The sequence below is a fragment of the Thermobia domestica genome, chromosome 1 (genome assembly GCF_964235325.1).
Source record: "Thermobia domestica chromosome 1, izTheDome1.hap1.1, whole genome shotgun sequence".
Taxonomy (NCBI): domain Eukaryota; kingdom Metazoa; phylum Arthropoda; class Insecta; order Zygentoma; family Lepismatidae; genus Thermobia; species Thermobia domestica.
In genome coordinates, this window is record NC_137454.1 from 100832630 (window position 1) to 100954525 (window position 121896).

The following is a 121896-nucleotide window of genomic DNA, read 5'->3' on the forward strand; positions in this document are numbered from 1 at the left end:
ATGTTTTTAAATGCGACACAGGAATCCATGAATTAAAGGAAAGGGGTATCCCCACCAACGAACAAGTACACGTTTACCTTTAACTTCTAAAATTTCGTCTATTTCATAAACTTTAGGCAGAGGCAATCCATGTCATTCCTCTTCGTAAAATGTACCATCAATTACTTCACCATTTAAGTCCTAAAACACATAAACCACTTTATTTTCCTTATGTATCACCTGTTTTGTTTTAAATATTTCTACAGTCCACTTTTCTTTGTACCCTTTTTCAAAATGCCGTTTTGCTTTAGTAATGCGTACAGTATCACCTTTTTTATATTTTGCAGTGTTAGTATGAGGCATCGGTTTTATTAATTTATTCCAAACTTGTTGAAAAGTGTCTTGGTTCACACTGGCGGGTGGTAATTGATTAGCTCTACGTCGTCTAGAATTATATGCCTGAACAAGTTTCCATAGCACATCTATGTATCGGCAAGTCTTCTTTCTGTAAAATATTTCCACATTCGTTCTTTAAGAGTTCGATTAAAACGTTCCACTACACTTGCCTTAATATCGGGGTTTTGTGTTGTGAAGAATTTAATATTTTGCTTTTTTAAGTATAACTGAAATGGTTTATTAACAAACTCTGTACCTTTATCTGTTTGTAGACGTAAGGGTCTACGACGGCAAGATGCAAATATTTGCTTAAATGCTTTTATAATGTTTTCACCAGTTTTTGTACGTACAGGCACAGCCCATGCATAACGACTAAACAAATCAATCACTGTTAAAATATACCTGTAACCATCATTATACTTCTGCAGACTTTGCATATCGTTTAAATCAGCTTGCCACTGATCGTCAATATTGAACACTAAATAGGGATTACGTGGAAACTTTTTAGGTACTGGCTTATGCAATGTATAAGTCGGCTGTTCTTTTACCCACTGTTGCACCATGTGTAAAGGAATCGATTTTTTCACAGCTCTCCATAATGTCGTAGCAGTTGAAAACGAGGCAGGGTGTGAAGGGTTATAATAAATATCGGCCAGCTTCTTCATATTTTATAATCACACCATCTGTTGACAACTTTACGTTTACGTGGTGGCTCCTCCTCTTCTTCCTCTTCTTCTTCCTGTTTTGGATCAGCAGCAGCGGCAGATGATGATGATGTCAGCTTACGAATATATTCTATACGCTGTGGGTTACCTATATACTCTAAAGGTATATTGGATTTTGCTAACAGTACAGCAAAGGGTTCCCAACCTGAAGGGGGAATATTTTTCTTGCGACACCTGACAAAATCTGCTATTAGATCTACTATATTAGCACCAGGAATTAATTTATTATAAATATTCATTGTCATCCCAATGAATGTCGGAATTTTGTTTTAATTTACGTAATAAAGGTCTTGCTTTACGCAGACAATTTTCGGGGAAAGTAGATAGTATTTCATCCTCCTCGTCCTCCTCCTAATTAGTACCAACACTAGTTGATGTTGTTGCAGTAGGTTTTTGCACAATGTGTAAATATTGTTGTAACACCTCTTTATATCGTATCCATTTTTCTTCAACACTCATATTTTTATTATTTAAAATATTTTTCATCTCATCATCTAAATTAGATATAGTTTGATATTGGTGCAATTTTTCCGGCGAAATTAAAACAAGTTTTTGTGTATGATGCATAATTATTTAATTAAACTGGATACTATACCTCCAATAATAGGTGCAAGCAAAGCTGTAAGAAACCCACCTTTTTGTACAATTATTCGTTTTTTCTTTTGTTTTAATGACGGACCTTTTTCACTAAATACCTCAATTCCTTTTTATATCTTTTTAATTTATTTTTCTCTTTTTATTTAACGGAACATTTCCTTGTAATACGTTATAGGAACATTCACAAATAGAGCGAATTAATTCGGGATCAGCATTTTGTAAAATTGCTTTGCGTACTTTAGGTTTTGCCTTTGCTAAAAGTTTTAGTAAATGCGCACTCTCTTTGCTAATCATTTTTTTTATTTATTTGTACCTATTATACTAAAATTGAGTATTAAAATATAAAAGTTATTGAGATTATTTTTTTACTGGTACATAAACATAATTGTAAGAATCTGAGGGGAAAATTTTTGTTCGAACACGATGTTCGTCGGGAGTGCCCTGTTTTAAATCAAAAACCAAATAACTAGAGGATTCGAGTTGCGTCCTGATAGACCTCCTGCACAAATTTTGTGTTACCAGGATATAATTGGCATGCTAGATAATTAATTTGAGCCTGGTCTCTGGGGTTTTTAAAACATATTATATAATGGCAATTTAATGATATGTCTCGCATACCTTTAGCTTGGTGAAAAATATTTTGTGTTATAAAAATAACACTTAAATTTCGGTGGTGGCTACCTTTAGTAAAAGTCAACAATTCGTGCATCACACTCTCGTATTAAATCTTCAATAATTACAAGATGTGGGTCAGCTTGTGCTGAAAAATCATCTATTTTGGGGAGCCCTTCTTTTAATGTACAACCTGAGGATAGAGTTTCATACAGAGGTTACCACTCACCATAACACCATACTATATTTTTCCATTTTTCGGCATAATGTTTTAAAAACTCTTTTACAAAATATGATTTACCACACCCAGTGGGACCAGCTATAATATAAGTAAATGGATGTTAAAACTCCATATTCTGATACACCACAAAATAATTATGAATATAATAACATATTATTATTATTAGGATTCAAAAATGTGAATACTTGTAGTGTAATACGTTCAGACGGTAGATTGGTAGTAGTACTCTCTTTCAGACATGTTTGAGCATACTTTGTTACATCTTTACATAATTGAGAACAAGTAATTATGGCCTGCTGAATGCATGGAAAATAAAGCTGGAGTTTTCCCCATGTATAAACACAAAAATTTACCTGACCATTACTATCGTCATCTGACGAGAGAATAAAACACTGACGAATACCTTTAAGAGTATTTGACAATGATATTTCATAATTTTCACTAACGGAAAATTGTGTAGGCAATGAAGAATTTGTAACAGCATTAAAGTAGTTTTCAATATATAAATAATATGATAGAAAAGTATACCACACATCAGGTGAAAGACGAATACGATCATAGTAATTATGTAAAGTGATAATAACAGAAAATTCTCCCCATCATCGTATGCTAGACCAACACATAACTCGATTTCATTAAAATAATAATGATTTAAAATTTGATTATCCATTTTTTCACCTCTCTCTCTCTACTTAATTAAAAAAAACTAATACTGTATTTACCCTATTCGTTTTCTTTTATACCCGTATGGAAGTGTGTCAAAATTTTCTATTCGTTTTCTTTTACTAGCAGTAGCCTGATAGATTTTATGCGCCTCCGGCTTAGTAATCAATTTATAATCTTTAGTACGTACAATTTGTCGACCGAGAGGAACGCTAATATAAGGTGAATTATTTAAAATCATATCTTTCATCTGTTCAAAGTTAACATATTTTAATGTTTTATTATTCAGTGTGATTCCCTTGATTTTACATATTGTCTTTGTTTTACCATTAAGTGTGTTAAAAACGGAATAGCCGTAACATTTGGGACCACCAGCACAAAATTCTTCGATATATGCATCCGGACCATATTCTGCCAACTCATTCTTCCATTCCCCTAAATACACTCCTACTTTTAACTGTGGCTCACCAGGCGATTAAGTGTAAATGATACTGTCGGTATCATAATATAACACACGCTCGCCAAGTAAATCCAAATAACGAAATAACTCGAGGCGCGCGTGTGTCGTGGTGTATGCGGTGATTATCACGTTAATATTTTTAGCAGGAGCAATAACGCTCTCATTAACACTCCAGTTGAGCACACGGATTTTGTCGCCGATTGGAATACATGATTTAACTTCAATATTCGGATTTGTTAATTTATCGAAATACTCCTCGGGAGTTTTAATGATAGCGATTTGCTCCATGTTTTCTCTTTGTGCGAACTTACCCGACAGGCTGTTAACCCGTAGCTTTGAAATTCGTTTCTTAGGTTTGTTGCGCATAATCTTTTCTCGGTCTAATTGGATATCCTCTTTCTCATAATACTCGTGTATGAACTGGTCCTTTTGTTGTTCAGTGACATCCTGCAGGCCAACCGTTACATTCAGTCTTGATATTCTTAAACAGGTTAATGTAGTCCGTGAAAAGACCGCCCTCTTTCTTTTCAGCGCCATACATTACACCCTCTTAGCTCCATACCTCATGTTTTTCGAGCACTCTGTATCCTTTCTCAACAGCTACCCGCACTTCGTCTACAACCCATGATCTAGTCAAAGCTCTCTCATCCGAATGCGTGCATTCTTCTTCTTCATTAAGAGTGTCCCCGCATGTTCGGCATAAGGGGAATAATAAGTTTTCACCACTCCGATAGGGCAGCACTGGGTGTCCGGGGCTAATACCGTGCACTTTATTATTCCCTCAAATTCCGATATATCAGGACACTCGTCATCCCCCACATAAATTTTCGGATGACCCACAGGATATTTTTTCACCTTACAACAATAAGGATAAAGGGAGATTATATCGGTATATATGATACGTTCCCCCTCTGTCACCTTATTGTAAAGTTTCATGGTGTCGACCCTGCCACCATACAGGGCATCCCGCGGATGAATTGGGCATTTCTTATCCATGCGGTGGTTTTTGCAAATATATTCTCTGTCTGGTGTTCTTTCAGAAATTAGCGCCACTGTCATTCCCACATTTCATGCACTATATACCCCAGCTCTTTTAATCTATTAAGTTTGTTTACAGTATTCTCATATCGCATATTAAAAGTAGTGTATGCATCGTTATATATGGTGTTATCACGACCTGTGAGGTAACACTCCCGGCACCCATGGAATAGACAACCCTGATACTCCCAAACATGTTCTGCGCCATTATAGCGCGCATAACTATCCACTTTATACTCACCACATACCACAACCTCTCGGCCGTTACCAGAATGCTGGATTTGTGTTTTTAATCGGTTGGCCTCGTACACGAGCCACTTAACGGCGCCGAAAGATTGGTTATCACGCCACCTGTACCCACTATGTGGGATAATACCAATGGTGTCTGTTCGCAAGAACTTTTTTCTATACATTAAATTGCACGCGCTGGCAATGCTTATACTTTCTAGGAACGAGTTGACACCTGATATAACTTCAAACTGATTCATAAATTTTATGCACGCATTGCGCAGCACGTTCACATCGTTTACATAGTATTTAATTAGCTGTTCTTTTAAAATGAAGCCCGTCTCTCCAAGTATTTCTTTTTCCTCATTATACCAACGCAAAAACTTCTCTTTCTGTTTCTTTTGAAGCCCCCCACATCGTAATAATCAATGCCGGGTAAAGCACCCCTATACTCCTGATTAGTGTTTGTGTTGAATAAATGAGGGAAATGACCCTTCGAGACGGGCAAATCGAATGCGTCGCCTAATTTGGACAAAGGCATTGGTAAGAATTAGACTATCAATAAATTTTAATTATAAAAATGCCATCGCTAAAATTTTGCACCCACGCATAATTATTCGCGACGTCCACTCTTTATCAATAACCATCGCGCGTAAAACAAAATGGCCGTCATACCCCTTTGCGTTATGATCTACAGCGACTATTTTGTTTATTCCAGAACGTCTTTGTGCTAAATAATCTAAAAACTCTACAATGCATTTGTCCCCGTAAAATACACGTTCTCTAATGCCGCATACACCACACCGTTCACTCGCACTGTTTCTACAACAATAGCATACCTGTTGGCTAACTAACAGGCTGGGCTCATGCTGAAAAATACCACCGGCTACTTCTTTATCCTGGCGGCACTCAATGTCATAAAACACTAATAACCATTTCTGTGGAGTACGCGTTCGGCACGGTTGAATGTAACATAAATGCCCTGACGGCATCATATATTTACACCCTGTGCAGAATACTTCCCCACAGACATGTGGATTCCGCCCTTTTTTCACCACGTATGCTTTACGACATTGAGGACACACTTTCAGAATATCACACAATGAAGCCTTTGGTTTTTAAGGCACTGAGCTCTATAAAAGCATCTATTGCATTCCTGGCTATATATTACACTTTCTGTAATGGTGCATGGTGGTCTATTTTGGCATTTATTGCACGAAGCTTTACACTTCCCCGCATGCCTGTCTTTAGGCTGGAATTTTTTATGGCATTCTTCACAATAGTAAACGCATGAAAAGGCTGCTGTTAGGCTAGTGATGACGTTGTAATGATTGTTAATATATAGTAAATTAATTCGTTTACCATGACCGTGAAACTCAAAAAATATTTTTTCTCCCGACAACCCGTCATACACAGTGATTTTATATGCCGATAAATATGCCTGAAATTTTTTTAATTCCGGTATCCCTCCGCCATTCTCTAAGCTAACACCAGCCTTTTCACTTAATTCAGATACCTTTTGAAACATATTTGTTGCGTATTGATTGCGATATCTATCTCTTTCTTTTGTATCATCTTTATGCTCAATAACACCTATAGCAACCACCAGAGCTTGACCCAGACAATAGTAATCAGGGTCTTTAATGACTATAATACCTCTGTTATGTTTTATATATTCGTTTATATCAGAAAAATTCTGTTTCACCCGTCCCATACCAATAGGTAGTTCGACATGGTGAAAATAAAGAATAAAACGATCTTGATATAGGAATGATGTATTCGATTGAATTACTATTTCTAACGCACCCCACACATTTTCAGCAGTCATATTATTAGCAGTTCGAAAAGACAGAATGGTTTATCGGGATGATTTTGATTTATGAAAGTCAACCCTACACGATGATGAGGGAACACACCTCTCATTACATATTGTACCAAATCACGAATACCATTTTCTACCCATTCAATGGGGTTTTCTCCCTCTGGGGGAGGAGTTAATTCAATTGTCAGTAAATTCCCATTATCTTTAAATTGTCTATAATATTGCCGAGATTCAGATACTATATTAAATCGTTCCATTTTTTCTGTAAAATCGTTAATATTTGCTGTTTATCTAACTATATAATAACAAGTAATTTTTTAGAATATTGTAAAATCGTTAATGTTTGCGTTCCAACTATAGATTACCAAGTAATATTGTATTATCGTTAATGCTTGCTGTTTTATCTCAATTGTGGTCTTCCAACTATAGAACGCCAATTAGTGTTTTCTCTACTTACCTATTATTCTTAACGATCAATAATCATTCACTAAGAAATCCAAATAGTGTCTTCTGTAATAAGGTTTACGCTATATCGAAAGCAATGCTTATAAAATTTCTAACTATACCAAATAAAATGTCTTTTTTCCTAATAATTAATTATTGTAAATTTTTTTTGCAAAACTCCTCTCGGATAAATCAGGTATTTGCAAGTAAAAAGTAACTATATTATTCTATCAACTAGCGATTTTTCCGCTGTTTGATGCTTTTGCTGTAATTGGGGCTGTTCCCACTATAGAATACCAAAAAGTGTTTTTCCCAATAATGTATTCTTGCTAACACTTTTAGTGATATTTTCTAAACCTGTAAATAGAAAAAATAATCTTACATTGCAAAATCATCCAAAAGTCGCATATTAGGCGTATCCCACATAAACTATTAACTGTGGGTGAAAAAGGGAAGAATGTTCGTTATCTACATGATCGAAAACATCGTATATTTCACCAAACAGACAATACTTAAAAATCACCACCCAAAATTTTCAAAAAGTCCAGAAATACTTAAATTTTTAAAAATCAATATTTCGGTTATTTTTGACCGCAGCGAGCTCTGGTTTTCATGAACGTATTTAACATAACGTATATTTCAAACAATAATCGGTTTTGGGTGAGGATATGAGGAACACTTAAAAATCAGCACCGAAAATTTTGACAAAGTTTAACAAATACTTTCCCTTAATTCACACTCGAAATTCACTCAATGTTCTCTCACTCTGCACACGATGATCACTTTTTACAAGCCGATGAATAACTGACTGAGAATTGCTTCGAACCTCCGCACTTATATAGTTGCTTCGCTTTCCTCTGATTGGCTAAAATAAAACTCTTTTTCATTGGAGAAAAATCTGCAAGTCAAGTATCTTATGGGCTAAAATAAAACTATTTGCTATTGGCTCCAAACAAAAATGACTAAGATATGAGCTAAATATTTTCTAAGTTCATTTGACTGGCCAAACCTGATAAAATGGCCCATATCTCGAAAATGGTAATCTTCCCAGTCACTCGTAAATGAAGCAACATATCGAGGTGGTGTTACATAGGTATTCATTGTCTGCTATGCTCATAAAAGGGAATGAATACACCCCTGCTATGTTTCGTAGTCTCTGCTATGTTTAAATAGGGGTGGATGTATTCTCCGCTCAGTGTAATTTCTGCTATGTTAAATTAGGGGTTCTGCCATGTTCGTAGTCTTGGGTTGGACACTAAAAGGGAACGAGTCTTTACTATGTTGGATAATGTGCTCATAGGAGAACGAGTACACCCCTAAAATGGCGGTCGTAAAAGACCATGGGGGCCAAGTGGGCGTGCCCAGCTGGCGTGGTCAGTGGGCGGGCCAGAGTGAGCGTGATCAGGGGGCGTGGCCAGTGGGCGTGACAGTGGACGGCGCCAGCCAATCAGCGTGACGGGGCGTGGCCGTGGACGGGGCCAAGGGGGCGGCGCCAGCCAATCAGCATGAAGGGAGCGGGGCCAGGGGCGGGGTCACGTGACCTGCGCCAGTCAATCAGGCGTGGCTTGTTTGCGCATACGCAGTAGCTAAAAACACCCCCAAGTGACCCCTCTCTACTAATGTCATTACTTGGAATACATGCTAATCTATGTGTTTGTAACGTGCTCTGGACGCATTTTAGCTCCATTAAATTCAAAATGTGACTAATGAGTAAAGAGCGCACTTTCTTGCCTCCATTAATTAATATTACTACATTAGTACAACAGCACGCACAAAACCTATCAATGCACTTTCTTCCATGACATGACAAATACTTTATGTTCAACACATCTATATGTTGTTTAAACTTCGAACAAACATTAGGCCTACATGACATAACAGTTTGACAGACTGAACTTTTACTTTCGGTTGGCACTGGCTGACTACTCATTCGTTTAACGGTGCAAGCGCTAACAACAACTGAATCATGTACAACTTTTTGGTACCCTTGTTCTACATCTGCACGACTAAGCTATTAAATTGACGCTTCGATCGATTCAATTTTTTCGTCCTTAGGTATTCGTTCATATTTACCCCCAAATTCTTTCCTTACTAATTCTAATTGTACCTTGAGTTTATCGTCAATTTGTTTTTTTGTTGCTTCAGAGATTTCTAACATTTTACTTTCTAAAGATTCGCGTACATTATTAGTTTGTTCACTAACTTCAACTATTTTGCTTTCTAAAGATTCATTAACTTATTCTATTTTATTTTCCAGAGATTCGCGTAAAATTTGCATTTCATCTTTAGTTGCGTCCAACACTAACTTGACATTACTTTCATCCATTTTGCACGACTAAACAAAAAAATCCTAAACACGAATCAGACTTATCTTTTACCTTTACGTTTCTAAACATAAATCACTACTTTCAATTTAACGGTGCAGGAATTCTGTCGTTGTTCGGTGCGCCATTCTTATGACCCGACTGGGTTCGATTCTCGTCCGTCCCTGTTCGGGAAGCCATTCTTATGACCGGCCGAGTTCGGTTTCCCATGTTCGGGCTATTGATTTTTGTATTTAAAGCGGACTTAGTGGTTAGAAGGAACAAGTACTTCACTCTACAGGTGGTAGTGGTTAGAGTTGAAAATCATGTGTGGCTCTTAATTAAATCACAAACCAAAATAAACTCATGCGGAGGTTACACTCACGCCTGCCCACCATCCTAGACGCGTCAATCTTTTATGCTTGCAGAGTATACGTAAATACCTGTACATAATACTAAGAATTCCTGTGGTGATTCATGTAAGAAACGTGGAAAAGATGACTGAAAACAAAACAAATCCATAGGATAAATTTTATTTGATCAAAAAAGTAATTCACATGTTTTATTTACTTACGTGCACCTTCTATCAATATCTTTCTATTGATAAATCTGTTTCGATATATTTTCAGAACCTTCTAGCCCATCTTGATACATAATATTTTTTTTAAAAAATGACGAAGGATTAATTTAAAGTGATATGATATATTATTGCCTTCTGATTTTAAGATTAGTGATACACGACCACCTAGCACACGTTGTTTCACTGAACACATCACTGCACTACACATCAATTACACGGGATTTAGGGTGGAACTTAGAGTAATTCCATGTAGAAGAATTCCTTGCAGCTTTGTCTTCTTATTTCGACGATGATGAATTTAAGCCTTGATCTGGATTACATTCCTCTTCGCAAAATTTAATGTGAAATTACTTGAAATACGATAAATTCAGAGTAACACTAATCAATTTGTATTTCTACAAATCTTTTACTATGTTTTCATTAATATTGGAGCGATTTACTATAAAGATTAGTTTGGTTAATTGAACGGACTAGTACCTAATAGATATTCACGATGTATAATCACTGAGTTACAACTGAGTCGTGCTTTCATCACATATCTTCTCTAATTTTCACTAGAATGATAATATTGCGAAACTGCATTGACTATAGGAGATATTTATATAATTAATTTTACCACTCCGTGGAGGATACTTCGTTTAATCACATATATTGTCCACACTCTATTTTTAAGTTTGTTCGTTCATTTTACACTGGCATTACAATTGATTTTTACAATGAGTGTTCTCGTGGTTTCAAACTAAATTGTATTATTTCATACATATATGTTGACTTTCACTAAAATATTAACTCCATGAAACTACACTAACTCGAGAAACTGTTCAAACAATATATTTCACTACAGCGTGAAGGATTATAAATTTTGTCACGGATTTCCTTCACAATCGCTCTACACGCTTGCTTATTTGTTTCATGATGGCGCCCCAATGCTAATCTTCGCGCCTTAAGCACAAAATGTCTGTCTTCCTACGCCTATTAATGACAATGAGAAACATTAAAATATTATAGGAAAACATTCTTTTACAGGTAATATACACACTAATGAATTTTATATTTGTTTGCCATTAAAATAACGGAATCAAAGTACCAAAAACAATAGAAATAAACGTCGATGACGATAAGTTTCATTAAACTATTTTTTTATAACATCATAGCCGCTTCAGATCTCTTTATTTCTTGAGCACGTAATGCAAGTCACCACGGCAAAGCATTGGCAACACGTTGAAAAATACAGCACCATAATATAAGGTTTGCGTCAACGTATTGTGCAGAGAGCCTTATTCCACTTCAGGTGGGGCTGACTGGGGAATTTAAACAAATGGAATGGGAGTGAGAGAGGACACGCGCTCACAAGTCCTAGCGGTGGTCACACTGTCTATGTCCCGACCCTGCTGGAATATCGTGAATTAAAACAAAGTTTTGTGATGAGGGAGGATTGGAAACTTTCATTTATTTTATTTTATTTTCATGTATATGATATACATAGGTCAAAATATGTTCCATTTTACTAACTTCTGATAATGCAATAGACAAAACAAAATTTTTAAATTTAGTTATCGTGAAAGCTGTAAGGATTAAATCTCCGTTCATACACGGCCAGGAACATAAAATAATTCTTGTACTCTTGAATAACGTCGTTAGATGGCACTACTACAGGTTGATACCATTCCCGCCTACTTTGCCACCTAGGAGGTGGGAAAGCAAAGAACTGAAGTTTAGATAAAGCTTGTCGTTCTAAAACAAACCTGTATTTGGGAAACTCCCGAAAGTCATCAAGCTGTGGAGAAAGCGCTGATGCAACAACCAGCAATTAGCACTACTTTTTAAAAACGTAATAGAATTTCCCGTTCCTACAGAGGTTTTTCTCATGCAGAAAAGAGAGAGTAGCAGAACGTAACCACATATGCCGTGAAAACGATGATGGTACTAACAAATTGAATAAATTACAATTTTTGAAGATCACAAACAAAAAAAACAAATTAAACTAAAATATTTTTAAAAAGACTAATTTTATTTTTAAAATTTTAATACTACTACTGATAATAATAATAAAGAATAATTTTGAAGAACTCGGGTGAAATAATTTGAAAAAAGAAAATCCTGAGGCGAATATTCCAACACAAGAGGGGCGAGAATGGAGAAGGCGGAACCAAGAAAGCTCTGTCGCTTTTGTGGAGGTCTGTGTTTCATTGGCCCTCACACCGTGAGTTGAATCCGAATGGAAATACAGCGAAGGTCAGTTGTTGGTGTGGTTGTATCCAACATACTACCTGGTTATGCCAGTTCGGTTACACTGTGAACTTCTGGGTCTCGGTGGCTCAGTGTTAGTGTTCACCTCTGGTGCTTGGGGTCCTGGGTTCAAACTGCCAGCCGCTCCCGCCAAGTGAACTTTGTGGTGGACAAACACCGTGTGTGTGGGTTTCCTCGGAGTTCTTCCGTTTCCTCCCATTCTCTTCATTCCACCATTCCATTCATTACTCATCATCACCGTCTCCTTTAGCCTAGCCGGCATAATCGTGGAACGTAAACTCAAAAATTTAATTTCATTTCATTTCTCACCGTGAACTTCGTAAGGACAGAGTGAACATGGGACCTCAACAGAGCGTCATAAGGACGTGTATCCTGTACGGATTCAAACTGGGGTCAAACGCCGCTGCAGCGGGGCGGAAGATATGCCAGGCCTTTGGTGAGGGTGTCGTGACTACGTGGACAGTACAGCGATGGTTTAACAAGTTTAAGTACAGTGACGAAACACTCGAAGACGCACCACGTACCGGAAGATCAACACATGTACAGAATGAAGATCTTCAGGCAGGAATTAAGGCGAACAGTGGCCAGACATGCGAGGAACTAGGACTACAACTCAGTGTGAGTGGAGAAACCATTCGCAGCACCTCCATCAACTTGGGAAACATTACAAATTCGGTCAATTCGGACGATTTGATTCTGGACCAGAAAGCATCGCGAGCAGACACCTGTGTTTCTTTCCTGCCTCGTCTGAGGAAGGAGTCATTTCTGGACAAGGTGTTGACATGTGATGGGAAATGGGTCCTGTATGAAGCTCTACGGCGCCGTCATCATTTTTTACATCTCATGAACCGGTTCCAAAACAGCCAAAACCAACAACGTACCAGAAGAAGGCCCTCCTGTATGTTTGGTGAACTGCTGGCGATATCGTGCATCGGGAACTGCTACCAGATAGCCAGAGCATCAATGCCATTGTGTACTGTCAGAAGTTGAGTCATGTTCAAGAAAAACTCGAAACTCTGGATCCAGCATTTCTGAATCGCAAACGGGTCCTCCTGTTACAGGACAACAGTAACCTGCACGTGGTTAGGATGACCCGAGACACCATTCTACGTCTTGGATATGAAACACTATTGCATCCGTCATACTCCCCGGACATTGCACAGTCCGACTATCTCTTGTTTCCTTGGACAATCATCTTAGAGGACACCAGTTCAAATCCCTAGTAGAGGTGCAAAATGCACTTGATACCTTCTTCGCTTCACGGCTCACCAAGTTCTACGGCGATGGAATCCATGGCCTTCCAGAACGTTGGCATAAAGTCGTCGATGCTGATAGGGACTAGTTTTGATCTTCCAGGTAAGTCTTAGGTTACATATAGATGTTCGAAGGTGGTGAGTGAAAAAGCGACGGAACTTTCTTGGTTACCTTATAGGAACTGCAAAGCTTACACCGTTTACCGAAGACTATAAGGATCACTATGTCTAGGAGGCTCAGTCGATCAGGTCACGTAGCCAAAATAGAAGAAAGTAAGATAGTTTTCAATATTTTAATTGGAAACCTAATTGGGAAAAGACTATTAGGAAAACCTAGAAGCAGATGGGAGGACAATTTTAGGATGTATCGCGCACAAATAGGAATACAGAGTAGAAACTGGATCCACCTAGCTAACGACAGAAGTCAATGTGGAGAGCTTTTGTGAATACATCATTAAACCTTCGGGTTCCGTAGCCCATGGTGTTTAGTTTCTCTTTAACCAACCTTAAAAAAAATAGCTTCCTCGTGGTTAAGCGGTTAGCGTACGCGTCTTTGTTATGGGAGACCCGAGTTCAATTCCCGGCGGAAGCTCATGGGTTCGGATCCCACTTTAAGCTGCAAGTCCACATCTCATATAGCCTTGCTGCGTAAACAGACGCTTATCTTAAAATCAAATCAAATAAACCAAAATGAGGTTTTTGAGTTTTACCTTTACGAGGGAAAACTGAGAACCATTTTAATACACTATTCAAGTTATTCCCCCCGAAGATCAATACACTTTTCACAACGATGTTGCAACATTTCTAACCCTTGCAAATAGAAAGTATTTTTCTGCTGTGCAAACCAGCCCTCCACCTCCGAAATGAGTGCCTCATCGGATGGAAAATGTTAGTCTTTCAGATGTTTTTTGAGATGTGGGAAGAGGTGCTAGTCGGTGAGTAGGGTGGGTGAGGTACCCAAGTGAAGCCCAGATCCACCAGCAATTGAATGGTTTGATGGGCCTTGTGGGAGGGTGCATTGTCCTGGAGAAACTGAACCCAGTGCTCACTTTTCATCGACGTTTTATCTCCAGAGCCTCTTTCAGCTCAATCAAATAGTTGGAATAAACCCCAGCATTGATGGTTTCACCATTTTTAAGATATTTGATAAGGATGACACCGTCCTTATCCCAAAACACCGATGCAAGCACCTTCCAGCTGATCTTTGACTTCGGAACTTCTTCAGTCGAGGAGATCCACTGTGACGCCACTCCATGGATTGCTGTTTACTCTCTGGATCATTGTAGTGTAGCCATGTTTCATCTTCTGTCACCAGACTACGCAAGACCTCACCAGGGTTTTTAAACTTTTGCAAAATTTCCTGTGACCTCTGCAGCATTGTTTTCTCTGCTGGTCAGCAGTCAAACGTTTTGGGATCCATTTGGCACTGGCCTTCCACATGTCCAAATATTCTGCTATTATGACACCCATACACTCACGCGATATCCCCACACACGCAGCAATGTTTTTGATCGATATGCGCCTATTCTCCACTATCATGTCATGCACTTTGTCGATGTTTTCCGTGGTCACTGCACTTGAAGGCCTGCCTGAACGAGGTTCATCTTCAGTCTCACGGTGACCAGTCTTAAAACGCGTCACCCACTTCGCTACTGTTGTATATCCAGGAGCGTGTTCCCCTAAAGTGTCCTGCAAAGATTTATGAATTTCCAGAGAGGATTTGCCTTCCAGCACAAAAAACGTGATGACACTGCGAAGCTCATTCTTCTCGAATTTCCTTAGATTCTCCGCCATATCTTCTTACAGAACCTGTAACAAAGGAAATAACAATGAAGAAATGATCATATACGGGATTAGGGGTTCACAATATATGACCTTTCTAATGATTATAATGTTTCAATTTTTATTTCTTCTTGGTGATTTCATGAATTTTCCAGCTCCTCGTCGTATGTATGTCTGTAAGTATATTCAATATTATATCGAGAATCGTTGGTTTAATTACAATGCAGTTTTCACTAATCGAACAAGTTGTTCTAAGGCAATTTCGTATGTATAAAATATTTAAAAATTTTAAATAATTAATTAATTTTAAGAAATCAAATTAATTTTAAAGAGAGACTTACTTCTCCCTTATTTTTTTCTTATATCAATAAATTATGGAAATACATATTTGTACTATACTTATGACTTGAATTTCAACTATGCTTAAGTAAAGGGAGGATTATGGAAAAGCTATACTCATCCGTCTCTTCTTCTGTCTGTTGGACAGGTAAAAACAACAACAACAACGGTAAAAGAGCAGTGCCGGATCCAGAAGGGGGAGGTAGCCAGAATCCACACTATGATAGGCATATCACGAGTTTACTATAAACTTTAAAAAAAAAATAAAAAATTGGGGGCCTAGCCCCCCCGGTCCCGGGCTAGATCCGCCACTCTAAAAGAGGTAGTGAGAAACATGTTCAAGAAGCTGTTCGATTCCTGCAACGCTTGATGAAAAATCTTATCCTAAAATATGCAGCTTACCGGATAATCAACAAAGTAAGGTGGGTTGTATATAAACAAGGGGTTACGAATATTTTTCTACCCAGATTTCTAAAAATAGTTTAACCCTACAGTGCATCATTTTGTGTATTTAAGTGAAATAATATTCAGGCATATGATAAGACATTTCTAATTAATATGCAAATAGAAAAGTGTCCCAAAGTAATTTTTCGAGCCAAAATATAAAAATACTTTGTATCACTTATGATACATTATGCATCAACAGTTCATGTTCCTCTCTCGTACAAAATCAAATTATATCATACGTAGAAACAATTAGGAAACTTACTTCATGAACTTGGAATCTTTGCAACTTCGAAAATATTCTTTGTCCTTCAGAGTAGACGACCCATAAACTCTTCTATTCTCACCTTCGCTAATCACACGCACTTCTTTCTCTCTGTACTGAAGCAACATTTTCCTGACATCTACAGGATATATGGTGAACTATGTGCTCAGGAGAAATATCAGATATGATACAAATGTATTTGTGGTAGAACTCACGACCTGAACACTAATACTAGCCATAATTTATTTTGTATCAAATATGATACAATATGCATTCTAGGGTTACCTCTGTTTGATCATGAATGTTTAGGTCATTGACGACGTCACGACTGATTACATGCCGATCTTAGGGTGAGGGGTTCCTCTTTCGATTCCTTTATATTCTTTCCATCAAATTGTTCATCAGCGAGTTTCATACCGTCTCCCTGAACATGAAGCACATTACTATGGGTCGTTAAAAATTTAATTGTATTTTCCTCCTTTATCTTAATGGACGTAACCGTAGATTACTAATGCCGTTGTAGTGAATTAAGGATTTGAACACATCAGCACTGATAAAATAATAATAAAATTTGCTTGGTACGACTACTCTATTAGCCTGTATGCATTTACAGTAAATAGAAACCCACATACTGGCGTGAAAAGACTCACGCCAAATTGTGTGACTATTCTGCTCCTAAATATAGAAACATCTTAACAAAATGCAACTTATCTTATTAATACGCCATTGGAGTACCATTAGCCTGAAGCACAGCTTCAATTCTAGCAGAATCGAGACACATTAACGAGTAAATTGTTTCCAGAATAGATTAGTGGAATTCTTCTGGAGAATTAGCGTTCTTCACGCACTGCAGCACTCATTTGTGTCAGTGATTATTAGCATTTCTCAAGAGATGAGACGAGACGAGACAAGAAATAAAGTTATATCTTCTTGCACCGTAAGTTTATAAAATTCTCGTTGTCTCGTCTCGATGGTCGAAGAAATTCTCGTATTGTCTCGATTCTCGAAAAGCTTTTCTCATCTCGCCTAGTTTTATAAACGTATATACAAAATCTGTGATCGAAATTTTTGCTTCATTTCACTTAGAAGTTATTAGAGTCCATCCGTGTCACGAGAGGTCTACGAAGGGTATAACAAAATATAAACTTTGTTTATTATTGAAGTATATTGTGCAATGACTTGCGTATCTTTAAACGTTGGTCAATGTATCCTCGTCGCCATAAGTGCCTTTACATCGCAGTGACGGGTATGTGACCGCGCAGTACTCCAAGGAAGGGATGGTTGTATAAGAATTTTTGATTAATTTTGAAAAGTTTTTATTTTGACTAGGGAATTAACGTAGGTATAGGGAGTAAAGACACAGATTTGAAGCATCAGTGCACGAAAAGATTCGTATTCTCAGTTTTTCTATTTATTGCTTTATATGTTAAGTTAAACACCACCATATGTATCACTGATATCGCAGATCGAATTATTTTGTAAAATCGTGTCTGTAACCTATTGTCAAAACATTCATCTCAAGACATGATGTAGAGAAAAGAGAAAGAGATAAGACATCTGTAATATATGTATAATTACTCAATAAGTAATTATAAGTAAATTAGACTCAATAAGTAATTGTAGAAATTAGTTAGGGCCTAAAGGACACGTAAGAGAGCGAAAAGGAGGTCTAGAAGTCTGAACTTTTTAGAAACGTCCTAGATAGGTGAAAATATAGTTAAAAATTGCAAAAGGTATCATGTAATTTATCTTTCTTTTCTTATATCCTAGTATACATTTTTCTTTCACATCCAAACATCTCTATTCAGAATTACGAGATGTTTGTGAAGAGAAGTGAAGAGAGAAACATTTCCATCTCAAGAATTATATCAGAAAAAAAATCTTTTGACTTAGGCTAGATTCGAACTCGTAATCCTTGAATCCATAATTCTGCGCTCTACCGATTGAGCTAACAATTGCTGTTGCAAAAGCCTGATTTCTACAACTACCGGTTGCTGAATGGTGTGTATTAACGAAATTGGCGGAGATAATTGCTTCATATAGCTATTGCAATAATAATAACTAACTAACTAACTAACTCTATGGCCTATGGAACCCGGAGGTTCAGTGCCGCGTTCACAAAACCTCTCCACTAACTTCTATCCTTAGCTAATTGCATCCAGTTTCTACTTTGTATTCCTATCTCTGCGAGATCCATCTTAATATTGTCCTCCCATCTGCGCCTAGGTCTTCCTAATGGTCGTTTTCCTATGGGTCTACCAGTCAAGACTTTGAAAGCGTTTCTACTTTCTTCCATTCTAGCTACATGACCTGCCCACCTAAGGCTCCTAGACTTGACGACCCTAACAATGTTGGGTAAACCGTATAAACTATGTAGTTCCTCGTTATGAAGCTTCCGCCATTTCCCATTCTCGTTCCTCTTGGGTCCGAATATTCTTCTCAGGATCCTGTTCTCAAATACTTTCAGTCTATGTTCTTCCCTCAGAGTAAGCGACCATGTTTCACAACCATACAGAACAACAGGCATGATTATCGTTTTATATATTTTAAGCTTCAAATTCCTCGACAGAATTCGCGACGACAAGAGATTTTGAACCGAATAGTAACACGAATTCCCTGCTTTTAGTCGACATTTAATTTCTTCGTGAATATGATTATTATTATTAATAATAATAATAATAATAATAATAATAATAATAATAATAATAATAATAATAATAATAATAATAATAATAATAATAATAATAAAGAAGATGATGAACAGAATTTAAAAAGTCGCATTGTTAAAAGTTTGGTGTGCGAAGTTAGTCCTAATATGAGATTTTATTAATTATATATAATAAATGTAAGCGTGGTTTATTCGTGCGTGCTACTCAAACTGCGCAACTCATAAGTGTTGTACGCGTATGGTACAGTAGCCTTGCGTCCTCCAACCGTGAAGAAAGATTCGGTTTGAACCTATGCGTGTCCTACGAGGAAGGAGGAGATTCAAAGAAAGAGAAGTGGTTTAGAAATTATGCAAAAATAGAATATCTCACGAGGTGAGGAGATATAGAGTTCAGCGTGTCTTTCAGCTGTGACTCTATACAAGATATGAATCTACGACGTAACGTAGAACCCGAACCACACGACTCCTGCCGGGAATCGAAACCCATATCACCTCTAGCTCTAGACACAGGGACATGTAAAAATAATCGAAAATAAACGATATTAATGTTAAATCCATAGCTTTCGAGGTCCTAAAAATTCCTAATTGAAAGATATGAGTGTCTATTCAATAGTTTTCGGGGTCGCTGAAGTGAATAATGACACTCCCGATACCGTAAAAGATCAAGTTTTTATTCTTCGTTAGCGGCAAGTTAATTCATTTGCTCCTGCTGGAAATGGATTCGTACTATTTCATTCCGATTCAAATATGTATTCTACTGGGAAAACTAATCTCAAATATATCTTTGAAATATAAACCTATTCTTCCCGTGCAACGCCGGGTATTTCAATTAGTAAATAAATAATTTAAGAAACAATGAGTATATTTAATGGAAACAGACATATGTATTTTTGAATGTTGTATATGAATTGCTAATTCATACTTTATCTAGTAGAAAATGGTGCATCCATTATATATTCTGAAGCAATAGGGAGTACTATTGGAGGTGTATTTTATTTATCTACTGTCGAATTTAGTGTGGAATAATTTCAAATAATTTATTTCGAAACTATCGAGACGAGACTGAGACCGCTATTTGTCGGTTGAAAGGAGACTAATACTGTAAATAGTCTCGTATTGTCTCGTTTTGATAGCAGTTCTACTTCGGGGTTTGTTCTCTAGTAACTGGTTGCGTAGTGCACCTACAGTATATAAGACGTCGTATATTTAAATGTTTCAGAACTTACCCCACCTTCACTTGACGGATCGTTCTAACTAAAACTACCAGACCGTTTATGTAATTTTGCGTTTAAGTACAGGTCCTATCCTTATGTCAATTATTTTCTTGCAACAGAGAATGAAAAATGTAACAGTTATAATGTTGATCGCGCATAATCCTGTATAGATAAAAGGCACTTTATAGAGTGTCGGACTCCGTGGTGTAAATACAGTAATTACTGGCTTGGTAAATTCATCACTGAACGCGTTTCCGTCTTATCGTGCAATGACGTCACCTTTGACACATGCTCGGGACAGGACCACAGGAGGAGTAACGCTCTTGTTTGCTTACTCGGTGCTGTTTATTCTCTTTGGAACCTGATGTGAAATTACTGCTTTCTCCTTAATTTCAGCTGTTTTTGCTATTTCTAATTTAGATGTCTATTATATTAGTGGAATTTTATTCCATGATGGAAATATATTTTATTTCTTTTTAAATGTAAATAAAAAGAAAAGTCTATTTGGACAAGTTTCCCCACAACTCTAGAGGTATTGTCTTGGGTGCGCTTTTCTTTTCTTTTCCTTTAGGGCCGCGGTGGCTCAGTGGCAGAGCTTTCACCTCTAGTGCTTGGGGCCTCGGGTTCGATCCCAGTCCCCGCCAATTGAACTTTGTGGCGGACGAACACCATGTGCGTCGGTTTCCTCGGGGTTCTCCTATTTCCTCCCACTCTCTTCATTTCATTCATTACTCATCATCACCGTCTCCTTTAGCCTAACCGGCACAAGTGTGGGACGTAAAATTTAAAGATTTCATTTCATTTCTTCAACACAAATGCAATTAAAACCTGACTCTGAGAGCGCAACAATGTTATCTTGTTCGAAGGGTCAGTGATTTTGTGTCGAAGGTAATGTCACGCGAAGAGACAGGCTGCGCGTGGGCTCACCTTGTCTTACGTTTGGCAACATTGCTCTTGGTCAAGTGGCCTATTGCTTATGCCTTTAGGTATTTGCCCTAAAGCCATACAGCGAGCTGTGTGCGTTCTGTTACTCCCTCCCTGCCCCTCGCGGTGTTTGCGAAAATATTATTTGCTTTTCATGCATTGGGATAAGGGGTAAGACACCTTGGGACAATGGAAGGGAGTAACATATAAAATGATCGAAAACGACAACCGATGTTAATGTAGAGTTCATAGTTTCGAGGTCGCTGAGATGATTAGGCGTAAAGTTATCAGCTATTTTCTGTTAGTGGTTTCTTCATATACGTCTACTAAGTTAACGAACCTAGACTTATCAGCGTACAGTAGTTGGTTAGTGTGTCCTCGATGGCTATTTTTACTTTTTCCATGATCATCCCATACCATACAGTATTTTTTTATGTTTTGAAAAAGCTTGATTTTATCAATTCGTTAAACAACAATGTTTCTTTTTTCTAACCATGTTTCTTAGTATTATCCTCTTCATTCTAACTAATTTAAATATTTTCAATAATTCAGAATTTTGACTAAAAATGTTACAATGATCAAGATTTGTATAAGAAGAGGAGCCTTCATTTCTAATCATTGTCATAAACGGAAGGGAAAACTTATAAAAAATTGAAATAACTTAGTAGACGTAGAAAATCGATAGAAATAATGAACATCAACTATTAATTGACTGTTAGAAGTATAGTAGATATAGTTCTCAACCCAAGTAGAAGATGCACTCTTTGCTTCATGAAAATAATAAACATTTTTGAAAAATAATTACAGAAAAGTAATTTGAAGACATTTACTGAGCGAACGAAGGTTACTGGTTAGTGTTGACGCTTCGTAATTGAGAGTCTCCCGGTTCAAATTTCGATACGAGGCATCCTGACTAGTGATTTTGCAGTACCACTGGGCGAATACCAGGATACCTTTAATACATAAGCTTTGGCAAATTTTCTTGAAATCTTTGTTCTTATGTTGTTAATGTTCCAGTGTGAAATGGCATTTTGATGCATGGAAAATATTTTTAGTAAACAAAATATAATAGATGAATGGTTAGTGTAAGGAACTCCTACTTGTATTGCTTAGGTTCAAATCCCGACTGTTCTTATTGATTTTTTTCTTTTAGCTACGCTCATATGTTGCACTCCAGAAGTTCAATTTTGAATTAAATGTAGTCGCAGCTAATTTAAACTGAAACTATTTTCAAAACTATTTGCTATTACATGTTTTTGTTTTACTTGCGATGTTTCAATTTTGATATTAGATCTTAGAACCCTAATGTACTGTAACTCATTTCCCTACGTCATATCATGATGAATGTTTTCACAACAACGATAGTCGGGCGGTAATACAGAATTTCATTGTTACTGCAGGGCCGGATCTTGAAGCCTGCGAACTACGCGTTCGCAGGAGGCGCCAGGTGAACAGGGAGCCAAATTAGAAAAATGAATTTTGTTTTAAATGTAAATATTTATTTAAAAAAATGTTATGATGAAAAATTTTCCTCATATAGCTTCAAATAAATATTGTACAGACTGAGATACAGATAAAATACATCAAAAGGACAATAAAAGTCGAATCTTTGCGTGGTTGGCTGTAAAACACCCTTTACAAATGAAATGGACTCGTACATCAATTGATGCCAATACCACACGCACAAGTGATGCTAGTTTGAGGAAAATTTCCACGGCACAGGATAGACCTTTTTAAAGAGGAAAAAGGGATATTTTATGAATATGAGATAAAATGAAGGTAAATTTGGCTTTCCAATAGATGTTGTATTAAGCACTACGACCGTAGAGCTAAAGACAGTGGTATTCTTTCCACAATCCCATCATATGCACAAAATACAAATATAACAGACTCTTCATTCCTTCCTCAACAATCCTTCCGACACCTTGCTAGAGAATATCATTGCCAAATATGTCTTTAAAATCCGAATGGATCAACAAACGAAAGGAATTCAACCGCAAGTATTGTTTATGGAGTGGGTGGCATTATCACAGTAGAAAGAAATGTCTCCAAGGGTGCTCCTCCATCTTGTCTTAAACAGTGTCTTCGCATAGTACTTTGGTTCAATGACCTCAGTTAAGGGTTGAGAAAGATCACCGTAAATGAAATTCACATTATCAAAGTTGAAGCAAGCATGGGCGCCCAAAAGGGAAGAGGGGGCCGGGCCCCACCTGGCTTACGACAAGTATAATATATATGTATAATTTCTTAAGATTTTCTTAATACAAATAAAAATACCAAACGTAATATACCAACCAGGAAGGTGACCCCTCTAAAAAATTCGGGCCCCCATGCAAGCAAGTAGGCTTTTCTTGTCCATTCGCCCAGGGAGTGGAGCGAATACTAAGAAAAGACGGGCGGTACAAATGGATTTTTTAAAAATCATTTCTGAGGGAAATTTTAACTTAAGTTCCTAATGGCTCAAATCGCTGTCCACTGCTTAATGCTCACTTTGTTTAATATCTATTAGTTCATTTGTCGTTCGTCAAGATTCTCATTTCTATCCTAAGTCATTTCGTTTTTGTTTTATTTTTTAAATTTATAATGATGTGTGCTTTCACTTTTTAATAGTACTTTGTTTTTCATGTAATAATAATGAGCAACGATATAAAACCAAGTGAGCATTTTATCGGAAAAGAAAGCTACAAAACATGAAAGAAGATAAGAGGCAACCGAAGGCTCTAAAAGGTTTCTTTCGCGTTCTGGTCAAAATCATACAAATGTTGAGGTGGGGAGTTGTCAATACCAGTCACTGTTAACGGACATTTGCAGGTCGACATTCTTTTGAAACTGTAAGGTTATTTTACCTGATTGCAGTAATTTAATTGTTGAATTAAAATGGGACGATACGGTCATTTCTGCTACGGGTCTGAATTAAATTTCATGTATTTCAAAATATGTTTGATTACAATTAGTTTTCACGCGGCATATAAGTATATAATTTGAAAGGATATAACCGAAAGCGATGAAAGGTCATTTGGATGACAAGTAGTTTTTTTTTTCAGTACTCTCACTTTCAATCACAGCAGCATATACAGATGCTTGTTTTATTATAACAGTATAACAATAATTATTAATCCATTCTCTGTTATTAAATTTAGATGGAGCGATATTTTAAATTAGTAATCATTCTAATGCACAGTAGAGTTTTGATTATTAGTTATAAATTAAGTGATATTCTGTTATAAATGAGTAGGGGTCTAAACAAATACGGAAAACTATTAGCAATGACACTACTCGAAATGAGTTTTCGCAATATAATGGAACAGTATTTTATTCGAATGTGAAGGAAATCATTGCATAAATTGGCCCTTCCCCTCCTTAGAAGTCTAAGCTACAATACGTATCTAATAATTTTGAATTAGAAATATATGCATCGAGTTTCATATCCTTAACTTTAAGGTCTCCTGAGTTAAGTAAATGAATAACCTTCCTGCTAACGAAAGAGTAAAGATTTGGGCTTTAATGGTATCTGGAGTGTAATTATTAATTTCAGCAACCCTGAAAACTATTGAATAGACACTCATATCTTTCAATTAAGAATTATTAAATTTTCACCCCTCCCATTAAACCTCCATGCCGATAATGCTAAACTTTGATGTGAAAGATATAGAAGGTTTCATAATTCATGTACTCAAAAGCTATGGATTTAACATTAATATCGTTTATTTTCGATTATTTTTGCATGTCCCTGTGTCTCCAGGGGCGTCCATTAAGGGAGTAAGAGGGGGCAATTACCCTCTCTAGAGGAAATTATACTTTGCAAGATCGAAAACCCAAAAATTGTTTGAATATTTACCCCAAAATTTGGAACTATATTTGAAATGTCGCTTATACTTGCCCCCTTTGAAAACCACAATATGGGCGCCCTTGTGTGTCTCTCATGATAGAGCTAGAGATGATACGGGTTTCGATTCCCGGCAGGAGTTTTGTGGTTCGGGTTCCACGTTAAGTCGTAGATGCACATCTTGTATAGAGTCACAGCTGAAAGACACGCTGAACTCTATATCACCTCACCTCGTGAGATATTCTACTTTTGCATAATTTCTAAACCACTTCTCTTTCTTTGAATCTCCTCCTTCCTCTTAGGACACGCATAGGTTCAAACCGAATCTTTCTTCACGGTTGGAGGACGCAAGGCTACTGTACCATACGCGTACAACCCTTGTGAGTTGCGCAGTTTGAGTAGCACGCACAAATAAAACAACCCTTACATTTATTATACATAATTAATAAAATCGTATATTAGGACTAACTTCGCACACCAAACTTTTAACAATGCGACTTTTTAAATTCTGTTCATCATCTTCTTTATTATTATTATTATTATTATTATTATTATTATTATTATTATTATTATTATTATTATTATTATTATTATTATTATTATTATTATTATTATTATTATTATTGCAATAGCTATATGAAGCAATTATCTCGGCCAATTTCGTTAATACACACCATTCAGCAATCGGTAGTTGTAGAAATCAGGCTTTTGCAACAGCAATTGTTAGCTCAATCGGTAGAGCGCAAACTTATGGATTCAAGGGTTACGAGTTCGAATCTAGCCTAAGTCAAAAGGTTTTTTTCTGATATAATTCTTGAGATGGAAATGTTTCTCTCTTCACTTCTCTTCACAAACATCTCGTAATTCTGAATAGAGATGTTTGGATGTGAAAGAAAAAAGTATAGGATATAAGAAAAGAAAGATAAATTACATGATACCTTTTGCAATTTTTAACTATATTTTCACCTATCTAGGACGTTTCTAAAAAGTTCAGACTTCTAGACCTCCTTTTCGCTCTCTTACGTGTCCTTTAGGCCCTAACTAATTTCTACAATTACTTATTGAGTCTAATTTACTTATAATTACTTATTGAGTAATTATACATATATTACAGATGTCTTATCTCTTTCTCTTTTCTCTACATCATGTTTTGAGATGAATGTTTTGACAATAGGTTACAGACACGATTTTACAAAATAATTCGATCTGCGATATCAGTGATACATATGGTGGTGTTTAACTTAACATATAAAGCAATAAATAGAAAAACTGAGAATACGAATCTTTTCGTGCACTGATGCTTCAAATCTGTGTCTTTACTCCCTATACCTATGTTAATTCCCTAGTCAAAATAAAAACTCTTCAAAATTAATCAAAAATTCTTATACAACCATCCCTTCCTTGGAGTACTGCGCGGTCACATACCCGTCACTGCGATGTAAAGGCACTTATGGCGACGAGGATATAATCATATTGTACATTGTACACTGAGTTCGTACAATCACTATATGTATTTATAGTGTTTATACTATGAACCATGGAACACTAAAACAGTGTTCGAGATCTATGACTTGAATTAACTATTATTGGCCACGAGACTCTTGTAATTTCTCATTTCGTCTCGATTTTAAAAATGTACCTCTCTCATCTCGAGAGCAAAAATAGTGATAATGGAGTAGTAAAACTGGACTTGCTATTCTAGCACTGGTCATCGATATTTAACAATATACAAGTTAGGGGATTGAGCAGGCCAGGAGAGGTGTTGAAATTCATGCAGATGTTCCTCAAACTGTGCCTTTACAGGACTGGCTATGTGTATGGGCGCGTTTCCCACCTTGAAGATTGTGTAGTTCTAAGATAAGAACATTTGTGCTATAGGATGCAGATGGTTATCTAAAATGTCAACATAGTCACCAGCAGTAATTTAACATATGAGATTAATAATAGAACAAACAGAATACCATGAAATTATGGCTCATATCAACAAGGGCGACGATTTCTCTGTAAATTTGGGGAGGGGGCATTCAGATGTAGAAAGCATATATGAGGATTTTAAGATAAATTGCATTCAAATTATGCCAAATATTGTATATTCATAAATACAATGTGGGGGGCCCACATGAGCTTTGGGGTCTCGATCCCCCTTGGCCTTCCAGGATCGGCGCCCTTGCATATCACCACAACATAGACCATCCTACCATATTTAGCATCAATAACTACCAGCATTCTCCTCTTTTGGGCGTTCGCCATATGTAAGCTATGTAGATCTCTTGGAAATAAGGAGAAAGATGACTTATTTGGACCATGTAACTCTTTTCCAGGCAAGGCCGCGGTGGCTCAGTGGTAGAGCGTTCACCTCTGGTTCATGGGCTCCTGGGTTCAAACCCTGCTCACGCCAAGTGAACTTGTGGTGGACAAGCACCGTGTGCGTTGGTTTCCACGGGGTTCTCCCGTTTCCTCCCACCTTCTTCATTCCACCATTTCATTCATTTCTCATCATCACTGTCTCCTTTAGCCTAGCCGGCATAACTGTGGGACGTAAAACTTAAAATTTCATTTCTTCTTTTCCAGGCATTGGAAGTTCATGGTTTGTATTCTCGGCATCACCTTATTTGCGCTATCGCGTTGACAGCGGTTATCAGAGGTTTAGAAATCACAAACCAGCCGAGGTTATACAGATTTCATCAAACTGTGATTTTATTTGTAGAAACAGGACGTTTCAGATTCGAGATGATTAAGTTCAACAGTTGTGCCATATGAGCTCTACAGTTCTTTGTGATATTTCTCTTCAAGGTGCGGTGATCCCTCTCATCTAGGATTGGAATCCATCTACTATTTCTTTTCGTCTCGTTTTGCAATGATTTCTCCATGCCATCATCATCTTGGGCAATGGGCAAAACCGTTCTCAATACACTTAGTGTTTCCCACGAAACGACAAATTTCTCATTTTCAAATTCAAGACGAGACAAAAAAAAACCGACGATTTTCGAGTCGGGATGAGAATTTTCTCGAGATTCGTGGTCAACGTTAGCTCAAGCTGCGCTAGTATAAGTCTTAGATCTCAAGCATGATTGACAGTAGAAAAACTATAAATTGATGAAGTGATTGTGAAAACATAATAAAGAACATTTATCTACGTTTAGTGATAAGAAAGTCATTATACAATATACTTCAACAATAATGTTTTGAATGTTGTTACATCACACCATTCATAATATCTCCCGCAACGCGAAAGGATTTTTGATAACTTCTATCCTAGATAAACCTAAGAGAAAGATAATCAAGTCATAAATTTTGTATATAAATTTGCGAAACGAGACGAGACGAGACGAGAAATCCTTATTTCTTGTCTAGTGGTCAACACTGGAAACACACACTTGCTCGTACTAACCGCGCAACCACAGTTTGCCCTCTTGCAAAATGGAAATTTCAGTCTGGCCTATTGCACACATGGACCCAGGGGTAGTGACAAGAATTCACCCAGCCGGCTTAGCTACGAAATTGACTCACCATCAAAATTTATGGTAGTAGTTTTAGGTGTTTCTCGATAGTGTTTCTCGAAAATCAATTATAACTATTTTTGCCCTTGAACGTATCTTAACAACTAAGCTCTGTAGTAGTTTAAATCGTTCGCTATTACACTTAGTAGTACATAAGATTATCGATTGTTCTTTAACCTTTATAGACAGGTTACCAAATCTGACTAATCTCTCAAACTTTTCGGTTTGTTAGAGCAAAACAAAACATTACTTTAGGTACAACTGTAAGTTTACTTTTACTTTTTCTCTAATAGTGCATATAGTACTAGTATTACTTTCTTTATAGCTAAGACAAGTTTAGGATTCAGAGGAGTTGGTTGGTTTTTAGTTTAACGTTCCGTTCAGCAGCGAGGCTATATGAGACGTGGACCTACTGATTAACGTGGAATCCGAACCACATGAGCTCCCGCCGGGAATCGAACCCGTGTCTCCCACGCCAATGATTAAGAGGATACTGAACAAAAAGTGGATAATAATATTATAAAGAACTACAGGCTTACACTTTGAAGATGAACGTATCAATATTGACACCCTATTGTACTCTTTTACACTTTTCTATTATAATGGGCCATTACAATTTGATGGTAAAGTAAACCTATTGTTACCCTTGACAGTGAATAAATTTGTTAACATTAACTACATAAGTGATAAGATCTCTAAATTTAAAACAAAATTGTGCTTGATTTGAAAACGACAGAACTATAAAATCATATTCTTCAATGGTCCGTATTTTTACTTTCTAGGGACAATAGAAGAGAAATCAAATATGGTATGTCAATGGATTTAGATGTTTCATGGCCTCTACTTGTTGATAAATGTATTTTCAGATCTTTGCCCGTCTGTTCGTCCCAATGGTTGTATGTTCTCTCACCTAGGGATCTTCGCATCAGTGCCAAATTTTAAATTTAGATTTTTATAGATTCTTTAGGTTCTTGGTTTCATTTTCTTACTTACCTCCAAAAATAAGGGTAGTTTACTGAAATTTTGTGATTTTCTCTAAAACGGCTCTAACGATTTCGTTTACAATTTGTAAATCAATGTTTCATTAATAATCATGTAGCTACTGTGGTAGTAGGTTAAAAAAACCTGCCAACTTTTTCATGAAAAATGACTTATACCATATATTAGAGTTACTAATGAAATATTTGTTTGTATCTTATTTATAAAATTGCATGAGTTGTATTTGAAGAAATTGTCGAAAATAAATAAATAAATAAACTACCCCATACGGAATATTTTCGTGAGACATGTTCACACAACAATATGAGGTTATTAAGGTGGATCACTAGATGTTCTCGGTGCTATGCTAAACGCTGCTTGAATAGTGCAGCGTTGCCAGGTAGTGTCATGTGTTTACTGGTGTCAGATAATAAAGGAAGTAATCATGGAATTCTGCGTTAATACTTACTGGAGAAATTAGTTTTCGACCCTTACTGCAATTCAAAGCTAAATTCCGCTTCTCGAACTGCAACGCTAGAATTCATGAATTAAACGTACAAATTTGGCAACAACGCATTAGGGCGTTCTGCGTAAGTTTCTTCTCAAAATATATTTCCTTAAATGTAAATTAATATTTAAATAAAATGTAAAACATGACACGAGAAACGGTCAAACAATATATCTATTTCGTAATAAGATCGTTACTTTAAAATACTTTACACATACAAATAAACATTTCATAAAATTGAGCACTTCTAGTAAGATCAAGTGCCATCTTGTGTGCTCATTATGAAACGAACAAAGTATTTTCTTTTATTTGTTCCCTTTTTCGATATGAGAAGATACACTTAAATGAAACAGTGTTGTAGCTGAAACATAACTTTATCTTGTAGTACAATATTTATAATATGTAACGTTTCATTGCGCAGTAGTTAAGGGAATGAGCTAAAATATGTACTGATTTCCAGGTAGTGATGCACCTTAATGGAATATTTATATATGAAATATAAATAATAATACTCTCTGAGTTTTTCTGTGGAGAAAATCGTTAAAATAAATTCATTCTAACAATAAACTTCTTCTTATGTATTTATTCATGAGAAATGAATTATTCTGTATTGTAAGGTTATTAATAAAATATTTATGAAATACATTAACCAAATCGCCTGAAAATCATCAGAAGAAAATTCATCACCACAGTAAACTGTCCTTGTCAATTTTTCAGGACAAATAAGTTATGCCATATTGTCAGGTTATAAATGAAACAAAAATCCCACTTCTGAAAAAATCGTTCGAAAAATAAGCCATCCCCAATACTCTTGGGGGTTGTTTATTTACCGCAAGAGTAAATAACTCTTTGTGGATTTTTGAAGGACAAATGTGTTCTGGCATATTATAAAGTTATTAGTGAAATATGAACAACATTGCCAGTCGTTTTTAAGAAAATTGTCAGAGAAAAACTCATCGTCAAAAGTAAATTGTGTGCAAAATAAAGGAAAAGTAATAATAAATGAGCTGTTAATATTTTCGTTAACCCGGCAGTACTGGCGCCAAGTCTCACAGACCCGTGCCACCTGTTTTGTAATTCTACCATATTTTTCATAACTCTTCATGTATAATACACTAAAATGTGATATTTGTATTGAAATTCGCAATATATCTGTTTAATATGCGTAATCCAAAATAAAATTATCAACAAAAACATTTGAACAAAAAATATTAGGTAAAAGTTTAAAATTTAATAAATGGGTCTGTGAGACTAGGCACTAGTGCTCATGATACATTAACAGGCACCAATGCCGAAGGGTTAATTAAAGCAACTTTTTTTTTATCCATGAAAATTTTTTATGCAGCTTAGCACTATATGGTGAAAGCAGTTATCTACTATAATATTAATGATTAAAGTAAACTTTTCCAACAAAATATTTTCCCTAGAAAATGACACTTTCGACTTTAAGATGTTGCTTTACTCAACAGTGTTGGGCCATTCGGCGATTGCTGGGCAGCCGGATGGTGCAGTCTGCCTCAGGACGTACATTTTTTACACTGCCCCGCGTACTACTGTTCACTATCATGAAACAGTGTACTACACAAGACAGTGGTAATGTTCGAATACTCAGTACTACAAGCTAACAAAAAGTACGGCTACAATGGAGTAAAACAAAATTTGTGTGAAAGAATGTGATATGTTTTATTAAAAACAAAAAATACATAATCTAAATCAAGTCTAAAAAAATATATAGTATTATAACATTTTATTTAACACAATAGCAACACAATATAAAAGCAAATAACTATACAATATGCTATATTAAGTAACTCAATTATTACTTTGTGAAACATTTATTGATTGTCTAGTTCTATACACATGTACAAATACTAAAGAAATAGCAGAGAAGAATAATAGCTGGATCATTTTATAATAACCTTACCGACATGTATGACAATGTTTTTTTTTTTCCGAAGTGTTCATAAGAACAAATTATAAATTGTATCCATGGGTATCCATATGGTTGATACTTGAATATGGAATTATCACATTCAAAAGAAATATAAAGATGTAGAATATAATTGGTTTTAGATTATTTTGTGTTATGTTTGATGGCTTGGAATTGACAGTCCAAATTAATGTAGATTTTATGTACTACTTGTAAAGTAAAATATCATACTAGCTAGCTATTTCACTCATATATTCATGTATTTTCTTTATTTTTTTTTCTACGTAAAGTGTTTTGGAGTGCCAAAAGGAGGTCGATCAGTCCCTCTTCTCCCACCTGCCCAGTGGCGGATCTAGCCTGGGGCCGGGGGAGCTGGGCCCCCTTCCAATTTTTGGAATGGCAAAAATAATTTAAGGTAATATTTGTATATTTTTGGAAGTTTATAGTAATATCATGATATATCTATCATAGTCTGGGGTCTGTCTAGCCCCCCAATTTTTAACTTCTAGATCCACCACTGCACCTGCCATATGGATACCCATGATCATTTTACTTTCAAGCGAAAACCGAAATACAACGTATTTTCCAACTTCGTTACAAATACTGAAACTACATGTAAAACTACTGGACGGGTTAAAATTACAGTGGTGTAAGTACATTTTGTTTGTTTTCGAGAAATTAACGTAAAAGGTACTTCAGTAAATTAGAGAACAAAATAGCTGTTTCCTTCATCACTAGAACTTTCACTACCATCTGCTGTCAGTTAAATAAAGCTTTGACTTACGTTTTCTGTTAACAGATTGGCTAATCTAGGTCTGGTTTCTCTAGGTCTTTTTTGTTTTTTTCTTTTTGAAAAACTTACACCTCTGGAACTTTAACCTGTCTATATGTAATCATCGCACTAACAAAGTAGAGCAATGGAGTATCTAGATTTAATATTAGGTGGACCAAGACTAAATTTTACTAAAAGCGTATTTTTGAAATGAAAGTGAATAGTACTTAATTGTTCCAGTTTAAAGCATTTCGTAGGGAACATGAGTCCCCTGAGTATTTCTCGTGACTACGAACCCAAACTAGAGAGCATAAACACACCTAAACTTCATAACATCATAATAAGCAATAATATAAGGGTTATTGTCTAAATTGCAAAAAATAGAAATTTAACCATCTCTCTCATAGCGTTTTTTCTATGATATAATACTTGTACAAATACACATGTATCCTTTCATTTATTATCTTCTGTTTTGTTCCTTTGCTTCTTCCTTTTGTCTTTTTTTCTTCGAAATGGACTTTCTGTTCATTCAGTGACGTGAACGGTGGTTGAACCAGTAACTTCTGTGATTTGTTTAGAACTAAAAGTTGCTACAATTTTACGTTCTCCAATTTTCTTTGGGAAGAATCTCTCTGTATATGAGACCAACTCTCCTGGTTTCACATCCCTATAAAAATAAGTAGAAAACTGAGTTTATTTTTCGTTATTTAACAACGTTGTAATAATGTATGCACTAAAATTATTCACGATTTAAAAATACAGGAAATTTGGTTTGTTTCTTAGAAGTTTAATACCCCTGTTCAAGACGCAATATGAATGTAAATTATGGTTTAACATGGGAACAATCGTTATGTACTCCCACCTGAGATCGAAAATGAAAAATGAAATTTTTGAGTTTAACGTAAAACAATTATGCCCTTTAGGTTAAGATGAAACTGATTAAACCAAATGAATGATTATGGAATTGTGGAATGAACAAATGGGAGGAAACAGGAATACCCCGAGAAAACCCACAGAGCACGATGTTGTCCACCACAAACTTACTTGGTCAGGGATCGAAGTAGGGACCGCACGCACCAGAGGTAAGAGCTCTACCACTGAGTCACCGTGCTCTCCCACCTGAGATCGAATTCGGATTCTCTGGATCATAATAGATTTTACGTCCATTGTCAGCAGCAAGGTTATAATGGAAGACACTTACAGCTTAAAGTAGATTTGAACCACTGTAGGGTGTTTGATGCTCCCCCACCAGGAAACAAATTCGAGACCTCGTGCACTAAAGATATGTACTCGATCCACTAGATTAATTATGACGGATGCACCACACTGGAGAATGTTTATATCATAATTCATGAGTAGTCACGATAGCTTATTCGTGGTAGTTGTGGTAAGATATCTCTAATATTATCTCGTTATATCTTTCCATTCTTCTTCTATAGTGATCAACATTGAAGCATGGAAATGGCACTATTCTGCCATTCTCGGTTACAATAGGAAGATTTAAAGCCAAAATAAACCTATGTTTTGTAGGACACTAAAGGGCCCATCCGGTTGCAATGATGTGAACAGACTTTGCGGGATATATGACTGAAATTCAGCTCAAATGTAAAAGAGACTATGTAAGTTCTATATTCCAAAAGTAAATTGTCCTAAAAAGGATGGAATATAATAAAAAAAATCACGAAACATGGATGCAAAATCAATGAAAAACTGAAGTCGTCCATATATATCTCAAAAACTATAATAAGGTGATGGCTTATTGAAACCTTATTGCACAACGTAATAAAGAGGTTAAAAACGATGTATAGTACGTAAGGTAAATATGGCCAGAACATTGTCAAAAGTCAAGTTGTTTGAGTAAAATCAATAATAAAGTATACGGTACGCATCTTCTTCGAATTACCCAGGTCGCCCCACGCGAAGATTGTGTGCTTGAAATATCTCATATCTGGATTTGAAATCTCCAGACTCGATTTAGCACGCAACGTGACTTTTGACCTGATCATGTGACACAATCTGTTCCTTATGGCAAACCGGATAGATCCTTTATATCAAAACCTATTTCTCCCTTTATAGACAAGCGGACATAAGTGTTCTATAAAACTTCCAATACTTACGTATAGCGTAGTTTGGAAGTCCAAAAACTAATAAAATTAGATGACACAAACCCAAAAGTATTCAACTTACCCTTCCTTTACGATTTATTTAATTTGAAAGATTATTTCAGGTTAAATCTCTTTATACAAGGAGTTTTAAAATCCCTGTTACAGATACGTACGCAATAAACTATTTAGGAAGGGAGGTAAAGTTTTTTGAGGAGTTCAAATTCAATATGAGGATAAGTTATATTAAAATTTGTAAAATCATCCCTAAAATTAGAATACATTTACAGAAATGTCTGGATTTTGTGGGAGCGGTTTGGAACACCCTCTGCTTACGTCCCTGCCTTTTACGATATCCATGAGGTGATTTCACTCATGTGTAAGAAAATGTATGAAAATATAAGAACGTGTATGTGAAGAAAATTCGAAATAGGATTCGTTTCCGATTTTATGATCCTCACAATATTTGGAAAATATACATCTTGAAACCACATAATAGTAACACTACTAACTATAGATGACATGGTGTGGAAATTATAGAAAATTTTAGTTAAGTTACTCTCGCTTAATAGGTAAACTGTAAGTAAGACTCTGCGATATTGGATTTGCATATCGACAAAATATTGAAGTTCGATTTTTATATCAAATTACTAGAAACATGGAAGCATCGATTTATTAGATACATATAAAACCATAACTACTAAAAGTATCGAAATATCTAAAATTAGTTAATACAGATAATATGTGTTTCGAGATCGATATTTCGATATTTGAAAATAATCCTCGATACATCGACACATCACTTATTCCTAATTAATATCAATGAAGAGCTATTACTCAAGAAATAAAAATGGAAAATTAATTTTTGTTGCTTTTAATTACCTGTATCTAACAATCTTAGGCCTCTGCAATCCAGGACCTTCGACACTGAAAGAGCATTCAGTCAACAGGACTTTCAATGGATTTTGGAAAGAGAAAGTGGCATGGCAATCTTTTCCAATCTTTGGCACTCCACGAACCTATAATAGAAAAATGAAAGATTTATGTAATAAGTTTCTATATGTAATTTCTAGGTTAAATTCGTTACAAGAATAAATCAAAATCCTTGTTCATTTAAGAAATATCCTTCTTATATATTTTATGCGTAATTACTTTCAAAAACTAAGTGGAAAGCTCGTAATTCCCAGGGGATTTATCAAAAATATTTGAAACCATTTTCTTCACCAATACGCATTTCAATGAAAGTGTAATGACAAACCCCCTTAAAGTTTGAAGTTGCACCTCTTAAAATACACCCTTTGATAAAAGTGACATGATAGAAACCTATAATGTTTGAATTTCTACTCCTTAAAATACACCCTTTAGTCAAAGTGACATGATAGAAATCCATAAAGTTTGAATTTCTACCCATTAAAATACTCCGTTTAATCAAGGTGACATGATAAAAAAAACCTAACGTTTGAATTTCAACCCCTTAAAATACGCACTTTAATCAAAGTGACATGATAGAAACCCGTAAAGCTTGAAATTCTACTCCTTAAAATATGCCGTTTTTATCAAAGTGATATGGTAAAAACCCATAAAACGTTTGAACTACTACTACTTAAAATATGTCCAAAGTGACATGATAAAAACCCACTTTGAAGTAGGTACTACGTTAAACAAAAATTCATTTCAAACTCTTCAACCGTTTTTCCGTGATGCGATCACAAACAGCAAGATAAACCTTGGTTTCAATGTAGTGAAAAAATATATATAGAAAATACTCCGCTCTCGTCCTTGAAATGGGAAGTTTCAAAAACGCTGGTAAGCTGGTAAACTACTTTTTTTTTTTTTTGCATAAATTATGATCTCCCGCTTCCCGCTTAAGATATCACAAAGTTCCGTAAATGCAGGTGGTAGAGCAAATCACACTCATGGGAATGGTTATCCCCACTACCAATTTTATTACAAAGTTTCTTTTCCCTCTGGTTGATTATCAGCAATTTTCATTTTTTATAAAATTACACTTCCAAGTATTTAAACAATTACTAAACTTCAATGTTACTAATTGAGTCATTGGTTTTCTTCTTAAAACATCTGCATGGACAACACTAAATTTTCTGACAAAAATCAGGTCTCTATCCTTATTGCTTTCAAAAATATTCACGATCAAAATCTCGGTTGCGTCACTTTATGGATACACTGTAGTAGCTAAAGAACTGTGCATTGTCCGGAAATAAAGAGGCGATGAGAAAAATTAAATAGCCTACTACCCTTACCTACACGTATGCCAAGCCAACATTGTAGCTTCAGCTTTATATATAACTAGCTTAAGTGCCCGTTCTTCGCATGAAGGAAAATAAGTTTATGGACAGCATTTGAGCCTGTTCTCCCATTAGGATACGATAGGGAGGGGGGTAAAATTGGACTTCAACGGCATGTGGAGTGTCACTATTCATCTCAGCGACTCCCATAACTGTGGATTGGGTACTATTTAGGTCGTTTTCGATTATTTTTACTTGTTACCCATTCCATTCCCGCCTTTTACCCCCATACCGACGGGGCTATAAAGTTGGATTTCAATCGCATCGGAAGTGTCAGTATTCATCTCAGCAACCCCGAAAACTACGGATTGGACACTAATATCGGTCTTTTCAGTTATTTTTACTTGTTATGCCTTTCCACTCCCGCCTTTCACCCCCATACCGACGAAGGCTATAAACTGGCTTCACTAGCATCGGAAGTATCACTACTTATTTCAGCAACTTCGAAAACAACGGATTTTTACATGTCACCTCCGGCATGCCTTCTCTCCCCCTTCCCGCCTGTCGAAAATGGGCTAGAAAGTTAGGCCACTCACGTATAAAAATTATGAACATCGGTGCGGCGATATACGAGGAGTTAGCCGTCAAACATAAGTTTACATTTCCCTCTGACTCCTTTAACGTTCATTCTTCTTGCCGAAAATATCCTAAAATCGGAAGTAAGGCAAGGGGTACACACATGTATCAAAATTATTCCAAATCAGTAATGTGACTTAGGAGGAGTTAACGAACAAACATCGTTATATTCATTTTTTATTTATAACGAATTTAATTGTAATTCTAAAAACGTCTATGGTCTCTTTTCTACAGTTTCCAAGCTAATGGTATCGATTTGTATGGCTGACAAGCATAGAGACATACATTCAGTTTAAGATGTAGGAATGTTGGTGCGTAACTGAATGTTAGAGAACAAAACTGTTTCATCAGATATATCGATTTAATTAATTAATACCAGTGTCCCTCCTTATCAGTTTAACTCCTTACCTCAACTTTAAGCTTTGGTTTCTGCAATGGGAAGTCGTCCTCTTCACTCCATGTTTGTCGAGTCTCTTTGACATTGGCAATGGCGTATATCTTGATGAGACAATAATCAACCAACTTGTCCATGTATTCTTCTGGACTCACTTGAATCTGGAGAGTTTCATCTATACATAAGAAAAGAAAATTACTTTATTGTTACATCAGTAAAACATAATGAGGTAAATAAAAGATGTTAACATGTGCGTGAGGCACAGAAGAAACGGGATATTGGAACATAGACTTATATTTTTGGTCTGGGATTCTACACAAAAAAGAAACAATCATTGGTTACAAGCAATTTCATATAGGTTCTTCACAAAATGTTCTTGCAGGATGTCACCATCCTACACCAAGGCTTAACTATATTACCTTCTGAATGTTAAATCATTTACATCCCACGGAGCGCCAAGATACAGTAATTTTGACCCATGCATATTTCTTGTAACAAATGACCGTAGTTTAACAGAATAAAAGTAACACGTGCTACTGTTAAACAATTATAACAATACATAGAATTTCAGGTATGTTTCTATAGTTCATGTGATGTACAAAACATCCAACTCTAGAAACCAGCTCAGTGGTAGAGCGTTCACCTCTGGTGCTTAGGGTCCCGGGTTCGATCCCAACCCCCGCCAAGTGAACTTTGTGGTGGACAAACACCGTGTGCGTGGGTTTTCTCGGGGTTCCCCACTTTCTTCATTCCACCATTTTCATTCATTACTCATCATCACCGTCTCCTTTAGCCTAACAGGCATAATCGTGGGACGTAAAACTCAAATATTTCACTTCATTTTTCTAGAAACCAGTTTTTAGGTCTATATGGCACTTAGTCCGGGATCCACAGTACATGCCCGTAAAAATTTGTGGGTGCACGGAGTTTTATTGTTGCATCGTGTTCTTCGACCTATCGCTTTCTATTTTTTCTTGGGTAGACATCTCAATTATGGTCGCTTACCTCCACAGACGCCATTTTCCAATATGGCCTCCAAATAAGCAATCACCATTCATAACTAAGGAACTAAGTCATCTAGGAAAGTGATCTTGGTGTCGAATCATAGGTTTTCGGGGTCAGAGAATTCAAATATTACCTTACATTTGCGATATATTGAAGTCTTGTATATAATATAGCCAGGGGTGTACGCAAGAATTTATTTCGGAGCAGGTCCAAACCTGGCACACCGATACCAAGTCATTTCAACTTAAGAGACTTTACAATAGGAGCTCTTGACAAGTTCTACTTTGAGGATATTCACCGCTCTCAGGTACATTTGAGACCCATCGTACTGCCGTGGTTCTTTTTCAACATAAAACATCAGAAGAGATCCACAGAAAAAAAAATATTTCACAAACTGCACTGATGAACAAAACTTGTAAACTTTTGTGTGAGCTACCATGTCGAAAAAAAAAAAAAACTAAATCGAAGGAAGAGTACAACCAACCCTGCTCTTCCGAACAACTCTAAAGTAGCTGAGGATATTGGCATTCATTCATCTGATGAGGCATCCACATGTGCTCTAAAAACTGAGTTTGTTATTTCTCTTACTAGATGTCGTGCGTTTTCAGGCGACGCTCAGCTCGTATCACCAACTCGTGGAGAAATATACACTCTTTAATTTCATCCAAAGTTGTACCAATTAAACAAGTTGGGTTCCTGGCAGTTATTCCTCCCCCAGTTACCGATTACACTACCGTGTATACTGCCCTTAAAATCTTTGAATCTGTGAGACAAATATTGAGACAACCCAACTTTCCAGTCTTCTGCGACGAAGGAGTATTCTGTACAGTTGTGTACACAGTTCTAAGTAACCCAAAGGAATTTTATGACATATTGCCAATGCTTAGAATGTTTCATTCCACAAAAGTGCCTCTACGGTATGGTGGGAAATACGTCCTTGGTAGCCGTTTCGATGATGCTCTGGTTGAAACGTAGATCTTCAGAGCGAATTCAGTTAAGAGTGTACTAAATGGAAAATATTATGTTCGGGCGTTTCAAGGAACGTTAATTGTCTCGAGAAAATGATTTGGATGCTCTCTGGAGTAGTAACGAAAAGGAAGCATAGAACAATTTGCTTAAAGAAGTAAATCAGTTTCAACTGACCTTGCAAAATAGAGAAGAAAAATGTAAATTCTTCCATACTCAACTGTTAGTTTCAAGTCAACAACTAAGAGACTGCTATTTAACATTTGTGAATGAATCTAACGAGAAATCAGAACTTTGCAGTTCCGTCAACAATTTCCTTAACATTGAAGGACTCATAAAAATCTTTGTAACGTCTGATCGCGAAGAGACTGGGATTTACATGTTGAGACCGTTGATTCATTAATCCCTATATTTCAGCAATTCAATTACCTGAATTATTTACATTATGAATCATGATACTTGGAATTAATGAAGCGCCTTGGAATAGATTGTCCTTACTTGCATGAAAAGTTCTTGAATGGTCAGTTTGTAGTTTCTGTAAAGCCGGCACCATTACACGCTGTGGGCCCATATATGAAACAATTCAACGAGCTCTAAAAAGTACGAGAGGAATAATTGGACAAACGCGTAAAACTTAGTACGTTACTGAATGGCAACTGACCTATCATGAAGTTCTCGCCATTGCCAATGTTTGGAACAATCTTATAAATGCACAGGTAGTGAGTCACACAGAAACAGTTCATCATGACTTAACAGGGAAGCAAAGCCAATCATTTGCTTCAGTTCATAATAGCAGAAGGTAATCCATTCAAATTTGATGGTTCTTTTATTTTACACAACATTGCGACAAAGCAAATTGTTTCTGAGGATGTGAGGGCGAAAATTTTAGGTGTATTAAGAGATACAAGGAGTAACAACGAGAAATTTAGGAAAGAGCGCTTCTTTACCAAAGAAAGGAAACTGACGGACAGAATTGAAAAAGTCTATGTCCCCACCATCGAAACTCTTACCACAAACAACGTAACTGTGACACCTGCCATAATCAAATCAAGGGATTTTGCACAGATTGAGAAGAAAATCACATTGCAAATGAAAGAGGTTTGACAATGCAAGAAATAATCTCTCATGATCTCGTAAATACAAGTTAGTGGTTTGAAGGTGATGCACCTTCGAGACCAACATAATATGAGCAAGTATTGCATTTGGAGAAAAAAATCGACAAGAGTACGTCATTTCATCCAAAATTTCAAACACGGACTACTGTAGTTGTTGATTTCATGTCGCAGATAAGAATGTTGAAAATGTCAATATTTAATAACTTTGGAGAAGCAATAAACGCTGTTATTGAACGAACCACTAAAGTATGCCCAGCCAAAGAAATACACTTTAATTTTGAGAGTTATTGTGACAATTCACTCAAAGAAAGTAGGAGAGTACGTCAATCAGGCACTATCGGATCTATTCATCTCGTTTGCCTTCAGTCTTAGACTCATATACCAATCCAAACTGAAATTCTGGAATGCCGTTCAAAATAAAATAATGCTGCAAGCATTAGCAAAAAAATTATACTTGAAAAACCTTCAACAGACTTCATTCTTGTTACAAGCGTAATGGTAATAAACGACAGTGTCCTTCCTGCTACCGTACGCGTAAAAGGAAACGTAACTAATATTCAAATGTTCACATCAAAGATTGAAGAAGCCGACCAAAGAATTGTACCTCACACATACTGGACACTTGAACGTGGCGCGCAGCGAGTTGTCCAATGATAGTGATGCGGCTATTTTGTTACTAAGATATTTTGTAACCTTGAGTAGTAAAGGGCTGAAGCAATTGTAGGTAACGTTTGGGGTGGGAGAAAAGAATCGTTTCATCCCTATTCACCATTTATATGACACACTTAGAGACAAAATGAGTAGCGTCGTCCTCAAGGCTCACATTCTCACTGGCAAGGCATTGTAAGTAAAGTGGGTACAAAGAATGCGGCACTGAATGCACAACCAACAAATTATCTTCTTCGTTTTGCTGAAACAAGCAGTCTTTCAGCTGAAGACATGAGGAATGCAGAAACATATTTTACGAAAGTGTGGGCTAAATCGACTAAAGTAGAAACTTTTTTATGGTTTATAACGAAATACTTTAGTTTGTATAATATTAACCTGTACCTTGGGCAAAAAGTGTTCATAAATATGTAATATACTTAGTAGAATGTTCATTTTAAATTAACAGAAAAGAAGAATGTTTTTAATGTATGTAAGAGATTATTATGGGATAGTTGTGGCTATGTACATGTTATGTGTTGACCTAGTCAAGTGAATTTATGTATTTTACGGTCTTAAAAAGAATATTTAAGACATATCAAGCAATAAAGGTGAGACTAATAATCTTTGAATATCTGAGTTGATTTTTGCATAAAGAAAGGTAATTATCGCTTCGTAACTTATATTTTACAAGACGAACCAGGTTGACGACGCTTTTTCTATAGAGTCGTTATAAAAAATTTGGTGCCGAAACCCGGGACTTTTGAAAATTCAGTTCCCGAAGAAGGAAAGTAGGGCTGAATTTACTTGGATATTACCATTTATGAATACGAACTTAACCGTATTACGAAGCGGTAAGGTCATCAAAAGAAAAATGGATAGTGAAATAGTGCAACAGGAATCTAATACCAGTAATCCAGGTGAAATTAGTGCAACACCAAGTTTGTCATCTGAGGATCGACTTTTGTTAGCTGTGCAGCGACAAATTATGCAAATGACGACTGAGATAAAACAAACCATGGAACAGAAGCTCAATGAATCTAACACAAACATGGAACGGAAGTTCTATGAAGCTAACCAGACCATGGAACAGAAGTTCTATGAAGCTAACCAGACCATGGAACAGAAGATAGAATTGAAATTCAACGAAGCTAGCAAGCAGTATGAAGAATTAAGTAAACGAATAGAACGGATAGAACTGAAATCAGACGATACGAAACAAACAATCGTCCATGTGATGAACGACATATCCTCGCAGTTTGAAGAGAAGTTAAAAAGGTTAGCCGATGAGTGTCAAGAAAAGCACGATCATCAAAATCATGAAATCTGCGCTGTAAAAAAGGATTTAACGTTAATAGAATCTTCCGTTAAACATCAAAAGATCCAGTTGGCTACTATGCAGGAAGAAATTGAAACGTTACAGGCTAGAGATAACATTTATCGCAATAATCTGGGCAGTGATCGCTTCGAGTTTCCCCAATCACCGGATATAAATACGCCTTCGCCGGAATCTGAGGAGGATATTATATTAGAGGAAAATTGTCCGAAGATCACTGATGAACGAAATATAAATGGTATCATGACACAGCACGCTACGGACCGGAACAATCACACCACAAGAACAAGGAGTGAGAAAAGAAAGGTAAAGTTAAGTGTCAAGATGAGCGAAATCAAAGCCATGAGTAAATTTAGTGGTAAGTGCAATGAAAATGCTAGTTCTTTCTTAGAGAAGTTCCAAGACGAATGCAGTATAATGTCTATCGACCGATCACAATACATGAAATTAATACCCCATGTATTACTCCCACCTTGTTCCTTATGGTTTAAGGCAATACGTGATCACATTAGTACATACGAGGAATTTAAAGCGGCATTGATCGCGAATTACGAAAATGACTTTTTGCTGGCAAACAGAGATGCCACTCTTAGAAATCAACATTTCAATCCTCGATTGCACAAATCTATTGTAGAGTTTGTTGTAAATGTCTATAATGAATTAAAGGTTGTTAATCCCTTGCAATCGGAATCAAGAATAATTGCATCGATTCGCAATTTGCTTCCATTTAAATTACAGCAGATCTTATTTTCCACACAGTGTATGAGTTTCAGTCATTTATTAATGCTTGTACAATGCTACGAAACTCAATACCATGCTATGAATCTAACACAATCAGGAATGGGTAAAAATAAGAATAATTCAGATCATTTGGTCCCTGTTCGGAATTTGAATATCCGAAGTGTGAATAATAATGAACCGAACCTAAGACGAATATACTCTAGCAATCAAAATGAACAAAATAGACAAGGTTATGTAGGGAATCCGCCTAACCTAATCAACCGAAGTAGACACAAAAATAATAGAAATACATGTCGAAATCCTAGAGATGCTACCAATCCTATGTATAGACATAATCATTGTTCACGAGATGGTACTTCGTATCCAAATTCAAATCACGATGAAAGACATGTACAACCTAATGTAGAACCCAACCACGATTGTGCGGTACAATGCACTTTATTAGATTCATATGCCAGTGCGAATGTAACATGATTACCGTTAACGAAATTAGGTTAAACTCATGTTGGTTATAGATTCTTGTGAATTTTCGTTTTAAAGTTTGTGTTAATACTAATAATGAAAACGATGGTTATAAATATTTGAAATGCATCTAGTTAAAGAGTTAGTAGCACCCAACATTCTTGATCAAATAAATAAGAATGAAAAATAACAATAGTAATGAAAAATGTGTTTATTTAATAACAAAAAAGTGTCTTTTGTTTCTGTAAAATAAATTTATTTACTTCCATTTGATTATTCAAACGTAGGTTATGTTTAATTTTTATTCTTTCTTATTAATGTGAAGAATCATAATTCAATTTATAATTAGTTAAAGGCAAAAATTATTTTATATCAGATTGATTTGTGTTTAATTATCAAAGATTATGTTAAGAATAAGATCCATTCTATAAAATCAATTATTCAATGACTACCTTGAGTGAAATTCTTCTTTATTTTGGACATCTTAGTGCTACTATGTATACATTACAATTGCAACATCTAACTTATTTGTTATACCATGCGCCCGAAAAGAACAAATATTATTTGTCACATCATCGTTTGTAATAATGATCGAAACTAGTAATCTTGATAATTTGTGTTTCACCCTCGTTAATTATATTTCTAAGCGACGATGTTTTTAATGATAAAGAATAAATAATAAGGTAATAAAAGAGAAATATTAATGAAATCAAAGATTTATTGTAAATGTATTTATGTGAATGATAATAACTAATATTTTATATATATGAGGGTTAACCAAAAAAAGTAATGAAGATATATACGAGGTGTGATCAAAATATAAAGAACATATGTAATGTACGTACATTAATCTAATCAGACCAGTGGTTCTTGAATATAAAAGCCAAGCCCACTCATGACTTTTATATTCAGTCCCTTTTTCGGGCGACATTTTCTATAACGAAATACTTTAGTTTGTATAATATTAACCTGTACCTTGGGCAAAAAGTGTTCATAAATATGTAATATACTTAGTAGAATGTTCATTTTAAATTAACAGAAAAGAAGAATGTTTTTAATGTATGTAAGAGATTATTATGGGATAGTTGTGGCTATGTACATGTTATGTGTTGACCTAGTCAAGTGAATTTATGTATTTTACGGTCTTAAAAAGAATATTTAAGACATATCAAGCAATAAAGGTGAGACTAATAATCTTTGAATATCTGAGTTGATTTTTGCATAAAGAAAGGTAATTATCGCTTCGTAACTTATATTTTACAAGACGAACCAGGTTGACGACGCTTTTTCTATAGAGTCGTTATAGGTTTAAGCTATGAACTTCATCGACTGAGCCCTAAACTCATCAGAGCTGCAATTCACTTCATCTACTATTCGAGGTCCCATTAAACGCGCGTACTTGGTCATCAGAGAATCTATGTTGTCATTAGAAAAGGAACATATTACTGAAAGACCTGTGAAATTGCGATGGGAGGAAGTAGACGGTTTCCTGAGACCGAAAAAGTGTTCCCGATCTTTACCAGATGCTGTATTGCGAGTGTGTTCTTGCAAAACAAACAATTGTAAACAATATATATGTAAGAAATTTCAACTGGTGTGTACAATGTACTGTCTTTGTTACAAGCGCTGTGAAAATTCTTAGCTGTAAGTCACATCCATTTTGTTTCAGACATAAATTTGGACGCATATTAGGTAATCTTTAATCTTTATTTGCAAAAATAAACTTCTTTTAGTGGTTTAAATAATAAGATTGCTCAAATGTGAGGTATAAGATATGAGCGGGAAAGACTTAAATTGTGAAAGGCTAACGCAGTGCTCTTTATGAAACCACTTGGTTTTGTGTTGATATTGATATTTTATATTTTGACACAAAAAGTAGCATATATTAAACATGACAAAATAACATTAGAGACTGTAAATATTGTGGTTGCTAAAATGTTGTGAATAATGTTGTTTATATGTGGGAAATATTCTAAGAATACTCAGTTGTTTAGCCACATCAGCACCTTTTCTAATAGCTCAATTTGTTTATATTAATGATATTTTGGACCATTAACAAATATTAATTCATAATGTTACTAATAGCACAATATTTGATTTACTGCTTTTATATATATTGTAAACGTAAAGCCATTTTGTATATTAACTTCGATACGGAAATAAAGCCAATTTAAAAAGACAAATTTTTATTTTCTTAGAATTTTGTTCAAATCTATTCGAAATAGTCAAATCATGATGATAGTATTAAACACTAAGGTGCATTCGATATGTCTTGTCCCGTACGTCTCATTTGCGTAATTATTATTTTAGAAGCCTTCAATGTTTGGTTGTTTTTAATGTTTGTGATATTGTAGCGTCGTTAGTTTACAACACTGAACAATAAGTGTTTTATTGTTTGTTTTCTTTTTAAATGTAGATTTGAAATTTGTAATAACCTGACGTAGTGACTTTTAAAATAATAAACTTTGTGACGGATTGGCAACACTGTTAATATGTTGGTATTGAAGAGTACGCCAAAATGTGTCTCTCTTTGTGGTAAACAAATATAATTGAAAGCTTCTTTTGATTCGATTTGTGGTTTTCGAGATATTCTCATGGATGAATTAAAATGGTCCACCCTGTATATACATAGTGTATGTTTTGTCCGTAATATACAAAATTCTTCAATATATAGCAATTTTATGGTAATATTTCACTTCCTTGACCTCGAAAACCTATGATTCGACACCAAAATCACTTTCCTAGGTGACTTAGTTCCTTAGTTATGCATGTTGGTTGCTTATTTGGCGGCCATATTGGAAAATGGCGTCTGTGGAGATAAGCGACCATAATTGAGATGTCTACCCAAGAAAAAGTAGACAACGATAGGTCGAAGAACACTATGCAACAATAAAACTCCGTGCACCCACAAATTTTTACGGGCATGTACTGTGGATCCAGGACTAACTGTTAAATGTGCAAGCTTCGTGCATTTGTGCTAATTGCTTCAGTATCTGAACAACATATCTCGCTTGGTTCTCGAGCAAACTTAAGAGGCTCGGAAAAGAATGAATCCGCGAACGATGGCACCCAACTATGTGTCATTACAAGACTAAAATTTTAACAATATTAATTTATAACAAAACATAGTGAATTGTTTAAAATAAAGGATAATGCACACTAAAATATAGAATATAGGTTTTATCTTAAATGAGGTCCAGAGATCACCCGATATTGGGGCTGCAATGGTTAATAACAATGATTGATATGAAAATAATGATAATTTGCCATAACGATCAATTACTTTATTTCAGAATTATATAATAGATTAATGTTATGGTGACATGTTATTTAACAACGAGATGGTGATAGCATATTTGCCAGTATCTAGATGTAATCTGACTAAAATATTTTTTTAGTAAATATTTCTTTTTCGGGTATAAAATTCTACAGCTTAATAAAATCTTTTACCTTTTTCATTGTGCAGAACACACTGACAGTTTAATCAACCTTCAAATACATGTAAGTTTTTGTGCTCCGTGCTGTAAAAAGTGTCGGCATCCGCGATTGGATATAGCATACAATTCAGTGTAACATTTATGAAGTTCGATTGACTTCCGGATGGCGTTAACTAACAGACAGTAGAGGACATGACTTATCAACATAATGTTATATTCAAAGTGTTCTTTGTTTTAATTTTCTAACAATACCTTAAAACATTTTCCTTAATAACTTAAAATTTAATATGTATTTGATAAAAATAATTAAGGAGACGTCGGGAATGCTCAGGAACGCCAGTGATTTCAAACTCATGTCAGCGAAGAACATGGACATAATTTGGGGGGTGCATGGGATCAATTGCCCACACCTGGCTTTGAGAAGCAAATAAATGCTTTATAATAAATTGTATACTAAAATACTAATAAAAGAGTGAAACTCTTATGTCAATATATAATCTCAATCCTCCCCTCTTCCGGCAAAACCTGTAATGATGCTACTGGCGAAAAACCAACCCAAAAGGATTATATACATTGTTTCAAAGTTCAATCCTTTTCCATTATTTTAGCAGGAGAATGAGTGCGTTATTGACCAGGAGAATGAGTGCGTTAATTGGTAAATATTATAAATGAACTATATACTTACGTTGATTTGGCTGCACAACAAACTGACCCTGGGCTCTTTTCAGCCTATGAGCAGTACTTCCAGTGTAATAAACAGAGCTTGCTGACAAAATAGCTGTAATTGTACGAGGTTGGTTTGATTTGTTCTGCAATGAAAAATTAAGTTTCTTATTATTAAGCTGCTTCAGTATTTTCATACTATGCTCGCCTTGGAATAAACATGTATTTGATAGCAGAAGATGTATTTCATAAACCAGAAAGGAACAAATAACGTAGACTAAGAACTGTTTTCGAAATAACGTGAAAACGAAATAAATGTATCTGAGCATATGATTGAATAGCTGGTATAAATGTATATTACTTGAGACGAATTTATAACGATATATTTATTTTCAATCATTATTCACTTACATTATAAAAACGAATAAATTTTTATCTATGATAGCCCAATTGTCTATTCGTTTTAATAAACCCACGTCTAGGCACTTCTATGTACAAACATTATTACAACACACTGAAGAATTCCTAAGAGCATGCCAATGACAAAGCCAAAGGGGGCAAGAGGGACGAGCGTTCTCCCCTGATGACGATGCCTGCTTCCCCCTTCCGACTGCCCCCCAGATATGTTGTGTTGTAATATAGGTCAAGCAATATACTATACTTTTCGGTATCCAAAAAATAGCTGCCATTCTAAAATTTTCTCTGTCCCTCCGCTAGCCTCCCCCAAGAAATTAAACCTGACATCATCACTAGTGAATATTCCCGTAACAGAACACAGTTTCGTCTTACCACCTTTTTTTCTATTCAGTTCAGTTTTATTGGTGAATACAGTATCACTTGGACCCTCGCTTCGATAAATTAGTTTTCTTAAATCTGTGTGATATTTGTCTTCGAATGAACAATCAACAGAAATTAAACCCTCGAATTCCTCCTATATATTTCTACACTGAATACTTTATTCAAATAGCAATGGTAGTAAGACCATCATTTATTAATCACGATGATGACAGGAATTGCAGATTTTCGTAAAAGATATGCACGAATTTGCTATACGATGCGGATGAATTTTAAATAGGCCTATCGTAGTTTACAAAAGAATTTAGATAAAATATCTTCGTTTACAAAAGAATTTAAATAAAAAGTATCTTCGTTTACAAACGAATTTCGATAAAAATATCTTCGTTTAAAAAGAAATTCGATAAAAAATATTTTCGTTTACAAAAGAATTTCGATAAACATATCTTTGTTTACAAAAGAATTTCGATAAACATATCTTTGTTTACAAAAGAATTTAGATAAAAATATCTTCGTTTACGAAAGAATTTAGATAAAAATATCTTTGATTATAGTTTGAAAATATTTTGTTAATGTCTTCAAACTAAATTTATCGCTTATAACGAAAGCATAAAGTAGGAGTGCGTACAAGACGAGAGTTGAGGTGTCTCGTCTCGAAACTGCGTTGCAAAAGCGATGTGTCGTCTTGAAAACACATCTCTTTATTGGAAGACCTCTGTCTTGTCTTGAATCTCGTCAAAAAAAAAAAAAAAATCTGACTCTCACGCGCAACCCCATCAGAGAGGTATAAATTTATAGCCAGCTGCGTGTTACTTACATGAATGTGCACAGTGACGTTGAAGCTTTGTCCATAAGGTATGTCGTCAATTTCTACCAAGTCAAAGACCACATCTTCAGATTCCTTCTTGGGAAATTCATAATACTTTTGAGCCTTCTCAATGCCACGGACTGCATTGAAAACTGCCAATCGCTCTGCATATGAACCTGATTAAAAGAAATAATAATATATACACACTGACTTAAGGATTCAATTAGCCACACATTAATAATGCAGTGTATTTGAATGTAACACCGTTTCAGGCTTGATAGCAAGCATAGCTTATCATATATTTACATTAAATAGAATTAAAATTTAAAGCAAAATATATTTATTGCTGTGTTTAAGAGAGTTAAAAGTTATGTAACAATAGAATACGTTGTGTGACTTCAGTTATAGTTGTTCGCAGATAGATTCATGGATAGGTATGTTGCCAGCAGATTAATAACTTTGCATGGCTTTCCTGTCATTACTATCTTAAAATACGTATGTTGCTTGCGATTCGACATGTCCATTCCAGATCATAGTCACTCAACGACTAAACTTCGGTGCATGCTCATTGTGTAGTAGAACGGTGGGAATGACTCCATACCCACCGTTCTACTGTACACATACTTAATCTAGCAGCAACATTTGGAAGTATGCGCTACATACTTTCAAAAATGAACATCCTATGTATCTTAGATTTTTCGTGTATCTTTTCAGTTTTCGAAACAAAAACAAATGGCTACTCATGAATCACTTCACATATTACGGAGGCATAAAAAAAATCAGACCAGACATTAGTAAATAAAAGCTTCGGTTAAATTATGATATATAAACATGGAAAGCATATCAGAAAAGGGTTACATGATCCTAAAAGACTGGTCCAATAAAATTTACGAAGAGGTTAGAATCATGATTATTTTATAATGTAATTTGAATAAGCAGTAAAAGACAAGTGAGTTTTGACTTCTCCTGTTACACTATTTACCTTCTTTATTCTTGTATTGTTCAGTAATATCTTCCATATCTGTATCACCTTGGTCATCATCTCTGTCTACCCTTTTAGATACAATCTTACGTCCAACACTGGAAAGAAACAACAGAAATTGTTACAAAAATAATATACAGATAACATAATACAGCTATATCTATTTCATCGTCCAATTCTTAAGGGTTTTCACTACAGCGAAATTAAACTAGCGCAAATTTTAGAGTTTTTCTGTAATATCTTCAAAACAAATAAGAATATTCGAAAAGCAGAAACGTAGTGAACTAGACAGTACGATTTTGCATGTGATACCGTTTTCACAACTCATCTATCTGCTTTCGATTTGCAACTGTAGATAAATTCAGCATTTTTTTGCGGTTCTGTAAATAGCGGCAAACCAAATGCAGACAGGTGAATTGTGGTAAAGGTATCATATGCTAAATAGTATTGTCTAATTCACTACGTTTCTGCTTTTCGAATACTTTTATTTGTTTTGAAGATATTACAGAAAACCTCTAAAATTAGCGGTAGTTTAATTTCGCAGTAGTGAAGACTCTTAAGTGATATTCTATAAAACATATGCGTATAGTATTTGCTTCCTTTTCACCTGCTTTTAGACTTCTATCAGGAACCAGGTAGAGAAGATAGTAAATGAAATACTTAAACCAATGAGTGACTAAATGAAATGCATAGGCTAATTGAAACACATTTTTCACCAAGGCAGTATCTAAAAGCGGGAACTAAATATAGTGTTGGCCGAAAGACTCAAACATTTCTCATCTTGTCTCGAAAACGAATCAAAGTACATTTTGCATTTTATACAAGCTAGAAGTACCGTTCTAAAGTCTCGTGCGCAACACTAGTTTACACAAGTCTTGGATCTCAAACACAGTTTTACTTTGTGGTGGACAAACACCGAGCGTGGATTTTCTCGGGGGATCTCCCATTACCTCTTACTCTCTTCATTCCACCATTTCACTTGTTTCTTATCCTCATTGTCTCCTTTAGCCTAGCCGGCATAATCGTGGGACGTAAAACTTAAAAAAGAGATTTTCAAACACAGTTTTAGTGTTACATGATTTATAGTATCAAAAACCAAGGATGTTATAAAATAGAGGATCTGCCCATATGTATCTTCATCCTATTAAATCAATAAAGCCAAAAAAAAAAAAAAAACAACCAAGCATCGGCACGTCTAATTGGCTACTCTCGTTTCCGCCATCGTCTGATTGGTTACTTTCGTTTCCGCAATGATTGTTGGCTCAAAACATTGCGGTTCTATTGGGCGGAGTAGGGGGTGGCGAAACTGTGACGTATGACTTCAAGATTTTGTTGTAAGGGCAGATCCTCTATTTTATAAGATCCTTGATCAAAACTATAAATTGATAAAGTGATTCTACACAATGAAGAACATTTATCAAGTTTAAAGATAAATAAGTGATTGCACAATAGCTATACTAAAATAACAAATGTGGTTTGAATGTTGTTATATCACTTTTCTCGGACATCTCGTAACGCGAAAAGACTCTAGTTAACTTCTAGATGAAATTAAGGGGGAGGGGGAGAAATCAGGGCATAAATACGAGACAAGAAAAATCTTCGAGAATTGAGTCGAGACTAGACAAGAAAACCTTATTTCTCGTCTCGTTTTGTCTTATCTCGCAGACAACACTAGCTGGAGAACAGAATCATTGATTAAGCAAATTAATTTTGTCACTTCCGATCTTAATAAAAATGCAAAATTCCAAAAATTACATTTTTGGTATCAACTAGCTTCATGAAAACTTCTTCAGTTTAATATTAGAAACTGACCATACTTCCGCTACATATCCCTCCGAAGCAGGTTGAAAAACCTTTCTTCTTTTTTACAAATCGATTTACCCTATGTCTTATAAAACCAGTTCTATTCTTCTGTACAGTGTACTTATCTAATATACAGGGGTTAATTTTCACAAGTTCAAGGAAAGTTGCAGACGATTTTCACGGGTTCTTCAAAGTTATTCTTTCGCTAAAGAACGTCAATCGTATAACGCCCAGAACTCGCGGAAACCCCTCATCGTAACCTATTAATTAATATTACATGGATTTAAAAGAAGCTCAAGAGAAATCTATACTGCAAACCTAATGGAGTTCTTGTAATGGAGTTTGACATCCAATTCTAGGATTATTTATTTCTCAAAATAAAAACAAGTGGATTTAGTTTCACATTACGAAACAACGGCTGACTTTCAAACTGAAGTTTCAGTATTGATACCAGAAATAATAAATCTTATCATTTCATGTTTCGATAGAGGGATAAGGTCGGAGACGTAACTTGTTCTTATGATGGTAAATCCATATCTTACTTATTATTCTATGAGAATCTATATTAATACCAGGAGTGGTAGTAGATTCTACTGTTTCCGGTTTTAATATAGAGATAATGACGTAGGTGGCACATATTTTTAAGACGTTGAATCAAAATCAAGAACTGTTTCTCACTATTTTTTACGGTCTTTGCTCTCAACCGATCAGTTTGAAACCATAAATGATAGACTCTTACCATTTAAGGTTTGATAGAGAGACAAAGGGCTAAGATGCAATGTATTCTTTCAGCACTGAATCCATTAAAACAAAAACGTATCTCGTTATCTATTATCATTTATGCTGTATCGAGATCAGTGTTGAAACCGGAAATGGTATATTTCTACCACTTCCGGTTTAAATAGAACATTGAATTGATACGGTATCAAACAAATGTTTCTCCTTATACCATTTTTTGCTCTGACATTTACTAACAGGTTGACGGGCAAACATAACCGCTCTATAAGTCCTTCTATAGGCCTACCTGTCCTTCTATAGGCCTACCTGTTTTGGAAACTAAAGAAGAAGGAATTATCCCTAAAGTTATAATACCCCAGAAACGTTGCAAAAGTTAACATATCTTTGTCTTTTTCACTGCAAAATATTTTTCTTGATTATATATTTCTTGAAATTAATTTATAGTTATAAAGAGTTTCCGGTCAAATATTGTGAATTCTGAATCACATAGGAATTTATTATATTAATATTATAAATTACATTTAAAAAAGATAGAAGAAATATAGATGGCTCAAGAATGTTAAGAAGTTACACTCTTGTTTTTTTTAGGAACAATATATTACAGCAAATAATTAGGAAATTTAAAATGGATAGTTAGAAGTCTTCATCCAAAGACTCCAAAGATTATCTACGGAATCTTCTTCTTCTTCTTCTTCTTCTTCTTATAATAATAATAATAATAATAATAATTATTATTATTATTATTACTATTATTATTATTATTATTATTATTATTATTATTATTATTATTATTATTATTATTATTATTATTATTATTTAGGGCTACAAGAAATGTTCTTCATTGTTAGTGAGTGTGCCTTCCATTTATTAGTAATTATATGTTAACTTTCATAAATTGTGTTACTATTTTATTAGAAGGGTTTTAAGATTAACTTACTGATACTGATTCATCTTAAGTCGAGTGAATCCCCAGTCGGAGGCGTCATCTTCTTGGAAATGACACACATCAGCGTTTACCTCTGCAAATACAAATGGTGTGTCGTAACTAAAGCCCACTTCACCCCGACGAACCGCATTGCATCATACCTATAAACATACAAGAACAAAAGTGAAATGTCATATACCTTCATACTCACAATCAGTGACGAAGCTAGCTTTAAATTGTGAGGAGAGAGAAAATGCAAAAAGTCTTTTTACGGATTTGAAGAGGGTCAGGAAAAGCAGCTATTTTGTACACCAAAATGAATAGGATTCTATTATTCTTAGGCCTATAAGGACATAGGTTCCGCAAACTTTTTAAGTAATTCGTTTCTTTGGTAAAAGGGTTTCATTTTGTGATAAGGTGTATGAAATATAATAACCAAAAACCATCAGTAACTCTTAAATTCATGTTTCCTGCAGCAGCGACATTGGAGGCTAGGCGGGAGGATAAAATTGTCTCCTTGCGTTTGAGAAGCACATGCTTTTCAATAAATTGTATACTAATAAAAAACGCGAAACCCCGTGGAAACATGTTTGTCTCCCACCATGTCAAAATCTGAATTGAGTCTACTGGTTTTCCGAGATGTTCGTATTTCCTGTGTGTAAAAAATAAAAATATTTCGAGAGCATTTTTTTCCCTAGTTTCCCTTTAACTAAACCACAAAACCAAAATGCGTATGTCCAAAATAAGTTAAAATTTCTTAGTAACACAGTGACTCATTCAATGGGGAAAAAGGAAGAAAGCTGGACGACTAAAGTCCTATCAGTAAGTCTTTCTCAACTAAATAGCAACTTTAAAAATATAACATTCGAGTTCTCCAACTTTCTTCATGAATTCAGGCAATGTTCATAGCAAATAAGAGCAATGGTACTACTACTAAGTCTAATAATAATATTGAATACTTACTATCACTTTCCTCTTGTGGCGTGGCATCAATGATTTGCCATCCTCCATAACCCTTCGGTAGATCAGGTCTTGACATCCAGACATCATTCCAGACATGGAAGTTCCAGATTGAGTCGTAGCATTCACCTTCAGGGCCTCCTTCAATTTCTTCGCCCTTCTTATCGAAATATTTGTCCACAGTAAGAGAGCGGTTGGTATCGTGAGCAGACACGAAATTGGTCACTGATCGACATGGGATACCCAAAGCTCGACAAACTGTAAGTAAACACCATATTTAATTTTCTTTACATATATCTTACGAAACATTTTGCATTGGAGTCTACATGAGTGATTGAGAGTATTGCAAGTAATGATGCAGAAATCCAATGCTTGAAATAAATAAATTTTTATAATATGGTAACTAGCTGTTCGCAAACTGTTAAATATCACAGGGATGTTCTTATTGGTGTCACTCAAATCATTTGACAACTGGTTTCTAGTAGGCATTTTACAATTCAGAGAATATACAAAAAAAGTTCTTGAGTCCTCAGCAGGTTCTTACTTTTACTCCTCGAATACTCTGTAAATACTGTGCTCTTGTATTTTGATTCGTTGTAATAGTGTTTTCATATTGTATTCTGTTGATCATGCCTTCTACCTCTTCTGTCGTACCAGAGACTTGTTGATTCATTGATTTTGAATTTAGTGTCCCTTTCAGCAGCGAGGAAATATGAGACGTAAGTCCTATATATCCTATAACGTTGGATCCAAACCACATAAGGTCCCGCCGGGAATCGAATCCGTGTGTTCCACATCAAAGGCGCGCACGCTTACTGTTGCATTAAAATTACTGCAAATCGCCTAATAATATTGTTCTACTTATTACATCCTTTACAATTATTCTGAGAGCTTCAGTCAACGGTATAGTGGTGATGCTCTATCTCTGCAAACTAGTTTTACTAATCATTACGCTGTTATTATTCTTTCATTGTGATCTGTTAATCTAGTAAAAGCAAAAAAAAAAAAAAAAGTTTATCATGTTGAATTACAGATAGATGGCTTCTGAAAACAGAAATCTCCTTACGAGATAGTCAATTCCTTAAATAAAGAATGGGGAAAAACTGCTACGAAAGTAATTTGTTCTGCACTCAGACTACCATATTGACCCTGATGGAAACAACAAACATCTTAACCTTGACTGTTATTTCTTTCTTTTTTTTTTAAAAAAAAAAAACGATAGCATCTAGCTAGCTAGAAGGTTAAGCCTATCACAAAGGAAAACAAATTAGTTTCTGATATTGTCTTGCCAGGATCTTTTCATGCTCCTTCCAATTAGAAAAAAGCAGTTAGTAAGGGGAATAACTCAAACTTCGAACTTATATTGTAGTTCAGTGTTATTATTGGAGAGGAAATTTCTTGGAAGAATTTCAAGAGATAATACAACTGGACATTCGTAAAGTTAAAGCTAATTCAATATTCTCTACACTCTAACGACATTTTGAGTTCTCAAAATCATGCTTCTTCTTCTTTTTTACTTTATTCGTACATATTAACGCATAGCTTATAACCTATACCTAGGGAAGAAGACACATTAGTACCGGTAATTTAATATAAGGTAACTGCTGGTATATACGCCAGTGCAGCTAAATACACCAAGTGTTCAGTGCTGGGACGAAATCCACTAAAATGCGCCTCCAATATGTGTCACGGTCTTTGACAAGTCCGATTTGACGAATACTGTGTGGACAGCGCTGAGACCGTCATGCCGTGCAGTGTTGTTTGCTTCGGGAACGTTCCATGGAAGGACGTTATTATTTTAATAGACGAAAGAACCCGTTATTAGTACTGTGCTGTCGATTGTTTACAGAAATGTACGCCTTATTTCGTGTCCGTCTAGGAGCACTTTGTTTTGTAAGTGTAATTTCAGTATTTGTTATTACATGGCTACTAAATCAATACCAAGCATGGTGTAGAGAAATACGCCAGGGCTTGTGCAGGACTGACTGCAGAAAACAAAGATTCATTTGTCCCACATATTCCATGCAATATCGATGTAGTTCTTTTTAAGTCACAGTACATGAGTATGAGTATGAGTACGGGGATTAATGGGGACGTCAGCAACGAGGCTATATGTCCCCGTCACGATAAGTCACAGTACAGTGACATTGTTTGTTTATCTTATGTTTCTAGTTTGGAACTTCATTTCAACTTTGGAGTTTATCTTTTCATCTTCATCTTGCACTTTGGTTATTGTATTTTTTTGCTTCAGCCATCTTGTGTAGTAATATTTGAATTCGTATAATACAGACGATGTAAGCAGTTGTAAGATTTATTATAGGTTTCTAGTAGTATTCTAGAATTGGCGTAATTACCTGCACGTGTTGGTAAATACGCCATTTTGTAACACTTTTTTTCTTTTAAATTTTACCTTGGGTACAAAATAGAAGTGAGTCGCATCTGCGACATATTTTTTTCTACACGTGGAAAAGACTACTCGTGTTTCATGAAAATTAAGGCCATAAAAATCTAACTCCCTTAACATTTACCTGCATCTACCTTAACAATGTGATAAAAATGATAGAAAAGATATTGTCTTGCATGACTTTTACTTCTTACAAACAAGAAGTAGTGCTGTGTGATATTCCGATATAGACCCCTATCGATTTGATCTTTCGATACAAAAAAAAAAAAAAATAAAAATAAAAATAATAATAATAATTACTGATCACCTTTTCGAAATTTTAGATATTACGATATTTAGATATCTAATATGTCAAGTTTTTTTTATTTTTTCGATGTTTTGATATTAGATATTCCAATGTTTTTAATATATTGTCATTCACTACTTTCGTATCCAATATTTTCGGTATCTTTTCGAACTTTTCGATGTTTCAGCGTTCGAATTTTTTTTAAATATTTCGGTATTTGATACTCCGACATATTTTTTGATACTTCGATTTTTGACTTTTCGATATTTGATCAAGTTTCGATATTTTATCGGCATCGATTTTTGATATCGAAATCCGGATATCGTACAGTCCTAACTTTTGAGTACAACAGTCTGGATGTATCAATAACAAAATTAGCGTTTAAGATGACTCACATCCTTCATATTATTTGAAAATATGAATGCACACAATATTCGCGAGATCCACACCATCTCAGTGCTCAGTGGTCAGTGCATCAGTTGACCACGAGACGAAACGAGGCGAGAAGTAAGGTTTGCACTGTGCTGCTGCACTTTAATAAATCTATTACCACTAGCGGTTTCAATATATATATATATATATATATATATATATATATATATATATATATATATATATATATATATATATATATATATATATATATATATATATATATATATATATATATATATATATATATATATATATATATATATATATATATATATATATATATATATATATGTGACGGCATACAAACCAAACACCTTCGCGTCGCATACACTTGATACTAATACTTATTCCAATGCTTAGAAGTCAAATTTAAGTGATATGGAATTTGTATGTAATACAAATTTATATTGACCAAGCTATGGACATTTAACTCGATTTGAAGAGAAAGGGGGGCACTGTGGCTCTGTTGTAGAGCGCTAACCTCTTTTGCGTAGGGTCGATGGTTCGATCCCCTGCCAAGTAAGTTAGTAGTGGACACCATCGTGTCCGTGAGTTTTCTCGGGGTACTTCTGTTTCCTCCCACAATCTCATTTCACCAATTCTTCCCTTGCCATTCACTTGCCTTAATCACCTGTCTCCTTTAATCTAAAGGGCATATTCGACGTTAGATTAAAGGGTGGGACGTTAAATTGAGCTTTTTTTAAAGAAAAGAACCAGTATAGAATACTTTCCATGTAAATCAAATAGATACATGATATAAAACCTTGAAAAAATGAAATGAAATCTTTAAGTTTTACGTCCCACGGTTATGCCGGTTAGGCTAAAGGAGACGGTGATGATGAGACATGAGTGAAATGGTGGAATGAAGAAAGTGGGAGGAAACGGGAGAACCCCGAGAAAACCCACGAGCACGGTGTTTGTCCACCACAAAGTCCACACGGCGCAAGCTGGGATCGAACCAGGGACCCCAAGCACCGGAGGTGATATAAATCCTTGAGTGAATTGGAGCAATGGAGATTAGTATGTAAAGTGGAAGTATCTCGAGAAAACCTACGGATATCTGGTTGTCAACCATGAACTCATATATCTGTCTGGGATTGAATTACGAACCCTTCAGACTACAGGTCTGCCATTGAGTAACTCTGTGATTGTGTAGCATTAAAAGAAAGGACGATAAACATGATCGGTTCAAGACTATACTTTCCAGGCAAATCTCACATGTAAAAAGGAATTGAGACCTTCACACTTCAGCTTTATTGTTAACCTTTGACATTAGAATATGTCTTGGGATTTTCTTCTGAAAATAACTTCGGTAATAGTTTACAACTGTGGTGTCTGCTGTTTTTCGACCTTGGAATGAGTCATGAGGAGATGCATCTCCGGCATTTGGTATAGACCAGTTCATATTGTATTGTTCCCACAACACGCTATCTTACAAAGAAAAAAAATATGTCGAAGATTTTCTCTTCTTATTGACCACATGTGGTTTGCTTATATATACCAGGTATATATACGATAAATGCTGTCCTCATTTTTCATTCTATTATAACCATATTAAGAGAATAACTTTATTAATAATAATTTTACGTGCTACGTTTATGATCTGTAAGCTAAAGGAGACGCATTAGTAATAAAAGGGGATCCTCATGAAAGAATTGGTGGTGGTGGATGTGTGAGGAAACGGAAGAAAAGAGAGTAAACTCATAGACATCATACTATGCAGCACGCAAACTCAATAAGGTAAAAAATGAGCATGGGACCCTCGAAGTAATATCTCTATCACTGATATTATTACAGTATTATTTAGAACAGCCTTTTCCACTGGCCTAGTGGCTAACGCGCGATCATTCGGTACACAGGATTCAGGGTTCGATTCCCATTGTTAGAGTCTTGAAATCTAAAAAAATGAAATCTTCGAATTCAATGTCCCACACTTGTGCCATTTAGGCTACAGGAGACGACGATCAGGTCAAATAAAAGATAATGGAACAATCAGTGGAATAAGAGAGTGGGAGGAAACTGGAGTACCCGAAGAAAACTCATAGACACGATGTTGTCCACCACAAGCTTGCTTGACAGGGAATCGAACCAGGAATCCCACACACCAGAGGCAAGCGTTCTACCACTAAGCCACCGTTCAACCTCAAACTGTAGGCCCACGTTTCACATAGCCTCGTTGCTGAAAAATGACACTGAACTTAATGAACAAATATATAGTCATTTAAAACTATTTATGCGTTCAGCGAATTGAGCTTTCTAATATCAACTGGGATCTAATATTATCTGTTTCTTCACTTTCTCTCTCTCTTTCTCTCCCTTCTTGTATCCCTTGTTGCGCTATGTGCGATGCCAATATGTAGCTACAGACAGTACATATTATAATATGTGGTTAACCATTTAACGCACAAACCAAATTTAACTTATTACGAGGTTTTGAGGTTTCCTTCTTTATGACTTAAAGAACTTGTTTATGTGTAACGACAGCACACCCTTCAGTACAAATGATTATCAGTCCATTAGATCGCGGAAGAACTGCCTTTTGTACGTTTTATGAGGTCCACAAGGAAAATGAAATCATAAAAGCAAATGTTTAAAAAGAGTTCAGCCCTTTGTTAAGTTTCGTTAATGTAGGTTGGTTTCCCTTATATTGATTGGAACAGAATATTGCGTATAATACTCGTCATGACATATCACAAACGTTCGTAATCAGGGGACACGATGGATCAAGAGTGAAGCACTTACCTTTGGTGCGAGGGGTCCCTGATTTGATTTGTCCCTGATGGACAACATTGCGTCCGTGGGTTTTCTCGCTGCTCTGGTGTTTCTTTCCAGGTGGCCATTCCATCAGTTCCTTTATAATCATTAATCAATCTTCTCTCTTAGCCTAGTAGGGCTAAAACGTGGGACGTGAATCTATAAATTTTATTTCTTTTCTTTCAGTAGTAATCAGCTAATTGGAACTGGTTTGTTATCATTAGCGTGCTACCATATATTGTTTGTTGACTTAAATTTGAACTCACATGTTCAAGACACTTCTGTCGATCTTTCGCAGGGCGGATCCAGGGGAGGGCGATCGGGGCAATCGCCCCCACCTCAGAAGAGGAAATGTTCTTATTTTATATATATAAATAAAACCCATCCCAAAGTTTGGAGCCCTTAAAAGTAGCAGTATGACAACCCTTCCCCCAGAAGTCGGTCCTGGATCCGCCCCTGATCTGTCGATGTTCATATGGACTAATATAAACAACTTACAAAGGTTTTCCATTGGCTAAGGGAAACGACGGTAAGCGTGAGAATGTTGTGATGAAACAATATTTTTAATTTGTAAAGTTCGATAATAGCACTGGAAAATTCTCAGGAAGTTCATGGGCATGATCATCATCTTAAGTTTGTGCATCCTTATTAAATTCACTGGGCAATTTAATTTATTTTAACTTGAAATATTTTCTTCTAGGTAAATTTCCTTGGGTTCCCTCTGAACGCATTCCTATGACAAATTTGCATACGCACGCCTATCTACGACAAATTTGCATGCCAGAAATTAGCACTCTACTATCAAATCACCGTGCTTTTATATTGTTGATTCTTCTTAAGAACGAATACAATTCGCTTCGTAAGGTCGGTTGCTGACACAAAGATGAAGACATTAATCTCAGGTTGCAAATAAAACTCATTTGCGAAAAAGTACTAAATATAACTACTATCACAACTGCCTTCGTAAGCTTATACGGGTAGAATACTTTACAATTTTTAGAAGAACTGCAGGACTTGGTTGAATATACATGTTCATACATATTGAAGTGGTTTAGTTAATTCAATACATTGACTTCATTACTGAGTAATACTTCACCTATGTTAGGTACTTTGTTCTATAATCTTGCAAATTAGTACACTATACTCTTGTCCTTAGGTAATCGGGTATATTCAATTAATTGGTTATAAATAGACAAATAATCTACTTTTCATAGAAATCTTTCTTCATTTTTTTTACCAACATCGTACACACTTGAAAAACATGGATCATATCTTTCTCTAAGCTGTTTTCCTATTGTGTGGCGCAGACAGTTTCCCCTGAACCAATAGATGACGTACAAACATGGCAGTCATTGTTTTAAGCGCACGAATAACAGACCGAAATTCAATCGCAAATTTCGATTAATTAGAATCAACGCATGAACAAAAGAAAGTTTTTTCCCGTAATTAGTTAGCTGTAAACAGAAAAAGAAACCATGGAAACATCATTTGGAAATGACTACTCTATGGTGTATTATAAATATATATTATATAATGATTACACTACCTACGGTACAAGCTGGATATGAGATAAATCGCAGATTTTTAGTGTACCTTAGCGTTTGAAAATTTATACACAGAAACTAGCATATCGCAGATACAATGGAAAGATCATTTAAGATCATGTTTGGAACTGAAAAGTATATCGTAAGTAAGGGCTTGGATTTCTAACCTAAGACCTAAAAGCTTTGAAAATATAAATCTCAAAATATGATTTAAAATATAACCTTAAAAACAAAAGCATCTTTGTGGCTGCAAGAGTGGGGACAAATTCACCTCTGAGTTATACTGTATATATGTATATATACAATCAATACTAAATAATATACTAAGGAAAACGTAAAATTCTCCTTACATCGGAAAGTCTTCCCCTTTCTACTTACTCCAAAGCAAATGCTAAAATGATGAGGCTACTACTAAAATCTCGAGGAATCCCCAAACTCCGTGATGACAGATTTCATGACAAAGATATCTCCAACGTTTGTTAAGCATCCCTCATGCTCGAAAAATATCCGTACATTCAGTGTAAATGAAAAACAAAAGTCGAATCTTATCATAAGTACGGTACAGTGATGATATCAGAGAATGTTTAGGGGGAAATCCTCCCGGAATTATATCTCCGGTCGTGCTCAATGTAGATAACCAGTATTTTCGCAGTTCTACCTTCATCTCTGGTGTATATAAAGTTTCCCTGAAGATGTGGATGGTAATATTTTTCACCAATACGCAACAAAGAAATTGGTCTTCAGGTATCTTTATATAGAAGGTAAAAGAGATTTACATACGGAAGCTGAATTGGCAATTTCTTTTTGCAAAGTGAGTGATCCTACGTCACATCAGCCACCTGGACCTCCTCACAACGATCCTTTAAATCCTGTTTCTCAAGCCCAATGCATTTATATGACCAATAAAAAAAAAAGAAAAAAACTATTCTCGCGTTTACGAGTCAGATATGTATTGATATTTAATTAGACTTGTAAAAAGATGTCAAGATAAAAATATGATAGTTAATAGAAATCCGAGCCTTAGTCATAAGCAGTGGCGTATTTAAGATTTTGTTTCGGGGGGACTATGCACAACACTTGAATAAGCACTTATACTTTTCCTTTTGGGTGCCGACAAATTCTAATGAAGTTTTGCATATAACAAATTTATTTCGGGGAGGGGGCTTGAGCCCGATAGCCACCCCCTTAGATACGCCACTGGTCATGAGTATTTCTAAGCTATAGATTACAAGACCAAAATAATTAACATCCTACTTGATGTTACTTTCCATGCAATGTCATTATTTTGCTTCCTCTGCAAGCACATGTTGGATAGTTAAATTCATAGAAGTTACTAGAGAAAGAATTTCCGTTGAGCTTAACTTCAATAAATTAAGTTTAAAAATGTCATGCCCAATTGTGTAAACTCTATAGAGTAGAACTTACCAGTGACAGTAACAGCAGAAAACACCCAACACTGCCCATATTTAACTGGTTTGCCTCCATTCTTAAGATACTGTTCCAAAATGGCATCACTTCCTGTCCAAGCATAAGGGGCCGTTCCGTCTTTATAATCTCCATCCCAGCGCCCTTCTAGCAAACCATCGTCATCCAACGAATTTATCTAAAAAGAATATATTGATATAACGTAAAAAAGGATATTAACTATAATGTAGGATAAAGTTGAAAGTTTTTGAAGGTAGAGTTCCAAGTTTCCTTTTAATACTGCTAATTAATGCTTTTTTTTCATTGCCACAACTCTGAACGAGATAAATTTTCCATCGATTAATTCCATGCACAAGGAAATATAGGAAAACATCCTGGAGCGTAAAAAATTGGTTTTACACACGTTAACAAATATCAAGTGAAACCCACATAGGAATATCACGGACACGGAAACTGGGTATCGTGGCTTCACGAAGAGTGGTACTCCAGACCCATTTTTGGTCTCATAGCGGTCAACCTGTTAATATAGTCCTGAACCTTAGATGTACACAGAATCCACCATTCGTAATGGAATTGTGTGTTATATTGTACACTCTCTATAATAACTATACACGGAGCAATGTAGATGAAGGAGGTGATTTGCGATGTTTGCGCTTGAAGACTAACGCCTCTTAGGTATTTAGATGCCAAGCCTTGCATGAGATACACAATCATTTTAATTTAAGTAGAAAAGAAGCAAGTAAATGTAAGACAGAGAGAACAGCGTGGAATATTATATTACATGCTTTGAATATACTTCGCACGGTACCCCTATTGGCGAAGAACTTAAGTATCGATATTAGTAGGCTGCAAGTAACTGTCATTCAGACAACATCCTCTTTCTCCACTGGATCATAGAATAAATAGGTAAAATTTAATATGCTTTGGTTACTAGAATCAAAGGAACATCTTGAAAATTTCCTTTCGGCTATTCGGTGGCTATTCGGGTTCTATTTCTGGTAGGGCTCATGCGGCTCGAATCCCACGTTAAAGTGCAGATTCACGTCTCGTATAGCCTTGGTGCTGGAAAGGGACGTTAAACTCAAAATGAACCTAACATCCAAGATTATCTTGAATAGATAAAAATGGTTTGTTATTCTTGTTTATTGAAGTTTAATGTCTATTTTCAGCTAGAACTATTTGAGACGTGGACTACCTACTGATTTACATTAGAATCTATAATACATTCAATGATCTCCAACGGGGAATCGAATACAGGACCATGTACACCGTGCGCTAGCCACTAGGCCGGTGAGTGCTAGAAGATCTTCGATGCGTTGCCCATGTATTATTCTCAGTGTTCTTTTGTGTTCTCTCTCTCAGTGTTCAATTGAAGATGATAAATGCTGAGACATTAACCCTTTATTTGGCAGTGTTGCTTACAAGCAACATCGCATTCTATTGCGTTATCCGCACGAATTATAATATAACTTCAGTGATCATTTAATTGTCATTATTGCTTTCATACAATATTCATATACATGATTTGCAGGTCGCTTGTTTAGATACTTCTAATCTTCGTCAACAGGGAACAGTCAAATTCAGTATTGTAGAAGCTTTATCTCCTACGTTCCGCGAAAGTTTTTATTATTATTTGTGGTTTTTTGCTCTTTAGAAAGATATTTCAACGAAACTGCTGCTAATTACTGAAAATATTCTTATGATATTTGAACATAATAGGCCTAGGGCAATGCTGCTCAGTAACAATACATAAGACCAATTTTATGACAATGTTGCTTTAAAATAAACATCCTGTATTTTGTAACCAAAGTACAAAAATACTTTAAAAATTACGAAATTATGATCAGGAAGGCATGGTTCAACCATAAAAAACAAATTAAATATTTAAATGATAATGCTATCAATGCTTGTCAATTAAAGGGTTAAATAATTTGACTTGTTTCCACGACACGAATCCCACAGAGAAATTACCCTAGTAATATTTATTTTAGAATAGGATAGCTCAATTGATAAATTATTAAACTCGTGTGTGTGTTTCTTTAATAGAAACTAAAGCACTTAAATAAAGTTTAGTAACGGTAGTGTGAAAAATCGTATCATGTTACACTTTTCTATGCAGTCATTACAGTAAGTAATGCTATTACAGTAATGACTAATTACAAGTACTAGATGACATCTGATAACACAAACCATCAAATTCCTTGCAGATACAGTACAATCAAAGTAAAAGTTTCTTGAGATGCACATTGAATTTTTATATTTAATCCAGACCATCGTACAATCATGTTAAAGAAAAAATAAACTTGAACACATTCTTTGTTATGAAAACTCGCCACTCAAACCCGTAAGTATACGGCATATTTTGCTATATAAGTTTTAAAGAAAAAAAGAGACTTGAATACATTCTTTGTTATGAAAGCTCCCCACCCGAACCCGTGAATGTGCATCATATTTTGCAGTGTAAGTTTGTAAGAAAGAATTTAGACTAAGAATACACCAGTGAGTTTGGTTCAATCTGACTTTCAGATAAAAACAGAATGCTTCTTACACGGATAAGTATGCAAGCGTATAAAGTATTTTTTGTAACATGCTAAAGCAATTACAATGTATGATACGGTATTAGGTACGCACATCATATTGTAATATAACTTATTTTATATTAAAGCACTAGAGACTAGAAGTATTTTATATTTCTTTCAGTAGACCTATATAAGAGATGAAAAATAACTCAAATTTAGTTGTAGTTTAGTTGTAGTTTAAGTTGTAGGATATGGACACTTACCACAGCCGAAATTGCTCTGACAACCTGAATCGGATTTCCTCTGTCAGTGTGTTGCAGCTTAGAGAGCTCCAGCAAGTACATAGTGGCAGGAAGCACAGTGTCAGCAAATTGTCCAAATATCCAGCGACGTCCTCGTGGCTGGCGGAAGGATCCCACCCATACTTTACCCGTTTCATTTAAAACAAACTCCTTCCTCTGCTCCTCGTTTTTCATGTACACAGTGTCTTCTGGAAGAGAACAAAATTCAGACATTATATATAGCCCTACATAATTTAAATTCTTTAATTTATAATTTTTTACTCCAAGAAGTTCTATTGAATTTCTGCGTAGTACTCTCCACATGCACACTTCATCTTTCGTTTCGAGATGAGAAATGAAAGATAACATGTTAGTGTGTTTGCTCTTGTACCCTGCTGGTTTTGAACGTCAGAGTTAAATGGTGACGTTAGTGAAAGTAGTCAAACTCTGCAAAATTGGACAGTGTTACGAGAGCCTGTGTGTTTTACGAGTTTAAACTTAAAACGAAACCGCTAAAATTGGAAGAAAAATATGTCAGACATTCAGTAGGGATGTGGAAAACGAGCTAACAGTGCAAAAGTGGTTTAGCAAGAATGGTGATGAATTCCTCCAGGAAGCATCACGTATGGAATGTCCATGAATCACAGAAAAGGAACCACTCAAATTGGGATATTGAGGCCGACCATAGTCAATCATGTGACTTATTTGAGAAGCAGTGGCGACATCTTCATCGAACAGACGAAACAGCCTGTACCCCATTTTGTGCTTGTAATAAGATTTATTTTGTATTTTCTAAGAGGTAAGAAACTAATTCGTTGGTCTACTGGAAGCAAGCGCCGTGCGGTGTACAGCTCACAGATGACGAGAAGAACCCTAGCAGAAGTAATGTGACGTAGGTATGGGCTCGCCCACTTTTCGCACGGGGGTTTCAAATGACACCACGGAATAGCACACAGATAACTACCCGGAGTGGCAGACGACATCTAAGTATAGCCCACACCTCAAAAACCGAAAATGGACTTGACCGTGTCGTTGACCTTTCCCCGCTTACCCTGTTTTAGGGTTCTTCTCGTCATCTGTGAGCTGTACACTTTCGTCTTCCGCACTCCAATCGCAAGTGATAAGGACGTTTTCTTCCGAATAAAACTGAGCAGATAAGAACTTAGGGATGTAGCGAGGAACTAGTGGAATCTGTGCCGTTGAGTGATTCCCTTTAGTATATTGGAAATGGCGGAAAGCTAGCGTTTCGTTCAGTTCAATTTATTGATGTAATTTTACTTTGCTATGTAATAAAGCTTTTTGTTCATCTTTTGTTATAACTTTGTGTGTGATATTTTTATCACTTTTTAAAAACTTCGGAGTCTTATGCATCCATACTCCTAGTTCCATCTATGAAAATAAGACGACGGAAGAACAGGTAAAGTCTGGCTGTTCCATTTTCACGGAGCCGGTATGATCTTGAATAATATTACAGACAGTGACTTACAAATTACACAGATTAAAAATTTTGTTTAACGATATGTTAATTTTAGAGAAAGCTCCTGAAACTGGCAGTTTCAGCTTCAAATAAATTTAATAACAACAAAAACAAAGATGTTTTATTTAGGATAAAAAAAATTTCTGGAAATTGCTTTCCCAGACATTCTCACCTGATACAGCATTGTGCAGCATTCGGGACTTACCTTTGCACCATGGGTTGAAGAGGACGTACATGTCTTCCTTGCATTTGTACTTCTGAGCAGCGCTTCTTTCGCCGCTAACATTTGTTTGAATTGTACACTTCCAAATTCCAACTTGAGCTGTTGCAGGTATGATTATCTGTGATGAAATAAAAATACCGAATTTGATTGTTAGGGAGCGTAACTGCAAGGTGTTCATAGAACAGGTGTTTACTACCATATACGGAGACCGTGGAAGAATATATATATATATATATATATATATATATATATATATATATATATATATATATATATTCAAGTGCTTACCTTTGGTCAAGTAGCATATCTCAATTGCAAACACATTCATAACATATCCGACAAAGCCTGGTTTTGTGGTCTTTAATATTTGCACATTTAGCAGCACATATTTTATCAGTAATTATTTTTTAATGCCTAATTAACAGTGGCGCAACCAGCCATGAGCTCAGGGGGACCAGGCCCCCTCCGAAACTAATCTGCCCTATCTTATACAGCAGCGCTGTAGAATTTTTTTGGGTGAAATTTCCAAACAATTATTATTGCTTGTTATTTATCCAGTGTCTTTAAAAGTATGCAAACTTACACACATACACGCACCGTGCGTGATGAATGCTCTTAATATGTAGTAAGTATTGAAGCATGAGACATCATGTGCGAAATATCGTCTTAATAATTCTGAATTTGAATTTTTATTTTAAGGACTTTCAGCATGTTAATACTAGGGATAACTAAATTTCTTGTATTGGGGCTAATTGTAATTTCAAACTTTCAATTTTGTCCACAGTGGCGGTGATTGGACGTTAAAAGTAAGGGGGGGAGCAAGGAATGATCTGAATATTTGTATAGCAATGTTAGTTTTCCTGATTGTTTTTAACAATTTGACGAAAGGTTGTATAACTAATAGGATATTATCTTTTTTAGTGAAAATACCATATATCGTATTTCATATTTTATTAAGTAAATTGACAAGAGCAACGCAAGTAGTTACTCATAAATAACGAAAGTGTAAGAAGAGGTTTGATTCCTTGGTCATGAACATCTTAAAATTCTGTGTGAAAAATTGTGTGATCAAATTATTTAATAACAAATTTGCAAAACAAATAAATAGAAACGATAATATTAATCATAGTAATGAATAATGAGGCTTGTTTTGTAGAAGTTATATTGAAACTGGGGATTAATGAACAACTTATATTTTTTAATTTTACACATGTCATTAAATGTATGTTATTACTCTTACGGTTTAGATAATGAAAGACAGTAAATACTACAGGCATATCCTACGACATTTAAAGAAATACACAATTGCAATATTAATTGCTTTTAATTGCAATTAAAACACAATTCCTGTAGCTTTCTTAACTCCACGGGAAGACAAATAACTAATACGTACTCACGCAACGACAAATATTATATGGCACCATTTTTTTCTATGAACCAGTAATACATACAAAACTTTATATTTCCAAACGAAACTATATACATTACGGGGTCACTTCAAAATAGTGGGGGGAAACTGCCCCCTCTTGTCCCCCAAATCGCCGCCCCTGTTTGTCCATATCAGCTGGTGCAGCACGTCGTTTGCAGACTACTGTGCTAGATAATCTTGGCCCCTCCCGAAATAAATCCCTGGTTGCGCCACTGCTGATTAAACATGACCATTGGTCAAGCAGCATACGTCTAAACGCTAACCAAATTCCTGCTGTAACAGACAAAGCATGTCGGTATTGTATTTATCAATGAATGTAATCTAGTGAAACAGTACACATGTAAATGGTAAGCAAGTTCCTGTCATACAAAACAAGACATGGTTGGCGTTGTGGCCGGCTGTGTATGTTTCATTCGGTCCCACAAACCCTGTAAATACTTTAGTATTGGTGATACACAGAAACAGTGTGTCTAACGAAATCTCAACAAAAAATATCCCATACTGTATCACATATTCGACAGGGGGTGGCCATAGAGGAAGTTTGCAATCGTCATCTCTAACATGGAATGAATAGGTTGTAGAGCACTTGAACATTTGTGATAATGGAATGTTAATAGATGGAAGACCAGCAAACTATCAGCTTCCGAAACTTGAACAACTATTGTTTTTAGTATTGCAAATTATAGTCTACAAGTATGAAATAATAAAAGGAGCTTAGCTACTTAGTTAGTTAATTAGATTTGAGTTTATCGTCCAGTTCAGCAGCAAGACTATGTGAGACGTGGACCTACAACTTAACGTAGAATCTGAACCACATGAGCTCCCGCCAGTAATTGAATACGGGTCTCCAACGCGAAAGGCGCGTACGCTATCCACATAGCCATGAGGGAGCTCTTAGCTCACTTGCAAAACACTACTAATTTAAAAAGAAAAAAAACTTTAGTCGATTCTTTGAAGAATCCCCTATACAAAACTACATTCATTTTTCTAGAAATTTTCACCAAACCACCGTGTACAAAAACTACATTTATTATTGTAGCTCTCACCAAAATATTTCTGCCCAATATACAAATCTTAAAATTTCTTTATTTGATATGAAATTTTCACTATACTTTTTATATAAAGCCCTTAATTAATACCTTACTACACTCTGTATTGTGTTATTTTCGCTAATTTAGTTACAGTGTTTCAGGTGCAGCCAAAAGGATATTGTACTGAATTAATAGTTAACAATAAAAATAAAAGTTAGGAAGGAATTCGACCAAATACATTTAAAGATACAATCCCAGCACTCATGTGATAGAATTGACGGAAACCCTAGGAAAACTTCTGTTAAAATGGTGATCTCTGTATTTGTATCCTGAACATCAGATTTTCAGAGTGCCGTCATATCTTTTATATGTTTTTCTTTTCTGAAGTTATCAACTCAACGCGCCTTCAAAAACCTCTATGTGTAAAATTCAAAATATTATAGAAGAGATAAGAAAACAAATTCATTGTTTGTCAGGTGGCAGGAAGAAAATCAGCTGCTGGTGCTGGTGTGCATAATTGCTACCGTTGAAACGCAAAATTAGCTAAATGTCTTTGAAAACACTGAGCGGAAAATGATCGTAGCAATTCGACTGCAACATCATGGCAGTCGTTGTTTATGACGTAATTACCCCTTAAATGAATGATATCAAATAAGGATCTTTGTAGGTATATGCTCTACAATCTAGCTACATCAAACTGCTTCTACATTAGTTAAAAATCACATTTTGAGCAAAAACTGTAAATATCAGTTTTTGAAGGCGCAGTGACGAATACCGGCCAGAAACAATGTCCCATTGACGCACGCATAGTGTTTGGTCCCAATGATCGTGATGTGAAATTTATCCAACCGAGTGGTTGTTCATATACTATTCACCAGGGATAAAAGTAATTGGCAACGCTTTCGGATGTCGTTCCCCCACTACCAGAGAAAATCTGTGGCCTCCCCCCACTTTCCAAAAAAAATACAATGGGCAAAGATAGGCACGGGGGACCGAGTGATGTCATGCGTCCCGCTACCTTTTCAGAACCACTTTTTCCCTTGCTATTCACTGAAGTATCACCACATCCCGTCTGATGTGTTCTTGACACTTCAAATTGATCACGGACACTCCGACATCTACTTCGAACTATAAATAGTATTATACCTAATCCATTACGATAATAATAATAATTTTGGCTAACTTATTCAGTATTTCCTTCTTTCATCCCATCTCAACCATTGTTTAATGCTTTTCGAGAACCAAAAAAGTGAATAACGTATAAGAATATATATACATGCACAAAAATGCCTGAATAAACCTTATAGGCCTAAATGTTTTTTCCTCACTTTCCTTTGCAACTGGCGCTGATTTGCAGTGACAGTTCTAATTGGTGCACAGCGAAAGCCATTGGACTTTGTACGCTCAAAAATGAAAGTACTTTCTGAAATCTAGATTTTCTTTTGTGAATAAATTAGTGAATTTGAATAGGGAATACAATTTTGCGAACGTTACTATAGAATCAAATTCAATTAATAGTAGCAAAGCACTTTTGCATTCAATTGCGCCTATGTAGCAAAAAGTTAAAATTGGATTTTGGGACAGCCGACATTGTACGTATATTGATATATGAGGCCAAACAAGGTAACACTGGAAAACGTTAGCTATGTACAGTACATCTAGAAAATAAGGATAAGAGACCATTATATTATTTTAAGCGTGGAACTCTAAATGTAAAACTATACTTGCCTGCAATGTTACAGTATTTCCTTCCTTGTGATGAATACGAACATCCCATTTTGAGTTTTCCTGGGAGAATTCCTTCTGGCCTCCCACAGGAAGGACGACTTTAGTTCCTTTTGGTGCAGAGGGCTTTGGTCCTTTAGATAATGAAAAAAAGATAAAAACACATGTACAGTTTTTCTTTTTTTATTTCTTTTCTTTTCTTTTCTTTTTTCTTTTCTTTTTTTTTCATAAAAGCATCTAATTCCAGTAGAATTTGCTACGTGGCCACTTTTAAAACTTCACCTGCTAAATTTAGCTCATATTCAAACTTGGGGCTATTGTCAGTCGAAAAAGTTGGCCACTTGTGGCATCTACGGAATCAGAACAGCCAAGTTAAATACTTTTTCACTGTACTTTCTCCAACTTCTTTGAATTTAAAATATTGTTTGTTAACAAACATAATTGGGGTAAAAACTATGAATGTATGTAGATTTGAATCGAGCTATATAAAGCAATTATTTCATAAATTATCCAGTGTAATCTTATACTTGCTAACTACACATAAAATACACAGAGCCCAGAGATGAAGTGTAGTTAATTCATTATTTTTACAAACTACTCCATACATAAGAAATTCGAAAGTTTACTCCAACTCAATGAACATCGTAATTAGTCTACAAGACAATCGCCTCCGTTCCTCGGAATTGACACTGTTCTTTGCCTATTAAGCATACGATGTTTTTGACAATTGAAGCGCTCTCGTCTGACAGATAGCTGCACGTGCAGCAAACAAAATGAAGATGAGAGTTGTTCGCCAACTGGTGTAGTATTCTTTCACGCTGCTGCTGATACTTAAATGTTGAATCTTTGGGTCAAATGTTACGAGAACTATTATTTTTGCTGTTTGGAAATTTACCTGCCATATTTATTACGATTATAAAATTGTGGCTTGTTAAACGTTCTAAGTTTGTTACCAGAGCTATTGTCTCTATTGTAGAGTCTTTGACAACAGCACCTCCAAAGTACCATGCGTTCTGTCCAACTTCAGATATCAGCTTTCGTTAACCGTTCAGGAGCTGTCGGTTAATTGTCCATATGGTTATGGCCCAGTAGAAAGCGAAATTTATTCTCATTTTATCCTTGTCCAAATGATGCTAATTTAATCTCAGTTACATGGAAATTTAGGACAACCAGGAGGGTAAATGCAGCCGGAATGTGATGACAAGTTCTCAAAAGTATGAAGACTTATCATCACATATTCCGTAGAGTTGCTTGCTCCAATAAGAATATATTTTAGCTGTACTGCCGAAACATATTTGTTTTACTTTGGTATTATTGTTTTTAGAATATTCTTTGATTTCATAAATAGAGCTTCAGTTTCAACGTGTCTGGACGAATTAGTACTTGGAATGAATTAGTATATACATAAGTCTACAGTATCTTATATTTACTTACCAAAGTCTAGTATAAGTTTAAGAACATCTCTCTTGGGGTTGTAGACTCTGTCGAATCTCACTGCAAAGAAGAATGGCTGCCCTCTTCTGAAGATTGGAGTGGCTGGAGAGTCCTGGACTAATTCGAATTGGTCCGTGTGATGGTCCTTAGAATTATCTTTGGCATAGAATTCCGTTAGTTCAACTCTCAATGGCTCTACTTGCGGTTGAGGTGCTGCCAAAGAAATTAATTTCAAACTTTAAGTACATATTTCTCTTTAAGTATTATGAGTTTTATGGTGATACATACAATATAGTTAAATGGTTAAATATCAACGTGGAAGCAGTTGGGTTACCATTGCCACGTAGCCACTACAGTGTAAATCTTCCGGTACCATTGAACGAGACCTTTCGCAGATGTCGGACTGGAAGAATGGTGACTTACGGAATAAGCTCTATAATTTATATTGTTTTGAATCGCATAGACTTTCTCATGAAGGAAATTTTGAAATCTGAGCTGTATTGTGTAAAAAATCAGAAGTTTGAATAATTCCAAAGAAGAAAAGCTACTGCAATTGCCTTATCAGCATACTTAATTGATTTTACTAAGCTAATGGCCGACATACGAGTTGGGAAATAGTGATTACACAAAGTGAAAAATACATTGGGCCAACATAGTTTAAATTGTGCGTTAGTCAACTAACAATTTCCCGTCATGTTCCCAACAGTTTTGATCTTATATTCCTAATAGCAATTCTACTTCTTTCCTGGGGTTCACGTTGGTAATTTGAGTTTTTTTCCAAATGCTTAGCAAAATGGCTAGTTACGACGTAGGAATTAAGTTGATGATTGAGTTGGTTGACTAAATGTTCGGCAAGGTGGCCAGTTACAACATAAGGATTAAGTTGGCAATTTAGTTGGTTGGCAAATGCTCGGCAAAGTGGCCAGTTACAACAAGGCCAACGTTGGCAGTTGACCAGCCTACCATTTCCCGCTGTTAGACCTACTGTCTGTTCAGCTAAGATTTGGTCTGGATTTCTTTAAAAAGTTGAAATAAATTCCAAGAAACATGGCTTGAGGAAATTTTTCAGAAAACACAATTGCCATTGTAAGGCACCATTGGTTCAGCTTCTGTGTTTAAAGCAACACTAATGCATGACCAGGCTAATTATAATAATGCTGGAAATGTTGAATTACTATTAAGGATTTTCATTTCTTTTAGTTAAAAGAAATAATAATAGTGGCTCTCGGAACAAAATATACCTTTATTCTGCTTTAAGTAAGCTATTTCATCAACAAATAGTTTATAGTTCCCGCTTTCTTAATTTTTGAAAATAACATAGCAATATTTATGCAATATTGAAGACAAAAACTAAAGAAAGAAAGTAAATAAATAAAAGTTACAGGCCTCTGCAATAAATATTTTTGCTTCCATTTCTTAAATTATCCTCATCATAGGTACTCCTTCGTAATAGGCAGTTCTCTTGTGACAACTAACAAGCTTCCATGTTCCACGGTCTTCAGCTAACTCCTTCGTCTACAAGTACACTTTTTCTGTTTTGATACAGTCCATCAATTGTAGCTTCCTTCGCCTCTTCCTCTTTTTCCTGCCATCATACCCTCTAGCTCATTCCTCATAATACAGTTCCTTCTCAACCAATGTCCCAACTAATTTCTGTTCCTCTTTTCAACTACATCAAAAATACACAAAATATACCTTCTTTTCTTCTAAATATGTCTTTCGCCATTCCTATTCTTGCTTTTATTTCACGTTCGCCTTCATATAATCACTAATAATACTACCCAGGACCAAAAACTAATCACCTGTTCTATTTTCTCCCCTCCTAATTCTATATTAGCTTCTTCCCAATCACCATGGTTTTGTCTTTCTACCATTTATTTTCATTTCATATTCTTCACAGCCCTTTCTCAAGTTTTCTAACATTCTATTTTCAGATTCAGCAACAACCGTCACTACCTTCTGCTGAAACGCCGTCTACATTTTGAAGACTCTTTTTCACTATATCTTCCAGATAGGTAAATAACGTCGACGATGAACAACATTCCTGTCGAACTCCGGTTCCAATTGCACTACTGTTATTTCTTCCCTTATTCAAACGCTTACTAGTTGATTCATAAACGGCACATAAAATCGTATGTTGTTAGATGTCTCTGGAGTAACATTTGCGTTAAACATTTTGAAATTGTGGTACTTCTTCTTGGAAATGAAAGATAATGGCAAAATTTACTATAATTTACATCCTAAATTGCAGTTAATAATTTTATATAAATATATTGAACATGCGTGAAAGTTTATGTATACTATCACATAACTTCTTCTGAACACATTATTAGGCCTATTATTATTAATTCAAAAACTGAACATAGCCTCTAAAGTCATTTTTATATTTTCAACAATCACTAATGCCATTTTCTTATTTTCAACTTTTTAAATATACATATCAAATTGTCTTCACTGACGCAATTATCATCTCTAAAGGCAATTTCATAAGCATTGGAAAATGACAACAATTATCATCTCTAAAGGCAATTTCATAAGCATTCGAAAATAACAACAAATCAAAAGTGAAAGAAACAGCGACAAACACGTTTCTAGAAGCAACATCTATGTCCACTGGCGCAAATCCCGGGGAATGATGGGGACATGTCTCCTCCAATCTTGGAAGTGGGGAACTGTCCCCTCCAATCCTGAAACTGGAGGGAACTGTCCTCCCCCCAATAATCCGATTTGAAATGTATTTTTTGGGGAGAAGTATGATTTGTGTCCGATTGCCACAAAGGAAAGTGAGATGAAATTGATGTTCTCCCAGAATACGCCTCAAATCTGCCCGCCTGCCAATGTTGAAGACAACTCTGCTCCCGTGATCCTCCACAGCATTGTTTTTCAACTTGATAAATACTTTGAATGTCGCTTAAAAAAATATTATGGAAATGGTCTTACCGTCCTCCACATATTTGCGCCGCTGCCTATGCCAAACACTTCTATGCCCTTTCATTTCCTGAGGCAGGGGTTACAGCTTTAACTCGCAACTCAAAACTTGATTTGTCAAGATTACGTTCTACATTATTTATATGCGATACTTTTCATAAAACTGATATACAAAAGGTTAGTATCTTTTTGTTAATATCTTACTAAACTACAGTATCAATTTATTGACCAGGATCTCTGCTATACCAACTAACCTCTCAGTATAGAAATTCCAATAAGGTATTTACAAGCAAAAATTATCATGAGCTTGATTACGACAATCTTCCACAGTTCCTATTACAGGGAGCAGTAGCTCGCAAACAAAAACACTACGAGGGGTGGCACATCAAGAAAGCTTTTCTCCTCTTGTCTTCGAACCAGGAACCCCACACACAGTGATGAAAATTTTCCGGAAAATTTTTAAACGGCAAATTTTCCAGAAAATTTTCCGATTCATAAAAGCATACTCCACTTATTCCTACATCGTTGTTTAGCCGTAATGTGAGGTAGAAAATTTTCTATATTTTTCCGGAAAATTTTTCCGTTCTAAACCAATTGTTAAAAAGTGAAAGATCGTTTAAAGAATCTGAAAATTTTCATGGCTCAGACAATTTTCAGTACTATGTAGGAACAAGTGAAACAATTTTTCATGAATCGAAATATTTTCTGTCTTCTATGGAAAAATTGAAAAACTTTTTATGAGTCGAAAAACTTTCATTTTGAAGCAACAAGTGAAACAACTTTTTGTGAATCGGAAAGGTTTATTGCTCTGTACAAACAAGTGAAAGAAATTTTCATGGACCGGACAATTTTCATTGCGATGTACAAACAAGTGGTAAAACTTTTATAAGCCGGACAGTTTTAAGTACTATGTATAGTGATGTTAGGTGGAAAATTTTCCACTATATTTAACTGCACATTGAGATATAAAATTCAATTCCTGTCGAGGAAAATTAGACAGCAACAAATTATAATTTTTCAATTAGCTTTCGGGAACCAGAATTTTTTTTTTAATATTTCAAGTTGAGAAGTAAAAATTTACATTGTGTTTCTCTCTATCTCTCTCTCTCTCTCTGTGTGTGTGTGTGTGTGTGTGTGTGTGTGTGTGTGTGTGTGTGTGTGTGAAGTGCAGGGAACATACATCGAGTTCGTAGAGAACAAATATCCCATTCCAATATTTAAAATTTAACAAGAAATCGAAAACAAACCTTTGTGAATTTATCAATTATTTGAAAAACAGAAAATTCCACTATTTCATCACATGTAGGCCTGCCTATGTAATGAAATAACTACATAAAAGTTTCTTATGAAGATTATTTTTTAACAGAAAATAAGAAGAAATGCTTTGATTTTTATTGTGTTTAACACTCTGAAATCATAATTTCAATATTGGAATTTTGTATAATCAATATCTTAGAGCAAATATTTGTGTTGTAAAACTACCATTATTATATATAAAAATATATTGGAAATAATGACGATTCCATAGAACAAGTATATATATATATATATATATATATATATATATATATATATATATATATATATATATATATATATATATAAAAGAAATATGTTTTTATTTTGCAAACTAAAATGAAAATACTTGTTGCCTTTAGAACGCAGCGCTAATAGTGCAGCATTTTACGTTTCTTTTATTATTTTATTGGAAGAACAACTACACAAATCAGCTTCCTTATTAGTTATATTTTACTTTCGCTTCTGAATGAATATATGAATAAATAAATGTTTATTTTCAGAAAATTGTCAGTATTTGTTTTCATGAGTTACTTAAACTCAAATTTTGGATAGTCAAACATTTACAGTAGGCACTTTATATTATCTCTACTTATTTAAAAATGTTGCAGTATGTAAATCTAGAAAAGTAGTAAAACTATTAGAAAACTTCGTCTTACGAGTATTAAACTGACGAAATATAATTTTGTGAGATCAAAGGTGGATTCTGAGGGAAGAACGCATTGAAGTTTTTGAAACATTTTTGAATAAATGAAGAATCGTTAGATTTTCACTTCATGAAATTTTTAAGACAATATTTATTACCAATAAATTTTACGGCTAACCAACGATGTACGAATAAGTGAAGTATGTTTTTATCAATCGGAAAATATTCATCACTTTTAATAAATTTAAATTTTAAATAATAGAATGGGATATTTGTACTCTACGAACTCGATATATGTTCTCGGCATTTTACATATATATATATATATATATATATATATATATATATATATATATATATATATATATATATATATATATATACAGAGAGAGAGAGTTGAATTGAGTTGATTTTGAGTTTAACATCCCTTTCAGCAGCGAGGCTATATGCGACGGGGCCAACTGATTAACGTTTAATCCGAACTACATGAGCTTCCACCGGGAATCGAAGCAAGTCTCCCATGCCAAAGGCGCATATGCTAACCGCTTAGCAACGGAGCTCGCAGAGGGAGAGAAAGAGAGAAACACTATGTAAATTGTTATTTCCCAGCTTGAAATATTAGAAAATTTTCCGGTTCCTGAAAGCTAATTGGAAAATTATAATTTGTTGCTGACTAACTTTCCTCTACAGAAATTCAATTTTGTAGCTCAATCTGCAGTTAAATATAGTGGAAAATTTTCCACCTAACATCACTATATATAATATCCAAAATTGTCCGGCTTATGAAAAGTTTTTTCCACTTGTTTCTACATCGTAATGAAAATGTCCGATCTATGAGTATTCCTTTCACTTGTTTCTACAGAGCAATTAAACTTTCCGATTCACAAAAAGTTGTTTTACTTTTTGCTAAAAATGATGAAAATTTTCCGACTCATAAATAGTTCTTCAATTTTTCCATAGAAGACAATTCATGAAACATTGTTTCGCTTGTTCCTTAGTACTGAAAATTGTCTGTGTCTTAAAAAAATTTCAGATTCTTTAAACGATCTTTTACTTTTTAACATTTTTGTACATGAATTCAATCAGTTTTATGATTACGAAGGAATTGTTACTTGATTACTGATTTTTTTTTTTTTTTTTTTTTAGAACGGAAAATTTTCCGGAAAAATGTAGCATCAGAGGTAAACGTTCTAGCACTGACACACCGCGGCCTCCTGAACAAACAAAAAAGTATTTATGGGTGTCCTGCTCCCCCCAAAAAATCTCACTATATCATTGATTTACAACGGCGAGGAGCTAAAAAAATCAATAAAAAGTAAAAATATTTTTTTCTATCTCTGTTTCACAAACATATTAACTCATTCATTGTTTTATAACTATGGATGAAATTGCGATTGTAACTCTGTTAAAACATTTGATTTTGTTTGCTGGTTATCTAAGAAATAGGGTGTTATTGGTTCACCGTTCACCTAAACTACTCATATCATTTAAAAGAGCAACTAGTGAAATAAGAACTTTTCACGACACATGTTGAAGAGAACAAAAAAATGAGTTCTAGAGGTACAAATAGGTACGAGGGGGGAAATTCTTCCATCACAAATAAATTCCTACATATAAGTAGTAGGGGTCCCCGTATGGCGAACTGAGTCAGCAAAAAGTTTAGTGACGTCATAGGTCAAAGGTCAATGACCTTGGCCCGGGGTCAATGACCGAGGGGTACCTAGGACCACCCCCTCTAAATTTTGGCAGGGGTACCTTGGCCCACCCCCTAAATTTTGGCAGGGGTACATAGGACCAACCCCCTTAAATTTTGGAAATTGCCAAATCTAAAAATTTGGTATGGTAGCCTAGGACCATAGTATGTACCTCTATCAGTATTGGGGGTCTATGTCGTTCCCTTTTATGGGTAAAAAATTGCCAAAAATTCAAATTTCGGGGGTTTTTGACCTAATTTATCCCCTTTGATGAGGTGTTATTACCTTATATAGTTATATGGGCGTATACAGGGGTCCATTACCTATCATAAGACATGGGTATATTAATGCACCCCTTGAAAAATTTGGGAGGGGTACCTTGGCCCACCCCTTAAATGTTGGAAATTGCCCAATTTCAACATTGGGTATTATAGTATAGGACCCTAATATGTATTAGGTTAAATTTGGGCGGTTCACCTCATTCCCTTTTAGGGGTACAAAATTGCCAAAATATAAACGTAAGCAATACGTTATACCACGTGTTTGGTTTTTGGTCGATTTTATCCCCTTTGATGAGGTGTTATTATCCTATATAGTTATATGGTCATGTATAGGGGTCCATTACCTTTCATAAGATATGGGTATATTTGTGCACTCCTTTAAAAATTTGGGAGGGGTACTTTGGCCCACCCCTTAAATTTTGGAAATTGCCCAATTTCAACATTTGGTATTATAGTACCGGATCCTAACATGTATTATGATAAATTTGGGTGGTCCACCTCGTTCCCTTCTAGGGGTACAAAATTGTCAAAATATAAACGTAAGCAATACGTTATACCACGTGTTTGGTTTTTGGTCGATTTTATCCCCTTTGATGAGGTGTTATTATCATATATAGTTATATGGTCATGTATAGGGGTCCATTACCTTTCATAAGATATGGGTATATTTGTGCACTCCTTTAAAAATTTGGGAGGGGTACTTTGGCCCACCCCTTAAATTTTGGAAATTGCCCAATTTCAACATTTGGTATTATAGTACCGGATCCTAACATGTATTATGATAAATTTGGGTGGTCCACCTCGTTCCCTTTGATGGGTACGAAATTGCCAAATTTTAGTACAACCACGTGTTTGGTTTTGGCTCAATTTATCCCCTTGGATGAGGTCCTATTACCTTATATGGTTATATGATCATGTATAGGGGTCCATTCCATATCCCCTTAAATTTTGGAAATTTTCCAATTTAAGCATTCGGTATCATAGTACATGACCTCAACATGTATCATGATAAATTTGGGTGGTCCATTTTGTTCCCTTTCATGGGTAAAAATTACTAAAATATAAACATAAGCAATATGTTGTACCATGCGTTTGGTTTTTGGCCCAATTTCTTCCCTTTGATGGGGTTCTATTACCTTATATGGTTATATGGTCATGTATATGGGTTCATTTCCTATCATAAGACATGGGTACATTGACGCACCCCTTGAAAAATTTGGGAGGGGTATCTTGACTCATCCACTCAGTTTTAGAAATTGTTTTAATATAAGTATTTGGTATCATAGTACAGGTCTTCAATATGTACCACTATAAATTTGGATGGTCCACATCGTTCCCTTTTCATAGGTAAAGAACTACCAAAAATCAAATTTCGGAGGTTATTGACACCTATTTAGCACGTTATATGGTTTATTACCTCTATATGTTTATGTTCCCTTTTAAATTTGGGAATTATCAAATAACAAAATTCGGTAAACGTTTTCTAGGACCCATTGGTGTTCCTCTTATGGCCAAATATTCAAAATTTAAATGTTATTGACCGGCTTTATTATTGAATAAGTACAGGATTTATTACTTTTTTCATAAGACACAGGTGTATTTGTGTACCAATCTTAAATTTTGGGAGGGGGTACATTTCTTATTGTCATATCAATAATTGGTAATTGTTCTTTGGGTAAATCATTGTGATCACGTGATCAGTTATTGACCTATGATGGGATTAGGAGTCCAGGACATTGGTACATTGAAACTTTGTAGGATAATTTGAGAATGCGTCATTGGTATTGATTATTACAGCCAAATATAAACGTAAGCAAGACGTTGTACCACGTGATTGACCTTGATGAGGTAGTGTACAGGGATACATAGCTAACCTTATTGAAACTTATGACTCATAGTCTTAAGGGAATACATGCTACAACACTGGCAAAGTTATTGTTGATGCAATTTGATTGGCTGATCACTATCTTTCGCGCAATCTGATTGGTTGATCACTATCTTTCGTGCAATCTGATTGGTTGATGAGTTTTAAATCTTTGCTGTATTCAGTTTTTAAGTTTTGTTTAACATTTAAAAATCTTGTTTTCGTTCAACATTTTGCACTCAATGATAAATATGATCAAAACCGTTTATTTGTTAATCGAATAGTTAAAAACCGGATAAAGTTTGACGGTTAACCGTGAAACGTAAAAAATTTTTAGTTTGAAATTTTTTTTTTGCTTGAAACATTTTGTTTGAAAATTCTTGCTTTCAAATTTTTTTGTTTGAGAATTTTGTTTGAAATTTTTTTTGACAACTTTTGTTTCAAAATTTTTTGTTTAAAATTTTTTTGTTTGAAATTTTTTTCGTTTCAAAATTTTGTTTAAAATTTTTGTTTGAAATTTTTTCGTTTCCAAATTTTTTGTTTGAAAAAATTTTTGTTTGAAATTTTTTTTTGTTTTGAAATTTTTCGTTTCCAATTTTTTTTGTTTAAATTTTTTTAAGTTTGTGCACTCATTAGTGAAGAACCGAAACTGCTTAAAAGAAAATTTTGTTTGAATGTTTTTTCGTTTCAAAATTTTGTTTCAAAGATTTTTGTTTGAAATTTTTTGTTTCAAAGTTTGGTTTGACATTTTTAAAGTTTGTGCACTCATTAGTAAAGAACCAGAACTGTTTAGAACAAAAACCTCTGGCAACATTATGGGGCAATAGTACACGTCAGAACATGGTGCAATAGTACACGTCAGAACATGATAACGCAACGTCATCAGTTTTGCATCATATATAAGTATCGTTCGAGTTAGTATTCATGATAACGTCATCATGGCTACTTGTCTGCAGTTTCTAAACACACGTGATGTGATGAAATCATTTACCAAGATTACTGATTTACAACAGAATGTAGCTTATAGAATCTTAGCTAGCCAAATGATCCCTACAAAGTTTGGATTAAGAATCGTAGTGAAGCTTGAAAATGATAAGAATATAATTTTACCAGCAAGATATTTTCCCATGGAGGCATCAAAACAAGAAGAACTGTTACGTTTCTTAAATACTGGATCTGTATCTTTATGTTACAAAGGATTCTTGGGTCGAAGTCATCAGTTTGAATTTGCAGTGGAAGTGTGCAACAAAACAAGTATATTCCTGAAAAAGTACTATTTTGAAAAATGTGTTATGCATATTGTACAACATGTATCTAGATATTGTGATGGTTGTCAACATCGTTCGTGGGTGCATACCTGTATTGATAAACAGTTTATTTGTGATCAAATGGACATTGAGTTTCCACCAATTGATATTGCATTAGACCTTAAAAGACTTCAACTGGAATTAAAATTATATGCTAAAGACAAACTAGTGCAAGAAGTTCAAAATACATTGTATCGACAATATCCAGAATCACTATCTGGTATGGATGTATGTGGAGTGTAATAAAATGATCCATTTCAATGAATTGTGTTTTTTTCATTTCAAGAACAAACCACATGTTCTGACGTGTACTATTGCACCATGTTCTGACGTGTACTATTGCCCCATAATGTTGCCAGAGGTTTTTGTTCTAAACAGTTCTGGTTCTTTACTAATGAGTGCACAAACTTTAAAAATGTCAAACCAAACTTTGAAACAAAAAATTTCAAACAAAAATCTTTGAAACAAAATTTTGAAACGAAAAAACATTCAAACAAAATTTTCTTTTAAGCAGTTTCGGTTCTTCACTAATGAGTGCACAAACTTAAAAAAATTTAAACAAAAAAAATTGGAAACGAAAAATTTCAAAACAAAAAAAAATTTCAAACAAAAATTTTTTCAAACAAAAAATTTGGAAACGAAAAAAATTCAAACAAAAATTTTAAACAAAATTTTGAAACGAAAAAAATTTCAAACAAAAAAATTTTAAACAAAAAATTTTGAAACAAAAGTTGTCAAAAAAAATTTCAAACAAAATTCTCAAACAAAAAAATTTGAAAGCAAGAATTTTCAAACAAAATGTTTCAAGCAAAAAAAATTTCAAACTAAAAATTTTTTACGTTTCACGGTTAACCGTCAAACTTTATCCGGTTTTTAACTATTCGATTAACAAATAAACGGTTTTGATCATATTTATCATTGAGTGCAAAATGTTGAACGAAAACAAGATTTTTAAATGTTAAACAAAACTTAAAAACTGAATACAGCAAAGATTTAAAACTCATCAACCAATCAGATTGCACGAAAGATAGTGATCAACCAATCAGATTGCGCGAAAGATAGTGATCAGCCAATCAAATTGCATCAACAATAACTTTGCCAGTGTTGTAGCATGTATTCCCTTAAGACTATGAGTCATAAGTTTCAATAAGGTTAGCTATGTATCCCTGTACACTACCTCATCAAGGTCAATCACGTGGTACAACGTCTTGCTTACGTTTATATTTGGCTGTAATAATCAATACCAATGACGCATTCTCAAATTATCCTACAAAGTTTCAATGTACCAATGTCCTGGACTCCTAATCCCATCATAGGTCAATAACTGATCACGTGATCACAATGATTTACCCAAAGAACAATTACCAATTATTGATATGACAATAAGAAATGTACCCCCTCCCAAAATTTAAGATTGGTACACAAATACACCTGTGTCTTATGAAAAAAGTAATAAATCCTGTACTTATTCAATAATAAAGCCGGTCAATAACATTTAAATTTTGAATATTTGGCCATAAGAGGAACACCAATGGGTCCTAGAAAACGTTTACCGAATTTTATTTGATAATTCCCAAATTTAAAAGGGAACATAAACATATAGAGGTAATAAACCATATAACGTGCTAAATAGGTGTCAATAACCTCCGAAATTTGATTTTTGGTAGTTCTTTACCTATGAAAAGGGAACGATGTGGACCATCCAAATTTATAGTGGTACATATTGAAGACCTGTACTATGATACCAAATGCTTATATTAAAACAATTTCTAAAACTGAGTGGATGAGTCAAGATACCCCTCCCAAATTTTTCAAGGGGTGCGTCAATGTACCCATGTCTTATGATAGGAAATGAACCCATATACATGACCATATAACCATATAAGGTAATAGAACCCCATCAAAGGGAAGAAATTGGGCCAAAAACCAAACGCATGGTACAACATATTGCTTATGTTTATATTTTAGTAATTTTTACCCATGAAAGGGAACAAAATGGACCACCCAAATTTATCATGATACATGTTGAGGTCATGTACTATGATACCGAATGCTTAAATTGGAAAATTTCCAAAATTTAAGGGGATATGGAATGGACCCCTATACATGATCATATAACCATATAAGGTAATAGGACCTCATCCAAGGGGATAAATTGAGCCAAAACCAAACACGTGGTTGTACTAAAATTTGGCAATTTCGTACCTATCAAAGGAAACGTGGAGAACCACCCGAATTTATAGTAATATATATTAGGGTTCTATACTATAATACCAAACATGTAAAAGGGGCAATTTCCAAAATTTAAGGGGTGGGCCAAAGTACCCCTCCCAAATTTTTAAAGGAGTGCACAAATGTACCTATGTCTTATGATAGGGAATAGACCCCTATACATAACCATATAACCATATAAGGTAATAGAACCTCATCCAAGGGGATAACTTAGGTCAAACCAAACACGTGGTACAACGTATTGCTTACGTTTATATTTTGGCAATTTGTACCCCTAAAAGGGAACGAGGTGGACCACCCAAATTTATCATAATACATGTTAGGGTCCAGTACTATAATACCAAATATATAAAATGATCAATTTCTAAAATTTAAGGGGTGGGCCAAGGTACCCCTCCCAAATTTTTAAAGGAGTGCACAAATGTACCCATATCTTATGAAAGGTAATGGACCCCTATACATAACCATATAACCATATAAGGCAATAGAACCTCATCCAAGAGGATAAATTGGGCCAAAAGACCAAACACGTGGTACACCGTATTGCTTACGTTTATATTTTGACAATTTTGTACCCCTAGAAGGGAACGAGGTGGACCACCCAAATTTATCATAATACATGTTAGGATCCGGTACTATAATACCAAATGTTGAAATTGGGCAATTTCCAAAATTTAAGGGGTGGGCCAAAGTACCCCTCCCAAATTTTTAAAGGAGTGCACAAATATACCCATATCTTATGAAAGGTAATGGACCCCTATACATGACCATATAACCATATAAGGTAATAGGACCTCATCCAAGAGGATAAAATCGACCAAAAACCATACACGTGGTACAACGTATTGCTTACGTTTATATTTTGACAATTTTGTACCCCTAGAAGGGAACGAGGTGGACCACCCAAATTTATCATAATACATGTTAGGATCCGGTACTATAATACCAAATGTTGAAATTGGGCAATTTCCAAAATTTAAGGGGTGGGCCAAAGTACCCCTCCCAAATTTTTAAAGGAGTGCACAAATATACCCATATCTTATGAAAGGTAATGGACCCCTATACATGACCATATAACTATATAGGATAATAACACCTCATCAAAGGGGATAAAATCGACCAAAAACCAAACACGTGGTATAACGTATTGCTTACGTTTATATTTTGACAATTTTGTACCCCTAGAAGGGAACGAGGTGGACCACCCAAATTTATCATAATACATGTTAGGATCCGGTACTATAATACCAAATGTTGAAATTGGGCAATTTTCAAAATTTAAGGGGTGGGCCAAAGTACCCCTCCCAAATTTTTAAAGGAGTGCACAAATATACCCATATCTTATGAAAGGTAATGGACCCCTATACATGACCATATAACTATATAGGATAATAACACCTCATCAAAGGGGATAAAATCGACCAAAAACCAAACACGTGGTATAACGTATTGCTTACGTTTATATTTTGGCAATTTTGTACCCCTAAAAGGGAATGAGGTGAACCGCCCAAATTTAACCTAATACATATTAGGGTCCTATACTATAATACCCAATGTTGAAATTGGGCAATTTCCAAAATTTAAGGGGTGGGCCAAGGTACCCCTCCCAAATTTTTCAAGGGGTGCATTAATATACCCATGTCTTATGATAGGTAATGGACCCCTGTATACGCCCATATAACTATATAAGGTAATAACACCTCATCAAAGGGGATAAATTAGGTCAAAAACCCCCGAAATTTGAATTTTTGGCAATTTTTTACCCATAAAAGGGAACGACATAGACCCCCAATACTGATAGAGGTACATACTATGGTCCTAGGCTACCATACCAAATTTTTAGATTTGGCAATTTCCAAAATTTAAGGGGGTTGGTCCTATGTACCCCTGCCAAAATTTAGGGGGTGGGCCAAGGTACCCCTGCCAAAATTTAGAGGGGGTGGTCCTAGGTACCCCTCGGTCATTGACCCCGGTCCAAGGTCATTGACCTTTGACCTGTGACGTCACTAAAATTTTTGCTGACTCAGTTCGCCATACGGGGACCCCTACTACTATATACTTCCTAATAATAATAATAATAATAATAATAATAAAAAGAACTTACCTCCTTCTCTGGCGGTGTCTACTTCATTCTCCTTATTCCTACGCCGTGTGTAATCTTCGAGGAAATTGGTCATCATATTCCTCACATAATTGAAATACTCTCCGCTGCTTCTACTTACACGGCTGCCAAACCCCGAGGGTAATCCAAATGTGGAAGACATTTTGGTCGAATTTGCTTCACTATAACGAAACATGAAACAAAAGAATAATTACTTTTCCATATTACAGTACAAATAGGATAAATTATTCAATTCAGAGCCCGAATGCAAACGTCTTACCCAGTTTCAATGTTTACAAGAATTGGAAAAATGATCCAAAATGGACCAAAAGATTGCGATCTTGGCAAATAATTTTTTGGATCAGGGGCTACAAAATTTTTGAACAACCCCTAAATCGAGTTTTCATATTTTCTACAGAATAGTCACATCATACTGAGTTAACTGATAGTTTGGGTTTGGCTACACTATAGCCTATGTAGTTCTCCATATATAAAGCCTATAAGAAAATTTTTGATTAAAATATATTAGATCTTTTGATCTAAGAATAGTCCCTGCTGCTTGCCAGCAATGGCATAGAGATGAGAACTGCGATGTAAAATTTCACTCGGGAACTAGTCAAAAATAGGTTTACGGTATCATTATTGAATATGGGAAAACCAAAATGAAATATTTTAATTTTAATAAGGATTATACCCTGCATGCTATTGGTGATTAATAATTTATGAAAGGAAATGATTATGAATGAATTGATGCAATGTGAGAGGATAAGTGAGAACCTCGAGAAAACGCACGGATACAATATTGTTCACCAGAAGCTTGCATGACTTGGAAAGAAATCAGGAATCTTTAGCACCAGAAGGTGAGCTCTTTATCACTGACTCATTGCCTTCCTCCTCTTCTCATGAAACACGGTGAACTCACACGAGCTGAGACAAGGTGAAGAACACTTCATGCGTACGGCAAGATTGAAGATTTAGTCGTACGAGTCGAGCTAGATGATGTATTTCCAGTTTTAAAAAAACTTCGTAGCCGATAACAAACATCCGAAGTACCTATATTATACCTACATCCTCTTAAACCTTAAATTACACATCACTAGCTTCTCATTTTGTCTCCGTTTCTGTATGACAAGTTTTTTTTTTTTAATATAAATTAAGGGATTTTTTTGATCATCTTCCCAGATGAATGTACTATTTCTTTTGTTTTACAATATTAATCTTCTACCATAATTGTCAATAGCATATAGAGATTCTGTTAAACGGTGGGACTACTTTAACACTGGAATCGTATGAGCTCTTTGATGGATATTAGAAGAAACAATTAGGCTTAAAAAAACTTTCTCTGTAAACATACCTATTCTCTTTATGTATCTTCTAAATAAGTACAGAATTATACATGTCAATTTCGTTTTACATTATAAAATAAAGTAAGATTTGTATGCTACAAGATGCCAATATTGAAACCAAACGAGGTAGATTTCTACTAGTTCCGGTTTCAATAAGAATAAGAATAGGGATAAGGATGAAGTCCAACTTTGAGAAACTGAATCCAGGTAATAATAATAATAATAATAATAATAATAATAATAATAATAATAATAATAATAATAAAAGCTGTTTCTTCACTATCTATTACTATTTCTGCTCTATGGTGATTAATAATGAAACCGAAAGTGGTACTGATGTATACCTCTACCACTTCTGGTTTCAATAGGGATAAGGACAAAGGAAGGATCAAAAACATTTTGTCGCTATCTATCACTGTGTTTGGCCTGTGGTTATCAATATTGATAGGAAATACGATATTTCACTAGAGATAAAACTTGAGATGAAACTTATCCTTAAGACACTTTCTATTTCACCAGAAAGATAAAAACTGAAATGGAGCTTATCCTTGAGACACTTTCTATTTCAATTGAGAGATAACAGCTGAAATGGAACTTATTCTTAAGACACTTCATATTTCAATAGAGAGATAAAAGCCGAGATTCTTGAGACACTAAATTCATATATATATATATATATATATATATATATATATATATATATATATATATATATATATATATATATATATATATATATATATTGGCTATATAAAAATGCTTGTCACCATCTCTTGTCATTTTTGCTTTGACAGATGTCGACAGAGAGACATAGTTTTTCTATATGACTTTCCATGCTATTGCATAGCATATTTGGAAGTTTAAATCTAGCGCTCTTTACGTATCTTGTACCTAGTACTGTAATGTTAATTCCTTTCTTGGATTAACACGCTGATATCAAGTATAAACATATATTTCTCTTAGGTAGGAACCTGCTCATAAACGTGCAAAGATCAGTGGAAAGTCAGTACCATGGTATTTTTAAATAAACTTGACCATGTAGAAAGTGATTTATAACCCCGAGCGTCTTCAAATTGGATTTTCGTAAACTCGCTCTTGTGAGGGTTCAAATTATAAATTTTATTCATAGTAAGGTTTCAATAACACTTATTTTGCTGTTTGTAGGTCCTAACAGGTAGAAGAAAATTGACTGCGCAGGCTTATGTCAAATTTTAGTAGTATGTTTCTATTAGAGTTGCCTTAGAAATGAGGATCGTTGATCATTTTTTGTAGATTTTATGAAATACCTAGGTAAACCTCCTCTTTGTGAAGCATATAAAAGAATTATCGGTAATTGCTCTTATCTTGTTCTTTTAACTTAAAATAGGTGATTTTGTGTATCTGAATTGTTAACATGTGTGAGTCCTTCCTGTTCGTAATCCTGGATCTGACTCCGCTGCTTAAAAGAATTCTTGGTCTATTCCAAACATAAAAGTAATCGGAAAGTCATTTCAGAATTAGTAGTTTGTAGTGATTTCTGGTCTATAAAATTGTAAATATTTTTGGGAGTCGTATCATCCAATTGTATGTGTAACATCTGAGCTGGCATAGCAGCAAGGAAGTTAGCATAATTTAACTCCCCAATTGTGTTAAGATCGATTTCAAACTTTTAAAACAAATTTAATATATGCTTTAATTTTAGGCTCTGTAGGTAAAAAGACAAAAAATAAAGCACCCTATATTACAGTTACTAAATATAACAAGAAATCAGGTCACAGGTAGAACACATTTCCCAAATCTCATCCAACCTTAAGCCTCCTCCTGTGTGTTCTTCAACTTCAACCAACTTCAACTTAATTCAATTGATTCAGAAATTGATTCAGGGTTTCTATAAAATTCTCCAAGGGAGAAGGGTTTCGAATTTTCTTTCTTCCCCCAAAAAATGAGGGTAATTTACTTGACGTTAAAAATAAAAAAGATGCGAATTTTTCAAAACGGTTTTAATGATATTAATTTCATTTTATAAATCGATATGCGATTATATTGTATCACATTCTTATTATATTGTATAAGTCATTTCGGAGGAAAAAATTCAGAAGAGATGATTTGCCCTTGGGAATAAGTTCTCCTTAGAAGTTTCTCACATAGCGCTCCCCTCCCCTTCCCCCACAAAAATTCTTCCCTCACATCCTCTTCTTTTTACGATTCTTTCTAATTATAGTTATTTTTCTGAGGCAATGTTGTTTATAATTCAGAAATAAATAATTCGGTAATAAATTTAGTATTATCAGTTATTTTAAGAAATAGGAGTGAGAAAGTTGAATGCAGTTACAATTTCTTTCAAGCCGAGTTAATGGTTATGGAAAATTCTGATAGCCATCAATGTTGTTGGCAGCGGAAATGTTATGTTAAATTTAACACTCAACATCCTACTTTGTCCCCACGGATGCTGCGTCACCTTACTTAAAAATGTTTAAATAGCAATGTAACTCGTGTGAAATAAATTCAAATAATTGATTTACTCGTTGTATTTTTTTATTTTTATTTATTTATTTGTTGGACGCAATTCCCTGTACATGAAGATATCATCTTCGAGATTTCTTTAGAAAGTTGTTATTCATATTATTCTGTTACTAACAATTGAATCCCATTTGTTTCAAAATCATAAATACTTGTGAAAATGAAAACAACACTCAATCTTATTATCTAAATGGGTTTAAAAAGCCATTTAGATAATAATTCATTTTCAATTCTCCAGTGACCCAAGGGTTAGGCCTCACCTCACTTAAAATTTTTAGACAGTAAATACGGGTCATGTGGTATGTAATTTAAAAGGTCTTTCACCATGTTTTCAAAAATGTTTAGTTTTCATAAATTTTGATTCCACTTATCTCAAGTTTAGGAAATCGAATGGAAATAAATCGAGTTAAAGTAGGCAAGTTTTAAAAATAAATGAGCGTTGAATTTTTTCAAAACATTATTCTATTAAATACAAAAGAATATTTTAAAAATACAGAACCAATCAAATATTTCAAACGATGTATCGTATGGTCCATATGATATTTAAAATTTTCAAATGCGGTTGACACTCCGTCACTATAGGATAAGGATCATGTGTCATCTACATGACAAAATATATGCCAGTAAAATTCATGTTTTATTGTTTTACTCACAGTCAGTATATTTGGTAAGTTGAACATGTTATGATACCCCTATTTAGCTAGACAGGCTATGTTGAACTTAGGTTACCATAATGCTGGATTTGAACATACTTTTAGTCAGAATCTGTGTTGCATATTAATTAAATATTTGAAGGAACAATAAATAAAACTCTTTAGAAAAACCTAGTACTAGAGTTATTTTTAAATGGATTATTCTTTAATTAAAAAGCCGAAGAATAACAATATGTGATGCCATTAGGGAAAAGAATTTCATTTTACAACTCAGCTTATTTATTATTTCTATGAATCTCTTTAAGAAATTAATTGCGTTCAGCTCTGAAATCAAGAGTAAAGTTTGTGCAATTAAAATAAGAAAGAATTAAGTTGCTAATGCACTTTTTAATGCATTACAAAATGCGTATAAGGTAAGAGGATAGTTTTAAAGGCAATTTAGCACTTTCCAACGTTAGACTAATGTGTAATGAGGAAGTAAATCGCCAACGGCCAGACCTTTTAAGTTTGCAAGAGATGTCGCTGCATAATTCTGTGTCTTCATTTTTTCATTTCTTTTTTTTTTTAAATCCATCTTCTGTTGTTGTATAACTCTTTCATCTTCCTATTTCTTCATCTTCCTTCTTTTTTTAATGTCTTGTAGTTGCATTTTCTCCCTCAAGGTCGTCCATCTATCTTTTCCCTTTTTCTTTGTTTATCATTTTGAAAATTGATCGTCTTTGCTTAGATGCAAAATAGATGTATGTCCTCGTGTACTTCTTTAGTATCCCTGCAGGATGAATACCAGTTGACTACAACGTGACTTAAAATACTGGAATCCTCTTTGCATTATTGTTAACAAGATGTAACTTTTCTCCTTTTTTTGTATTCACATTTTTAATGAATATTTTATAAAAAGGAATTACAACATGTACTTGCAGAAAAAAAACTTGAGTACGCTCATTATAGATTGCAGACGGATATAAAGAAGACTCAACGTATTTTCCTTGAAACTATGATGAATTTGGTCTATCTTCGATTCTCAGTACTAAAGTATACATTTGTGATCAAAAAGTCTGGTTTCCACTACAATGTATCTATCTATATCTATATGTGCATAAACGGTTTATTTACTCGTATATATAAATGAAATCGACGTTGTGTTTCGCCTTTTCAGGACAAGGCGGCTGCATTGGTTCAAATGAATTTTGGACACAACACTTGGGACAAGATTTATTTTCATCATTTCATTAATGAAATGAAATTATTCTTTTAGTTTAACGACCCATAGATATGCCATTTAGAACAAAGGAGACGGATTATTATTACTAATGAATTGATTACTTGTGAAATTATTATTATTATTATTATTATTATTATTATTATTATTATTATTATTATTATTATTATTATTATTATTATTATTATTATTATTATTATTATTAGAGTTCTCACACTCTCATAACTATCAAGTCAAGTGCATAACTATGAACTTATTGAAAAATTTTCATAGGATGTCCCGGTTTTTCGTATAAATTATTAAGTGTCCTGTTTTTCTAGTCCGAAAATCTGAAAAATTTAACCATGGAAAAAGCTCCAGTGCTTAACATGGTTATCTTTTGTAGCTTACAAATGGTATTTTAGATAATCTTCATAATATGTATATTGGATCATGATTTCTTTGTTTTCCGGGCACGGTGGCTCATTGATAGAGTGCTTACCTCTGGTGTGTGAGATCCTTGGTTCGACCTCCGTCCAAGTAAGTTTGTGGTGGACAACATTGTGTACGTGGGTTTTCTTATGGTACTCCCGTTCTCTCCCACTTTCTCATTCCACCAATTGTTCCATCACCATTCCACTTGCTTTAATCATCGTCTCCCTTAACCTAAAAGGGCATAATCGTGGGATGTTAAACTGAAATATTTAATTTAATTTAATTTTTTCTTCGTTTCACTTCAGGCCGAGGTAGAGTGGCCTCACTAAGGTTTTTGAACCACTCCACTTTCTCGTTATATCAACAATACAATAACAAGACGCAGGCGTGCACCCAGAAACTTTTGTTGGGAGGGGTCCAAAGTTTTTTTGATGGGGATGTGGATCCAATACATCTATGGATCCAATACATATTATTGTACACTTGATAAATTATTTGTTAAGAACTGTCACCTATATTCTCAGAAAAAAATATGGAACTAGATTGTCTTTTATAAGGAAAGAAAGAATACAAATGAAGTATATTTTTTAAAAAATCTACATCAATGATTTCTTCGTTAAACACGTAGACCCATTAGTTTTATTTAAAAAGTGCAGGAATGTTAGTCGAGTTATAGTTTTTTGGGAGGAGGAGTCCGGACCCTTTGAGCCCCTGCGTGTGTGCGCCCCTGATAAGACCTCATTGGATTATAAGCAAATATTAATGCATACAAAATATAAGAAATAAATCTCGAAACCACGCATGACATCATGAGTATATAAGCGTCCTCAGAAACTTGTAGGTAGTGGAGTAGGCATACAGATGACTGACATAAGTTGTTCAACTGGTATAGTAGTGGAATTGACACATAATTGTTTGTTATTCACTATATGCACAGTAATGAGGTTATGAGTCATTTGTAAAGATCAGCGGCGTATGATCACAAAGGGCTATTAACGATTCAATACTTTTTTAAAATTACTTTATGAGCATATTTTCTAACTACTTAATGTGTTAATCACGTTTGGAAATATGTTTCGGCAAACTTTAAGATCACATCAAGTTTTCTTCTCCCCTCTACTTAGCTTCGATTCCAAAAAAAAGAAATGTTTATATTCAGGACACACATTTTCTTCCAAATGATTTCTTGGAATATTGTTATGCGTTTACTATTGTTGTGTTGAAACATCGCCATATGTTGTGCAATTATTAATTTTGTAGTTGCGCCGCTATCTCTTCTCTTGTCAATGAAGTATTTGGGAAATTACCAGAAAATAGTAAACTTTATTGCAACGAATGAGAGCCAAAACTCGTCCATAAATATTGTAATAACTCTGATGCATTTTCATGTAGAAAACAGCAGTCATAGTCTTAGTGTTGTCTAAAGGTATAACTTGTAAGGGAATCCACCTTCACTCATCATCATCATCATAGGTATTCTGCCATTATTGACAGGTCACTTGCCGCAACTGAGAAGCTTCCATGCTCCCACGGTCTTCCGCTAACCTCTTCGTGTTCATGTGCGATTTCTTTGTTTTCATATCGTCCATTAATTGTGGTCTTCTTCGCCTCCCTCTCTTTCCTGTCACCGTACCATCTACCATATCTCTCATGATACAGTTCCTTCTTAGCCAATGTCCCAAGTACTTTCTCTTCCTCTACTTAATAATGTCTAAAACTACTCTTTTCTCCTCACAATTTCTAACACCCTCTCATTCGTTTTCCATTCGACCCAGCTAATTCTCTCCGTTCTTCTCCACATTTCAATAGCTTCAAGTTGTTCATCATTTTTGCGTAATGTCCATGTTTATGCCCCATATAGTACAATGCTCCACACGAAAATTTTATGAGTTTTTTCAACTCTTTATTCAAGGTCCTACAAAACAGATTTTTTTTTTTTTAAACTAAAGGCTTCTTTCGCCATTCTGTATCCTTGCTTTTATTTTATGTTCGCACTTCATATCATCACTAATAATACTGACGGAAAGATTTCTTGAACTTGATCGTTTGCAGTACTTTACTACATTTTTATTGTACCAATACAACGTTGGAAATCTGCGCTGGAAATCTGTTCTTGTAGCTCATTATTTTATATGGGCAATTATTATTTTTGTTGTGTTTTCTTTGAAGCTAACTGATGGACTTTACTTATGCCTTCAGATCAACGTACTTAAACGTCCCTTTATTTGTGAAAAAACGTCCCTTACTTGAAATTTATCTAATTTACTTTAATTTTAAATTTATATAGTGTATAACGTAAATTTGTTTTGAGGAAACAAGAAATATTTAACTAGACTTGGGAAGTAATTGAATAAAATCACTAATTAAGTTCCAGTTCAAGTTCCATTAAGCCTCATGGAGTTCCAGTTCATTTCAAAGGAAACAGAAAAGTAATTTTCCATTTAAATGAATGATGAGGGTCGGGGAAGAGAAGCACATGTACTCAACACCATCAAAGTGTTCAGAGCATTTTCACCTCACAATCTTGTGTGGCTATGATTTTGATCCTTGTTTGTTATTTTTGTTCTCTTTTTGAACAAACGTTGATGAGCAATACCGGTACATCATATCATGGTAGGTATTCTACCATCAGTGGTAGATTGAGTTGCCAAAGAGACGAGAAATAAGGTTTTCTTGTCTCGTCTCGTCTCAGAAAGAACTAAGGCTAATGCCACTATTGAAAATAATTACCGATTATGCCAATGGTAAAACTACCGATCGAAGCCTAGCGGTTAGTTGGCGTAACTCTCACAAGGTATTAGTTTTATAATAATAAATTAGTTTGTTTTGCTCAGCCATTAGTTCATTTTTAATTATACTAAAATAGTTTTTGAGATCTAAGGCTTGTGTAAACTATTGTTGTCCACGAAACTCGCGAAATTTCTCGTCTCGTCTCGAAAACGAGATGAAAATAGTCTGTTTTCTTGTCTTGTCTCGAATTTAAAAATCTACTTTTCGTCTTAACTCTTGTCTAGAGACAGGCAACTCACTTACTGGCAGATCACTTAGCACATGTTTCCATGCACCACCTCCTCAGCTAACCTCTTTGTCTTCACGTAACATTGTCCCATTTTAATTAGGGATGGCCAGAACCGGTTCCTGGTGGAACCGGTTTTCGGGTCTGAACGGATCCGGTTCTAGGAGATCCGGTTCCGGAACCAGTTTTTCGGATCCAGGTCTGGAACCGGTTCTTCGGATCCAGGTCTAGAACCGGTTCTTCGGATCCAGGTCTGGAACCGGTTCTGAAAACAGAACCGGTTACGCTGGAACCAAAACTTTGTGAACATCCCTACGCTAAACCCGAGCTGATGGCAAGCTGTAAACAGTATGCTAGATGAAATGGTGGAAGCGACAGGCAGGCGCCCAGGCGGCGGCAGCTTGTCTCATTTGGCTAAATAAACTGAGTAACTGGCAAACTCATTGGTTAAACAGGCAAACTGGCCAACTCATTTGGCTAAACACCCACTGGTGGACCAAAATTTTTTTCTGGGGGCAAAAGCGGGTCTGGGCGGGGAAGGCACAAGCGCATGGTCCTCTTTACATTATTTTTGAAGGTGAACTTTATGCCTCCTTTACGGGTCTTTGGGGCTTTCGGATCCAGGTCTGGAACCGGTTCCTAAGATCCGGTTCTGGAACCGGGTTTTCGGATCCAGGTCCAGAACCGGTTCTGAAAACCGGATCTTCGAGAACCGGTTCCTCGCGGAACCGGTTCCGGCGGAACCGGAACTTTGTGGCCATCCCTAATTTTAATACTGTCAATTAGTTGTACTCTCTTGTTCACCGTCATTTTCTTCCGCCGTACATGGCATATCTCAGGGGGAACTGTTGTTTTATAGCCAATATCCGAACAATATTCTTCTCCTCTTTTTAAACACATTTAACATGCACAGTAATCATGTGGCTTTTATTTGGGTGACATGTGGTCAGGACATCACTTTTCATAATCATTATTACTGGTCTTCTAAATTAGATTTCGGTATCTCTTGATTCAGATAAGTCCCTGACTTATTAGTCAAGCAATGGCCTACGCAAGAGAGAGGTTTCAGGGTTTAAATCTTACTTGAGCAAGGTATTATGGAAAAATATTTACCATATACATAAATGCAAATATATATAAAGATGTAAAGGGTATATATAAAGGATATGAATTTAGTGATTCTACTGTTGGATATTCTTCTATACATATCGGTGCTTCAAAATCTTGTTTGATATGCAATATAGTCACTAACTTAAAAGGTACTCAACAGCAGTCTCAGTACACAAATCTTTATTTATTTATTTATATGAAATTTTTAATGTATTTCACTTACCTTCGTTTGTCCAGAATTGAGAATCACTAGGTACAATGAATCAAGAAATATAGTCCACAGGAAACGAGAAGTTTAAGTACCAGTTATAAAATTAGAATAATTGTATTTAATTTCTCATGCAAAAAAAAAAAAAAAAAAAGTGCTTCTATAACCCTTTGGGGACTTTTGGTGCAGATCTGTACCATGGCGTCGACCTTCGGAATTTGCTTATAAATTTCTAGTAAAGCTTTTTACACCGGGTTTTCTGCATTCATTCAAGCAGGGAAGCATCAAAGAATATGTTTCATAGGCATTTTGCAGTCATGTGTGTGATGTCTCGGGGCAGTAACGTCACAAACATGGACGAAGGAAAAAAAAAAAAAGAAAACTAAATTTTAGAGCTTTTATTTTTAAAAAATCCTGACATATCACTATTAATCCTAGGATCATGGTCCGTACCTCGTTGTGTTTGTAATGAAGGAATGTTTTCAACTATACCACTCAAATTTCCCTATTATGTACCAGAAGCGGGGATATCCCGCCCAAAATGGGAAAAGGTGATTGTTATTTTTTCGGGAATTCCTCCCCTCAGGGAAATGATAGGGACATGAAAGTGGTACCGTTCATAACCTAGCATCATTCAGAACAAAACGAGATATGAACAATGATCTAGGATAAATAGAGATTCTTTTTTTTTAATATTTTTCCCCCTATTACACATTTTTGGGCAATGTGCTTAGTAAAGTAGCTACAGTGTCATCCATATTTGTTGTAGGATCATGGTTCGTAATGTTTTATCGTTCGTAATGATGCAACGTTTCCAACGGTATCACTACCGTTGTGCTGTCATGTACCCGAGGGGCTAAATTTTCGAAAAAAAAAGAAGTTTTAAAAATTTGAATTTCCCGCTACTGCTTTATGTATTTTGGCACATGATAGGAACATGCAAGTGATACGATTGGAAACGCTGCTTCATTACGAACAAAATTAGGTACAAACCATAATCCTAGAATAAATAGTCTTGGTGCTAGAGCTGATTTACTAAATTTCCCTTCCCATTTTAGGTAATAATTACTAATGTATTATTATTCAATAAGCTCTAGCGTCAAAAATACTCATTGTAGGATCATGGTTCGTACCTCATTTTGTTTGTAATGAAGCAACGTTTTAAACTGTATCATTCATGTGGTGCTAGCATGTACCTGGGGTACAAATTCTCGAAAAAGTTATTCTTTCCTGACCAAAAATCTCTTTTTCTCAATTTGAGCGAGATTTTTCCATTTCTGGTACATAAGAGGAGAATTTGAGTGGTACAGTTGGACCATTGCTTCATTACGAACACAATGAGATACGAACTATGATCCTACGATAAAGAATCTTGACACTAGAGCTTATTAAATAACAATAGATTAGTAGTTAAGAGGAAAGATGGGTCGGGAAAAAATAGTAAATGAATTTTAGCACCAAGAGTATTTAATCCAGGATCATGGTTCCTACCTCGTTTTGTTCGGAATGAAGTAAAGTTTTTTTTATTACTCGTATGTCCGTGTCGTGTACGGGAGGGGAGAAATTCGTGGGAAAGGTAAACTTTTTTTTTTAATCCTTTTTCCCACTTTGAGCGGAAATTTTATTTCCTTAGTTACATATTAGAGAAATTTGACAGATACAGTTGGAAACACTGCTTCATTTCGAACAAAACGATGTATGAATCATGATCCTACGATAAATAGTCTCGACGCAATAGCTACTTGACTGAAAGTCTAAACTTTACTTTAGAAAATGGAAGTCTCAAAAGGGTTAACCATCTTACATGATGCGTTGTTCAAAACTTAACTCCAAGTAAGTTTATGAAGGAAATTTAACCCCTTCATACCACTTTGTTCTGCAAAGCTTTGGACTGCCAATGGCACGGCTGATTTAGTAGATAATATATTGGAAGCACGAATTCTGTTGTTATGTATTTGTTGAAAGTTAGTCTGATTAATTATTATATAATATACAGTAGATTGTTATATGTTGAATTTTTACGTGATAATAGATTCTAATGGATTGTAATCTATCTATTAAAATGCCACAATAGCAATTAAAAGCGCCCGAGCTCCAACGTATAACTATGGCTTTCAAATCTTTCATTTACGGTTATGTGTGATTTCACGTTTAACAGAGACAAACATTTTAGTACGAGTACTTTAAATAAACCAGTTAACTAGATCTTTTTCATAAAGTTTATGATATAAAATTGTTGTTCAAAGCCTTTGTATTTTAATAAGCCTTCTCTAAAATCAATGCACATAAATTGTGCTTCCATCTTCCGAGTTCCTTTAAACTATATGTTGTGGAAATTTATATGTTTGTGGCCAATCCTTTCGACAATGAGATCTCGGAAACTACAGGATCTAGAAAGATGACGTTTTCACTGATCGATTGGAAATTTTGCGTAGATTGTCCAGTTCAACTTGAATATTTTAAAAACATGGCCGTTATTTCTTTATTACATTTTTTAGGGTACGCATGGAAGCGTTGAATTTAAAAAAACAAACAAAAAAGCACTATATCCTACGCGTTATACATTCCAACACCACGTTGTTGTATATAGGGATTGCATATGTCTCAGGCGTTTATTCATGGCCAAATCATAATGAAAAAGGAACGATAACCATTTCTCCAGTTTAACCAGTAAGATGAATCTTTATTTTTGGAGAGATAACCCAATGAACACCACATATAACTGCGATTATAATGAATTGCCTATGTAATGTATTTGCTTATTACATACTGCATGGAAGAAGAAAGAAAACACTGATCATGCATGAATTAGAAACTCAAATCTTGCAAACGGTGCGAAAAAATATTGAGGTCCCCTTTATGATACGCTTTGCTGATTTTTTTTTTAAATCAAGACCTTTTTCACTTATGTCTGTAAAGGAACATGTACAGATGTGAGGAATGAGAAGGCTATTTATGCTCATATGAGAATGATACGCTGTGTAGAGAGCGCAGGTTCAGCTAGTCTATATATTAAAATGCTGGGTTTATATGTTTATCTCCAATCCTTTCGACAATGAGATCTCGAAAATCACAACTGCTAGAAACATGCCGTTTTCACTGATCGATTCCAAATTTTGTGTAGATTGTCCAGTTATAGTGGGATATTTAAAAAAAACGTGGCAGTTATTTCTTTATTACATTTTTAGTGGTACACTGGACATGTTGAATGTTTTTTCTTTTTTTAAAAAAAAAATCATCATATAATGTGAGTCATACATTCCAACAGAACATAGTTGTATATAGGGGTTGTATATCTCTCAGGAGTTTATTTCATGGCCAAATGATTATGAAAAAAGAAAGGATAACCATTTCTCCAGGCTAAGATGAATCTTTATTGTTTGGAGTGTTTTGCCCAATGCACACCATATATCACTGGCATTACTGACATCACTGACATCAATTGTGTGTGTAATGTATTTGGTTATTACATTCTATATGCAAGAAGAAAGAAAACACTAATCACACATCAATTAGAAACTCTAGCCGCGGAAGTAGGTTCAAATCTTGCAAACGGTGCGAGATATTGAAAAAATAATTTAAAAAATATCCCCTTTATGGTACCCGTTGCGTTAAGACGTCTTACCAATTTTTATCAAGACGTCTTTTACTTGTGTCCTTAAAGGGACATGTACAGATGTTCTGAGGAATGACAAGGAGATTCATGCTCATATATGATTGATGCGCTGTGTAGAGAGCGCAGGTTCAGCTAGTATCCAATGAATAAGGAAAAAATTGACAGAAATTCCCAACAATAGAGTTTGTATTTTCCAATTTAACCACTTTTTGCCCAACAAATTGAAATATGTAAATAAAGTAATCAATCAAATAAAGCGTTTACATACTAAATAAAATTATAGTAATTATGTTGTAAAAAAAGAAAGAAAAGTTAGTATCTTCCAACGTTTTCTCAATTGCTAGTTGTGTGCATTATTATACGCGTTATTAAATCTTTTGTTATACATTTTGATATATTTTGTTAAATTTATGTACTGTTGCATTTTATATAGATTTATAAGTATTTTACTATGTAAGACAAAAATTAATAACCGTTTAGATAGGCCAAGATTAATAACCTTTGGTGCATATTTTAATATTTATATGGAAAGTATGTCTGATAATTTTCAAGAACTAGACAATAGTATTTATTACCCTGCAAGTAGCTATACGAAATTTAACTTCAGTAGATTACGTACGAGGACGGGGTGAAAAGTTTTCGGCCTCACCCAGAGATAGCACTCCAATCAGCAAGATTTTATTGTTCTTGACTGGGGGCGCTTTTCAGTTGTTCGTACAACAAGTGTCAAGTTCTCTCAAGTAGTTTGTGTGCAGGCATTGTTGCAGTTAGACGTCTTGCGTGTTAGTTGTGAAAATGGATAAATTTGAATATCGTGCAGTAATCAAATTTTTCGTTTTGGATGGATTAACCCCTATGGAAATTCATCCGTAGTTGACAAAAGCTTACGGGGCTCTGGTCCTTCCATGTCAACCGTTAAAAAGTGGGCAGCTGAATTTAAACGTGGTCGCACATCCCTCGAAGATGACCCACGTTAAGGAAGGCCGGAAACCGCTACCACACCGGAAGTGCATGATATCGTGTTGGACGACAGGCAAGTCAAGGTGGTGAGTGAGACAGCTGAGAGTGTGGGGATATTGGAGGAATGGGTGCGAAACATCTTGCACAAAGAATTAGGGATGCGAAAGCTCTGCGCAAGATGGGTGCCGCATTTGCTGACTGCCGACCAAAAGCAAATGCGAAAACGATTTTCGCAGCAGTCCTTGGACCGATTCAAAAGGGGTCCGACCGATTTTGTGCGGCGATTTGTGACGATGGATGGGACATGGGTTCACCACTACACGCCCGAAATGAAACAGTTGTCCAAGCAGTGGGGGTGGAAGCCGGTGGTGCAGCGGCGAAGAAAGTGAAAACGACCGTGTCAGCCTGAAAGGTCATGGCCAGTGTGTTTTTGGATGCGAAAGGGATCCCGTTAATTGATTATCTTGCAAAAGGGAGAACAATTACAGGCGAATATTACTCCAACTCTCTTGGCCAACTGAGGGAGAACAATTACAGGCGAATATTACTCTAACTTTCTTGGCCAGCTGGGTGTCAAAATTCGCGAGAAGAGGCCTGGCTTGAAGAAGAAGAAAATCATCTTTCACCAGGACAACGCACATGTGCATAAGGGTGCGTTGGCGATGGGAAAACTGAGGGATTTGGAGTACGATTTGCTCGACAATCCCCCATATTCTCCTGATTTGGAACCATCGGATTTCTATTTGTTCCCAAACTTGAAGAAATGTCTTTCTGGGAAGGGCTACACATCGAATGAAGTTGAGAGAGTCGCGAATGACTATTTTCACAACCTTCCAGACTCTCACTTCCGGGAAGGAATACTGATGTTGGAAAAACGCTGGACCAAGTGTATTAAAGTTAAGGGAGATTATGTCAAAAATAAAATCATTTTTGAACTGAAATTCGCAGTCTTTCATTGTCAGGTCGAGAACTTTTCACCCCGCCCTCGTTGCTTTCTCCTACTAATCTGTTATTTTAAAAGAAGGAAGTTTGTATGATAATACGTAGATTAGAAACTTATCCGCTGACAAGATTGATGGTTACTATTCATTGCCAACTTGATTTGCTAACAAGGTTCAAACTGCACATCATTTAATTTTAAAAAAAAAGAAGAAGAAGAAGAAATCCTCATAAAGCCACTAAAAACTGTTGTCACCATGTAATAAATTGCACTTTTTCAGTTTGACCTTGAGTACGTAGATTGGGTACAATATTTATGTCTGGCTACTGACATTCCGAGATATTATCTTGGATATTAGCCAACGATTATAAAGTATAAAACTTCTAAGGTACGAATGATAACATTATGGCCTTGTTTCTGATCAATTTCTGCATGTCCTTACCTAATCATTACATGATCATTCACAGCTATATAGCTTGTAGAATAAACCACAGAATGAGTTGAAATGTATATATATAGTATGGATTATAATTAATGGATGTAATCTTATCTAAGAAGATAAGCTATGAATACACTTTCCAAACTATATAAAAAATGTTTCTGAGTAAGATTCGGCATTCGGTATTATGGAGAACATAAATTAAAATAGCGATAAATGCAGAGTTTTTTTTATACAAGTGTTTTGTCTCCTTATGCACATCAAGGTCATAACCGACAGAAGCTACTATTAACGTAGGTGCAGAACCACGACCGGGTCTTCACTGATTCTGGTTCAGTTGGTTGACTGGTGTACAGCAGGCTCGTAGCCAGCTTGCAAATTTACGGGAAGGGGGGGGGGGTAAATGAAAATTAGGGTGGGCAAGTTTTAGGATGGTTTCTCTATCACACACACACACATATTATATATACATGAGATACCGTTATGACGACTCACTTATCTGCTTTCGATTTCCAGCCATTTAGAAAATCGGCATTCATTTTCGCGCTTATAAATGGCTGGAAACGGAAAGGCTACTAGGTGACTCGTAATAACGGTACTTCATGCAAAATAATATTGACTAGCGCGCTCTTGTTACACATTTCGATTATCTTTTATCTATTTGAAGATATCACATAATTACTGTAAAATTAGTGTTTTTTTTGTTTTTTTTTTTTTAATTTCGCAGTGATGAAGCCTCTTAAAGAATAATCCGAGAAGGAAATATTCATTCACACGTACCGATATGATCGTAGCACAAGCAGATTTGACGCACTGACGTGATTCCTCTGATACACTTTGCACTTTGAGTAAGTTCTTAAGAGATTTTAAATGTCAAGAGAGAGAGAGAGAGAAAAGGAAAATAATGGATTATTTATTTGATCATTTGATAAGTACTTTGATTAAATAGGTATCTGTCTATTCTATTACACTTAGATAAACCCGTTCTCCGGACAGCGGTATATTGTACAAATATACGGAATCCTCTTGCTTACTACAGAAGTCAGTATGGAGCATACGTTATCCATATGTTACATACGCACTGCCCTTAGATGTTACATCATGCCGTTGCAGGATGTCTGACATCTAACAGTTTTGCGTATATCACATGCATATACTTACGTTACATTCCTCAGCTATATGTTATATACGTCCATTTGTATGTGAGATCCTGACCGCCTATATTGTTTCATACGAAAAGTACGTATAGATGGAACACTTATACGGAAACATGTCTTTTCAGTGATACGTCTGGTGTACGTTAAGTCCAAAAATTACAGGAATTACGCATTCGCAGTGCGTCACCCTTTTAAAGTACGTCATCTCCATTTTTTTTCCCTCAGTGTATGTTATTGATATATTTGTTCAATCTTTTATTCTATGTTTCCGAAACATTACTGGCTTCCGAGTTGCGAATCGCTTAAAGCCCCACTTTAAGACAATGTTCTTCTACCTGCTGATTCGTTACTTTAATGGTGTCTACTATTAAGTGTGCCATCTTTGTAATTTATAGCCAGTTGATTTATGTGAGGGATATCTTTGTCTTTTCTTTGAAATGCACATGGTTTGATTTTTACTGATTTCTTATTCAAAATTGTTTTAATTGTCCCTTACTTCATGAAAATTAGATTTTGTGATCACATTTAGTATAAGCGAAGCAAAATCATTTTGCAAAAAGTAAGGATTATTTAACCACATTCAAAAAGGAAACTAATAATCTCAAATCATGAAAATTCCGGTTAATTGCAAAAAAAAAAAAAAAAAAAAAAATCCTATTTAAATCAATGGACTAAATACCAAAAGATTTACTGCGTTAAAATTTAAAAAATAAATAAATAAATAAAATTGCTAATGAGCTTTGCATACCATACTTGCTTGTGCATACTTGCTGCGCTTTGATTTTTTTTTTAACCTTTATACACAAATTTTCTTGTGGGCATTACGGTAACTGAATTTATATATAAATATTTACTTAACAACAACTAGAAACATTGGTAGAATTATATATATATATTGGTGAAATGAGAATGTAGGAGAAAACAAGTGCAACCTGAGCAAAACCCACGGACACAATATTGTCCAGCACAAGCTCACATGGCACGGAATCGAACCGGAGACATCTTAGAACAGAGGTGAGTATTCTACTACTGAGGTACCGTAGTAAAATTCTCATCTCTGTTGGAACGGGTCTCTGGGTCGATTCCGTGCCATGTGAGCCTGTGCTGGACAATATTGTGTCCATGGGTTTTGCTCAGGTTGCACTTGTTTTCTCCTACATTCCCATTTCAACAATTCTTCCATCATCATTTACTTTTATTAAACATTTGTCTCCTTTTATTTACAGGACATACATATGGGACATAGAACTGAGATTTCGTCTTCCTTCCTGCAAGTGCATACAATAAAACATTTTTTGCCTATTAGAATAGTTATTATTGTAAGTTTTGTTCAGTGTCAAAAAAGAGAGTGTAATATCTAACATGAAAAAGTTGTTTTCCTGTTTTCGTTTTTTATTATCCTATCACAAAAAAAGCTGGTAATTAATTATGTCATCCAGATCCGTTTCAAGATAACGCCAAACCCGGCTGCCGCCAGAAATTCTCGCTCTTTAGGGAGCCCCGTTCTGTTATTGCTTCTATTCAATGAAGAAATCAAACAAAGCTTTAGTGCTCGACATGGACCTGTTAAAATATTAAATAGCCTTAATGTTACTTGATTTAAAATATTTTAAGGACTTACAATTACGTTAAAACCGTTAATTTAGTTTTTGTCATTTTACTAACGTTACAAAATATCTAATTAAATTAAACAAACATTGCTATTGAACCTTATGGTATTTCGTTTCTAAATTTTTGAGTTTCTAATTCTTGTGCAGTTAGCATTCGACGAGGAAATAACATAAAATTACGTTAAAAAGTTTAATTTAGTTCCCTCGATTGTCATTCAAAGTTTGGTTACAAAATAAAATCCGGTTAAGAAAATGCTATTGAACTTCCTTTCATTTCGTATCTTAATTTGTGAATAAATTACTCCTATCGAATTAACAGTAAGGTAATTTGGTGCATTGATTAACAAAACTTACCACTATATAACAAACATATATTTTTCGAATGTCCTACTATGGAGAACACCATGAGAAGTTTAAGTTTTCTTTCAATGATGACTACTAACGCCTGGGGTGAACGTTCATTTTCTAAAATGAAATTACTAACAGAATGAAAGAGAAACATGACATAATCACAGTTAAACCACTTTAGTTTAATAAGTATTGGACATGAGATATTTTAAAATTCATTTGTATTAACTTTGGTGAACTACCTAATACATGATTGGAGTAGATTTTAGTTTAGTGGCTCTTTTAGCAGCGAGGCTATATTAACCTGCAACTTAACGCCGGATTCGAAGCACATAGCTTCTAACGGGAATCGAACCCGGTTCTCTCAAGACAAAAGAGCACATAATCACGGTGGAAATCCTAATGCAAGATTTTGTCACATGAAACCATAGAAGAATCACTTTATAATGTCAGTTTTGGTAGGGTAATTTTGTGGTTAGGAAGAAGAAATGAATTTTTGTATTATTATTATTATTATTATTATTATTATTATTATTATTATTATTATTATTATTATTATTATTATTATTATTATTGTTATTATTATTTGAATATCGCCTTCCTATCTAGCAACATAATTACTTGAGACTTCAAAATCGGTGAGGGTACTATTGCTATTATTATCAAACATTATATGAAATATGATAAGTCCTCGCTTTTCTCTCTCTCCCACAGAGGACTCATAATAGATTGCTCATATAGTAAACCTAATAATAGGTCTAATGTAGAATTTACTTACTTATTTCTGTCAGGATGTCCCAAATATGCATTATAAAAATATGGTCATCTTACTTATAATTTTGGGAGTAAAGTAGAGGTTTCCTTTCTACGCAAAATCCTGGACTCCTTATTAATATCGGCAGAATTTTGACAGTTGAATTTTCTCCCAGAACACATATTCAAAATTTGTGAATGCTTACTTTTTTTCTTTTTCTTTTTTCCTCCTTTTTTTTTTTTTTTTTTTTTTTTTTTTTTACTTTTGCTTTGAATACGATATATTAAATTTATGAATTCTTGAGGTGAAGTTGAGAATTTGCAGATGATCATAAAAGCTCTACTTTTCTTTTCCAATAAACAATTTGTTCGTCTGGAGGGAAAAGAAATCGTGACGGAAACCATATGAATTAATAATATACGCACGTGCAGTTAAGTAATTTTGGATCGAGATAAAAGAAAAGAAACAGATGCGGTCGAAATACAATTTTCAAAATGCACACACTCTGTCTGTGGCCTTGGATGTTATTTTTAACACAAGAAAACAAGAAGTTCAATAGTGATTTCGTTTGCACTGCAAATTGGCTAGAAATCTCGTTTATACAAAGCCACTTACTCTTAAGATCGTTTTTGACAAGCAAGCATTATTTAGTCGTTTGTTGGTTTTATCGAGATTCTCCCTTTCCACCCCCATTCCTATTCCACCAATTCTTTCATAATCATTCATTTTCACCAATCACTCGTCTCCTCTAGGCTAAAGGGTATAATCATGGCATATAAACTAGTAATTTCGTTTTTTTTCTTTTTTTCGTTCATACAGGAAAAAAAAGCCTGAATGAATATAATTCCGGAATGTCGTATTTGAAAGAATATAAATCTGGAATTGAATATTGTAGAAATTGGCTCTCTTTCCATCTTTAAGAGTGAAGAACTTCTTGTGACAGTTCTTCTTTAGTAGACTCCAAAAATGACGTCAATCTTAGGAGGTGCTGGGAGTACCACCTTTAGTTCGTCTTGCCCATTGTCGTATTATTAATAGTTTGTCACTCAAAAACGTTGAAAAAAGTATTCCCTTGCTTTTAATGAGGAGATTGTATACTGAATTTTACTATCTCCATCATAAGTGAATTGTGCATTTTCTGAATAAACAAACAGAAATTTGAATATTATGGAATTTGCTCCGCTTTTTTCTTTAAGAGAAAAAAACTTTCGAATGTTCTGAAACACGTATCCCCTTATTTTTAAATTAAGACTTTACATATCGAATTTTACATCTCCAAGTTAAGCGAATACTTGAATTGGACATTTTTGTGCGGGGAGGGAGGGCAGGGAGTTAAAACTTGGAAACTTGAGTACTTTAGTTATTTCTCCATCCGCCCATTACCCCTTTAGGAACTAAAGTTTTGAAAACGTTGAAAACTCGAGGGAGCAGTGTTGTTTGTGAGAGTAAAAAACAACACTTTTGTCCGCCTTAGGTTACTTATTAATTTTTTTTTTCTTTTTTGATCTCCTGCTTTCTGACAAAGGAAGTATTAGGTCCAATAGTAGCACGGCCTGGGCGTCGCTGAGAGTTACTTTTTCTCAATCACATAGGTTAGTGGTTCCCAATTATTTCAGAGTTGTTGACTTCCCTTTTATTCATATATCAAGTTACGGACTCAAATTTCTAAATTTTGGTAAGTTCCCTCATGGCTAATGGTTAGCGTATGCGCCTTTGTAGTAGGGGAACCGGGTTCGATTCCCGGCGGGAGCTCATATGGTTCGGATCCCACGTTAAACTGTAGGCTCATGTCTCATATAGCCTCGCTGCTGAAAGGGATACTAAACTTAAAATCACATTACTTTTAAATTTTTGTCTCTGCGTACAAGTATTAGTGAAAATGAAATGCAATCTTTCAGTTTAACGTCACACAGTTATGCCCTTACGCTACGAGAAATTATGATTAAAGTAAGTGAATGATGGTGGGAAAAATGGTGGAATGAGAAAGTAGGAGGAAACGGGAGCACACCGAGAAAACCCACGGACACGATGTTGTCCACCACCAACTTACTTGGACGAAAATCGAACCAGGGACCCCACGCACCAGAAGGTAAGCGCTCTACCACTGAATTAGTTACATATTAGACCGATAGACATATGCTTATACCGACTTGGCGAAAATGCAGACATTCTTATCCAGGTGCAGTTTGGTTTGTCTTTTATCGAGAGATGGTTAACATCACGACATTCTTTGGCCTTTCTTCAGTACCAGCTTACAAAATGATGGTTTGGAAAGTTGAGTGTATTATAAATTAAGAGATATTAATAATGCTACGGATCCCCTAAATTTGTTCCACAGATTGTCTAGGGTTTGTGGACTACCAAATGGGAAAGACTGGTATAGATAAAGATTAATAATAAAAAGCTTCCTAAAAATAATATAATATTAAAATACTTTTGTAAAAATGAAATGAGACACTTAGTATCAATGCCGACAAGAATAACATGAACAGTTAACGCATTTTAACGCATTATATTCTTCACTTTCCTTGTTGGTAGTTAATTACGAGATATTTTTCCATCCTGCCTATTCGCTTGATGTCAATTGTTACGTGAACGCACATGATTGAATGCAGGCCACTGGGCCATTAGGAAAAATCCTTGGACGAGAGGCCCACGTGTGCTCTCACTCTCTCTACGTATATTGTATAGTAACTAAATACCTCCTTACCCGCCTTCCATACCTTTCCATGTTAAGGCTGAGTAGACACAGACACGGATTTTAAAATGGAAACTTGGCGACCTTCGTTATTTTTTAACGCACGCACATGTTTACTGAATAATGACAACTTCCGATTCCCACGACAATGCGTTTGATGTATGGGAGAACATAATTTGAACCTGAATAACTATCCTAACAAAATATGCAAAACTTATCGAACAATATAGTTGCGTTCTTTTCGCCGTGAGAAAAGTGCTAATCAAAATTAAAGGGTTACGCCTTTTATGTGGGAAGTATAATCAAAGGCATTATTGTATGGATACCATACGAGCTGAAACAAATTTAGGTTTAAGTGGCACCCTAGGCAGAGGAATTTTTCCGCCTTTTCCTTTAGCTTTAACTTAATAACGAATTTGCAATAATAATAATAATAATAATAATAATAATAATAATAATAATAATAATAATAATAATAATAATAATAATAATAATAATAATAATAATATTTTACTGAGAATCGTACCCTTACGTTCAAAACAATAATAATAACAACAAAAATAGCTTATTTCCCTTACAACTCATAAAAGGCTATAGCCGACGAAACGACTTTTAACACAAAGTGAGGAAATTTTAAAAAAATAATCCTTCAGAGCGCAAGGTGCGAAGAGAGGTGAATTCGAACTTTCTATTGTTACGCGATCGCCCCCCTTCCCCAGAAAAGGAAGTTTTTTATTTTATACTAGCAGCGTTCACCCCGCTTCGCTGCGGTCACCCCGGAACGCAATAAACGTTGTTACTTAGATAATTTTTACTTTTTCGCTTTCAAGTGATATGATAAAAACCATAGAAGATTGCAGTAAATGTTAACATTATATCGCCTGTCATTTATGTTAACCCGCCCCGCTTCGCTGCGGTCACCCCGGAACGCAATAAACTTTGTTACTTAGATAATTTTTACTTTTTCGCTTTCAAATTGCAGTAAATGTTAACATTATAGCGCCTGTCATTTATGTTAACCCGCCGAGTGACACGGTCATGCGGGTTGCATATAAATACGTTTATTTTTATACCTATGATGAACTAACAAAGGATTTGTACGTTATGGACACTTGAATGGTCAATTATCTCAAGACACTGGTAATTAAAAATTAAAGTGATATGATAAAAACCATCTAGGGTCCAAATCCTAATAATCCCCCAAAAATAAAAGAAATTGGTTCAGCCGTATTAGCGTGATGAGGGAACAAAGGATTTGTACGTTCTCTTTTATAATATAGATATAAATAAAACTCATCCCAGAGTTTGGAGCTCTTAAAAGTAGCTCCAAGCAGCAGTATTACAACCCACCGCCCCCCCCCCCAGAAGTCGGTCCTGGATCCGCCCCTGGTTGATTTCCATTGTTTGCGGCATTGATAACAAACAGCCTTTGTTGATCATTTTTTCTTTGGCACAAAATATATATTTTTCTTTATTGTACACATACACAAGGTTCCAGGATAAAAAACATTAAGCATTATGCTTTATGCTTTATTTCTGTAAATTATGCTTTATTATGCTTGTAAGATTAGCAAATTTGGATATGTGAAGTGGTCAAAATCACAGATATAATACCAACCATAAGTGGAAAATTCCATTACGCTTTTACTGATTTTTATGCTTTATGGTTGCCCTGAGATTAAATAGTGACGGTTAAGACAATTTGTGTCACTGATAGGAGTATGTTATAAATTACAGTAATCTAAGCCCCAATCTATTATTTATATGAGTAAATAATAATGTGGGAGCAGTAAATCATACAAATGCGTAGCTACAAGATGGTATTGAAACATTTCGAAAGATATTTGTACCAGATATTCAGTTAACTTACGTCAAAAAAGTTGGAGAGGAGAGCACGGTGGCTCATTGGTTGAGCGCTCACCTCTGGTACGAGAGGTCCCTGGTTGAATTCCATGCTATATGAGTTTGTGATGGATTCCCCGTTTCCTTCCGTGATTCATCCGTTTCTTCCCACATTTTCATTCCACTAATTATTCGATTATAGTGCACTTCCATTAGTTTGTAATGTATAATGTGTAATCTTTTGGTTTATAATGTATAATCATTCGACACCTAATTAAAAACTTCGGTTAGGGGGAAGCAAACTGGACCCCATGTTTTTTCGCTTGACTCTTGTACTATATGACGAGACAAACACGTTGGTACCAAAATTACCGAAATTGCAAAGGGGGAACATGGGTAATTTGGATAATTTTGTAGTCTTATATGTAAAATGAAGGGGAGGGAGAAAACTGAGCCCCATCTTTTTCCGTTTGATTCTTGTAGTATGTGACGAGGCAAACAAGCTGGTACCAAAATCACCGAAATTGCACCGTAGGAATATGGGTAATTTAGGTAATTTTGTAGTCTTACATGTAAAATGAAGGAGAGGGAGCAAACTGGGCCCAAGTGGGTAGCGAAAAAAGATGGGGCCCAGTTTGCTTCCCTCTAACCAAAACTTCTTTTTTGAAAAAAAAATTCGAATAGTCTTATTCAACAAATCTAGCCACTGACATCTGTTTTGAGTCATATTCTTCCAATCGCATGCAGCCCCCACTGGTCTAGTAGGTAGCTCATATGAAGGGTAAGGGAAAAAAACAAGGAATGTCACAAAACTGCATTTTCTAGATAACGGCGTTTTAATATTGAAAACCGCGTACAAAGAATAGGATTATGAAATCTTTTGCCGCTTTTTACATGAACATTTCTACATCTACGCATGCATGCCATAGATAGTCAAATAGTGCCAAGAGTCACCAACAGATAGGACAAAGGACCCGAAAAAGCACATACTTGGACATTTCTTGTTTTTTCCCTGTACCCTTCATATGTCTTTTGTAAACGAGATCCGGGTTCGATTCCTGGAGGGACAGCATTGAACTCACTACAGTGGTCGAGATCCTACTTTAAACCTTTCAAGATGCACGTGGCATATGAACATAGCCGCTGCAGGCAAAGGACTTAAGTAAAATTCAATCAATTAATAATCTAATCATATATAAGAAATTTTAATATTTCGGCTTGAAAATCGATCTCAATTAAATAAAGAACATTCATGTTTGATCTCGTAATTCCGTCTATGAATACAAATAATGTTACCCAGGGGGACGAGCGAGGAACAAGACAATTTTTGTCTCCTTTTTGCTACTAGACGAGAAATTTCAGGAGTTTCTTGGCAACTCTAGTTCACCTAAATCTCAGAGCTCAAACGTTGTTTTAATATTATATGATTCATAGTATAAAAACTGATAACGTGATTGCACGAACACAATAAGAGCATTTATCAACGTTTAAAACGCAAGTCATTACATAATATACTCCAATAATAAACATAGGGGGTCGCGGTGGTTCAGTGATAGAGCGTTCACCTCTGGTGCATGGAGTTCCTGGGTCGATCCCAGCTCGCGCCAAGAAAACTCTGTGATGGACAAACATCGTGTTCCTCTGTTTTCACAGAGTTCTCCTGTTTCCTCCAAATTTCTTCATTCCACCATTTCATTCATCTCTCATCATCACCGTCTCCTTCAACCTATCCGGTATAACTGCGGAACGTCAAACTTAAAGATTTCATTTCATTTCGATAATAGACATGGTTTAAATGCTATTGTATTAAAAATGAAATGGAATATTTCAGTTTTACGTCCCACGATTATGTCGGCTAGACTAAAGGAGACTGTAATGATGAGAAATGAATGAAATGGTGGGGAAAAAATTGGAAGGAAACTTGAGGATCGCGAGAAAACCCACGCACAAGGTTCACTTCATGCGAGCTGGTATCAAACTAGAGACCCCATGCACCAGATATGAACGCTCTACCACTGAGCCACCGCGGCCCGTTATTGTATTACATCCTTCGTGAACCTCTCGTGACGCGGAAGGATTCTAATCACTTCAAGATGAAATTAAGAAAAAAAAAAATCTGGACATACATTTTGTACATATATTTACAAAACGAGATGAGAATATTTCGAGACAAGACGAGAAAAGCTTTTCCGAAAATCGAGATGAAACTTCTCCAAAGTTTACGAAACGAAGCGAGAAAACCTAATTTCTCGTCTCGTCTCATCTTGTGCGTGATACTAAAAAGGCAGGGTACCTATGTGTAACACACCGATTGTGATAAGATTGCAACAGCAACAGTAATATCAGTACCACACATGAGTATGAAAATACGCGTACAACATAACAGTAATAGTAACAATTTTGTTTATGTGTTACTACTGCCTACACACATTTTCGTTTCCAACATCCATCTCATCGTTATTCTCATTACGCGATATATTCAACCCACCGCGCAGTGCTGTCTCGCTGGCTGTCTATATGAACGGCGTTTGAATCTTTCCAGCGTGTTATCCCATCTTCGGACTTTGAGATAAATCTGTCTCTTTCGTATACGGGCAACACATGCACCCAAAGCAAAAACACGTATTTTCTGTTTTCGTTTCTTCTTCCTTCCTGTTCCTTATCACCCTTTTCGCTCATTTCCGTAACACATTGTGACAATGTTGTACATGTGATTGGTCCATTTTCGGATGTTCTGCTCTCTTCTCATGAGTGCGTTCTACCTCATTGAATTGCGTCGACTATGGACAGTATTTCATACGTTTAACCTCTGCCGATATCTCTTCTCGTTCTCGCTATATTCCACATAATCTTATTTTGACCCCATTTTTTGGCCCCTATTTGACCATTTCAATGCGCTTGTTGGTCGATATAAAAAAATACGTGTCGCTTCTTTTTCAATGTTCTTTATGTTTGTGCAATCTTATCACAATCGGCGTGTTACACCTGGGTACCCTGCCTTGTAAGCACACACACAAAAAAAGACTTTTCAAAGAGAATTGGATGAAGCAAGATTTATTGAACAAGATTGTACATCTATTGGATTGGGGAATATAATCTCGAAGGCATTTTTTTTCTACTTTAGTTATTCATTTTACAAATCTATAGATAAGTACAAATCAACAGCGACAACAAAGAACTCTTCATGACTAAATAGATTGCCGTTGACGCGTTTGATATGCAGATTCGGGTTTGATTCCCGATAGTGGCTTTATGCAATTCGATTCCACATTAAACTGTAAGCCCACATCTCATAAAGCCTAGGTACTGAAGATAGACACAAGATCCCAACAACAAATAATTAGAAAAACAATAGCAATAATAACAATAACAATAACAATAACAATAATAATAATAATAATAATAATAATAATAATAATAATAATAATAATAATAATAATAATAATAATAATAATACGGTATTTCATTCGTGGAACATACAGGAAATTTTTGGGTATATCCCAGTAAGGATCATCGGATTCGAATCCAGGACGTCTCTATTATTATGCAATAATGTCAATCACTTGTCTACGTCATCATTTTGTTTAATAGTTCTGAGATTCTATGCAGGCCCGTATCCAGGGGGTCTAGGGGCCGGCCCAACTAAAGTTTTACTGTTCCCTAAAATTTTCACGGTAGGCTTGCAAATGAACTATAATATGATGATTAACTATATGTTTGGATCGGGCCCCCCCAAACTTCTACCCCCCCTACATTTTTGAGCTGGCTATTGGCCTGATTCTATGTGATTAGGTCCTCAAATAGGATTTACCGGAATCCTGAAAGTTTCTTGAGTACCGTTGAGGAAGTCTTAAACCGAACTAGATATTTAATTATGTTCAATCTGTTATTTTCAGCTAATTATAATCTTTGAAATAATAATAATACATATTCTGTGCACAGCTAAGTGGGTAATCAGTGCAAAATTCTATGAGTTCAAATCCTTCTCAGGTCTAATTATAGTTCCATGCTCAAAATGCCCAGGACTGTCATCGAAAAAACTCAAGCTCGTAAAGTATCCTATCCTGTACTAATTTAATGCAATCAGATTGTTACTTTCCGCCTCTCTAAGTTCCTACGTTATATTATAATTTACATTCCTCCTGACTTGGCCAACAGAGACGTTACTCCTAAAGGCCTAGGCACAAGCGCACAAATTTACCATTCTTCTCCCAAATTTACCATCTTTCTCCTAATTCTATCTTTTACCTTTTCAAATGTACCTTTCTTCCCCAAATTTACCTTTATTCCCGACGGGAGCTCATGTGGTTCGGATTCCACGTTAATCAGTAGGTCCCATCTCATATAGGGCTAGCCTCGTTGATGAAAGGGACGTTAAACTCAAAATCAACTAAACTCAACCAAATTTACCTTTCTTCCATCACATTTATCATTCTGTCCTAAATTTACCTTTCTTCCCCGAATCATTCTGCCCCCAAATTTACCTTTCTTCCCTCAATTTGCCTTTCTTCTTGTTCGAATAATTTCTGCTGTCAATATTCGAACATTAGCTATTTAAATATCTCCTTGAACAATTATTCGTTTACTTGAACATCTATTTGAACAACTATTCGTTTATTAGAATTTCATTTCGAACAATATTCTTCAAATAACAAATATGTTCGAGGATTTGAATAACAAATATGGGAAGAATAAATTTGTTGGAAGCACTTGAGTGTATAGTTGTTCGAATTGAAGATATATTATTCTTAATCTTTATGCTTTCTGATGATATTTCAATAACAGTCTAAATTTGCTTCAGGTTATTTTAATACTAAGACAACACGAAATTTTGCATTTGATTGTACCAGCTCTGTAGCCAGCCCATAAATATAGGGGGGCCCGGCTGAAGTTAGGGGGGCCAGATCCAACCATATTATAGTCCATCACCATATTATGGTTTATTTGCCAGCCTACCATGAAAATTTTAGGGGGCAGCCAAAATTTAGGGGGCCGGCCCCCTAGACCCCCCGTGAATACGGGCCTGGATTGTACACATTGTAATGTTTCACCTACCAATATTATTTTTATTATTATTATCGAAGCCTAATCTAACATTATTTGTCATGACTTATTATGTTACATTATTGTTAACCTAAATCTCTTAGAAGTAACCAGAGGCATCATTTGGGGAAGGGCGAGGAGGCAATTGTCTCCCTCGGTTTGAGAAACACATATTTCTTAATCATATACTCAAAGTGAATTTGAAAAGGTAAGGGGACGCTTGACGTCAATTCCATTCTCCGTGTCTCTCTTTGCCCATTGTAATTTTTTTTAGAAAGTGTGGAGGTGCCAGAGATATTTTTGGAAGTGGAGGAACGGCATCCACCCGCGTTTCCCCTCACCTTTATTTCTGCATTTACTAAAAAAAATATATGGAAGTCTTATGTTCGTGGACAAACTTGCTCCCCATCCTCACTCTGGCAAAACCTGATATGACACTACTGCTAGTAACAAAGCTCCTTCGTGGATATTTGGTGAAATTAGGCACCTGAGGTCCCGTTGACCCCGATTCAATTCTTAGTTGGAGCTCTTGTGGTTCCGAACCTACGTTAAACTATATGTCTATGTCTTATACAGGTTGGTAACGGAAAAGGGACGCTAATCTCGAAATCATCCAACGATAATAATAATAATAATAATAATAATAATAATAATAATAATAATAATAATAATAATAATAATAATAATAATAATAATAATAATAATAATAATAAAAGTCCAGAACCAATTCGCAACGAACATGAAGGCTGTATGTTTTAAAAAATAATAATAACGTTCTATAATAATTCGAGAACTTTTCATCTACCGTACCTGAACCTGCTCTAATTGCCTCACAGCACTGGATATTACAGGAAATTTTGTGCTGCAAAGAATCAAACACGAGACCACTAGAAGAAATCCCAGAGAGCTAAGTATCCGGACATACTTTATGAAGAAAATTTTAAAAAACTGTATTGTAAAATTTATATAATTAAGCATAAACATTCGTAAGTCAAATAAGAAAAGTCATAAATAACTTACCTTGCAGTGATCGGAAATGCACTTTTATTAGAACCAGGTGCCTCGAAGCACGTGTACCCGCGGTACAAACGTTAACACACAGCAGAAAAAACACTACTACAACAGACTTGGAACTATGCAGACATTCATAAATAGGTTTACATCTCTGCTAAGTTGAATACTATTGGCTAACACTAGCGACGTGCCCCTCGCAAGCAGCGAATAGGAAGAAAGAAAAAAAGAAGAAAATGATAAAAAAAACTGTAGTCATAACATCGTTAACAAAAAGTTGCAATATATATATATATATATGTGCGAAATATAAAATTTCCCCTGCTGCGCTTTGTAGACCATAAAAAAATGTAATAATGAAACACGCCTACCATCCATGTGATAGGTGTACAAGGTCATGACACCATTCGTTTACCATAAGAAGAATTACCGACAATGACGATAGCCACGAGAAGAACAAGAAGGAAAAAGATAAGTGACAATCACGCCCTCAGTTTTCTTTTTCTGAATTAGAAATGTAATCCTCGATTCCTGGAACATAAGATGAATCCGATTAAATTACGTGTCTTTTATGAATAGAGAAATACGATCGAAGAAAGCTCGTTTCTAAAAAATGTTAGCTTCTCACATGGGTAAGAGTCCTCAAAACACAAACAACAATGTTTATATTGTTACAACAGTTGCCAGATACACTTTTCCTTTCCTCTTTTTATAGGTGTCAAAAAAGGACCTGTTTAACAAGTTCATCTTACAGGAAAAGTTTTACAAGAAAAATATTATGTTTCCTTGTGTATGTATGTACCGTGTAGTATTCAGTTCGCATCAGACGAGGGTCAAATGTATGAACTTAAAACGATACACAACACTTCAAAGCTTAGCTTATGAGTCAGCTATTTTAAATCAGGATAACTTGTAACTGAATAATACTAGATTAAGAGAAGTAGAGAAAAAGTGAAAAACAGTTATTCAGCATGCTAAGATGAGAATTTTGCAATATATACGTTACTGTCTTCCGAAACCCAATGTGACATATGAAGTGTTAGAAAGAACATCGTACGTAAGTTATCTCTCTATAACTTATTGAACTGTTTTTTTCCAGTTTTTTTTTTTTTCAAAATTTGTTCAAATCTATTTAAATAATACAAATTAATTTTGATACCACAAGAGACATTTAATTATACTTGCAGCAGTGGCGGATCTAGAAGGTAAAAACTGGGGAGGCCAACCAGAATCAAAATTACGATACGAATTCATGAGTTTACAAAATTTAATGGGTCCTGCAGAAGTTTCCAACTTAACTTTCTCCTGATGGATGTTATGGCTAGAATGAACGGATGACATTGTGGACCTTAAGTAGCCTATAGTTTTATACAATGCATAACAGAAAAATTGCAGTTGAAGCTATAGGCCTATCTAATGTTTCAAAACTTTTGCAACAAAGAATAAAAAACAACGCTTACTATAAACTTTCAAAGATATATAAATAATATCTTCAATTATTTTTGTCACTCACAAAACTTGGGGGGGCTTGGCTCCCTCGGCCCTGGGCTAGGTCCGCCACTGACTTGAAGAAGAAATCGGTAAAATTACATTCATTAACATTTGAATTGATTGCAATAATAATAATAATAATAATAATAATAATAATAATAATAATAATAATAATAATAATAATAATAATAATTATTATTATTATTATTATTATTATTATTATTATTATTATTATTATTATTATTATTCCACATATAAAGATACTAAAGATATTAACACCGTTAAGAAGGTACTTATTTTATCATATATGAAGATGAATTGATAAAAACCCTGGAGCATAGGGCTGCCTATAGATTTTCTGTTAGGATTCCCAAACTTTTCCCGACTATAATGAAGAAAATTCGAAATAGATATTTTTTTTCACAATTCCCAGGAGTTGCCTCCTCCCTCCCTGAACGGTTACTAATTATTAGTAAATAGGCTTAGAAAGGCATGTTTCTTTGGTACTTTTTCGTTGTCTACGAAATACTGTAGATAAATAGATTTAACATGATATAGTGAACTTTAAAGAACTGAATAGCTACAATAGGCCTACTAAGCTATGCGGTGCTATTATTTATCAGTTAGCAGCTGTAGTCCAACGCTGAACCAGCCTTTGCCAACCATACGATAATTTGTCGTGGTCAGTGGCGGATCTAGAATGCAA

The 121896-nt window shown here is 35.2% G+C and overlaps 2 protein-coding genes across 2 annotated transcripts; both read right to left on the bottom strand.

The window, feature by feature from the left end:
* Positions 1–14899: 14899 nt before the first annotated feature.
* Positions 14900–15385, bottom strand: LOC145692377 (protein GVQW3-like). Its single transcript, XM_081767690.1, has one exon. It carries the CDS (start codon positions 15383–15385, stop codon positions 14900–14902), a length of 486 nt encoding a protein of 161 aa, XP_081623816.1.
* A 16312-nt stretch (positions 15386–31697) lies between these two features.
* LOC145687695 (hemocyte protein-glutamine gamma-glutamyltransferase-like) lies at positions 31698–119873 on the bottom strand. The gene is given in 15 exon segments (XM_081761155.1): positions 31698–33408; positions 35726–35862; positions 38134–38294; positions 48512–48635; positions 50102–50268; positions 51075–51172; positions 54553–54739; positions 55504–55758; positions 64349–64526; positions 67131–67357; positions 68831–68966; positions 73037–73167; positions 74468–74680; positions 88820–88998; positions 119709–119873. Coding segments are annotated over 14 exon segments (2316 nt in total). The 5' UTR covers positions 88980–88998; positions 119709–119873; the 3' UTR covers positions 31698–33266.
* Between the last annotated feature and the right edge of the window lie 2023 nt (positions 119874–121896).

What these genes read in the sequence shown, in the direction of transcription:
- LOC145692377 (XM_081767690.1), bottom strand. Translation starts at nt 15,385, where the DNA reads ATGGCGGAGAATCTAAGGAAATTCGAGAAGAATGAGCTTCGCAGTGTC.